Source organism: Crotalus tigris, unplaced genomic scaffold (genome assembly GCF_016545835.1).
Source record: "Crotalus tigris isolate CLP2741 ecotype Arizona unplaced genomic scaffold, ASM1654583v1 scf7180000017834.3080900, whole genome shotgun sequence".
Classification (NCBI taxonomy): domain Eukaryota; kingdom Metazoa; phylum Chordata; class Lepidosauria; order Squamata; family Viperidae; genus Crotalus; species Crotalus tigris.
Genome location: NW_024096662.1, coordinates 874,241 through 999,141, shown reverse-complemented (window position 1 = coordinate 999,141; position 124,901 = coordinate 874,241). Strand labels below are relative to the sequence as shown.

Sequence of the window (124,901 nt, the reverse complement as noted above, 5' to 3'; positions counted from 1 at the left end):
CCTTGCAGATATGGAGAGGTTTCTCCAGTTTGTTCTTTTTTATGCCTCATTCCCACTTGTCTTTCAAGGAATACTGGACTCTTTATGGGGAAAGATGCCTTCTATTGGCAGAGTTCACAAATTATTTAACCCACGTTTTATTTATATCCATCTCTATGTCTGCTTGTCTCAACAATACAACCCTGTGTTTTACTGACTGAAAAAGAATGTTATGCATTTGACGGATGTATTAGGATGCAGGCATATACAAAATGGACAGGGCTTCAATCATGAAACAGTATCTGTCATCTTATAGTTTCTGACACACAGAAAGTGGACATACCCTGTCTGTTTTCTTAGTATTAAATTTCTGAATAATTCCTTTCTCTTTTGATTAATACTACGTAGAGGTAGATAGTTTCTCATGGCAGTAAAATAAGGACATAATATGGAGGCTGTAGAAAAAAAAAAAACACCCTGCCAGATTAAGTTCATCCCCTCTCCTCCCCATAGAGAACCACAGAGGTAAGTTTTGTTCAACATAGCTTGTTGAATGACCCATAAAAGACTGGGTTACACTCATCGTGAAGCCGTAAGGTTTATAATCTTGTCAAGTGGCTAAGTTCATCCAACAGCCTATGTGTCACAATCAAGAAAACCATGTGATGATGGCTTAGCGAGATATGTGAGCCCAGTCTGGTCTCTGGTCTAAGCACGTCTGCCCATCTGTTTGCTGATCATTTCTGTGTTCTCTGTTGAGGCAGAGATTTTTCTGGGGCAAAAGAGACAGAGGCATTTCCAGCTTGGTCAGAGTGGCCAGGGATTAACCCGCCTCCCCACCCCGAGCCATTGAATACGCACAATAAGTCTGCACTTTCCTTCAGTGCTAGAATCGCATCCCAGCCACAGATGGGGAAACAAAACCACTTCTGCCTGGTTTCCTTAAAAGGAAGGAAGACACACAAAAATGAGAAGGAAATCAGGCAAGGTCAAAAGAAGTCATATTGGCAGATCTAGCTGGACAAGCAGCTGTTCTCGATTGAGAACTGACTAGGATATCTAGCCCTCCCCACAGAAGTATGGCTGGATCACTCAATGCAGATTCAGAGCAAAGCAGCACCTCAAATTCTATATTCAGTGCCAAATAACATTTATTTTTAAAACATCAGAACCACAGAAATCACAATAAAGAAAAACCAGGAAGAAATCCAGTCCTCTCCTATTGTTTCCCTGCAGGCAGCAATGCCTCTGGTGTAACAAACCACTATGATACTTAAAGGAGGGGAAAAACTGCGGATGATGACATCATTATGCAAATGACATACCATTACAGAGTAAGTGACATGATACCTGACACAAAGATGTAAGTCACAGCATTTGTGTGGCGGTATCATTACAAATGTCATTTGCCTCCCCCCTCCTAGCTTGTGCTTAGGAAAGAAAATATTAGCACGGAACAATTGCACAGAATAGGAAGGAAGGAAGGAAGGAAGGAAGGAAGGAAGGAAGGAAGGAAGGAAGGAAGCACAGAATAGGAAGGAAGGAAGGAAGGAAGGAAGGAAGGAAGGAAGGAAGGAAGGAAGGAAGGAAGGAAGGAAGGAAAGGAACAGAAAAAGGGTGCCAAGAAGTAGCATGGCTATGATACAAAAGCAAAGTATTTTGTGTGATCTTAGCAGAGAGAGCAAGGGAGGGAGGGAGGGACGGAGGGAGGGAGACAGAGAGATGTGGCATAGATACATAGACTTGACAGTTGCATTTGTGATGTTGCACTGGGCAGTAGATCTTGAATACCTGCAGCTGATTTAAAGCCCAATTAACCAAGCTGAATAGCAAACATGAGGATTCAATATTTCAAGAATATTTGTTTTCCCCTCAGAAAATTAGTGCAAATACCATATTCCCACTAAGCAGGACCAATTAGTAGAAATATGGCTTGAAGTGTAATGTGGTAAGACTCAACCATCTAAGAAGGCCTCTTCAGGATCAGACCATGGCCCACTGTAGTCTGCATTGCTGTTTCTCACATGGGCAAATGGTATCCCTCTGGCGCGTTCATAAGTGGGAGATTGAGACAGTTTTCTCTCCTGCCTTGGGTTCTCCTGCAACCATATTTAGAGGCAGGCTGGCCTCTGGAGACTGGGGAAGGCTGCCTCATAGCGTTTCTGGTTGTTTGTTACTTGTTTTAATTCAGTCCACTTTCTAAATATCCTACAAAATTGTCAATATATTTTGATTGTAACTGGCTAACAGCCTGGGCAAATTTCTGGACACATAGCAGCTTCCTAGATATACATCAACAATGTGGGGTTGTTATGTACATTCTCTATGAAATTTTATTCCTAGGAATTATCGTTGGTACCTCACAAAGCACACTGACTGATGTTCTACAAATGGAGGGAACGGAAGGCGAAAGAAAGGAGGTTCATATTTATTTTTCTAATTGTAAGCACATTTCTCCAGTTTTTCAACTGAAAAAAAATATGTTCACGGAACAGCTTGGAACAATGAGCGAGGGCTTCCCCTCAACTTTATATCCTAAAACTCGTCTATGCAATAGGGTACAGTATGTGTGGTTGTCGCTCCGGAAATTACTTTTCTAATGGCTGCAACTGAGCTGGTTGCCACGGTGAATCAAACGCCCGAACCACATTTTGCTCTATTTTTCGAGCCCCACTGCCATCGGATGCAACTCTACGCTTGTACAACCTACACTTGATTGAGAACTGGGGCGGGGGGATATAGCGGGATGTGTCAGTCCTAACTCTATAGCTCGTCCGTGTGTGTGTGTGTGTGTGTGTGTGTGTGTGTGTGCGCGCGCGCGCGCGCGCGCGCAAAACACAAAACGGCTTTTGGCTGGTCCCTAGTGCAATACAGCCATCGCCCTTTTAAGGGAGGAGAAATTCTTCGCATAAACAAGCTTTTGGGCCTGGAAGCTGGACGCCCGGGACTTGGGAGATTCGAGAGGAACGGGCGGGAAATAGAGGCGAGGGAAACACTGGGTGCTAAACCTTTGTTTGTGTGTGTGTGTGTGTGCGGGGGGAAACCTATCGCACCCTCCCCGAAACGGCTTTCTTTTTGCAGCGAAAGCGGCCATCAAATCCGGGGCGCAGCGGACTGGGAGGCACCGAACGGCGCTTTTGGAAAGACGGGAGGGGAGGGGAGACTTGAAACGGTCAAGGGAGAGTCTTTCAAGAATGATTCTCAATCGCGGGCGAAACTAATAGAGGGGCGGGGGGTAACCCACGCGAGCAATGGAAGTGGGATGCCCCGGGTGCAAAAAAAAAAAAAAAGCCTAATCTACAGCTTCGTAGCAACCTGCAACATTTTGTTCCTTTGGGGCTGGCACGCACAAGATTCGTCCCAATTTAAATATAAGGAACCGTATAACAAGCCTCCACGGATGCCCTGGGGGAGGTTTGCAAATGGGCGGAAAGAGAGAGATTGAGAGAGAACTCTTTCAAACGCCGAAAAGACCCTTTTAAAGAGTGTGCAGACGCGCCGGAATCTTCACTTAAGTTTGCTGGGACGCTTCAATAGCGCCGAGGATAGCAAGGCAGGATAGAAGCGGGTCAACCCCTGTAGGAAGCATGTATTTTCTCTCTCTCTCTCTCTCTCTCTCTCGGGCGCCTTTGCATAGCTTTCCTTTATCCCCGCTTGCCTGGACGTAGACTGGGTCCTACAGCAAGGGATCGATTGCAAATTCTTTCTCTTTCCTTGAGACGCACAGTGCTAAATTCTCGACTTGGACCTCGCCGCTCCGCCCATGGCGGGGGAGAAGGGAAGTTGTCAGGGTGGTTTTTTTTTTTTTCTGCTTCAGGATCTCGGTTCCTCCGGCCCAGATTGACGGATGGGCGCACAGTGGCATGTACTCCATCCTAGCTAAACTTTATGGATAGATTTCTTCTCGCGGTTATATTACCAGATGTCGCCCGAAGTGCTGGAAGATAGAAGGCGGCCTAGAAAACAACAACAGCAACACAACAACGTCTGGCGGCCAGGATAGCGGAGTGAAGATTTCTATTCTTTGCTGCTCCTTATGGTACAAGAGAGTGAAACAGGCCCTTGGGTGTGACATAATGACGGCTGTTGCTTATGTCCCCCGGGGGCTCCGCCTCTCTAATTGCTGTGTGATTAATTCCAAGGCTAGCGTTCATTTGTGCAACTGTCTCTTGTAGCAGGCAGTTCTACCAGCTTAACTGTGCATCAGGCATACAGGTAGTCCTCAATGTACGGCCACAGCATCTGAATTTTGATCATGTGACCATGGGGATGCTGCAACAGTCGTAAATGTGAAAAACCTTCATAGGTCACTTTTTTCAGTGCTCTTGCAACTTCAAACAGTCACTAAATGAACTGTTGTAAGTTGAGGACTACCTGTATTTCAAATTCTGTAATTTCCGCTCCACGGCACTGAATGATGTTCAGTTTTTGCTGTCCTATTTTCCAAACATAAATTCAGAGACCAAAGATGCCATTCATGGATACTTAGCATACAATGTAAGATAAAACAACTCTGATGATTCCTTCTAAATGCTTCCTAAACTGTCTTTTTATGCATTATAAGAACTGCTCCTCTGAATTCTCTCTAGGGCCGTGGTGGCGAACCTATGGCATGTGTGCCACAGGTAGCACACAAAGCCCTTTCTGTGGGCATGTGTGCCATTGCCCCAGTCCTGGGCCTTCAGCTGGATTTTATAAAACCTTTTTGCTTTACGCCTCCGCCGCCGTGTGCAAAAAGAAAAAAAGGTTCAATCAATCAATTACAACTTCTCGCGGGGAAAAAAAAGATCTCGCAAATTTGGAATTGATTGATTGAAATTTTTAGTCCCACCCAATCTGCCATTACCACTGCAGCCACACCAAACCAATGGGCCATGCCCATCCAATCGACCATGCCCACCTGGCACCCAATGATACTTAAGTGGGTTTTGGGTTGCAGTTTGGGCACTTGATCTCTAAAACAGTGGTTCTCAACCTGTGGGTCGGGACCCCATTTGGGGTCGAACGACTATTTCACGGGGGTCGCTAAACAATGCAGTCCGCCATTCCCCCCCCCCCTTTTTCTTAGCTGTGCTACTCCCTTTTATTCTATTGGCTTTTGAAAGCCAATAGAATTGTCCAGGCTGTCTCTGCCCTGCTGAGCCCGCCAAAATTCCCATTCTGCAAACAGTGCTGCACCAGTTGAGTAGTCCTCGACTTACGACCGGTTGAGTAGTCCTTGACTTACGACCGGTTGGGGATCGCGGCATTAAAAAGATTGAGAACCACTGCTCTAAAAGGTTTGCCGTCTCTAAAAGGTTCACCATCACTGCTCTAGGGTTTTGACCAATTCACAAAGGAGCATCTAATTAGAGGAACATTAACCCTTGCAATCTATTTAACATAGATCCCTAAAATGTCACTGCTGCATCAATGATAGCCTTTGAATGGCAGCCTTCCCAGGAGAGTATGTTGAATTGATTTTGCATATTCTGACTCCACATGGAATGTATGAACTATGGGCTTCCAAGGTATATCCAGAATATTCAGTGTCTATGAAGATTCTCAATTATCCAGGTAATTCTGGTTGTCCCAAAGGTGTTTTTTTCCAAAAGGTAACTGGACTTCCTTGTTTTTTTTTTCTTTGAAAACTTTTCACTTCTCATCCAAGAAGCTTTTTCAGTTCTGAAGGACCAACTGAATAAGCTTCTTGGCTGAGAAGCAAAACATTTTCCAAAGGAAAAAACCAAGAAAGTCCAGTTGCCTTTTGGGAAAAAGCGCCTTTGGAACAGAGTATATAGTAATTCTCTTCAAAGAGATTTTGGGATCCTGTTAGCTATTCCCCATTAGACAGGGCAGAACTGCTCCTCCTGAACCTGTTTCAGCAACAGGATCAAAATACATCAGGAAAGCAGGGAGGAATCCAGCCATATCTGTGTGGCTGGTTGTATGTCATGGGGCCTTGACTTCCTACTGAAATGAAATGCGGTTGCTATCCCTCTTTTGAGGCATTGGCTGAAAACTATAGCAGCATGAAAGTTACCATTTCCCTTGCCAGTCCATAATCTACATCTGTTCCCTGCCTTTCAGCTTATTGCAATCACCTGACAACTCTCCAAGGGAACACAAAACAGCATGGACATCTGCTACTAACTGTGGTAGTGAAACAAAAACAAAATGGGCATTACAATGTCGTCCTGTAAACAACACCCTTTTGTAATTGGATTCCAAGTACACAAATCATGGGAGGTTGACTGCGTTTTCTAACTCTGCCACCCCATGACAATTAACAGATTTTATACTGCTTAAGGCTGACCTTGTATGGAATTGGAATAAAGAGAAACATAATTCCTTAAAGCTGGCACAGGGAAGGACAATTAGTTAATAGCCGTCTCACTTATGGGATGGAGAAGATGAAGACAACATTGTGGGACTTAGCAGACAAAGGACATCGCCAAACCATGTTTTTGCCTGATTAAGAACAAGTTGGAAAAGGCACTACTTAGTTCAGGGATTTCAAAAATTTTCAGACCACAAAATGTGTTTTTAAAAATACCTTGGGACTGCTGATCAAGAGGTGGAGCTGTAATAAGAAAATTAATGCCCTTTTTTGGTTATTACTCTTAGTCTTTCTTCAGAACCCCATCAAATTCTCATGGAATTCCAGAGGATTCCACAGAACCCTGATGAACCATGATGTATCAGCCACCACAGGGATGGTCAACTCAGCCTGGCATTTCTCAGGAGAAGCAGTTCTCCCATACAGGACGGTTAGTTCTTGAGTTATCAGTTTTTGAACAACAACAATGTCTTCACTTAATGATCATAATGGAGACTTGCAACTCTGTTGCTAAGTGATATGGTTAAGCAAGACACCATGTGACTTCACTTCTACCATGTTGTTAAGCAAGTCACACATGGTTTTTAAGTGAGACACCATGGGACTGTGACTTGTGATTTTACAGTACTGCTGGCTTCTCCATCTACAACATACATTGTAAGAACTGTAATAGCCACCATATAAGAACAGACAAGTAGAAGACTTGTGAATGTGAATCCAACTAGCAATCAGAAGACATGATGAAAGCTCCTTATCTGACAACACATGATTCGAATCAGCCATAATTTCAACTGGGAAATTGGGCATCCTAGATCAAACTAAGTCCCAAAATGTTAGGGAATTTCTGGAAAGGTTGGCATTCAGAGAAATCGGCCATCAATAGACACATAGAAATAAAATAGATTTACACCATTCAAAAGAGACAATTAAAAAGCCAAGAGGAAAACAAAACCATCAGAATACATCCTCTCCAGCAGCCTATATCCAGATAAGCAGGAATGAACACAAGACAAACAAGTAGAAAACAATACCCTTATCAAAAAACATCTAAAACATACCCTAGCAAACTACTGTATATAAATGGGGCAGATCTGTTTACTCACTCTCTTGCACTGATGACATTACCTAGATGAGTAATAAAAACGTCTGTAAGCAAACAAGAGTTCACAAAAAATAAAAAGTAAGAAAAAGGGAAAAAAGGAAATAAAGTCATCATGCCTTCTGGCTTTCTTTTTATTGAGTAATCGTCATCTTAATCTTTGCACATCCTTTTTTTTAAATGTTCTTTAAATGTGATAAACCAAACTTTTTTAATAAAAAAAATGCCCTTCAAGGCAACAAGCTTGAAAAGGAGAGATTGTGTGTTCTAGGCATGAAAGCCAGCTGGGTGATTTTGGGCCAGTCACTCACTCTTAGCCCAACATACTTCACAGGATGGCTGTTATGGGGAAACTAGGAAAAAGGAGTATTAGGTATGCTGACCACCTTGGTTTATTTATAAAAAATAATGAAGGTGCAGTAAAAATCAATAATTAAATGCCAATCAATAAAAAAAATTAAATGTGATAAACCAGCCAACTGTATTTTAGCCCAGCATCAACACAACTTCTATTTTGATCTATTGGGCAAACCTAGAATTGAGTGAAGCTAACGGTGGATAAAACTCAGTTTAAATATTCTCCACTCGTAAGTGTAGAGTTAGTCCTGAAGGCAGCACAGTTAGATTTATGGCCAACATTTGAATTGAGCCCAACATTTCCGATGCTAAGCAAGGAATTATACTGAGTTTTGCCCCGTTTTCCATTTTTTTTAACCACAGTTAAACAAATCACTGCAGTTATTAAGTGAATCATACAGTCACTAAGTGAATCTGGGTTTTCCCATTGAGCTTGCTTGTTGGAAGCCAGCTGGGATGCTTACAAAGGGTGATCACATGATCCCAGGACTGTGCGATTACCATAAATGCATGCCTATTGCCAAGGACCCAAATTTTGATCACGTGAGGATCTTGCAATGGTCGTGTGAAAAACCCTCACAGATCACTTTTTTCAGTACTGCTGTAACTTCAAATGATCACGAAATGAATGATTGTAAGTTGAGGACTATCTGTACAGAACAGGGAGTCCTCAACTTACAACAGTTCATTTAGTGACCATTCCAAGTTGCAACAGCACTGCAAAAAAGTGACAAATGATCATTTTTCACACTTAACGACCATTGCAGCATTCCCAGAATCACATGATTTACATTGGGATGCTTGACAACCGACTCACATTTATGACGGTTGCAGTGCTCCGGGGGTCTGACAAGCAAAGCTGATGGGGGAAGCCAGATTGACTTAACAACCCTGTTACTAATTTAACCACTGCACAGATTCAGTTAACCAATGTGGCAAGAAAAGTCATAAAACGGGGCAAAATGCACTTAACAAGTGTCTCACTTAGCAACATAAACTTTGGGCTCAACTGTGGTCATAAGATGAGGACCACCAGTAGTTGTTTAAACCCATATCCTGCTTTTTCTGCGGATTGGAGCCAGCAGCAAAAACTTGCTAACTCTGCTGTGAAAATCCCATTCATTTCTTAAGGTTGTTTTTCTGAGGCCAGCAGGAGCTGCGCCCTCATCACTTCCTGCTTTTTGCCTATTCCCGCTAAGGGGGCCTCTGAACTGGTTGCGTTTCATCAACCGCTTCTTTCTTCCCTCTCCAGGCTTGTGAGTGAAAGACCCAATCAATGGCTCCTGCATGCTTAGCAATTCCTGGCTTTTCTTTCCCTCCCTCTTCATTCAGTTCCTGACTCTCCTTACAATGCCCGCATTGATGCCTGCCTCTTTCAGGGTAAACAGTAGTGCTATGTGGATGTGGAGGGCTTTTGGAAAAAAAAAAAAAAACCAGGGCATCAGCAGAATTGTCCTGTGTCAGGGAAAAAAAAAATCAGAGTCCTCCGTTTCAATGTGTAGGGAGAGGCAAATGGCAAAGGGTCGTTGTGTATGGTATTTAGTTTAAGCTGTAAATATAGAAATTGTTTTTATGAAATGCTTTTCCAGTGGCAAAGGTCAAGAGGAAGAACCCAGTGCAGTACATAAAATAAAAGGAACAAATTAGGCCGAAGCATGATTTCTCTGATATGCTACTTTAAAAAATATATATATATATAAAGAACATGCTTCAGGGGTGAGGACGGGGCTATGTGGAGAAACCTCACCTTCCTCTCCACATAGCCCCATCCTCTCTTTGATTCTAGGGAATATTTGCACTAGCCTTTTTTCAGAAAGAGCAGTCTATCGTTGCTTGTGTCATCCTTCTTAGGGCGGTCTGTTTTTGTCCCCCTTTTTTGGCACAGTTACTTTTCTAGCCTCCTGCAGTTGAAGCTGTTTAAGCATCTGGATGGAGTTCTCAAATAGACCATTTTAGTAGGTGGGAGAAAAAAGGCTAGAGCTTCGTGCTATTGAATCCTAAGAACTCTCCGATTCTGAAATTAGAATATGCTGTGAAAATGGAATGCTTAATTTATTCCAGCTGTACAAATATTGGCTCCCCACATAGAATTTGGAAATGTTTGGGTTTGGATATCTGACTAAAACCTTTTTAGTTTGCAGAGCAGTTTTAGATCCTACAGGTTAGGTTGAAGCTATATCTAAAAGGAGGGGGAACATTGATTGCGTGGTTATAAATGCCATTATTTTTTCTGACGCCTCCTCTGGTGTGGATGCATCCCTGTTCATGTTGAACTATCAACAAAGGGGTACAAAAGGCTTCTCTGTACAGGTAGTCCTTGGTTCATGCCCCCAATTGGGACTGAAGGGTTTGTCATTAAGCAGTGCAGTTGTTAAGCGAAGCGTGACATGATCACACCTGATTTTACAACTTTTTTTTCTGCAATTGTTAATTGTTACATGATCATGATTTGTGACCTTCCCTGATGGCTTCCTCGTTGATTTTGCTTCTTGCAAGTCAGCTGGAAAGGTTGCCAATTGCAATGACATGACCCTGGGATGCTGCAAACATTGAAAGTACGAACTGGTTGCCAAGCGCCCGGATCACAATCATGTGAATGTGGGAATCTTGTGATGGTCAGAAGAAGTGTGAGAACCAGTTGCAAGTAACTTTTTTCACTGCCGTCATAACTTTGAATGGTTGCTGAATGAATGATTGTAAGTCGAGGATTACCTGTAGTGATCCTACTTTTATAGAACCCAGTGTTTAATCCCTGATCATATGTATTTTAATATGGTTTAGAGGCTGATGAACACGTCTCTCATTTTAATTCACAGGAAACTCACACTTTTTTCCACATGGCTATAAGCATATTCCAGCCAGTTAAAGCGGAAGGTGGCCAATTGTACAATATTAACCTTTGGGTAACTTCCTTATTGAGTATTATAATTCTGCCTTGTACAAAAGCTGCTTTTCAGTATGCGCAAGGCAAGCATTCCTGTCAATTTCACCCTCAAAAGGCTATATCGGTGTAAAGGCTCAATCCAGAAGGTTCCAGTTTTATCACATTTGTAAAAAGTGTGTTATGGTTCTGTCTGGAAAGACCTCAGTGTTACATGTTCAGAGGGCATTTGTCTGTTAGAGCCAGTGCGCATGATAAAGAATTCCAAAAGTAGGCAGTGGGCACTCTTGTGAAATGGTCAATGGAATGGTAGTTTGCCCATTCCATTCATGAAATTCCCAGAATTCTACTCGCCACTCTTGCCCTTAGGAACCCTCTACCAGTCCTGTTATTTTTACTCTGGCAGGTGGATGCACTTCAGAAACTCTAGGTTGTAGTTATCCATATTTTCTAAGTTTGGAGACCTCTATGGAACATAGAGGCTTTCCTTGGACTACATATAATGCTGGAGGTTGCTGCTTTGAATGTTAGCTTTTTTTTAATTAAAGAAAACAAGGAGAAAGCCCAGAAGCCATCAACGTTAGCTCCTTTAGGTGCCATGTTGGAGACCGCAGGCTTAGAGAGTTGTTCTTGAGCAGACAGGGTTAATGTTAGGGACAATACTGACTTCCACATTTAATAGGCATAGGAATAGGACTTAGAATTGGAATATTCTTTATTGGCGAAGTGTGATTGGACACAGAAGGAATTTATCGCCAGTGCATAAGTTCCCGGTACGTACAAACAACAAAGTGATAAGTCATAGATCATAAATCATAAGATACAAACAACAAGCGATAAATCATATCAATAGGAGGAGATAGTAGGAAAGATGAGGAGATGAGGCTAATGGCAACATAGCCCTATTATATGGTTAGATATCCTTAGATGTAAGACAGTGCTGTGGGAATTAGATGTTTAGCAGAGTGATGGCATGGGGAAAAAAATTGTCTTTGAGTCTAGTTGTTTTGGCATGCAATATCCCAGGGGTCCCCAACCTATGGTCCATGGCCCAGTACGGGCCGTGGCCTCTTGGCCACTGGGCCACGTGAATAGCTGGCAAGCCCCCCGCACTTGTAGTGTCGCCGTGCAGGCACTAGCAGCCCTGTTTGCGCATGTGCGGGGGTGCTAACACTGTCACCAGCGTCATGTGGGCGCTAGCAGTCCATTTGCGCATGTGTCTGGGTGCCAGTGGCTTGTTTGCGCATGTGTGCAGGTGCCAGCAGCCCATCTGTGCATGCACACTGCCACTTGCGCTTGCACGTGCGCACTAGTGCCACTGCCATGTGCACACATTTCCCTGCTCCTCCCTTTCCTTCTGGGCTGCCAAGTCAGAAAGATTGGGGAGCTCTGCAATATCCTGTAGTGGCATCTTGAGGGGAAAAATTGCAACAGTTTAGGATGTGAAGATGTGATGTCCAGGATGCGATGCTTTATTTGGCTCAGAGGCCAATCTTCCAATTGTGGGGTACTAAATTCCCACCTCTTATCCCCCTGGAAGTCACAAATCCGTAAGGTGAGAACAGAAATTTGAAGCCATACTGGCTTTTTTTTTTTTTTTTTTGGTACTCCTGTCAGAAGCACTGAAGCACTTCCAGGTTGAAAGGATTAGCTGATGACATACCATTGCCCAGGGGATGCCCAGCTGGCACTGGAGTGAAGGACGAGAGCTCAACTCTGCCCCACGGGAACTCTCGGGTCTTGAACATGGGCTTGCTAACCTCCTGCCCAGTGTCCCAACCACTCACGCCACCACGCTCCTGCCACACTGGCTACCTGGATCAATCCGTAGCTCAGTTCTCAGCTGCAGAGGCCTTCTGGAAAGGCCTCTGACAGCGAAATGCAGGTTAGAGCTACATTCTTTTGGCCACAGAAGAAGTGGGCTGAGGCGAGGCATATCCATGGGAGGCCTGGCTGCAATGATAAGTTCCAGCCCCCTACCCTAGCTTGATTTTTAGGCTTGCACCTTGCCCTAAAACTAAGGCTTATTTGGGGGGTAGGGCTTATATTAGGCCAACCCTCAAAAATCAAGCTAGGTCTTATTTTGGGGGTAGGTCTTACTTTTGGGGAAACACAGTAAGTGCAAAAGACCCGCAGTCTGGTGCTCAGAGTAGAAAGCTTAGTCCCTGCAGAAGGCTAATTGGATAAAAACATTTCCAGGGGATCTTAATTCACATAGATGGAAATTGGAAAGACTGCAGGAAACATGAAGAAAGATTTCAGCTTGCACACCAGAGCACGTGAAAAAACATCTCTCCTTATCAGGAAAGGCGAACTGAGGGACCTCAAGGGGAAGATCTCTTTGGGAACCTAACTGGACATGATGGATCAGAGTGGAAAAACTGTGGCACTCTTGAATGACTTTGGACTAATAATCCCATCATTCCTGATCAGCTAGAATATTTATTTGATTTGAGCATTTGTCTTCAGCTATCTTATTAATACCACACAGTTCACATCTTTTGATTCTTGGAAATCACTTGATAATCTTTTTACTGAAAAAAATGTTATTTAGTCTAAAACAATATGGGGATGGGATGGTACAAATAGCCCCAAAACATCAGTGTTGATGTATATGGACCCAATTATTTCCATGACATAACTAATCAGTTTAATGGAATAAAAAAGTCAGTTAACTGAATTTAGAAAATACAGTGAATTTATAGGGCCAGATTTTAAAAATAGGCCAATGAGACTGTTTTCAGAAGGATTCAGAACCTACTGTTGCTATTGGTTGCTGGTCAATTAAAATAAGCAGATGAACAGAATCTGCACATATCGAATCTGGCACCTATCAATTTCTGCACGTCATCAAGTTGCTTTCTTGGGCAGAGGAACAGGTACAACTATTAAAACTGATAACTATTCTCACAGATAAAGATGGCAGTCCAGTCTCTTCTTGAAAGCCTCAATTGATGAAGCACCAACAACATCTGAAGGCAGTCTGTTCCATTGGTTGATCTCACTGTCAGAAAATTTCTCCTTATTTTCAGGTTGAATCTCTCCTTGATCAGTTTCCATCCGTTATTCCTTGTTTGGCCTTCAGGTGCTTTGGAAAATGGGTTGACCCCCTACTCTCTGTGACAGCTCCTCAAATATTGGAACACTGATATCATGTCTCCCCTGGTCCTTCTCTTCACTAGACTAGCCATGCCCAGTTCCTGTAACTGTTCTTCATGTTTTAGCCTCCAGTCCCCTAATCATCTTTGTTGCTCTTCTCTGCACTTTTTCTAGAGTCTCAACATCTTTTTTATAGTGTGGAGACCAAAATTGGTTGCAGTATTGTAGGTGTGATCTTACTAACTTACTTACTTTATAGAGTGGCATTGGTACCTCATGTAATCTTGATTGAATCCCTGTTAATGCAATTTAGGATTGCATTGGCTTTGTTGGCTGCTACCGCACAGTGTTAGCTCATATTTAATTGATTGTCCACTAAGACTGCAAGATCCCTCTCACAGTTACTGCTATTAAGCCTGGTTTCACCTGATCTATATGTGTACTTTTTTTTCTTGCCTAAGTATAAGACTTTACTTTTTCCTACATTGAATTTAATTTTGTTAGATAGGAACCAGTGTTCAAGTCTGTCAAGATCCCTCTGGATCTTGAGCCTATCATCTAGGGTGTTGGCTATTCCTTCCAGCTTAGTGTCATCTGCAAATTTGATAAGTTCCCCTTCTATTCCCCTATCTAGGCCGTTTATGAAGATGTTGAGTACTGGGCCTAGGACAGAACCTTATGGTACCCCACTGCTTACTTCCCTCCATGTAGACGTAGCACCATTAAGGACTACTCTTTGAGTGCGGTTTGTCAGCCAGTTAAAAATCCATCTGATGGTGGTGCTGTCTGTCCCATTTTTTAAAGCTTTCCAAGAAGTAGGTTGTGGTCTACTTTGTCAAATGCCTTGCTGAAGTCCAAGTATACCACGTCCACAGCATTCCGCTGGTCCACCAATTTAGTCACCCGATCAAAGAATGAAATAAGGTTGGTTTGGCATGGTCTGTTTTTAACAAACCCGTTATAACTTTATTTGTTTCTAGATGTATAGCTTTGTTTAGGTCTGCAGGTTTAAAAAGTGCAGCAGGAAATCCTTCTTTTTACTTAACTACTGTTTCAAGGGCAGAGGTCTCCAGATTCTGGGAGATCTTGAACGTATTTGGAAAATTGAACAAGCTGGCTGAGTACTGTACAACCACAGATTGGCAGCCAGGAAGGGCAGGGCCAGCCACAAAATGTTGGGATAGCCTTTCTCTCTGTATATAAAGGCTCTCTGTCTGTATGTAGAAGTATGTGGGGTTTTTTTTTCCTTCTCTGGATATCTTCCTCTCTTCATTCCCTCTATTGATTTCTGCTCCCCAACTTTTCCAGACATTTTTTTTTTTCCTCCTCTGGAATTTATTGAACTCCTTCCTATCCTCTCTCTGACCATTCTTCTGGTCCTCCAGGCATAAACTAAGAGTAAGGTAAAAAACACAAGCATTGCTCAAAATTTACGAGAAAATTTTTACAAAATGTTTTATAGGTGGCACCTTGATCCACAAAAGATGTCCCGCATGTATCCAAATCTGCAGCCTAAATGTTGGAGATGTGGTCGTTTGGATGCAACGTACTATCATATTTGGTGGTCATGTAAAAATATAAAGGCTTTTTGGATTAAGATTTGGTGGAATATTCAAAAAATTTTTAATAGAAGGATAAAAGTCACACCACAATTGTTTTTGTTAGGCATTATTGTTGATTGTGATGATAAAGAAATTATCTTAATGCTGAATTTAATTACAGCGGCAAGGCTGCTGATAGGGCAATACTAGAAGAAGGAGTTTTTGCCTACTTTAGAGGAATGGATTCTTAAAGTTTCTTATTTATCTGAAATGGCAAAAATTTTGGCTTATTTGAAAGATCAATCGCAAGAGAAATATTTTATGGTGTGGAAAAAATGGGTGAATTTTATACAGAACAAATATGAGATTAGAAAGTATTATTTAGCTTTTGAATAATTTATGTTTAAGGTAATGATTAGAACTGTTGTTTTGTTTTGTTTTTATATATTGGAGTTAAAGTATTTAAAATTTTGCTCTTTGAATGTATTTATAATTGTTTGATGTTTATTTAAGTTGTAAGGTTTTTTCTAGTTTTTATTAACCCTGTATTCAGCTCTGGGAAGGAGGGGGGAGGGTGATGGGGGGCTGGGGGGAGTGGGAGAGGGGGATTATTTTATTGTAAAACTGTAAAAATTTTCAATAAAAAACAAAAACAAAAACACAAGCATCACTTTGGGTCTAGTTGGCCCACAGTTTATTTTCTTTTCAAAACCCAACTGTGGGAATATATGAAGATGAGAATGCTGCAAGGCTACCACTGTGTTGAGAAGATTTCTAGGGGCCTGGTCAGCATTTCATTGCCAAGCCCAGATTTAAGATATGGGAGATTCATCCTTTTTTACATCTACTATTTCTTTCAGGACAGCACTTCATGATACACAGAATAGACAGCTTTTGTGAAAAGTGAAACTCACGTTTAATTTCCAATGTTCTATGCCTTCTGAGTCATTCCATCTACAGGTAGATTATAACCGGTCATTTAATGAGCGTTGGCAATCATGATAGCTTTGGGGAAAAAAATGCTTTACAACCTGTAAAACTCTTCTGGCCATTATAAAATATCGTATTGGCATTTCTAAGCCACCTGATTACGTTTTGGACACTTTCACTGTTCTCAGGTGTCCTGCGATCTTGTGATTGCCATTTACAATCTTCTCGCTGGCTTTCCCAGTGGAAAGCCAGTGGGGGAGCAGCAGAGAATGGATTTGAAGGATGAAGGATGGTAGATTTGAGGTCCTTTCCCCTGGCATGCTAAGGGATTTTCTCTTGCTTCCATGCAGGGAGGAGAAATCCACTCATGTGCTGGAGAAACGGACTTCAAATCTGGTGAGATTGCAAGCAAATGCCAGCGTTCTGAGCCTTCCAGTTTCTGCCAGATTTGAGGTCTGTTCCTCCAATGCGACAAGGGATTTGCCCTCTAGAACTCCATTGTTCTTGCACTCATTATCCCTGGTGAGGCAGAAAAGGGCCTGGACTTCCCGGGTCTGGTGGGAGGCCTGGGTCCTCTTCCCTGCCCCACCGTGCACTGAAGGTCTGGGCCTTCTCCCTGGTGTTCATTTAACGACCTGCACAATTGCTTAACAACCACAACTGGGCAAGTCAAAATTATGAGTTGTTGAGCGAAGTGGTCATATAATAACTGGTTTAACCACTTTATTCAACAACTAGGATTCCAGCCTCAATTGTGTTTGCAAGTTGAGGATTACCTCCATGTTTTAGTGCCATGGCAGCATAGGATCTTAAACTAAGACATTGAGCTGAAAAGGAACTGCTAGAATTGAAATGTCTTAAGATGAGGAGGAAAATTTGCAATCCAAATTATGTTAATAGCATTTGTTATAGACTTTGAGAATCCTATGCCTTCTCTAATCCCTTACACTAAACCAGTGCTTCTCAAATAGTGGGGCGCGCCCCCCAGGGGGGGCACGAGGCTCCGTAAAGGGGGGCTCATTTGACCTCGGCAAATACTGTCATATTGGATTTCTAGATCGGATTATCCGACTCACTCGCAAGCGGCAGCCCGACGCGGAGGACAACATGACCGCCAATGCACGTGACACATGCAAAGGACCCGATTGGATAGACATGATGCTCTATCCTGATTGGCCAAACCCGCCCGTGTGACTTTTAGACCCGGAAATCGGTCCTCTGTATAGAAAAAATTTTTTTACAGTCGCGCGGGGGGCGCGAAATGTTTTCTTCTTCCTAGGGGGGCATGACAGAAAATAATTGAGAAGCACTGCACTAAACCATGAAGTGGTTGTTGTTTTGCTTTGGTTTGGTGTACTGTGTAAGTGCAACATTTGCAATTTGTAAATCCCACATCATGTTATGTCAAAAAAACCCAATGTCGTATTAGTCAATAAGCCATAGTCAAATAAGTCATGGCTTAGGATAATGTTTGAATTAACATACTGAGTGGGCCTCCTTGTTCTAATTAAGATGATTCATTACTCCATCTGTCATTCCCATTACTACTTTCATCCTGAGGGCAGAAGCCAAGCAGCAATAACATGGAGAAGATGGAGAGAGATGGTTGATCTACAGTGGATCCTTGACCAGAGTGTGGGCTTGTGGAATTGTCAGTTGTAGGCTCTGATACTAGCCTTTAGATTAAAATGGGGGCAAAGAAGGAATAGCTGCCAGATCCTGCAGTATAAATATAAGGTACATATTGCTTTGATGGATTTCCCATAAAGAGTCAGAGTAGAGGCCAGAATATGCAGCTTGAAGGAGAAGGTCTATGGCAATGGTGCAAAAGTAGAACCAAAGGGATATGTGCATTCTTCCAGCATTTCTTTGTGACCTCATCAATGGTGGAATCACAAAATGTCTCTTTACCACCATTCTTTAAGTTCCTAATCCCACCTACCCAAAAGAAGGACTGCTTCCCACCCACTACTGAAGTGCATGTCTTGATGTTCTACACAAAGCCGATCTGGGTCTGAAGCTGGTAGAAGTTGGTCATGAGTATCTAGAATACTTTATAGTTCTTTCTTTGTACTCCCCCCCCCCACCGCCAACTTGCTATATATTGTCAGGATTAAAAACAAGAGTGCGTCAGGTCTTGAATCCTCTCTGGAAGTTACACCACAGCCATTCCAAGTCTGAAGGTTCTTTAGGAATGCTAGAAATTGTGCCTGGAACTTTTTGCCTGCAAGGCAGGCATTGTGCTGTGCTGCTGAGTGATCACTACTGATGCTAGAGTTCATCCTTTGCCAACAGAAACTGTGCTTCTGACACCTTTGCCTCCTGGCAGATCCCCAAGAGCAGCTGCTTCCTGTTTTGTTGGGGAGAGATAGTGATGATTCATCAGCTTCCAGTGGGGATGAGTGGGATGTACTATCACTGCAGTCCATAACTGAACCGAGTATGGGGCCCACGAGCCAGGAAGGCAGCTCCATGGGAAATGAGACAGGTCCAAATCTGGAATGGTGAGAGATAAGACAAAATCCAAGAACAAGTTACATGTATTTCTACAGTATAGTCATGTATATGAGCTGGGTGGCCATATATGTATATTAAATAAATAAATGAGGAAGAGCTTTGACCATGAAGCCACAGAACTTTCCCTATAGTCTCTGTCTGCCTGCAACAGTAAGCAAGCTTCTGTGTCTCTGTGTGACTAACCCATTTTTCCCCATTAAAATTCTCTTACATTCTTAAGTTTGTCTTCAACTTTTGCCCTCCACCCATGTTGGGGTGATCATTCTCAGAATTCTCAGCCAATGCATTCGCCCTTGTCCCAACAAGAGACATGCGTGAGTTCCTTTCACAAGGTACTCATTTAATGTGGTATCACTTCCCTGGGACTGGTAGATCAGTTCCAGAAGCTGCACTTTGCTTAGAAATGGCATACTGAATTTGGCATAACAGGCTGGGCTAAAGCCAAACAACATTATGGCTTAACAAGTGATGTAATTTCAGTCCATTTCTGTGCCTTCTCCAGCATTGTTGTTCTATTGGTTCATAAACACCTATCTTTATATAACATCAATTTTAATTATGATAAGGAATGGGAGAAGAGAAAGAGATGCACAAGGGCTGACTGAATATTCAGGATAAACTGATATCGCTATTTCATCACTACCACTCAGGTCACTGATTATCTTCTCTGGAGATTTTGCATTAGGAACAGTTTAACGCAATAGATTCCACAATCTTATCTGTTTGAATAAGGTAATCCCTAGAACTGTTAAATCCAATTTGGAGATAAACAACCGCTATGGGTGATGCCAAATTTGCATGCAAGCTTCCTACCAGGTAGAAGACGAAGGCCACGTAAGCGAGGAGCACAAATGATATGGCAATGTAGTATGCCAGATAGTTTAGGCTTATGATGCTTGTCACCACGAAGTATAAATTGATTGCACAGATTAATCCAGTGATCAGGATCATTATACATTTTCCAATGCTAAGAAAACAAGAGGAGAGAGAAAAGTGAATGGGGGAAAAAGGTTATTGAAGTAATTCCATCTCAACCACGTTTTAGAGCTACATCTGCCAAATCACCTAGAGTGAAAGGCGATTAACCTCTGTGGGGGAGTAGAAGCCTTTCCCTCTTCTGAAAACGCTTCTTACCTTGATTTCTTCCATTTTTTGTCTTTAAAGAAAAAGAAACTGTGCAATCCTCTAAATACTATAATTAGCATAAATAATGCCTACATTCATGGTGACTTATTATTGCCAAAAAAAGATGGACATATCCATGTAGTCACCAGAGGCTAAACTTACACGTGACAGGGACACCTCCTGAGCATCTTCTGTTTATGGAACAACCCAAAGAAAAAGCTGTTTATATGGAAGAACAAGCAAGCCAGATTAAATTGGACTTTGATGGAAGATAGAGATCTGGGCGGTGTGGTGCTGGGGCAGGTTCAACAGTTCAAATTTAAGATGGAAATGATCCTCAGAATCAGCAAGGAGTCCCCATCCATATTTAGCTACTTACATCCCGTTGACAAAATCCTTCATGAGAGGTTCCATGCTGGTGAAGGTGAGAACAGGTATGACGGCAAAAGGTAGCTAGAATTAGGTAGGAAAAAAAAAATAGATTGAGAATGCAGGCAGGTTTCTAAAATGAGCCCCGTGTTTTCTTTCTCTACCCCTTCTCAGAATTTTTAATGGAACTACATGGGCGAACAACCAGCATATTTTCTAAGGGACTCCTGACCGTTGACTAGTTTGTTTGTTTGTTTATTTATTAGAGTTATTTGCCACCCCTTCTCTCCTAGAGGAACTCTGGGCGACCTGCAAACATTAAAAGCCAATAAAACATTGAAGCAGCAAATGCTCTTAATAACAGTAATAATTTACAATTAAAAAAGATGGGGAGGAAGGGAGCAGGATGCACACAGTGGGGAGAAGGAGATGGCGTCTTGCCTTAGTCCAGGGGTAGGCAACCTTGGCTCTTTTATGACTCATGGACTTCAACTGTCCGAATTCCTGAGTCAGCTGACTCAGGAATTCTGGGAGTTGAAGTCCATGAGTCACAAAAGAGTCGAGGTTGCCTACCCCTGCCTTAGTCTGTCAGTCACCTCCAGTGTGATACACCCCAGTGGGCCCCAGGCTAACTGGCAGAACCAGGTCTTCAGGCTCTTACAGAAGGTCAGAAGGATCTCACCTTGGGGGGGGGGGGCAGAAGCCACAGGAGAGAAAACTAGCCTCCTGGATCTCACCAGCCTAAATTCCTGGACCGTTGGCTCTACATTATGCCCGTTCGGCTGGCATGGGTAAGGCAGGCCTGTTCCACTGGAATAAGATAGTTCCTCACACTGCGATGGGCTTTAAAGGTGATAATCAACACCTTGAATTGCACCCGGAAGCAAAGTGGCAGTCATGCAGTTTGTGGAACAGCAGTGCAACATGGGCCACCTAGGAGCCCCAAGAACTGCCCACCCTGCCACATTCTGCATCAGTTCCCACTGTTCACAGGCTCATGATATGATATCATCGTTTCTTGCTGGTCTCAGAGGATCATTAGCAAACTATCATTACATCATAGTAATCGTAGACAATGTTGTGCCTTCCAGATATTTTTGAACAGCTTCTATAATTCCTAACCAATGTTAATGTTAATGCCTGCCTGAGGAATTCTGGGAGTTGAAGTCCACAAGTCATAAAAGGGCCAAGTTTGAGGACCCCTGCCCTATAATCATAATATGGGTTTGTAGTTCATTCCTTATCTGATGAAAAATATCCAAAGCTAGCAGGTAAGTTCCAGGCTTCAGCATGAAAAGCTCTGACTGTGTTTTTACTGTCCCAACTGCACTTACCATCACTAAGTTATTCCTGAAGTTTAATCAAAACTCCCCTCCTGTAACTTGTGCTCCAGCCTTGACCTACAGACTATTGGAAAAAACACTTTTGCCTTATATTCAGGAGTGAAAAATCTGGAGCTTTTCAGAGGTTGGACTATCTCCCAACAGCCCTGGTCTGCATGCCAATGGAATGGAATGTTGGGAATTGTAATTCAACAACATTTGGTGGTTGTGGGATGCCCATTCCTGTCACAGAACTTTAGGGATCTGTTAAAAGTTCTAGAAGAATCTTTTTTTTTAAATCTTTTCTTTCATATCCTTAACAGATAAAAGATTGTTGTCACTATTTTTTCTGGCAAATGTGGTTAAATAAACTAGTTTGTTGCAAACAGATAAGCCATGTTTATAAAGGTAGTCCTCAATTTACAACAATTCACTTAGTGATCATTCGAAATTACAATGGCACTGAAAAAAGTGACTTATGACCATTTTTCACACCGTTGCAGCATCCTCAGGGTCTTGTGATTTACATTCAGATGTTTGACAACTGACACACATTTATGATGGCTGCAGTGTCCCAGGGTCATGTGATTCCCATCTGCAACCTTCTGACAAGCAAAGTCAGTGGGGAAGTCAGATTCACTTAACAACAGGGTTACTAATTTAACAACTGCAGTGATTTGCTTAACAAACGCAGCAAGAAAAGTCGTAAAATGGGGTAAAACTCAACACATTTCTCACTTAGCAACATAAATTTTGGGCTCAGTTGTGGTCGTACATTGTGGACTACCTGTATTTGCATTTCCACTGGGAGTCTGCATTCACAAAACACACTTAACCTGGTTATTGAATTAGCTCATTTTCTGCAGTGGCACAATAAATCGAATCTTAAACTAAGCAAACAAGCTGGCACTTCAGAACACATTAAACCACAAAAGCAAACAAACCAAAAGCAAATCAAGGTGAACACAAATTAAGCATGTTGTACAATCTGTTTAATCTTCTGACCTGGCTAAGCATGCCACGTGAAGGTAGACATGGCTATTGAAGCTGTGAAAGATGGTTATTTTATCTGGCTTTGAATTTTGCAGAATTAAAAGAAAATGTGTGGAGTTCCTTGAAAGAAAGATTAGCAGGATGAGGAAAATAGCAGCCATCCCAGATGGACTAGATACAGTATGTTGGATTACAAATTCCATCATTACTAGGATGGCCAAGAAGAAAGGAAATACTGGGAGTTTTAGTCCTAACTAATGTGACTGAATTTAAGCACTTACCAGAATGATAGATTTCAGCACTCAGAATTCCCCATTTAGATGGCGCTGAAGAGAATTCTGGGATCTGAAATCCATATATCTGCAGGGTGCCAGATTCAGAAAGTGGCTGTATGGGATTAGAGGATCCACATGGAAGTCTATAGCTAATCAGATCTTTGCGAATCTGCAGTACAGGTAGTCCTCGACTTACAACTATAATTGGGATTAGAACTTCCATGGCTAAGTAAGCCCATTATTAAGTGAGTCACACCTAATTTTACAGCTTTTCTGCTACTGCTGTCAAGCAAATCGCTGCAAATTGTTAAGTGAATCATATGGTCCTTAAGCAAATCCAGCTTCTCCCATTAACTTTGCTTGTAGGAAGCTGGCTGTGAAAGTCACAAAGTGCGATCACGTGACCCCCCTGGGATGCTGCAGCTATTATAAACACCTGCCAAGTGCCTGAATTTTTATCATGCGACTGTGAAGATGCTGCAATGGTCATAAGGACAAGGATCGGTCCCAGGTCACTTTTTCCAGCGCCATTGTAAATTCCATCTGTTGCTAAATGGATGGTTGCGAGTCGAGGACTCCCTGTAGCGAATCTTGAGAGAAGGATTCTATTGGATTCAAACCTCACCAGGATGCTCTGTAGTACGTTTAGAAGGTCGTTGAGGCCGGTTAAGTCTCCCACATTCCTGAAGGCAGCGACAAAGACGGTGGGAAGAATGGCGAAGGAACGAGTGAAGACCACACGGGCAAAGCGAGACCAGCGCAGTTGCAAGAAACCCTGCGGGAAATAAAAAGAGAGAGTTTTATAAAGGTCAAGTTACTATCAGTCATTGGTAGTCCTGCTATATTTATATATATAAAAAAACCCCTCCTTTGGCCATCTGAAAAAAAAAAATCCAAGCTTAACCTCTTTTGCCTAACTTGAGGCTCTCTTGAATAGTGTCAGAATAAGAAGGAAAACACTCCTTTAAGTCATAGATACAGCTAAGAACTACTTAAGCCAGTCTCAGCTGTGGGCCGGGGATGAAATGAAAGCAGCATCATGGGTGCCTGCCAGACAGAAAAATGATGTTGTTGGGGCATTTTTTTTAAAATCACGATTATGAGTGAGAAGGTGAAGGCCAGTAGAAGGAACCGCAACTTCAAGCACAGTTCATCTCTAACACAACGGCAGGTATTTTGAAAAAAGATTGCAACCTAGTGGTCAATTTAAATTATTGCAAAAAAAGCAAAAAGTTGAGTTATTTGACTATATTTGGAATGTAGAGAGCACGTAAGGGTTATTCTTCTCCAATAGGCACCATAGAGGCCATTTCTAGCGACAGGGCATTTCTCAGAGAACAAATTGGTGCTGTAAAAGAACAAGCAATTTGCTAGCTGCCTAAGAAGCAGAAAGGACTCTTTTGAACCTGATTCAATTTTAAAATAAAAAATTAAGAAATGGACAGCCTGTTGAATCATACCTAGGCACCCAGGGAGGAATAGACTCAGAACAGAACACTGGAAAAGCACCACTGGTTAGAGGCGGAGAGAACAATCAGAACAATGGGAAAGATTAAACAAGAGTCTTCTGCCTTGTTCTTGATGCTAATCAGGGGTCTTCAAACCTGGCCCTTTTATGACTTGTGGACTTCAACTCCCAGAATTCCTCAGCCAGGCATGCTGGCTGAGGAATTCTGGGAGTTGAAGTCCACAAGTCATAAAAGGGCAAGTTTGAAGACTTCTGCTTTTAATAGTCACAAGTGTCCTTGGAACCATTCCCTTTACTCATCTGTAGATCACTTTCACTTGAAACCACACCTCCACACCCACTATTCTCCTGCTAAATTCCCTCGCTTATATTCTCAAGTCATCCTGGCTGGGAATGAAAGCCCTGTAGCAAAACATAACTGGAGCACATCAGCTTGGGCAAGGCCATCATAAAATTAGGCCCAGAGCATCACATAGCCTGGGACAGCATGTGGATCAGATTAGGGGATCAGATAAATATGTACAAACAGTATGTTTGTGTGGGTGTAGTACAGCCTATGAATGATTTTGGGAGGGAGCCCATTTTAAAGATTTTATCCAGAGGAAACGTATTCAGTGTTAATCATGATAAAGCTTACAGAGAACATACGCTTCTCAAGGCTGGTTGTTATGGAATCAAGTGGGAGAATATTGCATTTCTCCTCCTCCATTTAGAAGATTTCTGGAGGCATTTGGTGGACTGCTAGGGAACGCAAAGTTACTTTGATCCATCTGGTTACTTCTGAATAGCAGACTAGCAATTATTAGACCATAGATGGCAGCATTGCAATGTCTTGTAGTCCAGGTTTACCACAACTGTTTGGCCCAAGTCCCATTAAATGTCTTCAGCTAGCTTTAATTGGGATAATACCCAGGAGGCTAATAAGCTATAGCTGTGCTATCTTGCAAAAAGGCATATTTTAACCAACCCTTTAATGATTTATAGATATATTTTCACTGCTTTTCTGGATTTTCTTTGAACCTTGATGCAGCAGACGCCATCTAAAATACTAACACCTATAACAAGGCTTCTCTGATCAAGTACAAGCTGTGGTCTAACCAAAAACCAAAAGTCAAAACCCCTTCATCTAACAGTGGAAACAAATAAAAGCAAAGAGAGCCTTAGACTGTACGCAGGAAAACATCTATGCCTCTGCATCACTCAGTTCTGCATCTTTCCACATGAAAATACGAGACCATAAACTGGCTGTAGAGCAGAATTCTGAGGAGAACTGGCTCAGATTAAGCCCTTAGATGTTGGGGCCAGCAATGGCCTTAACCTGCTGCTGGCCTCATGTGTACAGTATGATTCCACTCAGTAATTTTTTGGCATTGTGCACTTGATCTATCCCTGCATGTTAATTTTCCCCAATACTTGTAATGTAGTTTTGTTTGGAGCATTGTGGGAAAATAAAATGATAGGTAGGCAAGTTATGTAGCTATGGCCCGAGTGCTATTACCTGTGATCATGTTCAAAGAATCCCATTGGGATCACAGGTGAAGGAGGAGGTTCTCCTTACTGGATCGGAGGCTAATGAAGTTTCAAACCTCCAACATCAATTTTGCACATCCACCTGTCAAAACTTGCTTCATCTTTGCCCATGAAAGCACTTTGATCTGACTTGTCTAGACAAAGCAGAGCACTGGATCAGTCATCCGAAAAACTGCTAATACTGATGGTAGATTATTTCACACGGGCTGATGATATGCAGAAAAGGGAAAGAGGAAGAAAGCTACAGACCTTAACCAATAGTTTTGTTTGACGTGCTAAGCAAACCCAAAACCCAGGACACCACTTGAAGTGGCAGGATAGAGCAGGAAAAAAGAACTAGTGGTAGTATGGAAAGCAAATCTTAGACCAACAGTTTTCAACCACCTCAAGGACAGTGTATGAACTGTATCTGCCATGGAGAAAAAGATGTTCTAACAGGATAATATGAGTCTGGACTTAAAAGGACACATGGAGCTGGAAAAATCATGGGAGAAAATATGAGGAGAGGGAGTATTTCACCCGTGGGAGAGGTCAGGGAAGATGATGAGAGAAATGGGAATTTTGGAATTCATCAGCTGTTAAATGAAAGCATAACAATCAGAAACCGTATATGAATCAGGAAACTTCTGTACTTTGACGAAGACATGTCAAGACATAGCGATACCATTACGTGTGGGGGATGTATGTAAGGAAAGGCAAAGTCCAGAAGTTTCAGATTACTTTCCTTCTTTTGCATTTTGTAACTTAAGAGCAAAGAAAACTATAGTTACATTGCCTTATATTTAACGAGACTTTTATATCTATTTTAGAGGCAGGCAGGCAGGCAGGCAGGCAGGCAGGCATCATCCTTTGCCAGTGCTGAATATCAGCCCTCCCCTTCCCCAATTTACTATACATCTCCAGGTATTTTCTCACCTCCATAACAAACTGTCCTGCATAGGTTCCTGTCATGGTTGAACTTTGACCTGCTGCAAGGATCCCAACAGCCCAGATATAGAGAGCAATGGGCCCAAAGTAACATCCCAGGATAATTCCCTGCATAGGAAAAGGCAAACATTCATGGCTTGCATTCCAAAACGCACATACTCATTGTGCTATGTAAAAATGCATGAAATCATTTTGGCTGCATCCTGCAAAGGTCCACACAGCTGCTCCCCATCTCATTTGCCAAAGCCTAACATTATAGTGACACTACAGTAGTAACAACCTAAAGAACTAAAAATAGAAAATAATTAGATAGCTCTAATTAAAGAGAAAATGATGGAGTGGAGGAGAGGGAATTTTAAGTCAATCACAAGGCTTCAAGATAAGGAAATTTAAAAAGCAACAGAAGTGACAACTGTAGGACTTAGACCTCCTGTCCCTATTGTTTAACATCAGCTAGGAGAGGCCATCTACCTAAATGCACATCTCCACCCTTGGTTAGAAAGGCGATGTGGTGGAATTTGATATATTTGGAAGGTGGGGAGGTAGAGACTCGGATTCAATCTCAGCTAGATGAAGTGACTGCAAAATTGAAAGGCAACTGATTCTGAAAATAGCCGAACATCTGTAACTCTAGATGGGGCTGTAGTCCCTGAGAAAAAGTTGGCTCAATATCCGGGGGGGGGGCACTTCTGAATAGCAGGTAGGGGACTATGGATAGGAAGCCCTTTGTGCAATTATATCTTATGTGCCAGTTAAAACCATTTCTGGAACAGGAGGCTTTGTTTATGATCACATATGCCCTTAACAACTCATGTCTGGACTACTACAATGCAAAGCAACCTTTGCACTCCAGTTGGAAGCTTCAGCTGGTTCAGCATGTGGTGACCAAGTAATTATGGACATTCCTACTGTAGGTTTGCCCATAAAACATTACGGGAGCGGCATTGGCTGCTGGTTGCTTCACAGTGCCAGTCCTTGGGAGGACACAAGCAGTGGAGTGTTCATCTGGAGATTCCGTGCAGTTCATCTGTTTTGTATCAGCACCCATTTGGTTGATAGCCGCCATTTCGTTGAATACTTACCCCTTGGAAAATATCCACAGTCACAGTCTCATTATTTTCGGGAAAGTTGGGGAAAATGCTCTGATTCAAGAATAAGCTTTGATTGGCACAGACATCATGCTGGGATATATAAGACAAAAGGGAAAAAAAACAAAATTATTTCATTAGAAATCAGAAACAGACTTATTACAGGCATTTTGGAGCAGCAAATTCCTACGCTCTTTGCTCTGCCATAAAATGACCAGCTTGCTGTTTGAGAAATTGTAGGGTAACTGTCTTAAATCTCTTTAATGCTATTAATCTCTTTGATATTCCTTGTCATCCCCTTTGGTATCTCTGTGTGTCTGTGTAAACTGTCTAGAACAAATTACAACTCTCACACAAATATGTGGGATCCGTAGGTCTGTCCCTATGCACCTTACCATCACATATACCTCTTTTTTTTCCTAATCTTTGTTGCTAATACTGGCCATCTTCCTTTATTTAATGGTAGGAACACTTATCGTATATGCCAATGCTGCAAAAATCTGCTTTTCAGTTTTCTTCCTTCTTCACAACTAGTAAAGGGAAGCTTTTACTGCACTGGTTTCCACTAAAAGGTCCCTGTTTATCTGACTCCCAGTCATTGAAATATTACAGTTACACACTATAGGACATTCTATCAGAGGTGCTAGGATAGGTAAATAGGAAGAGGATAGCCAATTCCTATTTGACTGAAGGAATAACTCTCTTTTTTCCTAAACCTTCTTAGGGAAGCAGAGAAAACAAGACAGAAAAAGCATACAGAACAAGGCTTCTGGGATTATTCTCAACCCTTTCAGAATAACTCCATTCTGGGTCACATCTGGGAAGGAAGAGAGAGGGAGAGAGGGAGGGAGAGGGAGAGCTCAATTTAAATAGATAGGTAAAGCACATTCTAAGCCACTGTCTAAGTCAGTGGTGGCGAACCTATAGCACGGGTGCCAGAGGCGGCACTCAGAGCCCTCTCTGTGGGCACGCGCGCCGTCGCCCCAGCCCTAGGCCTTCAGCTGAGTTTTATAAAACTTTTTCGCTTTAGGCCTCCGCTGCCGTGTGCAAAAAAAAAAAAAAAAAAAAGGTTCAGTCAATTTCAACTTCTCACGGGGGGAAAAAAAAGATCTGGAATTGATTGGTTGAACTTTTTAGTCCCACCCAGTCTGCTGTTACCACCGCAGCCATGCCCAGCCAATGGGCCACGCCCAGCCAATGGGCCACACCCACCCAGCACTCGACGATGCATAAGTGGGTTTTGGGTTGCAGTTTGGGCACTCAGTCTCTAAAAGGTTCTCCCATGGGAATGCACTGGGTGATTTTCTTTCCTGCTTTTTTTAAAAAAATCTCTATATCCCCCAGCTTAACCTGACTCTTTCCTAATTGATTGATTGATTCATATCTATCTATATTTGGCTTCTCCCTCCAAATTTGACCCTCTTTGGTTCCCTTTTGGGAGAGCTCTTAGGCTGATGGACAGATAGGACCCCCAAGTCCTTTTCTATTCGTTTTCTTTGGTCAAAAGAATAAAGGCCTACACGTAGTGGGAAGGAACTGTAGATGTTAATGTCAGGGTTGCCTTCAAGGAAAGAAAAACATGGGCTCATGACTTACCGCTTCCTGGTTGGTGTGTTGAAAAAAAGCCTCGCCAAACACAGACATGACAAAGAGATTGATGAGGAAGGAAATAAAGAGGGCAATGGTGGATTCAACCAGAAAGTACATATTTGCTTCTTTCACTGCTTTCTGGTTGGTGCGATCCACTTCTCGGGTCTGTCGGAGAAAAAGTGCAATAGTTTCTACCTTTATGTGTGCCACAGGATATTCCAGTGGCCCCCTCCCCATAGGACATAGGATGTTAGGGCAGGGAACTGCTGCATTAAACTACGACATGGATGAAATCGATCCAACCATTTGAGAGTGTGGGTGAGGTCATCTATCAGAAATCTCCAAGGATGGGCTCATGCTTCACAATAACATCTGTTTAGAAGCCCCAACTCAAGCCCTAAGTCCCAAACAGTGAGAAGTGAAGGACAAGGTTTGGCTAGGTTTTTATTCCCAATAAGTCATTCTCGTATGGACAAGAATCAGCTTCTACTGAGTTTAAGAATCTTATGATATATTTTTGTGTGTCGCCTCAGGGTTTAAAGCCTGCATTCCTTTCTCCTGCCCTCATAAAAGATTTTTTTTTGCAGTCTGTTTCTCAGGCTTTGCTGTTGACGGCACTGCGCTGTGTTTACACAATCATCTGGTCTATTCTCAGGCTTCTTATTGCCTGCCTTGTCAGCTTCAGTCCTCGTACTTTCCATGGAGCTGTCACATGTGCTGCTTTTCGCCCAGAGTGGCATATAAATGGCTTTGGGTTATGTGCAATGATTAGGGTTTCTTCAGTAAAACCTGCCTTAAAATATTGGCTGAGCATTACACAGACCGCTTTCACATATGTTATAATGCTTAGCAAATACCATTTTAAAATAATTTCTTAGTATCTGGGAGATATGTATTGCTTTAAGTAATAAAAAGCCTAGCGATATTTAGACTTCAGAGTTTTAAAAGTTAATTATTTAACTGAAAACACTGCGGTGTCAGATTTACTATATTACTTTTCATTATAGTCTTGTTAATATTTTAGGTTTTAAAAAAATAATTATAACTACACAAAGAAAGGATTTTTCGAAGCAGTATGGAAGGAAAATGGAAATTTGAAACAGGAATAGAACAACTATTTTAATTGTGCCTATTCTAACAAGAAAATATCTATTTTGACTTACTGGAAAAATATTATTATTTTAAAAACTGATATTGACATTTTCTAACAACTACTCCTAAATATCTAAATCCATCCTGAATTACAATGCAGACTAGTGGATTTCCAAAGGCACTTTTGCAACCTCCTCATCAACTTTAATTAGCACAGAAATGATTTATGAAACTTTATCTCTAGTTATGCCGCTGTGGGAAATGTATTAAAGTTGTAATTAGAGAGTATCTTGATCAGAATTTGCAAGAAAAGTAATTATGTCATCTGCAAACAGGCTTATTACATGATACTTACTTTTTTACATTAAGACTTTGAATATTCTTATTCCACCTAATACTCTGTTGATTAGCACTTATGTAGTCATGCCTGATCACATGTTCAAATCCAGATTGATATGTAATATGTAATAGTAATAGTAGTAAAGTTGGAAGGGACCTTGGAGGTCATCTAGTCCAATCCCCTAATCAGGCAGGAAACCCTACACCATTTCGGACAAATGGCTGTCCAGTCTCTTCTTAAAAACTTCCAGTGTTGGAGCATTTACTGCTTCTGGAGGCAGGCTGTTCCACTGATTAATAGGGCTCTGCATTTGATGAGGGACTTTAATTGTAAGGGAAGCATCAATGTGGCTTCAAGCTATGAAGCAACTTCTCTGAATTTCCACATAGCTACTTAAAGGCTCTCCCAAAGCCTTCTTTGAATGCACAACAAATCTCAGGACTTGGAAGCAGACACACTGAGTTTTCAAATAGATGTGCTTTGTGTTTTTGCTGTGTGGATCCAGAGGGATACTTGGTTTATATATGAAGTGAATTGTCAGCTATTCTGTACAGGCTAATTACTTAAATCTTGTTTTGCCTATTGGATAGTTGAGCAATAAATACTGGTTTATTATGATATAAAAATGCAACAGGAAAGTATAGTGACATCTATTGGGACTGTTATTAAAACAGTGCTTCTCAGCCTTGGAAAATTTAAGATGTGCAGACTTCAATTCCCAGAATCCCTCAGCTGATTATAAATAATTAGAAACCAAATTGCTTTCTAGTCAGGAATTTTTGTGTCTGCAAATACCCTATTGGATACCTAGATTTGATGATGACGATGATTTATTATTATTATTATTATTACTACTACTACTGAGGATCATCGCACAGTCAGCAAGATGTTCAGACTGGATTTGGCATTTTTCTCTACCTATTGAGTCCTTACCAAGGACCTGGGATAGGCAGATGTGGATGTTTGATGGTATTACAGATATTGTCGCAGGATGGAAGCAGTTCCTAGTAAGGCTGCCTTTTGCAATTGACTAATGGTGAATTTGTCAATGCCAATGGTGTTCAAGTCGTGCTCCAGTTGTTTGGGGATTATTATTATTGTTATTATTGTTGTTGTTATTATTATTATAACAACAAAATTCAGTCTAACACCATCCATTCATGAAATTTACCCATTCAAAAATTAATTACATTTTCATTTACAGTTTCTATTATTGTTTAATTAAGATAATTTGTATATTTTTCAATTAATCTAATAGCGCAAGTGTTTACTTATGCTTTAGTTAGTAGTTTCAGCATTGTCTGGACTGACTTATAAACAGAATAATATTCTGTAAAAGTACTCTGTGTATCTTTTTGCTTACACAAAGGATTCTGATTATTATTAGATTCTGTTGTACTTACCAAAGAAAGGGTTTTTTAAAAAAAGTTTTCTAATGATAAAATCTAATATTTTTGGAAGATAATTTCAAAACTCATAATGATTTATATTTCAAGTAAATTACATTTCTAGTTATATCTTCATTATCTAGTGCTAATTATTATTTGCATTTTTTTTACCAAACAGCATAAAAATCAGCATTTCTAGCCTGTTTGTGCTTATCTTTGTTTTCTCTGTCTCTTTATATTTACTTCTTTTAAATATAATTTGCTTCCCATATAAATGCTTTCTAATAAGCTTTTATGGGATCCCTTCATTTTCAGCCTGAATGGTAACTTGAAGATAATTTTGTTTTCCCTTAGATATAATTATCTTTGGTCGAATTGATTAAAGACCCATTAGCCAATAATTAAGAATCCTATTTTGCTACAAGAGTAAATAAATAGTAGACCTCAGATTAAAATGATCTAATATGACATGGCACGATCAGAAATGGTTGCGCCTTCAAATGTAAACTTGCTAATCAAATCAAATCAAATCAAAGTGCTATCTAATCATAATTAAGCTTTATGTTTTACTTCTGTATTATGTATAATATTTAACCGCTGGGTTAAATAAACTTTGAGCAACTCTGTTCATTTCTGTAGATGAAACATGCAGTGGAATGCTTTATCTATATGTTAAGAATCTTCTGCTGATACAAATTTCAGCTTTTATTTATTTATTCAAAACTTCCATATGGTTGTCCAATCCAATCAAAGTCATTCTTCATGACTTACAGAATAATTCAACAGAAACTAACAGAATTCAAAACCACGCTACGTAAACCAGACGTCCATAATGAAATCCTAAAATGGCAGTCCAACAGAAAGGACGCCATCATCCAAGCAAGGCTCAGCACAACCCCAAAGATGAAGGAAAGAGCTAGGTTTTGTAGTTTCAACAAAATTGTACTTTTAAACCAGTTGTGCTTTCGAAATACAGGTAGTCCTCGACTTATGATCACATTTGAGCCCAAATTTCTGTTGCTAAGTGAGACCTTTGTTAAGTGAGTTTTGTCCCATTTTACGACCTTTCTTGCCACAGTTGTTAATTGAATCACTGCAGTTGTGAAGTTAGTAACACAGCTGTCAAGTGACTGTGGCTTCCCCATTGATTTTGCTTCTCAGGAAGTCGCAAAAGGTGATTCCAGGACGCTGCAACTGTCATTAATATGAGTCAGTTTCCAAGCATGTGAATTTTGATCATGTGACCATGGGGATGCTGCAACGGTCTTGGCCATAAGTCTTGTTTTTCAATGCCGTGGTAACTTTGAACAGTCACAAAATGAACTGTTGTGAGTCAAGGAGTACCTGTAGCACTTTTAAGTCATTTAGACAAAAAAAAAAAAAAAAAAAGCGAAACAAAACCCAAGAGAATAGAAGACTATAAGATCTTGACCAAGATCTCTAGTCTATGTAGAGTGAGTGGGTAGCTGGCTAGCTAAAATTATTGAGCAGCTGAACTTTATGTGCAATAACTTTCATTTTTACAAAGACTATAGTTTAGGCATTTTAAAATAAATACCAAATTCTTCCATCAGCAAATTATTTAGCTGGATCTGTACAATACCTTAAGCTAAATACCATGGTCTAAAAACAAGAGTGGGTGCGTTTACACCACTTTGCAAATCCCAAAACAAGTAAGTCACATGATTTTAGCTCAATGCTTGAATCAAGCCTTTATCAGCCTAAAATCTACCCTCAACCAAGTTGTTTCCCTACCTACAGAAGAAAAAAAAATGTATCCTTTCCTCTGCACCATGAAGAAAAAGTTAAGCATATATTCCTTCTCCTCTGCTAATTCATAACTCTTACAGGTAGTCCTCATTTAGCAGTCGTAATTGGAAATGGCCACTTGGTCATTAAATGAGGTGGTTGCTAAGTGAAACCGCAGCTGTGCTTTTGATCTTACTTCAGCTTTCCTTTGCTTTATAGACCTGCAAACGCCATTAATACAAGGACTGGTTACAAAGTTACTTTTTCATGACTGTCATACCTATGAATGGTTGTTAAACAAGGCAGTTCCTAAACTAGGACTAGCTGTATTATCTTAAATCTTGAAACATTGCAAGATATGCGTATCCCATATTACATCAATTAGGTTGTAGGTGCTAAAAACAAGGAATTTTACCTACAGAGAAGATGCAGCATCTAAGCAAGACATATGGCTATCCTGGTTTGCTTCGCTGGTGTTGCAAAATGCAGTCCCGTCCCGCCTAATAAATGTAACATAAATTGCAATAATGCTTTACTACAAGATAGTATATATTGACAATGGGGGAGTACGTTTTATTCTCTTTGCCTTCACATCCATTAGAGGGGCATCACACTGTCATAAACCATAAGATGCATGTATGAGTAGCTTTGAAGACATGGGCTACATCTTCTTTTCCAATACACAAGGTACTGTTGATCTATTCCCCAAAATAAAGCATCTGAATGTTAGACACTGACCTTGACAAGGGAAGAATGTAAATAGATGTTATGGGGCATAATGATGGCTCCAACCAGACCCACAGCCTGCAGAAGCTGCTCGTGTCCACAGTTCTTGCAGTATGGTATAAAAATCCCTTTCAGCACCTCTTTTTGGTCAGGTTTTACAACGACATACTGCCGAAAGAAGAATGGAAGATTAGGCCATGCAAAGGAAGGCAAGGTACCTACTGCTTTCTTTTGAAAATGGGATCCTGTCTCCTTCCACATTTCCTCTATGAAGCATGCCTCTTCTGAATGCCAGACACCATAAAAAGGAAGATGGACTTACAAGGAAACTTGGAAGAAAGGTTAAGAGGAATTAGAGCATCCAGGAGTTGGGAAAACAGGCTAGATGATTACTAGGAAAATGGGGAAGGTGTGTGCAGCCAAGAAGAGAAGAGAAAAGATGAGATGAGACACTTCCCCCCCCCCCAATGCTGCTGCACTATGAAGGCGATTAAAATGTCAGTATAGTTGTTGCTTATCTTGATTTGTCTGAAAGATGCAAGAATGTGCTGCAAGTTAATTCATTTGTGAGTCCTGGTGGCAAAGCTATACCTAAAATAAGAAATTCTTAATACAATGGAACAAACCACAAGCAATTATGTTCCATCAACTTATCTCCAATGGTTGACTATTGCTTTGACGCCACAATACACCAAAATCTTCTCCCCCAATTCAATTTCCTTCTGGCATTCATTGTCAGCAGATGTCGTCATGGACATCTTTCTGAACTTTTTTTTTAAGTATTAAACAGTGCCCTGGTTATTTTAGGCTACTTGGTACCTCATCCTCCAAATACAGAGCATCAGAATATTTTGAAAATCAGTCACTGGGTACAAAAATGAGGGAAGAAACAGGACACGTATTTTTGTTATGAGCTTCCTGATGGCATCTGGTTGCCACTGATGGCCACTGAATTTTGAGCTAAATTAGCTTGATTGGATATTCCCACTCAATACTTTTCAGTTACATGTCCTTTCTCCAGATCCCATTGCTGGGGATTATCTAACAATAATAATAATAATAATGCATGTGCAGAATCAGATTGGAGAAGGCCACTCTGCTGGATGCTTCAGAGGATGGGGTGTTTTTTTTTTTTTTTTTAGGTCCTAAGCCTCAGACTGCTAGCCAGTCCAGGGAACAGTGGTTGAAGTCCTCACACGTGGGAGCTGGGAGCATGCTTTACCTCATAGCCAAACGTTACTGCCATGATAGTAATGAGGAGGCCGAAAAAGGCTTCTAACTTCCTGAGACCTGTCAGGGAAAGTCAAAAGAGAAAGAGGTTTATTCTCCATAGGAGTCCTTGGGATTCTCAATTAGACTGTTCTCACTCCAGTGTTCTCCTGAAGTACTTTGAGCAAAATTCTGAGAGCTTCCAGCAGGAAAAATTGCATTAATGGCTATTACAAGCAGTATTTAACATTTTACTTGGTGCTCCTTATTGTGCCAGGCAAATAAGTATTATTTTCATGAAATCACTCTGTGTATTTATATAATACCTTGAGTGCTCCTCCTGTTCTGATATAGCCAAAGATTCTGGGCACACAGGAACAAATGCTGATTTACAATTCAGGCTTACTTTCTGAAATAAAAGCTTTATTTGCTCACCCATACAGCCACTCATGTACCCCTACCAACTCCAAGTTGGCTAGCCATGTTAAGCTCAAGTTTCAAAAGAATCAAAGTGGAATGTCCACCATCAGAATGCTTTGTTTTGTGATCCAAAATACAAATGATGCAACTTTCTAACAAGGATTAGCCAGTCTTGATTTGGCCAATGCTGGTTTGGCCCTCTTTTCCTATTTTTTTTGTTAGTTTTCCACTTGGAGCCACTGCCTCATCTGGGTCACATGAGCATCATCTGTTTTTGTAGGTGGAAGACTATATTCTATTTTGAGAACTGTCTCTTGTGACTTCAGAGAAAATTTCATTCTGATACTGTACTGTAGGGTAAGAAGTATACATCTACCTTGACACCCTTATGCCTTGTATTGGTGACATGTACTCTAACTTACATGCATATCCATTATACCTGCTGACAAATACATTACAAAAAAAATCCATAGCATTCATAACACGATAGCTACAAATCCTCTAATATGCAGACAATACATGGTGGTGATATTATGTTGGTATTACAATATTATATATGAGCATATCACGAACAAAACAGTAATCAAACTCTCATAAACTTGAATATCTCACTAGATGACTCAACCACGTATCCCTCCTTTCTCTCTGACATAGTATTTACCATATTTATCCAGGAAGAGGAAGAAGAAGGTGTCCACAATTGTGATCAAGACTCCACCCCACAAAGGGATACTGTAAAAAGAAAGTAAATTTTTATCATTGGAATAGAATTGCACAGATCTGACTATTTCTCAGAGTACAATGAAGACTCGGTGTCCTGCTATCATAAGCCCATGTCTGATTCTGGGAGGGTTGGTGCTTTCTATGCCAAGTTTAACTGCAACACTTCAGTGTTGTAGGATTTTTCTAATGGTACTGGATGTAGATGGATAAGGTAAGGGATAGATTAGGTACATAGCTGTGTCAACAAAACATGTCTTGAAGGGCCTTAAGTTTGTTAAAGCTCTATCTGTGGCATCTTTAATTCAAAGAATAATAGAAAACAGCTTTCTGCTAAGCCAAATCAGAGTTTCAACTTTGTCTTTCCACATGGGACTTTTTACTGGTTTATAATCAGCCCTGAATCTATACTATGTTATGTCATCAGCTGTAAGAATTGTGTCAATGCACTGCTGGCTCAAATATGCTTATCTGCATTTGGAACGAAACTGTGTTGTTGTTTTTTACTTGAAAATGCTGCAGTTCTCCAGACCTTACCAACTGCCCATTTTTCCATAGGCATTTCCCATTTTCCTCTCAGCACTCAGCACCAATTTCTTTCTCTCTTGACCTTTGCTTTAGAGACCAGAAGGCCATAACATCTCAAGATGGGTGAAAGTGAAGTGCAAATCAGACTCCACTTGCTTTTGAGGAATTGGGAGTGCAATCAGAGATCTACACTGATAGTCAGAAACTCTTCAAGTTTTAGGTGGGAATCTTTTCCAATACTATCTAGAGGGGATAAAACCTGGAACTGTGCTGTGCTACTGGGTTATAGTTCTTCCCCCTCCCCCGCCCAAATTATCCCTTGCAATACTTTACATTAACCTCCGATGGCCATCAAATTGTAGAAAGCTGTTCTATATCCTGCAACTTTGAAGTACAATATTCTTTGCTTGTGTAATTGTATCTTAGCCAGTCTGAAATACATGATTAGGCAATATATGACAAAAGTTTCAGTGTCATGCATTGGCAATTCCTCACCCCAACCATTTTTGCAGGAGGATATTTAAAATGGGGAGGAATTGTGCCTGACGTGCAGAGAACAGAGAAATGACAGCATTGGTTTCACCTTATATGACTCCAATCTTTCCTGATTCTAGGAATCTGTAGAGACCCAATGGTACAGTCCAGCGTTCGGTAGTTCCACAGCATTCATAGCACTTTGTCTCTGAAACGTGCCCATTGCTTTGTCTTGTGGCTATAGAAAATTAGGGATCTTACCGTCCAGCGGAAAGGAGGTTGAAAGCAATTGCCGTTCCAATCACTTCCTGCATATCGGAACCAATTATAGCAATTTCTATCATAATCCACAGCAGCACACGTGGGGCCTATAGTGGAAAGGAAGAAAATACAGAAGAAAAGTTGATGCACTAAGATGTCTCAATACCTCTTCCTAATTTTGGCTCAAACATATAGGAACTTATTGGTAATAATAATAATAATAATAATAATAATAATAATAATAATAGTAGTAGTAGTAGTAGTAGTAGTAGTAGTAGTAGTAAAGTTGGAAGGGACCTTGGAGGTCATCTAGTCCAACTCCCTGCTCAGGCAGGAAACCCTATACCATTTCGGACAAATGGCTGTCCAGTCTCTTCTTAAAAACTTCCAGTGTTGGAGCATTCACCGCTTCTGGGGGAAGGTTGTTCCACTGGTTAATTGTTCTAACTGCCAGGAAGTTTCTCCTTAGTTCTAGGTTGCTTCTCTCCTTGATTAGTTTCCACCCGTTGCTTCTTGTCTTGCCTTCAGGTGCTTTGGAGAATAGCTTGACTCCCTCCCTGAGATATTGGAACACTGCTATCATGTCTCCTCTCGTCCTTCTCTTCATCATTCACACATGACACTAATCTAGGGATGGGATATAGTTGCACTGACCATATGTATTATAAAGGACAGTCCTTTGTTTCACAAAGCTGTCCTTTTGATTTATTTTTCAAAAGCTCACTTTTGTCCTTTATTTTGGTTCTATAACCTTTACTATACAATTGGTACCAGCCAACACAAACCATTTCACATCTATGTGAAAAATATGGAAAACTGAATTGCTCTTTCAAAATAAATTCACATATACTGTTTGAGTTTATAGATTTTTTTATTAAAATGTGTTTTTGTAAAGTTTTTCTTAGTTTTGCTCTTGAATTTTCCTTCGTCAAGCGAAATTATAAGCAAACAATTAAATATTTTTATCCTTATGAATCTCTTTCATATTTGCCCCTTTTTATTTATTTTTTTCAAAAAAGCATGGCTCACTGTGGTTATATTTAAAGATCAAGGTCTACAGCTGATCACCTGACCTTCTGAGTTGTACGAGGCCCATAGTGATAACTAGACATTACTTGAAGGTTTTGGCTCATTTTTGCTTAGCTTGTATGTGTCATGTTTTAAGAGTAGGTATGTGAGTGGGCATGTGAGTGGGAATCCTCCCAAGGGCTAAAACCCCCCATCCTTCCCTAAAATCAGACAAAATGCCATACTATTCTTAGACATATGTTTAACACACTTCCAAAAAATCACTAGATACATGCTCAGAAATAGCCTAAGAGACTTGTTGGGTGTCGAGCATCTCCATGCAGGCAATCTGTTACTTGGACCAATTTAAAGGTGCAAAATCATCACAAGGGGTGACCCAAATCCACTCCAACTACCCACTGCCCATTAAAGAGAATGTGGTTGTTTTTCTTCTGGCTGCTGATGCTGTTGGAAGGGAAATACAGCCAAAGGAATCCATGTTAAAGCTGAAAAGAACAGTTCGATTCATTGGCCTTCTTAATGAAGCACAGAAGAGTTAAGCTGTGGGAGCAGTGCCAGTGAGGCTAGCATCCTTCTTGGCTAACCCAAGGCCTGGAGGAATCCACACTATTGCAGCAATAAAGGAAGTCATAGGATCATTTTGTCATCTGTAATCATGCCTAAGTAACTCAGTTGTCCAGAACTTAGTCACCTCCCTTCTTAACAATTACAGTATTCTTTGGAAAAAAAGTAAAAATGTCTGAACTGGCAATTAGTGCAAAAAAGCCCTGATAGGCTGATACAAAACCCAACAACAACGAAACAAAAAAAGGACCCAGGGATCACAAAGTGCCAATGAACAAAGCTCTGAGGGATTGTCAGTTATTTCCTAAGCACAGGACATTAATTCTGAAGCCTTAAACCAGTGTTTCTCAACCTTGACAATTTTAAGGCATGTGGACTTCAACTCCCAGAATTCCACAGCCAGCATTGCTGGCTGTGGAATTCTGGGAGTTGAAGTCCACATGCCTTAAAATTGTCAAGGTTGAGAAACGCCCTTAAACCTTTATGGCCCGATTACCTGAGGGACCAACTCTCAACACCATCCATAGGAAACACCCTCCCAAAAATGCTCCTATTTTCAAATAGGGCAGAAATTTTTTTTTGCATCATTCCCAGCTATGACTGTCACTTCCTTGGAAGTTGCATTTGAATCCCACTTGCTCTGCTTTTAGAAAAGAGTCAACATCTTTACAAGATTAACAGCAAATGATTTTACTGCCATTTTTTTTTAAAAAATGTGTATCTTTAGAATATGTATTTATATGAGCGTGGGTTCAAATAGAAAGGCAATATATAAATTAAGTAAATTAAAAATGCTGTTGCTTGTAAACAATGATTTATATATTAACATTTTGCATAAAACAAGCAATAAACCATGATCAGAAACAATGGTGGCTTAGTCTGGTAAACACATGAAATCAAATCCTGCTTTGTTTATCCATGGTTTATTGTTGTTAGTTGCGAAGTCGTGTCCGACCCATCACGACCCTATAGACAACGTTCCTCCAGGCCTTCCTGTCCTCTACCTTCTTCTGGAGTCCATTTAAGCTCACGCCTACTGCTTCAGTGACTATAAACCACAATTGTTTGGTTCATACAATCAAACTACATTCTGGCTAGGTGCCATGAGCAAAGGCAGAGAAAGACAGACAGATGAAGGTCAATTTAGTTCCATTTGCAACTAACACTGCACCACTGCAGCCACTGAATAAACCAGAATTTGGAACCAATGCTTGCCCTAGAGATGCAAGTTATTATTTGCTACACCTTCATACTCACCTTGGGATAGTAGTGATAACATATCTCTCCTAAGTCCTTGCCTGTTACTACCCCAAGCCGGATAGCCAGCCTTTGGCAGAGCAGACCCAAAATTGTGCTCCAAAGCAGGACCCAGAGCAGCTGTGTAGAGAGCAAAGGCACATGGTCACAGAGCACATAAGAATTTCTGTATCAGTGCAACAATATTTAAACAGGATTGAGACTCACAACTTTTACATAGCTTTAGCATATTGGGAGAGAATCTCAGAAACACCTGTCCATATTGGTCCACCCAGAGCAACTTTTATTGAGATGGGCAGCTGTATAAATATGATAAACAAATAAATACAGCATGGAGGGTCAGTTAGAATGAATGGGGACAACTTGTAAAGTCCCTGTGAATCTACGTAGAGGCTGAGCAATGAGAACTAGAAGTATGCAGGCATTCTATTTCCAGTCTTCAATCATTGACAAAGCTGACTAACACTGTGTATTTGAATGAATTTCAAAGTACATACAGAGAAGGCATTGTAAACTACTTGTTTGCTGGGCCTCCTCCATTTCCTCACATACTCACTTGGAAGCCAGCAACAGCGCCACATTGTAAGTCCGATTCAATATTTCCTGGATCCAGGTAGGCAATACTCATGAGGAATCCTGGCCCAGTGAAAGCCCAAAGCTTTCTGAAACTGAAACCGTACTGAAGAAAAAAGATATGGAAAATTTAACTAAAGAGCTAGAGAAGAAAAGTCATAGTAACATTATCATACTTGGATAGCTCATTCTGCTGAATCAGGCCTACATGATCACTCTTCTTATCAACCAACAAGAGTATCTCTTAGAAAAACCTGACATAAGACTACCACTTTGATCCCAATTAAAGAATTTGCTCCTCTTTGTCTAATGCAGATCAATGCTATTTGTTTGTGCATGTGTGCGCGCACGTACATATCCGTCTGTCTGTCTGTAGCATGTATCCTGCTGCTAAATTGCTCCTAGCCTTTTCTGGGGGGCCAAGGGTGGTTTGGATGCTCTACATGCTCTTGGCCACAACAGCATGGCCCATGAAGTGTAAACATCTCCTACTGACCAGCTGGCGGGAAAGGAAATTGCATGGCTCCTGCCAACCAGATGCATCCATAGTGACAGCAAAAGCAAGGGGGTGGTGGACTCAGAAATTGGTAGAAGGGGTGAGGCAGGAATCCATTCCCTCCAGGGAGCAGATGTCTGCCCTGCAAATTATCTTTGCAGCATTTTTTCTGAAGCAGCATCCAATCCAAGCTATCCAAGTAGCTCCACTTGCAAAGACCAACAACTCCAGGACACAGCCTTGATCTTGGATTGGTTCAATCCTTGAAATGAAAATCGCCTTGGGCCCTCTCTAGGCTAAGGTCTGTTTACATCACCTATTATTTCTGAAAACTTTCCTATTTCCCTGTGTTTGAAACACAGCCTACGTTTTCCTGGCTCCTCAGAACACAGATATTATGTTAATTCTACGTAAAAAAAAATCAGTTTCAGTTAAGCTCCATTCCAGGGGACTGTGCACATATCCATGGGGTTTTCTTAACAATAGTCCAGAAGGGATTTGCCATGCCATAGAATCGTACGTTAGAAGAAACCTCAGAGGTCTTCTACTCCAACCCCTTGCCAAAGGTAGGAGTCCTCAAACCATTTCAGACAAATGGTTGTCCAATCTTCTCTTGAAAACCTCCGGCAACGAAGCACCCAAAACTCTGAGAGGCAAGCTGTTCCATTTTTAATAGAGGGGTCCCCAACCCCCGGTCCGTGGTCCGGTACTGGGCCCGGCATGCCAGCAAATGGTCCACACAAACAAGCAAAGCCCCATCTGTGGGATGTAGGCAGCGCACAAAACCATGCACTCTCCGGTCTGTGGAAAAACCTTTCTCCACCCAACCGGTCCCTGGTGCCCAAAAGGTTGGGGACCTCTGGTTTAATACATGTAGTCTTTGATTTACAGTTATATGTTTAGCAGCTATTTGAAGTTACAATGTCAGTGGAAAAAGTGACTTATTACCAGTTTTCACACTTATACAGTAACTTTTTGGGCGCTTGGCAACTGGTATGTCTTTACGATGATTGCAGAATCTCAGGGTCACGTGATCATTATTCCCAGCTGGCTTCCAACAAGAAAGATCAACAGGGGAAGCTAGATTCACTTAACAAATGTGTGATTCACTTAACAACTGCAGTGATTTGCTTAACAACCATGTTAAAAAAAAAGGTCATGAAATAAGGTGTGACTCACTTAAGAGCCGGCTTGCTTAGCAATGGAAATTCTGGTTCCAATTTTGTCCATAAGTCAAGGACTACCTGTATTTCTCACTGTCAGGAAATTCTTCCCTATTTACAGATTGGATTTCCTTCCGATAAGCTTCCACCCATTGCTTCTTGTCCTACCCTCAGGCCCTATGGAGAATAAATCAACATCCTCTTCCCTGTGGTAGCCCTTTAAGGTTGGGAAGACTATTATCATGTCTCCTCTCATTTTTCTTTTTGTTAAGCTAAATATACCTTGTTCCATTAGTTACTCTTCATAGGATTTAGCATCCAAACTCTGTATCACTTTTGTTGCTCTTCTCTGCATTTTTTTCCCCAGGGTCCCAGCTTCTTTTGAGTATTATGTTGATCAGAACTGGATGCAGTGTTCCAAATGTTGCCTCCCCAGTATGGTTTAGAGCACTACTATCACTTTCCTTGGTCCTTGATACTTTCCCTCTGTTGATGCAGCACAAATTGTGTTGGCTCTTTCGGCAGCTGAAGCACACTGCAAGCTCATCCTTAAGAGATGGTCCACCTTTTGGTATAGAGCATTATTATCACTTTCCTTGATTCTTAATACTTTCCCTGTGTTGGCTCTTTCAGCAGCTGAAGCACACTGCAGGCTCAGCCTTAAGTGGTGGTCCACCAGGATGCCTAGATCTCTCTCACAGGCACTACTGTTGAGCCAGCTATTGCCTATATATTGTACATGTGTACCTATCTTTTTCTGCCTGAGTGCGGGATCTTACTTTGTAATAATCAAAAAAGGAGTTGGTTACAATCAGTTTGGCAGAATGGCTGGGTTTAATTATCATGCTCAAGTCATAATGTAATTCATTAACAGGCTGTGTAAGGCCAATTATGCGGTGAAGCTGATGGTTCCAAAAGGGCTTTTTGGTCAAGAGTAAAACACCAGGACAACAATCAACGTGCAAACTCATAGCCAAAGGCTTACCCCACCAACATCTGGAATCACGATCCTCTCATCCAAGTAGGTTTGATCCTGGTCCTCCTGGTCCTCCTGTAGGTTTGGTGAATCAGTAGCGCCATACTGAGTTTTCCTTCGAATTTTGTTCCCTAGGAAAGTTCAAAAGCAAGGAGAGAGATCAATAAAAATGAATAGAACTCTAGAAAGTATCCTGTACTGTAATGACTGAAGCAATATCACTATTTTTCTGCCACACTAACAGCGCCTAGCATTTTCTTGTAGTGTGAACATTCCTTCCCTCCCCAGTTTTCAGCTCTTCCATAGGCAATCTATGGGGACATTTTTGACGCAAAATGGAATATCAATATTTTGCACGTTATTTAAAATCTCAACAGCGGCAGCCAGTGATGGAAGAAATGGAGTTTTTGAACAAAGGTAGACCAACCTCTTTTCCTATTCTCTGTAGAACTTGAAAAATGAAACTAATTGCATTGTATAAAGTATGCCCATAGGCAGCTGTAGAATTGCTTCCAGGAAAATGAAAAATATTTTCTCAATGTCTTGAGAAAAAAAGATGAAGTATGCTCACAAATGTATATACATCTTTACATCATTCTAAGCATATTAAAGAAAGAATATCCATACTTTACCCTGTTCCTGCATATCTCTTCCCACTAAGTTCATACACAGTCCAAGTAACTTTACTACTACCTCATTTATAAGCAAAATGTTTTTTTGATGAGTCTCACAGTCTGGAAAAACCTGTTTCGTAAGTCCATGCTGATCCCTCCTAACCAGTGAAATCATATTTGCATATTCAGTTAGGGATAGGCATTAGCAGTTTACTGTAACATCTGAAAATATTCTGACCAGGAAGGGATGGATGTAAAGCTCCTGTGTTGATTGTCCCAAAAGGTGGTTGTCCTGCCTAAAGTGTGTTCCATTGCTTATAGATGTTTAATACGTCAAAACGCATATTAAAATAACAATATGAGATCTTCTGTGTTACAAAGGGAAAAAAATAATGTATTGGCAAACGTCAGATAAAGAAATGTTATGTATTTATTTGCAGATAGAAGTAAATTATTCTTATGAAAATGTTGGGCATATAGTTTTTTTTTTTTTTCAAATTCTAAAAATGATAGAATGTACTTTCCGGCATCCCATCTATTCATTATACTGTTCCTCACATTTAAGGATACTTTTGTCACATAATTTTTAGAGATTAAAAACATGTATTTTGTACTTCGGAGATTAAAAACACATATATTTTCATTCACCTAAAGAAAACCATCTGATGCCAAAAATAAATAGCAATGCACATGAAAATATGGGCTCTTACATAGAATACTTATGTGAATACTTAGTTTAGTATAGCTCTGTACTGGCATAGTCTATCAAATAAAAATAAAGCCAGGTAATATAACCAAGAGATAAATGCATACATATTCTTAGTGCCAGATTTCCTTTATTAAACAGGCTTCAGCACAAAGCTCAAGGTGAATTCAATTAAAAATGAGACTCTTACCCACGAACTGTTAAGCAATATAATGAATAATTAAACCAAGATAGGTGCAGTATAGCAGATAAAACAATTTCAAAACCAGGAAAGTTATTTTTGTCCAGCTCCCACCTACATGTTGAAGCATAGCTAAGTATACCACTTTATGCTCTCTCTCTCTGTACAAAGTTCTTCTTGGCATTTGCTGCTCTACATTTGCTACACTGATCTGGTATTGTGGTGATAAGGCAATTGTCCAGGCTTTTCTCCTCAAAGACTAGTGATCTTTAAGAACCAGGATTTATTTCTGCATGCATGCACATATATGCACTCATGCGTGCATGAACACACACACAGACACAGACACACAGACAGACAGACACACACACACACACACACACCCTGGATGAATGGGAGGAATATTTTGCAAACTGGCTTGCAGCACACACAAATAAAGGTGGGTGGGTAGGAACAATTAAGACTTAATTCTTTCTCTCTTGTGAAGGAGATGGTTAATTCACAAAGTTTGGAAGTTGTGTGCATAGTACCTTGAATGATTAATTGGTTTGGAGAAGAAAGAAAGAGCACTGATCGGCTGGTATTCTTTGCATCGAAAACCAACTATCATGCCACACTTAAAATATATGCTGGAAAGGTTTCAATTTTGGTGAGATTCAGCATCTTACGGAACATGAGTTGTCCGCTTCCCTAGTGGCTATCTTTTAAAAAAACTCATCTGTTGTGTTTCGCATTTGGTGGGGCTTCAATATCTGTAATTGTTAGTGCTGTGGTTAAGATACTGGTCTAGGACTGGATTCAAGTCCAACTTCAGCTGCAGAAACTCATTGGGGGACACTGAGTCAATTTTTCTTAGTCAACCCAACTCTCTTTCAACGTTGCTATGGAGTGAATGTAATGTATATGTCCTCAAACCCCTGAGGAAAGGCAGACTATCAATCTAGAATAAATAGTATGAACTTGGGCTGCTTCTTATTAGTCATATCAGTGGTAGAATTATATGCCTGGGTGCTGGATTATTGTAAACAGGTTTGGTTCTGGGAGAAGGAAGGCAGATCTGCTTGATGGGAAGTAAATTAAGTTACATTCGGGTTGCTCTAGATCAGATGTGTCCAATCCATAGCTAATGAGCCACATGAGACCCTGGACAACTAGTAATGCAGCTCTACCAGATCTCAAACCTTTAAGGTTATGATATGGTGTTATGTTCATTAACTATACTATATATTTTGTATGCAGCCCAGATTGGACAACCATGTTCTGGTCTAGAGCAGTGGTGGGGAACTATGGCCCTTTTATGATCTGTGGACTTCAATTCCCAGTATTTTTGAGCCAGCATGGCTCATAAATTCTGGGAATTGAAGTCCACAGGTCATAAAAGGGCCATGGTTCCCCACCCCTGCTCTAGAGAATTGAATTTATAGATCCATGCATGTTTTCTTGGCATAATACACAAGGGGTTTGCCACCGCCTTTTTCAAAGACATTGTTTCAGTTTTTCAATCTGGATTTTTAACTACCCCAAGTGCTAATTAATCAGTGATAATCTCGCTTCACCAGACAGGGTCATGCTATAACTTTGGTTTTTTTATTATTATAATTTTTATTAGTTTTTTACACAAACATAAGTCATTCAATAGTTGGTAAACATTGTGGTGTCTGGGTTACATTTGTAAAAACAGTCCTTATTTCATATTTCATATATTAATTTTGTTTACTTTCCTCTTTCCCTAAAAACATCCTTTTTTGCAAACATTGCGTTAACACAATTCTTATTGTTTTAATAACTGACAATTTATTTTTTCCAACATTCCTAAAAAAATCATCATATTAATACATTTCTTTTCTTTCCATTCATTTGGATTGCCTTATCATCAATCCTGTTACAGTCCTTATTTTAGTTTATTTCTCCCACCAAATTCTGAGTATTTTTACTGGTAGCAATTAGTTACATTTACATTGACAGACTTGATTCTATTTTTTCCATATAAGCCATCTCACATTTTTGTGTCTCTTAAGTATTAAATATAAAAGTAAAAAGAGAGGGGAAGAGAAAAAGAACGAGAGAAAAAAAAATACAAAAGAATAGAAGAAAGCAGCTGTAACAGAACAGAGAAAATAAAATAGTACTTAAAATATATATCTCTCCTAGCTTAGTAGTATTTATTTTCTCGAATTTCTAATTCTTTTTAATCATAGTTAAAAATATATTTAATCTTTAAACATTCTATTCAATAAATCTAGTTATCTAATCCCTTAACTCTAATTCAAAACATTTTATATGTATTATATATATTTTTCTTGAGTTCAGTCACCTTTAAATATCTAAAATATTTCATCCTTCTTAAAGTGTTCCAATATTCTTAAACAATCATCATCATATTAATACATTTCTTTTCTTTAAAAAAAAGAAAATGAAAAAGAAGAGAGGAAAGCAATAATAACAAAACATAAGAAATAATATAGTACTTAGAATATATATCCCTCCTAGATTAATTGTATTTATTTTCTCGAATTTCTTATTCTTTTTAATCATAGTTAAGAATATAGTTAATTTTTAGACATTCTATTCAAATAAATCTAAGTTAGTCCCTTAACTCTAATTCACACACATACACACACACACACACACACACACACATGTACTTTTCTTGAATTCAATCACATTTAAGTATCTAAAACATTTCATCCCTCTTAGAATGGTGTGCTTCAAATTTTTTCAATTTCTTTAACATATTCAAACACATGTTTCTTTTTTAAATATTCTCTCTGATATGTCCCATTATCTTTCTTCTTAATCTCTTTTCTTTGCCCTGAATCTTTCTTGATCAATATACTTTGCTGGATCCAAAGGTTTTCCCATACGATCATAGGTGTTCCTGTAGATGTAGAAAGTAAATCAATATCTCTGTCCTGCGCACTTGCACTCTTTTTTCCATTAGAATCCCTTCTCTTGTCTTCCAATTTGTTTTATGATGTTGAAGTATAAATTGTCTTTCCTTCCACTTGAATTAAGTCATACTTAATTTTGTAAAAGTCCATCTTTAAGCCTTTTCCCTCTGATTTATATTCCATCATCTCTGCTGTGTTCTCCTGAGGATTTTTTTGAAGTGAGCTGAAATTGGAGATAAGTTGACTTATACTTTCAAAGTTGTTTTGTATTTCTTTATGGTTTAAGATCATTGTCCTTTGAATGGATTGCAGCATATCATATATTTCCTCTTGTAAAACATCCATTGTTTCTGTAAATATCACTTTCTCTGAACAGCTGTATTTTAAGATTTTAAAACCCACAAATAAAAGTTTTTAGCTCCTCATCCACCAGGTGTCAGTGTTGGATCATTTTTCAGTTTTCTTTTTCTCCTTAAAGAGTTAAATTCGCCACTTCCAATAGCCAAAAAAGGGGGGGAGAATCCCTCCCCTTTTTCCACTCTCAGAGGTTTTTTTGCTTCTTGGGAATTCTTTTTTTTTCCAGGAAAATAAGTAGGATAGAGAAAATTAGTTCTTACCCAGCTTCAAACACACTGTTTACAATCAGTTTAGGTATAGCTTCTTGACTTTCATTTGCTTACAGCTAAGGCTAGACAAGGAGTTAGCTAGCCTTTCTTCTGTTGGTTTCTGGGAGGCTTCTCCTGGACCGATCGGAGAGACCGCTGTCTCTCCTAGGTCCCTGGAAGTACCTTCCTTCAGTGCCACCTCTCCAGGGCGGCTTCTGGCCCATTTAGGGTCCCCAAACAAGAAGAAACTCAGCTGAAGAGCTCAGCATCCTGAGTCTCCCAGCTGATGGTCATGCTATAACTTTGTTAGCCTTGTCTGCAGCATACCAAAAATGGCTTGGTAACACAAGTATTATTCTCTAGTCCTTGACAGTAGCCTTGGCCTTGACTCCAGACTACAGTTTGCAGAACCTCTTCCTTCTGTCCCACAAAACAAACCAGAGAAGACTGGAAAAAGTTGGAGTAAGACAGTGCTATACCATATAGTCTTTATATTGTTCTGACAAGACTTGGAGTCCCTTCAGGCTGGGTAAGTGAGGAAAGACCGCCTCCCTCCCTTTGATGGATTGGAACCAGAGCCTTTAGTCCTCTTTCAGGGGGTGAAGAGAGCTAGTTGACTGCAGCTCAATCTTGTGGCTATGAGATCTATGAGCACAGACTTATCCTCATACTTATTTGAGATCACCACTAGGTTTTTCAGTGTAATTGTTGGATATACATAATTTTTTGGGGTTGAAATCACTGCCAGGGTGAGAAGTTCTGAGCAACACTTAATGGTTCAGTTTGGTTCCTTAGCTTGGAATTTCAAAGATTAAAAAGAGAAGTCCTTCTACTGCCATCTGCTGGTTTGAGAGTGAAAATATACATCATGTTAAAACTGTTGCATTAACCGAGTATGTCCTAAGAAGATGGGTAAACCTAGTCATGGTGCTGCAACATTTGGAGGTGCTACATTGGTTTAACTGATCTGTGACTCTTAAACAACAGTTCAAGTGGTGCAACTTCCCATCTCTCCAGAGTGAAGCATTGGACTTGTATGAAAGGCATGGAGTTTTGGCAGAAGGAAAAGGAGGCAATCTATCTCCTCCAGCCTGTAATTCAGCAAAGGAAGTTTTGAGTGTGTGATCCTCTTTTCTTCTGTTAAGAAACAAAGGAAACACACTGGAATGGAATCCAAGAAAAGAGCAGAAATAATCTGCTTTGAGACATCGTGGTTGCTTCTTCTCTTCTGTAAGTATCCTTTTTAAATCAACATTGGTAATATCCAAACCAAGTGGTATTGGCCAGCACCCACCACTGCTGATTAAAAACATAGAATGTCCTCAGGATCACAGATTTCAGATTTCAGTATGTAATCGCCTCCAAAGAACTTAAACTCTGTTTCTGCAACTCATGTGGTTACAGTATTGAAAAATGCATAATTATACCCTGATTCAATGTTATGGGACCTTTATAAAACTCTGTTATTTGTTAGGCAGAAATTCTTTCACAATTTTATTGTTACATTTCATGTTTGTTCATTTTCTTAGCATGCTTTGATGATTTTAACAGCTGGGTAATAGGCAGACATTGAAAAGCAACCGAATTACATTAAAAAATGGGCTTTGCAGATCTCAGTAAAGTAAATCCTATATGCAGCATATATACCCAGAATTAACTTCCATTGAATTAAATGAGGCTTATTCACAGCAACTGTATAAAGATTGCAGCCTGTAAAGCTACCTGGTATAAATCAACTGAAAGAACAGAAAACTAGATGAAGCATGAAAATGTAAACTTTTTTTTTAGAAACCATTCTAAAAATGCACTCATTTATATTTTCCTTCTTCTAAATAAAAACATAAATCAAATAAGTTCCTATGGAAGAAATGAATATGAATTTTAAAAAATCACAACAGGAACAGATAATATAATTTTTATCACTGAAAAAATGAGTACAATTTGATGTAATCTACCTGAATCTTGTGATCCCATTTAAAAGTCTGTTCTGTCAAGAGTTATCTTCAGATCAGAAGCAGTGCAAGATCTTCACAAACGATAAAAACTGAGGAGAAGTCACCACATGCCCTAGAGTTCAGTATCAGAGAAAAGAGTGGAAAGAAAGGAAGCCGTAACAGTGATCTCTTTTTGGTTACTCCTGGATTTCACAATAATGTAAAAGGAGAAGTGTGTGCAAAACGACAAAAAAATTGTATAATTTTCTCTTACACATAATGTTTGGTATTGAGAAGCATTGCCTCGGCAGCATAGCTTGAGCATCATAACAGGACTGAAATTTATCTTGTTTTGTTTTATTATAGCGACACTTTTAGTCTTTGGCATTTAAAGAGATATTTTTGTGATTTTTCTATGTCAGGTGGCAAAATAATGTGATCAGCAATATGTGCCTCAAGCTGCTAAGTCAAGCTTTATCTGTCAAGGAGGTAAGCTTGGGGTCCAAATATCTAAAATGACCCTCCTGTACACACATCATTCTATTTATTCAGGAAAATCTTTAGATTAAAAAAAAACCTGGATTTTAAAAAACAGAGCCTTTGCTATGATGATCTTGGAACATCTGAAGAAGAAATGCTTGGAAAGCACATCTGGAGGAAAATCCAAGAATTAAGACAGCCTAAACATGTTTCATTGATTGTCCATGATCCATGTGTACATGGGCACATGTAAGTATAGCTACCTTTATTCTGGCAGGACTTGTGAACTTTTAATAACTGTGCAATAATTAGATGAAGCACTAGTAAATCACAGTTGGATGCTGGCCGTGATTTCTGAATTACCTTTCTCTGACCCATTCCTGTTTTAACTTACACAATCCTGTACTGTACTGAATTGCTTTCAGAAGTGGCTTGCCAACACTTTCTTTCTAGAACTACACAGAGAATGTCTGGCCCCAAATCACCAGGACTTTTGTGTTGAAGGCAGGTCTAGAACCTACAGTGTCCCAGCTTCTATATTCAGCATCTTTAACTGTTACACCAAACTGGCACACATTAATTTTATATATAAATGTAATTTATGTTGCCATTCTTTAGCAACATAAAGAATGTTGCTGAACGCCAGTTTGGTGTTTTATTTTCTGTAATTGTTATATCTCAACATAACAATAACAGGAAACCAAACACTGTAATTACCAAAAGAGCTGCAATAATACCTTTGCATTTGGTAAGTAGATGATCTTAGTTAACCTAGGTTTTCCTAAAGGTCTGCTTTGCATTTTATTGGTTTGGCTTACTGAATAGCTTCAGTGATTCCTGAGGGGAAGCTTGCAGTAAAAAGATAGCGTCCTGCTCCAAGGAACCCTTCCAGGATTTCTCCAGACACAAACAGTTCAGGCCAGTTCAGTCATGTTGAGGGCATCTGCATGAAAAGAGAAACATTCAGGGCATTTCTTTGCCTTTTCTGTTCACCAGTGACAAGGGACTGAACCCAGGATTATTTACCACTTTTCTTAGCATTTAATGACTGTTCAAAATTGCAATGGCACTGAAAAGAGGGACTTATGACCATTTTTCATACTTATGACCGTTGCAGCATCCCCATGGTCTTATGTAATCAAAATTTGGATGCTTGGCAACTGGTTCATATCTATGACTGTTGCAGTGTCCTGGGATCATGTGATCCTCTTTTGCAAACAACTGATAAGCAAAGTCAATGGGGAAGCCAGATTCTCTTAACAACCATGTTACTAATGATTCACAAAAAGGGGCAAAACTCACTTCACAAATGTCTCACGTAGCAACATAAACTTTGGGCTCAGTTGTGGTTGTAAGTCAAGAACTATCTGTATTGGGCTCTCTTGAATGTAAAAGATCTTGAAGAAATCTCCTTTCAGGGGAAGAATGCTATGCCCTCGGGAATTTAAGTGGCCTTACTTTTCAGTAGATATGCAACTGCAACAGAAGGACTGGATATAACAGAAGTAGAAAAAGTGGACATCAAGGACGCAATATGCAATAGTTATGATTTGCTAATGTAAATGCTGTATTTAAAACTGTAAGGTGTAAGAAAAGAGAAGTGCTGAGGCAAGCACTAAGAGACACAATGTAAAGAAATGGACTGGGGTGGGAAGAAGAGGACAGTCACGTGGAGTAGTTCCTCATTTACTGGTGAATGGATAATGCTAGGCTGGTCTTCTCCTTGCCAGATGTTGCCCCAAAGAGTCCTGACCAATACAGAATGATACAATGGGAAAGGACCTTGAAGGTCATCTAGTCCAATGTTTGAAATATATATACACTGAATATGTGTACAATGCATGTCCAATGGAGGAATTTAAATTTTTTTTATTGTATTACTATTATTAGTAGATCTAATTGGGATTGCTAAAGTTGAATCTAAGTTTAAGAAGTTGACAAAGTTTAGATTTGGTAGAACATTGTTCATTTTTAAATCTGCATGATTCTGGTACAAGCTGTATACCAAAACAATTGTCTTTAACATTGACATAGACCAGGTGGCCAAAGAAAATCTTGGCGAATTGAGTGCCAGGTATAAGATGCCCTGACGAGAGCAGCAGCCTTTAGCAAAGACTAGGAAAAGAAGGCTATTTGGACAACTCGTAGATGATAGTGCAGCTGCAGCTTTTTGAGAACTGAAATTTTGATTAATATTTTTTTACTAGCAAAACGTAAGAGAACTTCCAATAAAGCAAGGGATATTAAACAGCTTTAGAGCCTTTGAGGAAGAGGGAAAGGGGTAAAAAAGGTTTCCCTTTGTCCAATTTGTTGCATTACTGCTTTTCTCAGGATGTGAACTTTATGGTATGCTTTTGGTTTCTGCTTTTGGTTCTTGTTATCTTGCACAGAGACTCCATTGACCGGGTAAGTATCCCTACAGACAGAAAGGAACTAGAGTAACTTTTGTGCATTAACACAGATCAGTCCAGAAAGTGATGGAAAAACACCACATCATAAAATTCAAATGACTCAGCAAGGGTCTGTTGTTAAAGGAAGCGTTTGCAAAAAATGTCAACTGGGCTGCCTCTGAAAAACCTTACTCCTGCCTCAATATGGGATTTTTTTTCAGCTAGTTGGGCAGCAACCTTCATTTGGTGCACCCAACGGGCAGGGTGCCCCTCATACAGAAGTTTGGAGCTATTCTGCTTTTTGGTCCAGTCAGCCCCCTGACTTGCTCTGATATGGGGCAGCACCTTTTTGATTGGTCTAAAAAACCTAAATAGAATCAGACCACAAAGTCTGGAGTCAAAAGAGGATCTATCAGATACTCTTGGTCGATCATGAGCTTTAAGCTGATAATGAACCCACAATTATCAATCACTACATTTAATTAGTTTGGTTAGAAATTCTTTCTTCACTATCATAGTCGTTCCATCTGACCCACATAAGTTTTTGGGTTATTTGGAGTTGTTGGAAACCTCAGCTAGAAACTGCACATTTGTTTGTTATTATGGTTTATTATATGTTCAGACTGGATTTGGCATTTTTATTTACTTATCTAGCCCTTCCCAAGGATCTGGGATAAGCAGATGTTGATGTTGATGATGTTAATATTCTCGCAGAATGTAATAATAAAATATAATATTGTTATTGACGACTATAATTGCAGTAATAAAAGCTAATGCAAACTAAAAGAAAGAAAGTGCAAAGGAGAAGAAAGAAATGTTGAAAATAGAAAAAAGAAAGAAAAGTAAGAGTACAATGAAGAAAAAAAGAAATACATATATATGTGGCTTTCAACATTCATCACAAATATAAACAATTTTAGTGACTTTTCACTTCTTAATTTGCAACCAAAGATCTTTTCATCCATGTCTCATCTCTTATCTATAAACAAATTTGCAAAGCATTGTCAAGTCAGTACTAATGTCAGCAAATTCTTTAAGGTTGCCAGAAATAACAAATTATTTTAACCTTGATCAGATAAACAAATGTCATATTTGTTCCTTTTATTTCTAACAGTCTTAATCCTTTCATTCATTCAAGTGATGCCATAGAATTCGACTTTTTTCATTTCTTTTTTACCCCTTCTCACAAGATTTATCCAAGGTTCAGCAAACCTTTTTTGTACGTTCAATACAAAAGAATTATCTAGGTCACTCTCTTGTTTATTATTTGTAATCCCCTTTCAATTTTTAAAGCATCAACTGGTTTCTTTTGCATGTCCAATGAAACATTTTTTTCCATGTTATTCTTGCTACCAGCCATTTTTAGATCCACTTTCTATGACAATTCTGTCTCTGATTTAACAGATAAAACTTTTTTCTGTCATTTTTTCCAAAACATCTTTTGGACACAGTCTATTTATAGAAGGCAATATCACTGTTGACATTGTGGTTATTAACTTCTGATTCTATTTTTCAAAAGTATCCTCAGTATTTCCAATGTTATTTATTTATTTACATATCAAACTTCTTAACTCCCATCTCTCTCATAGACAACGCCCTGATTCATATGGCTGTAAAAAAAAAAAGGGGGGGGGGGAGTCAAGCATAATCAAACTTGTAAGATTCTGTTGCAATAGTCCATCTTAATAAAAGTAGCTTCATACTTCCATGAAATTTGTTTCTTGGCCTGATCTATATTACGGGGTTGACAAATACAGACTTTGAATGAGAATACCTTAATAATATGGTTTTAGGTTTCTCTGCAACAGAAATCTAGTATCTAATTTTCTTTTTAGCCTGGTCTGAAAACCCTTATCGAGCTATATGTAAGCCTGAAATTAAGATTGCAATAGACCAGTTGTCCACTTACAATAAATTCTAGTTCAGTATAGTAGGCTAATTTTACAGTCTCTGTAGGCAGGCTCTTTAAAGAACAACAGTCATACATATCTCTCACCTATCACTATTTATACCTCATTGATTATGATAGGCTATTTGAGCTACCTAGAATGGACAAATTGTAGTATCAGAAATGAAGTGGACATTTAATATTTTTATAATGATAATTTGGTTAATAGAAGTGGGCTTATTAAGATTCAGCTATGAAAATACGGTATGCAGAATTATGTCGTCTTAATGCTAATCAAAAGGCGAAACACCACTGATTTGTACTGTTTGAAATGCTGCTGAAATACAAACACAGCTCTTGAAAATATATAATTAACAATGCTCACAGTGCTGTACCATGGATAATGTCTGTGGATTCAGACTGGAATCTGTATGCTTTCTCTTTAAATGAATAAATATTTTGAATCAGTTGCATGAGTAATATCTTCATGAATCAGCAAATTAAGTTTCTTGACCTTTGTGTCTCAACATTTGAGCAAATGTGGAAATTCCAGTCAGTCATGAAAATGTTGATAAGGCCCACACACAGAAAGCTAAATAATGATATAGGGGAAAACACGGTGTGCTAAAATGTTGGTGCATAGTTTCCATCGCAACCTTGACTCTCCAGTAAGTCTGTGCACATATCAAAATTGTATAGTATTTCTTAAAACAGAAAAACAACAACAACTCTGCAGTGTTGTCAAAATTTCACATAATCCAGACCAGGAAGCCAACACCAAGAATATTATTACTACCTTTATTGTAAGGTATAAAAAAAACAAATAACAGAATAAAGAGAATAAAAAGCTTAGAATAGAATAGAATAGAATAGAATAGAATAGAATAGAATAGAATAGAATAGAATAGAATAGAATAACAGAGTTGGAAGGGACTTTGGAGGTCTTCTAGTCCAACCCCCTGCTTAGGCAGGAAACCCTATAGCATTTCAGACAAATGGTTGTCCAATCTCTTTTTAAAAATTTCCAGTGTTGGAGCATTCACAACTTCTGAAGGCAAAAGGAAAAGAAACCAAGAATATAACCAGAGGCAAACAAAAATTGTACTTGTGAGTATACATAGGACTAACGTCTTAAATTTCCAGATTTAATATTTCTTCCCAGAACAAGTGAAGTTTTTTAGAAGAAGCATTGCTAACAGTTAAGAAACGGCCAATTTGAATGAACGAATGTTTCCAGAAAGGATGTTAGCTGGCCCCTGGGTTGGGTTTTTAGGGAAAAAGGCTGTGCATATCAGAAGGTCCTCCAAGTCAGGGATTCCTAACCCTGGTTTGTGGACTGGTACAGGTCTGGTGCCCACTGGGAACTAGGCTGCGCAAGCAGTGGAAGAACACGTGAAGCTCCATTTGCACAAGTGGCAGGTACTTGTGTGAAACCATTCTCTCCCCCCACCCGCTGCCGTCACTACTGGTCCTCAGAGCTGGAAAAGTTGAAGTTATCAGGAGTTTTCAGCGGATATCATAATTTGGCATGCCTATTTGCACATTCCTTGGGTCTAATGCCAAGTCTAGCTACAAAGCAAGTCATAACAGCAACTTCTTTGTTCCTATAATAGCTTGTCTAATTTCATATACCTCACATTATCACTTCCTGCCTTCTCTGGATACACATTATAATAACTAAACTGCTAGCCTTCAATAAAGACTTATTTTATCTCAAGGAACTGAGCAGAACCTAGCCCCAAACTGCATCATTGACCACTTTGTCAGTGAGTCATTTAGGTGACAAGACTTGTGTGAGGAATAGAGGGAAAACATCTCAATTTGAACCGCAGAACAGCAAAAGATGAATGCAAGTAGCTTCTTCAATGACCTCTGAAGAAGATGAAAGCTTCGTTGTGAGAACACGTCTGACAAAAGAGTTATCGGGTATTGCTTGAGCTATGGGTAGGGGACCTGATGTCATGCCCCAAAGCTCTATAAAACTTATCTAGGTCACTTGGTTGTTTATTACCATGGGCTGCTTTCTCAGTGGGAACTCTTGCCTTTTCCTACCTATGCTTTTGATGCTCCAGCCAGTCCTATACTTAACTGCCTGCCATCAGGCTATGATGTTATGATTTCACAGTTCTCTGAATTTGCACACATAAATTGTACTTGCAAGTTTTGCTGGAGGGTGGAAGGAAGTCATGATTCATAGCAACCAATCATTTCTGAAACCAAAAGCAGATTCAAATAGATATTGTAGCCAACGGTGGTTTCTGATCTTGAAACATTCATGAGAAATGTCTTAAAAGTTTGTCGTAAAGCAAGTCAACCATATTGTTTATAGACCATAGGATAAAACCTGAAGAAATGGTGGGCTATGGAAATGGAATAGAAGACAATGTAGACCTTGGAAAGGAAATAGAGTTAGCAGAAAATGTCAGACCAAGATGTCATTTGTCTCTTGAACAAGCAGATCAATATGTTGTAATAAAGAAAGGCAGTAATTCCCAGCAGGATTAGAAGCCAGGCCAAAGTTCTTTCATAAAATTCAAACAAGAGATGAAATATCCTAATAAGAGCCTAGAGTCTCTCCAAGAGCAAGATTTCTTAAACAAGAATAAGCCAGGAGCAATGAAAAAGTTGAAACATACTGTATATATATTATTTTTTAGCAACTGGGACCTAGAGCTGAAAACAATCAAGTCCTATTGGGATTATGAAGAATCAACTTGGGTAAGTCTAGTTTAATGAAAAGAAGGACTAGAGGTTACATGATAACACTGTTTCAATATCTCAGGGGCTGCCACAAGGAAGATGGGGTCGACCTATTCCCCAAAGCACCTGAAGTCGGGACAAGAAACAATGGATGGAAACTAATCAAGGAAAGATCCAATCCAGAATTAAGGAGAAATTTCCTAATAGTCAGAACAATTAATCAGTGGAACAGCTTGCCTCCAGAAGTTGTAGTATTTTTAAAGAAAAGATTGGACAACATTTCTGACATGGTATAGGTTTTCTTGCTCGAACAAGGGGTTGGACTAGAAGACCTCCAAGGTGCCTTCCAAATCTATTATCCTGCAATTCTGTAACTTTAAACCCTTTCAGAGGCCCTTCCCTTGAAAAATTGTTACTCGTAACCTGAATCTTTCTCTTAGGCATTCTTTGTTCCCATGAACCCCTACCTTTTACTCTTCAAATGGTTTATACTTGGCAACTGTTTTCTGGAACAGGTAAGAATTAAGCTTTCCCATGCCTTGAGGAAGAAATCCACGCTCCTTGAAGAACCAGGATCCCATGGTCATTCTTAAGAGTACAGTGTTTCTCAGAAAGCTCAAGGTGTTCCTCTAAACAGAATTCTGCATTTTGGTTATGATTTATAGCAGGAAATAAATTGTTAAGCAGTAAACGACTCTTAATAGAATGTCCTATACTTCAGGGAGTGATATTAAAAAAATGGCATCTGTCAAATGCATAAATCTTTAAAAAAAAGGTTTTTCACTTTTTTACTTAATTTTATTTCATTTTTTTCAAAGTTTTTTAATGCATTAACTTTTCAATACATTACAAATGCACACCCTTATAATAAAGGGTGTGCATGTGTAATGCATTGAAAAGTTATCCTGAGCATTATGGTCAACAGAGAAATAGATACAGGATCCAGTATCAAGCTAAGTAGTGGAAGATTCAGACAAAATGAAAGCTCCTCTTCATGTAAGATCACAGAATTCACAACAAACAAGTTAGATGGCTGTAACAGAACATATTCCTGGAAAATTAAGCTGTCAACAACTATCAATTATAATTAACGCATGAAATTTTCCTGTCTTCTCATAATCTCTCCATCATTTTCTTGTAATGCATTATGAGAAATAGGATATCAAAGATAAATCCTTGGTCTGATTCAGCAGTGAAAGCCTGAAAAAAGACAGAAAATTCCAAAGCAGTTCTTCAAACCATGTATAGTCTTAACACAGAGACAGAGACAGATAGAGAGAGAGAGAGAGAGAGACAGACAGAAGTCAGTCTTGGGCTGTGTCTGAATGATGTCCTAAACTAAAAAAAAAAAAAATGGTTAACAAGCATTCATCTGAATCTTGTTTCAGATCTTGCATATGATAGGGAGTGTGTTCTCCTAGATGAACTTTTTTATCTTAATATTCATGCAAATGTGAGTCTTAATCCACATAATTTCATACAGTGCCCAAGATGTAGAATTAAATATATTAAGAAAATTTCAACTGAAGTTGAGAGTAATTATTTAGGGAACTTAGGCATTGGAGGAAAAGTCCATGACTGCAAATGTCGATCATTCCTTTGTGCTTGTTGTTGTATGTCAAAGCCAAGCCTCACAATGCAGCATTGTCCTCATCTAGGTTTTACCAAATCACCTTCAGAGCACCAAACTTAAAACCAAGCACAGATACAGCACAAAATGTTTACTCTATGTTGACCACAAATGACTGGTAGGAAACACACCTAACTCTGTCCTTGCACACAGTCCCCACACAAACATACCTAAAACACTTTAAACAATCAGGATGGAAAAAATGAGTTCTTATCACAATACAGTACAGTACATTTGTTATTGCAAGGTAGGCCAAGATTGCCCTTCTTTGTCATACTTCTAATTAAAGAGCTTGTAATAAACATTGATCAAAAGCCAATCCCTCTTAAAGTGACATGAGCAAGAGAACTGGATAGCAATTAATTCCATTGGCTATATACTCTGTGAAGTAATTCTCTTGGGAGTTTCTTTTTATCCTTTCTGAACTGATTTCCGTTCACTGTAAGAAAAACAGAGTTCCCCAGAAAATCCCATTGTTTTTCCTCGTCCTATTCCCCCCCCCCATAATTTGGTAAACTTCCTTCCCATTCTCCCAGGAACATCAATCATAATTTAATCAAACATAAATGTAATTGAGAAGCAACAATCGGTGGATGCCCTTTTACTGTCAACCTCTTCCCAGCTATAGCAAAAGATAGGAGAGGGTAGATTTATTAGGAATTTACCTCTTTCACGAATCCTTATTTTTTGGAAATGCTATTTTCTAATAAAGCCAGTGGGGAGAATTAGCTGTGTCAGCTCTGTACCGACAAAGCCGCTTGATCCTGGGGCCTCTGTGGGGGGGGGGGGGAAGCAGCTTTGCCTATGAAAGGCACCTTCCTGTTCCTTTTGTAAAGGCCACAGAGTGGGGTTTTTCCAGTCAGTTCATGCCCATAATGCTTTCATCAGGTATATGCAAAGCTCCCAGCTAGAACATGCCTCCACCTCTGCTGACAGAGCTCCTGTACATTTATGGAGAAGCGCCACTTCCTCATTCAGTTCCCCTGAAGCCACCAGGTTGAGAAATTTGGACTGTCCTGTCATTTTGTCTGAAAATCAGAAATCCAACTAAAAACCATACAATCCTTTTATTCTTCCCTTATAAAGAAGGTATTTCCAATCCCGTTGCTTCCTCTCTCGAATATCATATCAGAATTTTATTAACCAATAAAACTTTGGGAATGGGCAGCATAACCCCCCCTCCCCTCTCCCTCAAGCAAATACACACCTGGAGTCCAACACAACAGTGGTAAAAGAGGAGCCACAGAACTCTCTAGACAAGACACCCCAACAGCTTCAAGAAACAGCTCTCTCTTATAACTGCAGCACGCATTGCATATGCGCAATGTTGGAAAAGGGAGAACACACCAACAAATGCAATGATTGTATGTAAAATATGAGACTGTGCTGAGATGAACAAACTTTCCTTAGAAATAAAAGACAAAGAAGCTACAGAATTTTACGAGATACGGGACATGTATTATAACTGGCTAGAATTGCGGAATAAAAATGTATGAGAAGTAATGTAAATAAATGTAAATAAACTTAAGAGATATAGGACATAGTATTGTTAAGGTAAAAGAAAAATGTATCGTGTATTATGTTTGTTTGTAAAGAAAAAAAGGAAAAATAAAAATTTAAAAAAAGAAAAGAAAAAAGAAACAGCTCTCTCAAATTCCCAAGTTCTTCCCTGGATCTTTATTATTTTTTATCACAGTCATTTTAGACATGGCTGCGAAAGGGGCTGGGCCTGTCAGACGACTGAAATGATCTGCACGGCGGTTGTTGGGCAGAAAAGGGAGCGAAGAATTCAGCAGCAAAGGTGACCACATCATCAGGCTTGCGAAGGAGCAGCAGCTGCAAGAAATCTGCCAGCAAGGTGTTGAGTTCTGGATGGCGACGGACATAGGTAGCATGGCTTGCTTGTAGCTCTTCCTGTCGAAAGCAAACCAGCCCATTCTCTCTTTAGGGCTATAGCTCTTCAATGGCAGTAAATGAGGATCCAAATAAGATGCTCATTTGCTCTCCCCCCTCACACACACACACACACACACACACATCTGCAGCACAAATTTTTAAAACTCTCCTGCCTCAAGAGATATATAGCTTCATCGGCTATGTATTTTGGGTGTGAGCCATAATCTGCCTCACAGTTGTTGGCCATGGTACTAGCAACTGCATTCAAAACATCTCAGGAGCACCAGGTTACTTGTTATCATCTCCAACATAGGTATGAACATAAATGCTCTAGTCTTATTTCTTGTGTTGCTATCCCATTGGCATTTTGGTCATAGCCGCACCACTCGTCAGCCCTATGATGCTCACTAGGATTTTCCTCCAGGACTAGATTATATATTAACTGGAGATTTGTGATACTGGATGCCAAAGTAAATTCACTTGAAATCAATGGAATTTGTTAGTTATGATAGTCCCACTGTTTTCATGAGAATGAAGTATAATTAATTTATTCTACATTCAACTACTGTAGCTCTTAAGCATTACCTCCAGATTACACCTTGACATTTTTATTCAGTACAAGTTCCAATCAAGTCAGATTTCCATTTACTAAATAAGCCAAATGTGAAATAGTTCTCTATAAACCTCCACCCCTTCACTGTTGGGCAAAAATCAGGAAGCATCATAGGAAAATGACTCTCTCTCTCTCTCTCTCTCTCTCTCTCTCTCTCTCTCTCTCCCTCCCTCCCTCCCTCCCTCCCTCCCTCCCTCTCTCTCTCTCTCTCTCTCTCTCTCTCTCTCTCTCTCTCTCTCGTTATCCTTATCCCTACAACATTTGTTTTTAAGTAAAAATGTTGCAAAATTTAGAAGTGATCGCACCCTGCCACAATGGGGAATACAAGTACTTCAGGTCTGAATTGTTGGGTTCTTGGTGCTTTCTGAACTTACTTTGGCTCTTGCAAACTTTTGTGACCAGGCTAGAAACATCATCAGTTCATGCAGGAGTAGAGCTTGCTGGTTGTTTATACGATAAATTGTCTTGGGGGCATTGTTTCTTCCTCAATTGTTCTTTCTTGTCTGGGTATTGATTAATAGGTGTGTGATGGAGAGGGGGGATGTGTGTTTGAGTCTTTCTTTGACCTTTCGTTGCTTCCTTTCTGGAATGATTTGCAGATGAGGCTTATCTCAAAATGTCTGTTAATGGATGATTCATCAGAGCCATGCTTCTAGGAATTCTCTTGCATTTTTGGATCTAGTTTGGCCTAGCATGTCGGCAACTTTTTTCAATTGCAATTGTGGTTTCTACTATCTTTCTGCTGTAGGTTATAAATGCTTTGTATTCAATAGCTGTTGCTTTTGCTTAGAATAGTTTGGATGTATTTTGTTGGTTTATGGACCCCCAGGATGCCTAGAGGGTACAGCAATTTGCTGATAGTTTCAGAGAGGCTTTTGACATATAGCAGTTATCCTATTAATAGGTTTGTGCAGCTTGTGTAATTGTTGGTTGTATGGTTACACATTTTTTGTTGAAGTTGTTTAGATATCCATTGCATTGGAGTATGCAATCAATTTTGGTCACCATACTACAAAAAGGATGTTGAGACCTTGGAAAAAGTTCAGAGAAGAGCAACTAAGAAGATCAAAGGTCTGGAGACTAAAACATATGAAGAACGGCTGCAGGACTTGGGTTTGACTAGTCTAAAGAAAAGAAGAAACAAGGGTGACATGATAGCAATATTCCAGTATTTGAGGGGCTGCCACAAAGAATTGGGGATCAAATTATTCTCCAAAGCACCAGAAATAGGCCAAGAAACAATGGTTGGAAACCGAACAAAGAGAGAAGCAACCTGGAATTAAGGAGAAAGTTCCTAACAGTAAGAACAATTAACCAGTGGAATAACTTGCCTCCAGAAATCATGGGTACTCCATCATTGGAGATTTTTAAGAAGAGACTAGACAGTCACTTGTCTGAGATGGTATAGGTCATTGGTGGCGAACCTATGGCACGCGTGCCAGAGGTGGCACTTGGAGCCCTCTCTGTGGGCACACGCACTGTCTTCCCAGTTCCACCTCCTCCCATGGCCCCCTCCTCACCAGCAGCCCCCTGGGAGGAGAGTTGCCCCCGGGTGCGGCCCATGCAAAGCAGCGCAGCCAAGGACATGATAGCCAGGCAGCGGGGACAAGACTCTGCCCTTGCACCTCATTGCACACAGATGATGCTGCAGGTGGAGGGCGTGGCCACCATGGCACTGCTGGGCTGCCTGGGTGATCTGTGGCGGGCCATGGAGGGGGTGGGTGGCCCAGTGGGCAGGGTGGAATGGGGATGGGGGCAGTTTTTGGCCATTCGGTCTCTAAAAGGTTCGCCATCACTGGTATAGGTTCTCCTGCTTGAGCAGGGGGTTGGACTAGAAGACCTCCAAGGTCCCTTCCAGTATTCTATTCTATTCTATGGATAGATAGTCTATTTCAGATTTTTGGAATTCTAGGTTACTGCAGAATATCATGCCTCTAGCACTCCTTCCCCAACTTCTTTTCTGTGCCATTGGGTTGTTGCTGTAATTGTTCAGTAAACTTGACTGATGGGGGTTGTTTTGTGGCACACCAATAGCCAAACATCAGATTTGAGTCATTTACAACATATTAATGCAAGATCTGTGAAAATTACTAAGGTATGTGGGGCAAACAGGAAGAAAATTGAAAGAATGCACCCACAAACATCATCTGGAAGTCAGTAGACATGAGGAAAATGCCTTAATTTCGCAACATGCTGACAGGTTCGACCACAAATTCAATTGGGAAACTATAGACATCTTAGACTAAGCCAGATGTAAAAATGCAACAGAATTCTTAGAGGCGTAGCAGTCTCACAAGCCAGCTATTAACATACATTTATTTATCTATCGGATTTTTATCGTGCCTTTATTACTTTATAAGGAACTCAAGGCTAAAAACATGCATCATACTCCTTCCTCCTCTTATATTCCCCAAAACAAGCACCCCATGAAGTGAGTCGGGCTAATCCTGTTACTAACAACATCTGCAGTGATTCACTTAACAACTGTGGCAAAGAAAGGTTGTAAAATGGGACAAAGCTCACTTAACTGTTTTTGCTTAGCCACAGAAATTTTAGGCTCAACTGTGGTCGTAAGTTGAGGACTACCTGTAGATAAGGCAGAAGCAAAATGAGTTAATTATCCCATGAGCTTAGAAGTCTGCCATCTTGTGAGCCGTACTTCAGGTGTTATTCTGCCCTTAATCCCTGAACAACTTACCTTTCTGTCTAAGAACTTGGAATATAATTCAGCATCCTCTTCCCAGTCTAAGAGGACTTTTTCAAAGACAGGACGAGGGTCTGGTTCATCTGGAAAAAGATGGAAAATGGATGAGAATTATTCAGGATCCATAGCAGGGATAGGCAACCTTGGCTCTTTCATGACTCGTGGACTTCAATTCAATTCCTGGCTCAGGAATTCTGGGAGTTGAAGTCCACGAATCATAAAAGAGCCAAGGTTGCCCTACACCTGATCTATAGGAATGGGGGATATATAAGCATGCAACAGAACATATTGTAGTAGAAGTTTGAAACTTTCTTGTTTTTGAAGAGAAGGTGTTCCCGTTGTTTTCCTGCGACAGATGATCCACTCTAACAGTTGTCCATTTCAGACAAAAAGAACACCTCAGTCAGCAGCCATCCCAGTTCAATGCTGCCAACATTTCCTATTTGCAACACAGGAAGAATGTCTGTGAGGATATTACCTGTGTCAATCAAAATGGGCATCTGCAGGATCACCATGGTGGCTGGGGATCCAACTTGTACACGGCGAGATAAATGCCTGGATGGAGGAAGAAGGAAGGGAAACAAATGAATGGGAGTTTCTGCATTTGTCTGTGGAACTGCAAGAGAGAGGCAATAGCCAATGGCAGAGCTGGGCTAGAGACAAATGGTGATATATTGAGTTGCAGCAGATCAAAATGATTTATGATTCCCAATTATCAACATCGGAAGCCATAAAAGAACTTAAGTTCTAACTCATAACCCCACTGAAAAGAAGAAAGCTTGAGGTTACATGGAGGTATGGAATGTCTCTGGATGGGATTAAAACAATATATCACTTCCCTAGGTTCATGGTGAAATTTGGGTGGTTTATTATTGGCATGCATACATACGGAATTCTTTTGGCAATAATATATTAAATTTAGGTGAAGTCATAAATTGAATTTTGAATTCAATTTTCAATTTTGTCTCTAGTAATTGATCCACCGACATGTTTTCCAGTACAAATTTACAAAGCTTCCCTTTTATTTCTCTTATCCAAGTTCCCAAGACTTAAATTACCAAGCAATGACAGAACCTACTTATGAAGCTGACAAGTTTTAGAAAATATGGCAAGCTCTTTATGATAGTAGAACACAGAACCCCCAAATGCTGCTTATGCCATCATGTGCTCTGAAAAAAAAAGAGGTAGCTAGTGGGTCTCTTGCTATAGTCTTAGGAAATATTTCCTCAGTTTACTGAAATTACTGCTTTCTGTCCATAAAACATGGGACCGGACAGTTGCCTTGTGGAGAGTATGAATTCAATGGCACTGTCTCTTTGACACTTCACTAACTGACCACAAGAGGGCAGTGGGGTATAGAGTGTTAAGGATTTACCGTGTCATTTCTCTATTATATTATTATAGAAGATTTAGGGCAGATACATGGGATTCAAAATCAGCCTCTGAATTGAAAAATCTTCCAAATCTCTGCAAAAGTACTCTAGATAAGATGTGAACTATCTGGATGCTGTCAGATTATAATTCTATGCTCCCCAATCATTGGCTATGAGAGTGACTGAATGCAGAAAACATCTACAGCAGGGATTCCCAATCTGTGGGCCGCAACCCATTACCAGGCCGGCACTCGTAGCCCACTCGTGAAGCTGTGTGTGCATGTGCGTGTGCACATGCCCCTCACACAAAACCATCCCCTCTTCACCCCTTCCCCCGCACTAGGCTGCCAACCCGGAAAGGTTGGGGAACGTTGATCCAGAGGGCCATCTAAATACTCCATCCTTGGAGTATTTAGAGCAGTGGTTCTCAACCTTCCTAATGCCGTGATCCTTTAATACAGTTCCTCATGTTGTGGTGACCCCCAACCATAAAATTATTTTCGTTGCTACTTCATAACTGTAATTTTGCTACTGTTATGAATCGTAATGTAAATATCTGATATACAGGGTGTATTTTCATTGCTACGAATTGAACATAATTAAAGCATAGTGATTAATCACAAATACAATATAGCAATGCTCGCTGGAGAAGCTTACTCTTCCTCGCTCAAAAATGTTGGGAGAGAGGGAAGGGGAAGGAAGGAAGGAAGATTGAAGGGGAAAGGAAGGAGATGGAAGAAAGGAAGATTGAAGGGGAAAGGATGGAGATGGAAGGAAGGAAGGAAGATTGAAGGGGAAAGGAAGGAGATGGAGAAGGAAGGAGACTGAAGGGGAAAGGAAGGAGATGGAGAAGGAAGGAGATTGAAGGGGGAAAAAAGGAGGGAAGGAAGGAAGGAAGGACGGAGAGATTGAAGGGGAAGGAAGAAAAAGGTGCTTTATAACGCCCAATGGAGAAAGATATTTTAACCCCCGGTGGCTGATTGAGGAAGCCAGGTCCGTCGGACCGATTTCCAAATAAGCCTGATTGGGGAGGCAGGAGTGTAAATGATGTATCAAAGGACACTTCCCGTTGCCCCTTCCCCTCCCTTTTTGGCTACCACCAGGGAAAACGCACAGGCGCGCGCATACAGGAGTAAGAAAGCACAAATGCCCGGATTAAAACTGATGCCAACGTTTCCAAACGAAACGCTCCGAGCCGCAAAGCCTTATCCAAAGCGGGGTCTGCTCGAATGATTTAATCTTCCTTTCCGGCCGTTTTTCTCGTCCCCCGTATCGGAGCAGAGCCGCCGCTGGCCTGCTCCCGTAGCCAAGGGTCCCGGACCAGCGCCTTTCCAAACTCTGCCGCTGCTTGTGGCGGGGGCCGGGTAGGGGAGAGGGATCCTTTCTTACAGCCTCGAAACAGGTTTTCTCCTTTGATTTCAGGGGCCCTGTTGCCGGCTCGTGGGAGTGGATCGCGGCTCTGCAATCTGCCTCGATTGATAGAAAGCCAGGAGGAGGGAGGGAGGGAAGGAGGGAGGGAGGGAGGAAGGAAGGATCTTTGGAGAGTCATGTTTTCCCAGATGGTGATGAACTGCATCTCCCAGCATTCCCCACTCTTCCACAGTGCTTTTTAGGGCTGTTGGGGATGGTAGTCCAATAAGGTCTGTAGACACACACAGATGCCCTAGCAGGGAAAATGGGCCGGGTAATTGCTGTGGTTTTACTTGGAGGCATTCTGCAGCTCCTGAAAATCACTTTAACCAATTTTCCCTGGTTCAGCAAAGGCAACAAGTAATAAAACAAGCAACAGGTACCGGTAATAAAATAGCCCAAATTGTCCTTTCCAGTGCAGATGAAAAAAACTAGGGAAAGGGAAATCACATTTGCCTCTTTGACCAATCGGAGACGCGGTAGGAAAAGTGCTGTGTTTCAGCCTGGGCACACAGCCTTGCAGGCAAGGATGCACAAGCAGCTCCGCACAATTGCCCGGGGAGGAGGGGAAGGCTCTGGCGGAGAACCAAGCGGTGGCACCACCGGGCCCTCGGAAGCCACAAGGACGATCCACGCGCCTCGAAGCCGCTGGCCGCCCTCTAGCTCCCGCCAACCTGGAGCCCCCCATCCTCATCCCGGCACCTCTTGCCCTCTCCCAGCCGCCCCCCCGGGACCTGCCTGCCCCTCCAGCCTCCTGAGTGCCATCGCAGCAGCGGGGTCGCAGGAGCCCCTTTCCACGCCGTGCAGCCCTTCACCGCCATAACCCTTCCCCAACTCGTCGCACACGAGAGGGATGCGGCTGGAGCGCCAGCTCCTGCTGGGAAGGCACCGCTTCTCCCCGCCCAGCCGGCCTCTGATGCACATGCAGGCATCGCCGCCGCCTCACCCTCTTCCCCGCCGCCTGGCCGCTTCCGAGGCCTGGAGCCTGGTGAGCCAGGAAGGAGCTTCTCCTGCCCGCCAGCCCCAGGGCTGCGCTGGGCGTCAGAGGGCCGAGGCGGCCTCCGACGGCAAGGGAGGTGGGCTGGGTGGCGTGGGGGAGGCTCCAGTGCGGTGCGGAGGGTAGCTGGGGGTGGAGTGCGGCTGGGCAATCAGGAGGCGTGGGGACCGTCTCGGCGCCGCAGCTCAGCTCAGCCAGCAGTGGCGTCAGCGGTGGAACAGTCGAGTGGCAGCACTAGGAGCAGCCCAGACCTGGCTCGGCCGCTCACGCAGCTGAGCCGGCCCGGGGCAGCGTCGGGGTCGCGCGCAATGGTGCTGCGGCGGCAGGAGCAGGCGCTATTGGAGAAGGGCGTCCTGGAGGCGGAGGAGCTGGTGGAGGAGGGCGGCGGCGGCAGCCGGATAGAGGAGCGGTGTCTCGGTTCCTAAGACCATCGGAAATATGTATTTTCCGATGGTCTTAGGCGACCCCTGTGAAAGCGTCGTTCGACCTCCAAAAGAGTCATGACCCACAGGTTGAGAACCGCTGATTTAGAGAAATATTATTTAACTACTTCTAATGCAGGAAAAGTTGAAACAGGAGTGGTTACAGGGAGTCCTTGACTTATGACCAAAATTTCCACTACTAATCAAGACAACTGTTAAGTAAGTTGTGCCCCATTTTATGATCACTTCTGCCATGCTTTGTTAAGCGAATCGTTACAGCGGTTAAGTGATTCATGCAGCTGTTAAGCGAATTTCGCGAATTTCTCCATTGACTTTGCTCGTCCGAAGTTCCCTAAGGAGGCTGCAAACGACAATCCTAGAACCCCAGGACCCTGCAACAATTGAAAATAGATGCCGTTTATCAAGCGCACAAATCTGATCACATGACTGGGGATGCTGCAATGGTCATAAGTGTAAAAACTGGTCGTAATTTCAGCGCTGTTGTAATTTTGGATGGTCATTAAATGAATGGTTGTAAGTCAGGGACAACCGGTATACCAGAGTTTTCTTACCCATCTGGTAGGAAGTAGAACTGCCAATTCAGTGGGGGCGTTTCCACAGACTGTACAGTCCTTTCAATCACAAACACATCCACTTCCTCTTTTTTCACTTTCTGCTTCTGGAAGCCGAGGGTTTTCTAGAAGGAGATTAGGGAATTGGCAAAAATGGCAAAGAAAGGTGCATAAGGATGGCTGTTCAGACAGTATCTTAGTTGCTCTAGTGAATAAGTACTTGATTTCAACATTTCATTTATATCAGGGATCTTCAAACTTGGCCTTTTTATGACTTGTGGACTTCAACTCCCAGAATTCCTCAGCTAGCATGCCTGGCTGAGGAATTCTGGGAGTTAAAGTCCACAAATCATAAAAGGGCCAAGTTTGAAGACCCCTGATCTATTTATTGCACTTTAGTCTGGACAGCTGGTAATCTTTCTTCCCTGGCTTAGATATTCTAGACATTCAGAGTTTATTCTAGATAAACAGAAACTCCGGGCAGAGGTATCTGGGCTTCATTTTTATCCGCCAACATCAAAACAGGCTACACCTCTGTTCCTTGCCCTTTTATCCTCTGTCTCAACGCATACTTTGCTTTTTTCTTACCAATTATAAATATATAGGAAGGAAAGGACTCAGTATGCCTGGATAAGTCAAAGTAGAGTGAGAGAGCTACAAGAAACTGCTTTATAATGAGAGACACTATAGGTCCATGTAACTTTCTACTGTCTGAAGCTGATTGGTGGTCATTTGATAAGAGATTCAGGCAGATTCCCCCAGTTTTTATCCAGAAATGCCAGAGCTAACATTGGCACTTTTTGTGGGCAAAACATGTGCACTACTACTAATCTATAATTCCTTTCCAAGACAGAATTGCTACTATATTGCTGGATACCCAGCTGCTCCATTATAATATATCCACAACCCGAGCTTACATAGGTAGAGGTACAGACGTGTTGGTCAGAGTCAAATGAGAGGAAAATAGCATTTTGTGGTAAGGACTGCCTCCTGGCCATCACCCGCAGCAACAAGAAGTTGGCAGATTCTGAGATGAGGCCCTCAAGTTGTGCACATCTGTAAGAAAACGTGCTGACGTTGATCTTTTCCTGAGGGAGAGAGAAAAGGCTAGACATCCTTCACAAAAGCTCAGTCAACAACCAGAACAGCAGGCCTCCTTGAAGGAAAATGTTTGGGGTTTATAGAAGGCACAACCAAGACCAAGCTACCATTTTTTTGGCAAGATCGAGGAAGAGGAATACGAGGTTATAATTCTCCTTCTCTCTCCACACAAACTGGTTAAGACTAGGAGTGTTAGTGTTCTCATTTCCGATAAAAGCCATCTATTTATCTGACATTAACTTTACATGCTCCCTTCCTAACACACCCCTATTTATGTCCCCCAAACTTTCAGAATTCAAGTTGGCTTGAAGCCATTCACCCCCACGCCTCAGAAAATAACAAATGCCATATAAGACAATATTTCCTTCAGCCGACCAAGAGGACAGTGGAAGGAATGACATCCAAGCAGGACTTCCCACCCTCGTGCCATTTCTTTTACACAATGGGTGTTTACCTCAGAAGGCCAAGAAAGAACCAAGAATAGCCTGACCATCAGTATTTGATTTGTGCCATATGAGCTTTCCATGCATTTTTTTTAAATGAAAAGGAGTCTTTAAAAATGAAAATGATAGGGTAGCAAAGCTTGCAAGCCCCAAGAAAGATATGAATAGGGAAATATTTGCTCAAGGCCCCTCTGAGAATAAGTGCTAGAGAGATGCTTAATGAAGGTGTGCTCTGAAGACCCTTCAGCAAATTTAGCAGTTATGGGAATAATCACATGGTGTCAAGCACTGGGGAAATCAGGAGATTCAGGCAGTTCAAATGAGTATAAAGATTTATTACAAGAATCTGAACTATCAACAGTCAAGGGAAATTAGCAGGAGTTAAGAACAGAAAGGAATTCAAGGTGGGCTAGACTTAAATCTCTTGTGGCGCGCAGGGACTCATGACTGATGACACATTTAATCCCTCCCTCAGGTTCAGCCTATACCTGGATGAAAATAGCCTGGCTGGGAATACCTCTTATGTTGTCTTGAGGGTACCATCAAGAATTGGAAGGGAAATTATATAGTCCAACAGTTCAGGAATTCACTACTGCAGCAGCATGGAAGCAAGGTGAATCACAGATAAAGAAGGGTAATACTATTTGTTACTGTGCCCAGGACGCAAAGGGCTTTTGTATGCTCTAGCACAGTGGTTCTCAACCTTTTTAATGCCGTGACCCCCAATTGGTCGTAAGTTGAGGACTACTCAACCGGTCGTAAGTCGAGGATTACTCAACTGGTGCAGCACTGTTTGCAGAATGGGACTTTTGGCGGGCTCAGCAGGGCAGAGACAGCCTGGACAATTCCTATTGGCTTTTGAAAGTCAATAGAATTAGACTCTATTCAAGAGAGTCTATTCTATTGGCTTTCAAAAGCCAATAGAATAAAAGGGAGTAGCACAGCTAAGGAAAAGGGGAAAAAAATGGCGGACTGCGTTGTTTGGCGACCCCCGTGAAATGCTCGTTCGACCCCAAATGGGGTCCCGACCCACAGGTTGAGAACCACTGCTCTAGCACCAAGGTTTCTCCACCTGTGCCACATTAGCTTCCATAAGGCAGTTAAATGACAAGATCAACTAGAGCAGCCTTCCCTAATCTATCTTATTGTGGTTAATTTGTTTTAATTTAACAGGATTCATAGCAACAGGTTAGGCAGGTTTTAGAGGCTGGTGAAACTCTCACAGACACCTGGCTGGATGGGTGTGGGAATCTTGATAGGCTGAAGGGAGCTGGATTAGTCCCTGTCTTGAGATCTAGGTAAAGCTATAGAGATTGTAATCCACTAACTCATGTGAACTGTGAGGAAGAGGGGAATTGGGCTAGTATTCCAGGCTCTTTAGGCTCAGCTCACTTCACTCACATCTTTTTCCACTATGGTTTTGGTCACATAAAGTTGGTCATGCCGCTTCACCACACGGGTCCTGGTTTCCACGGGATGATTTCTAAACTGCAGGAAAAACAACGACAACAAAAAAAAGAACATAGAAAAGTGGCAGGATTGGTCCCAGGTGGGAGGTGGAAGCTTCACAACTAGTTGAGGATTGAGTTAACTTTCGCCTGTGAGCTTCCTGAAAGCTTTTCTTACTGGGAGCTCAAGGTGACACAGCAGATCACTCCCTTTCTCCTGTTTTCTCCCCGACCATGAGAACAGCCTTTGACAGGCCAGTTGTCCACGAACACGTATCCAATCTCTCCTTAAAGCCATTCAAATCAGTGATCACTATCAAGTCTTTTGATTACGAACTTCCATTATTTGTTAGGGAAGGAAAGGTGATTCTTCTCTATTTTAATACCTATAATTTACTTCATTAGATGTCTCTGATTTTTTATTGTTCTAACACAGTGTTTCCCAAACTTGACAATTTTAAGGCATGTGGACTTCAACTCCCAGAATTCCACAGCCAGCGTTGCTGGCTGTGGAATTCTGGGAGTTGAAGTCCTCATGCCTTAAAATTGTCAAGTTTGGGAAACACTGTTCTAACAGAAGCGTCTCCTAGTACATTTTTTCCATGCCATGCATGATTTTACACACTTGGATCATGTCCTTCCCTCAAGCTGCCCTTTTTTCAAATTAAAGAATCCCAAACATTTACAGTAAGCTTTCCCTTGTTAAGGAAAATGTTCATGCCTCCAGTCATTTTGATACCAACTTCCAACATGTTTTTCTTGCTCTACTATGGCAATTAGAACAGTACATGAGATTTCAGTTGTAGATGTAGCACCAATCTAATAATCATTGTTCCTTTTCCGAGCTGCTGCAGAGTTGATCTCTTCATTGAGCAATTGATTCCAACTTCAAAGTCTTTTTCCTGGTTAGCTGCAGATACTTCATTAGTGTATACGTGAAGTGCGTCCCAATGTATAAACATATAATGATGATTAAATTATATTTAATTGAATTGCATTTGCAGTTTGGTTGCTGTCCATTCTCTCAGTTCAAAAAGATCTCTCTTGGGATTAAATCAGAGATCAAGATGGTCTGTATCAAATCAAGTGACACTACAAGCAACAAAAAGAGACCTAGTATTTGGAAGGGAAGCCCTGTTATGGAAACCTACCTGGCAAAAGAGGAAAGCTAGAATAAGATTGAAAAATGAAATTTAAAATTTCTTAAATTGGATTAAAGGCAACCTAGAACTATGGACTGATGTAAGGACTGAGATTTTAAGTTTGAAATAAAAAGATGTCTTAGAGTTGGATGATTTAATGTTTGATATTAATTTGTTAACTTAAAGAGATTGATTAAGTGAAGGATTAGATATCTAGAGAATAGTTTGATAAATATATACATTTAGATGTGTCTAGGATAGATTAATATTTTTGTTTAAAAATAAGATATCTTTCTATATAAGGGATTAAAGACAATTTAGAATACTAGGAATGTTCCTTTTAGAATGTTAGGTTTATTTCTATGAAAATTATGATGTAATGGAATGACGAAAATTGAAGAGATGTTTCAGATTTGAAGTGAACTAATAGTTAATTGAAATTTAATAAGATATGATTTTCTGATGATATGGACGTTATTAGTCATGATAATTAACTGGAGACTTGAATTTTGTTTAATGGAATGACATGATTTAAGGTATATTATTTTTTTTAGCTTGAAGAGATAGATCAATTGATAGATTTGATAGGTACAGAATAGATTAATATTTTACTCTAAATAAGGGAGATTAATGGAAGAAGAAACAAATAAGATTTTGATAAAATTAAGAAAGTAGAACATATGTGGAAGGGATATTTGAATTGAAAATGTTTTTATTTAAAGTTAATTTGATTATGGTAGAAATTGATAAAGCTTAAAAACAGGTTCAGGTTGAATAAATTTAAGCTAGAATTGGATATTTTAAATATACTATGCTATTTGAGGGAAAAAGAGAGGGAATATTTGACGTATTGATTATATTATGTATATATGTCTTGTTTTAAGATATTTGATTACCCCAGCACCACGGTGTGTCCTGAACATGTCGCTTTAAGAACTTAAAAAAAACAATAAAATTTGTTAAAAAAAAAGATCTCTCTTGAACCTTTCAGGATCACTTTTGGATTTTCCCCACTCTAATAGTTTAGTAACCTCCACTTCTTATTGCTTACCCCTGAATCAAAATCATTTCGAGGAAATTAAAAAGCTTGTTAATAAACTGCCCGTTGTTACTTGTGATTTTTTTTTAACTAGTTAACAAACCATATAGAACAAGTCATCTTTTCTCATGATTTTACTGTTTATTCATGGAACTATGATGAGGAACGTTTATGAAAGGCTTTCTGAAAGTATTAATTGGCTTATCTCTAGCCACGTGCCTGCTGACACTCCAAAACAGCTCTAAGGGCTAATGAAGGAACTGCCTCTGCAAAACTCCCATTTTTTTAATGCCATTTAATGGCTATTCAGAGTTTTGCAATCTAGATCTGGCAGCCCTCTTCTTTTCCTTGTACCTACCTCAATGCAAGACAGTTTTTTTTTTAAAAAAGTAAAGGTGTCCCTGTAGGTTTTACTCTGCAAGTTGTAGCCATCTTTAGAGGGTGGTGCTCATCATCTCTCCATTTCTTCAAGCTCTTGAGCCAGTGATGTCCAAGGACGTTTCTGAAGTCATGTGGCTTCCACGACATCACGCCACAACGCAAAGCGTGTGGCAAAACAAGGAACGCTGTTACCTTTCCACCAAAGTGATATCTATTTATCTACTTGAATTTACATCGCTTTTGATCTGGTTTGCTAGGTTGGCAGGAGCTGAGGCAAGTGACGGGAGCATCACATAGTGGTAGGACTCAAACCGCAGGAGCACAGACCTCCTCCGATATCTTTTAAGCCACTAAACCAGGGGTGAGGAATTCTGGGAATTGAAGTCCACAAGTCATAAAAGGGCCAAGTTTGAAGACCCCTGCAGTAAACCATCATGCCTCTTTAATACAAGACAGAGGTTGAAGGAATCTAGACCCATCCTCCCAGTCCTCTGCCTGTGTTATGAAAAATGTCTTGCTAACTATCATTAGGGATTGTCCTCATGACTCGGGTGCCCTGTAGAATCAGCTTATATTTATTTGTCTTGTGCTGTTCCAGTTTGAAAGTAGCATTTTCTCTCTTCTCCCAATACAATTTCTGTCATGAATACAATCCTGCATGCTCTCTCAATAATCTGGTTGATCACGCAGTCAGGGGTTGGCTTCTGCCACTGGCCACTTTCAATGCTGTCAGCATAACCCCTCCTATACGGTCACTGCCGTCCATAACTATTTTGACTAGGGGTGTAGTAGAAACCAGACATCTTCCCCCATAATGTCCAACTGACATTTTTTGAAGCACTACTTGAACATGAGATCCTTCTAAACCCAGGTTTATCGCTCTTTTGAGAGTGATTAGCCTTTAAAAAGAAAGCAAACTTAAAGGCAAGGCCAGAAATTTCTTGAAAGTAAGGAGATTGACAAAAGTGACATTGTCTAGAAAAGTGGAAGAGAGAACATTGTTCGCAACCAACCTCAATTCTTTGTTCATTTGCTCAGATAAACTAGAAACATGCATGTACAACCCACACTTTCTTCCTATAATTTGTTAGTACTGTGCTCTTGCTTCTGCTTCCCCTCCCCTTTTTTCTTTTTGCTACTGACATTTAGCAAGTAGCTCTTCTCTTACTCGACCCACCTGCCAACTTGTTCCTGAGTTTTTAAAGGGTTTATTTATTTTGCACATTTAGCACTTTGGGGAGGGGAGGGAATCTGTGGGAGGCCACAGATGTTCCAGCACTGTCAGATCCCTGCTGGATAAGGAAGCCAGCAGTGAGGGGGAAAGCAAAATACATAATATACTCACCCTCACACTTTCCTGAATGTGCTGCTCCAAAATCTCCAGTTTCTTTGTTACATATCCTGATAGGAAAAAAAGGCATTTGTAGGAAATCAAGGCCATGATACAACTGTTTATTTCCTTTGGGGCAGCTTTTCCCAATTTAATATCCCCGATATGTTTAATTATGACTCTGAATGGCCACATTGGTCCAGATAATAAGAATTTTAGTTTGGAAAATTAGGTTAGAGAAAACTTTTCTGGGATATCTTGGCATGTTGGTGTTGCATGGAAATTTCTTGGCATTCTTGAAATGTTTCATCTTTCAACAGAGGGTCTGTCTACAGTTTTCTGTTCTGGTGTGAACTGCTTTTAATAACAGTAACCAACCTTGCCTGGCAACATCTTATTTGTGCAAGAATGAAATTTAGTTTTTTACATTCCTTGTCCTGATCTATTGACTTTCCAGTAAGAAAAGCAGCTAAGGAGGTATTTGGGGAAAAGAGGAGTCTCAAAATGCTAGCCTTGCATTTTCTTGTTTTTATTCTACATTAGTAAAGATGTGACTAGCTTGTAACAACTACATCAGCAAGGAATGGCTAATGATACGGATGTATTTGCAACTGTCCACATAATATTTTGTTTTTTTTTTATTTATTTAGAAAATGTCCCTGCAATAATAAAAATATTTTAACCACATTCTGCTAATCAGAAAGGAATAGGAAATAATTGAAGAGCTGATAGCTGCAAGGAGTAACACGTCACACAAAATATGTAGACCACTATTGAATGCAATTCTAAGCTAACTTTTTTTTTTTTTACTACATCTGTAAATGCCATGAAAATTAGTGCTGGCAGCTTCTAGTATCTATTGTACAGATATTTACTTAGCTTTTATTTATATTATATAGTATTTATATTCTATGGTAAAGCAATTAATACCAAAAAGCATACAAGAAAATTTAATGAGATTTCTAAATAAATCTGGTAGGATCCAGCCGATTAGGACATGAATTAAAATGTTTTAATGATCTAGTAAATATTAAATGTGTAATTAATATAGTAGGTCAAACATTCTGCTCACTGAAGACCTATGTTCCAGAAGTATAAAGAAGCCCAAAGCAACCTTAGATCAAATATCGGGATCAGAATAAGGGAAAAGAGTATCAAACTGAATAATTCTAACTACCATCATTAACTCTACGTTTCTAAAATTGGTGAATGGGAATTTCAAAAATGGAAGCTCGCATTTAGGCATAGCAATGTGTCTAGTCTTTCTCTTCTCCCTATCATTATGCTAATTTGTTTGGTGCCTTATCCACTAGACTAGACCAAACTGGCTTATGCTGAATTAGTGCACTGAATTTACCTGTAAGGGAGATTTTGCAAGGCACCCCATCGATTGCCACTTTGCTGTTTGCACGGACCAGGAAACAGTCTTCTTCTTGCCAGCCATCCAGAGAATAGCAGGCCCACTTCACCGAGATGGAAAACGTCCCTATAGTCTCTCCAGACTCTGAAATAGCCACCAGCGATTCTTCAAAAAGGCAGGGCTGAATTTCTTTTATTTCTGAGAAATGAGATGTAGCAATTTCATCTTCAGGAAGACAGGGAGAAAATTTTGCTCACTCTTAGATCGACATGGCCCAGTTGGCCATGAATGGAACGGCCCAGTTGGGTTAGAGCAGTGGTGGTGAACCTATGGCACGTGTGCCAGAGGCGGCACTCGGAGCCCTCTCTGTGGGCACACACAACGTCGCCAAAGCCCTGCCTCCCCCATGACCCCCTCCTCACCAGCAGCCCCCCCCTGGAGGAGAGTCGCCCCAGGCACGGCCCGCACAGAGCAGCGCAGTCAAGGACATAGCCAGGCAGCAGGGACAAGACTCCGCCCTTGCGCCCCATAGCATGCAGATGATGCTGTGGGGTGTGGGCGGAGGGTGTGGCTGCCATGGTGCTACAGGGCTGCCACGGCGATCTGCTGTGGTGGACCGTGGAGGCAGTGCAGGGCCCTGCGGGTGGGCGGGGCAGGGGGCAGGTAGGGGCAGAGCAGGCAGGATGGGAGGCGAAGCAGTGACAGGGGTCAGTTTTTGGGGCACTCGTTCTCTAAAAGGTTCGCCATCACTGGGTTAGAACCTCTCTTTACTACTTTCTTGTCCTGGTTTCATCTTCAATTTGCCCATGTGGAATATATCTGTGTGAAAGCAAATAGGGGCGGGGGGGGAGGGGAGAGAATGCAGCCCACCTTTTGCTTCCTTCATCTTTGTCTATAGATCAGATGAGGGTTAATTTCAAATAACCCTCTTTTTCTCAGAACTCAGGGAAATGAATTACACAATAACAACCATGTGTAAAAACTGCACTTAAGGCATATTAAGTCTGCTTAGTCTCATGGAAACACAGTCAAACATCTGGCCATCTTTTATGGAACTGGACAGCTTTAAGTTATGTGAATTATGTAAATTATTTAAGTCTCTTGTCTTTCAACCAGCATTTGGACCACAAATGGCTCACAAATACTTTCCTATTCAGGAGAGTACATTTTCAACAGACTTTTCTATTCAAAGACAGAGCAGGCTCAAGGAGCCAATGAAAAGTAGGAATTGTTAAGTAAAGCATGGTTTGATGCCAAAACACAACTTTGTAAAACTATAGAATGTCATGACAATTAGATCAACAATCTGGGCTGAGAAGAGAAGAGGAAATTGAATGTGCCTGGAATCTGTGAAGATCTGGATGGGGAGCAACCAACTCAATCTTGGCAAGATGGGGTGGTTTTGGATTTTTGACTCCTAGGTTGCAGTGACATGCCATCTTTGACTCTGGATGGGGTGGCACTCCCCTAGACAGAGCTAGTGCCCAATTTGGGGGTCTTCTTAGACTCACATCTACTGCTCAGGAGCAGGTGGCAGCTATGGCTAGGGAGGCCTTCTCATATATTTATCTTGTGCATCAATTGGACCATTTCCTGGATTGGGAGGCCTTGGTCACAGCAATCATGCTTTGATCACTTCCTATTTTCAGTGAGTTCTACATGGGGCTGCCTTTGAAAACTATCCAGAAACTACAACTGGTGCAGAATGCAGTGAATTGTGCAGTGTTGGGTACTGTTGGTCATTTCTGGATTCACCTAAGTTCACCTCCTGCTGCATAAGCTCCACCGGATTTCAGTCCCCTTCCAGATGCAATTCAAGGTGTTGGTTGTATCTTTAGAACCATATGGCTTGGGACCAGGTTATCTGTAGGATATCCTCTGTCTCTTCCACCAGAATGGATAGGCACATTCTAGGTTCCTTTCCATGAGCATTATGGGGTCTTGGAAGCCTGCCTTTTCCATGGCAGCTCTTACCTTATGGAACACCCTCTCCCTGGAGACCTGTCAATCCCCACTCTCCTTTTAATCTTCTGGGAAGCACTCAGAACCTGGCTGTTCCCATAGGCACTGTGATGGCTGAGATCATAGGAAGAAAATGTGGTTGTGGCACCAGATTTTTCTCTCTCTTTTTTTCTTTTTGAGTTTTATTGTTGTTGTAATTGTAAATGTGATTTTTATTGTTGAGTGTAAGCCTCTCAAAGTTTGGTTTTAAGATGGGTAGCTATATCAATGTTTTAAATAAAATTAACTAACAAATTAATGTGGATTGGAAGCTGAAGACTAGAATGTTAACATTAGAAGATTCATGCTCATGCTGATTGAAAATATTCCTTAGCTGTTAGGAATGGAGGGCCAAACTACATTAGCCTGGTCTCAAAGATCTTCTGTCTTAATAGGCGTCTGGATGAAAGAATTCCTAACTACAGTTGGAGAGGAGAGGGTAAACACTTATCTTCATGTGTACTTTGATCTGATATAAATCTCTCACTTTGTTGCATCTATTATGATTTTGAAAACCCAGGTTTCGTAGTACTGCATTCTGGGCATCCTTTTCTAGCAAAACATCCTTCAGCTGTGTTAGGATTACACTCCCATCATAGCTATGAAATCTGGGAATTGTAGTCACAGCAGAACTAGAAGGTGTCTGGTGCAGAAAAATCTGGTTTAGCACCCTACCTACATTTCTCCGAGATACCTATTTTGTAAAATTCAGTAAAACACAATATTCACATTAACTATAGCTATTGCTTAAAAGACAATTCTGAAATAAACAACACAAGAGTAGATGTCCTATATTAAAAGGCCACTCACCAATGAGGGAAAGGAAGTCCACTGCTTCCTTGCTGGCAGCTGGAATTCTTTCTGTTAGTTCAACTTCTTTTGCCTCTTCAGACAACTTTTTTTGCGTGGACAAATGAGAGCTTCGAGACCTGGAACTGATGGAAGGATTCATTTTTCACAGTAATGGTAGTGCTCTGAAAAGAGGAGGTGGATTTTGTTAATAGTGGCAAATTGTAATAATATTCTTTATCCATATAATAAGGTTCCTAAACAGTAATATCATAACTTGGGTGGTTGCAATTGTAGTCAAATGCTATGTGAGGAAATGGAATAATTCAGGTTATCCTATCCCTGCACACAGAAGTCCTTTTATAAAAAGTTATTACTGCTGTTGAGATGATATAGCAGGGGTGTCAAACTCACTTTCACTGAGGGCCGCATCAGCATTGCAGTTGCCCTGGGGGGGCGGGGTGGGTGTGGCCAGAGTGGGTGCAGCCTACTGGGTGGGCATGGAAGGAGTGGGTGTGGCTATCAGGTGGGCATGGCCAGTTCTACATCATTCGCGTCAAGGGTGTCTATGGGGGCCTGGCCAGGAGTGGGACAGATCTGAGGGTCTCTGGCAGAAGGGGATGGGACTGGGGCAAGAGCCAAGGCATGGTCCACCGGGGCAAGTGTCAAGATGGCCACCACAAAATTGTACATTGGCTCCCAGCTGGCCTGGGCCAGGGCCAAGGCAGAGGGGGCTGTTCCCTCACTGTTTCCAAGATGGCTTCGCGGGCCACATGAAACCACTTCGCGGGCTGCCTCTGGCCCCGGGCCTTGTGTTTGACATGTCTGTGATATAGGCTTACATCCCAAAGGCAGGGATAACTGAGACTGCATGAATACAACTTATGGGAAAAAAAGCTGATGTGGATAGGATAGTATTGTAAAATTATACAGAATTTCGTTTCATACAGATTTAGATCTGATCCTTCCCACATCTTTTGCACAAGGTAGCTAAATTCCAGCAATCCAAACCAGACAGATGTGTGCATTATGCCGTTAGTTTTGTGGCTGCACAACTGAGATAAAATTCTTGGCCAAATGTGCATCTGGAAATTTCATATTCTCTGTGTAAACATACATATATATGTGTGGACAGACAGACAGATACACAAACCCTAGAATCACAGTCTCCAATTAAATAAAATGAATATCAGAAAAAGTAACCAGAAAAGTTGATTACTTAGCAAGTGGTTAGGTAGGTAGGTTAGATAAGTAGGCAGAGAGACAGACAATTTGAGATTTGGCATTAGTTGTGTAGAGTGATAACAATAAAAAACACATGGCAGAATATATGTATTTTCCCCCCTTTGTGCTTACTTCTCCCCTATCTAATAATTATGGAAATCTAAATTGTGTGTGTGTGTGTGTGTGTGTATGTGTAAAAGAAAGCCTTTGAAGATTTTTGACTCTTGGTGAGTGCTTGGATTAATCTTTGCAGTGTTCTTGGCTTTATTTTCAGAAGTAGGTTGCCTTTGCCTTCTTCCTTGGACTAAGAGAATGACTAGTCCAGGGGTAGGCAACCTTGGCTCTTTTATGACTCGTAGACTTCAACTCCCAGAATTCCTGAGCCAGCTGGAAGTCCACGAGTCATAAGAGAGCCAAGGTTGCCTACCCCTGGACTAGTCCAAGGTCACCCAGCTGGCTTTCATGCCTAAGGAAGGACTAGAATTCCAATCTCCTGTCTCTAGGATGGCAGCTTAATGATTATATAACTCTGGGTCTCCAGTCTATATGGAGTAAATCCAGAAATTCAGAAAACACTATTCACACCATTTTAATCATGTTTTACAGTTTAATGAATGAATATGACACTTTTCTGAACCTTGCTATAAGAGTTTGGCTGACTCCTCCATGAAAGTTTAAGAATGCTCAATATATCTACATTACAAATTTGAACAGCCACTGCCTCTCCATAGGGAATTCTGAAAATGTAGTGGAAGGCTTTCTTCCAAAATTTTCAAAAAGCTAGCATTCTCAGATTTATTTGAATAATAATAATAATAATCTGGCAGTTAAAGCAGCCTAACCCACCCACCCCAATGGTGGCTTTTTATCTTTAGCCCCTTAATATCACCTATTTTTTTCTCCATCTCACAGAGACTAAATTACATCATGATTCTCCATGAAGAATTCTGGAGAAAATATGACAATAGATAACTTTCTATACACAGAATTAGGATTCTTGAAAAATGGAAAGAGCCCTGTGAAACGCCCAAATGTAGACTTGACTCTCAACACAAACACAACACCTAAATCACAAAACAACACAAAACAAAACAATACAGAACAAAACAAAACAGACAGGCCAACTCAGAGATGGGGTTTCATCGCAAGGCTAAAAAAAGGTAAAAAAACCCCAGTAAAGTCTGAAATAATTTATGATACAAGTACTCAAAAGGATAGAGTGGTAAGGAAAGTGCACATTAATCAAACATCCCATCCCATCAACCTGCATAGAAAACAAGCCAAACCTGGGTCCAATCCAGAGATAATTCTAGGAGTGAAATGAATCCAGGGGGGAAGAAATAAGCCGTAATTACTTTAAAATTGGTGGAACTGGCAGCTCCTGGTGGACAGTCTCCTTGTGCCCTATGTAGAGATGGAAGGGTCACCATCGATCAGAAATCGTTTGATAACACGCATTAAGTCCCAACTTGATAACGGGTTTAACAATGAACGTGTGAATTCAGGAGTACAGAAAGAATGGCTCCAAAACTGAAATGTTTCCTGCCCCAAGCATCGCCTCGCGGCTCTTGTTCTCACCCGTTACACTCAACAACAGCGGTCCTGTGTGATGGAAGACCACACACAAATCTTTTAAATACAAAAATAAATCCCAAATATGTTCACCATTATATCTCTTCCCCAAAAGGGAATGAGCCTCGAAAGAAGCAAGGAAAAACTATGCAGCTGCAAGCAAATCACCTTCTCTCATCTGTGTTTTCTTTCTTTTTACAAAGAGGTTGCAATGCATGTACTGGTTTCTATAGCAACAGACTGCTCTCTCTCTCTCTCTCTCTCTCTCTCTCTCTCTCTCTCTCTCTCTCCCCCCCCCCCTTAAAGGAACATGACTTGTTAACAGTTGACAATATTGACCACACTTTTTCATAAAAGGGTAAATTAAACTAAATCTCTGAGAACATGAATAAACATTTTGGCATGCACACTACTGAGAATATCAAAAGTGTATTTTAATTTAATTTACTTTTTCTTAATTTGCTTTAACTTTCAGCACAAACAATCAAGACATGTTTCTGCAAGTAGTTCCTTGTTTAATTTTCTGGTGATCTAATTGAGAAACAATAAAATGGGAAAGCAGCTTGGATGCAAAGAAAAAAAAACTGGCTGACATTGTTTTGTTGAAGCAAAATGCAATCAAAACCAAATAGAATGTGAGTTAAATTAAGGCACTTTTTGCTGAGAGGCATCTTCAAAATAGACACATCAAACCTATCATTGGTGGAGCCTGAATTTTGGGGCTGGGGGCTGCGGGGGGTTTAAATTATGGATTTTTTAATTGTGAATTTTTAATCTTGTATGCTGCCCTGAGCTGCAAACAAATATCTCTGAATCGTTTTAAGGAAGCAGTGCACCAGACAAATAAGCCAAGGCATTCTAGTGCTCTTTAAAAATAAACAAATAATAGTGTATGCTTTGTTCACTGATTTTTTTTTTGGGGGGGAGAAGAGTTTCAATATCAGCCTGGGTGTTGGTACATGATCTGGTGGCCCAGACTAGAAAGATACTTGAAGGGACACGCAGCAGTTAGGGTGCAGTACTTCAGGCCACTTTAGCTGACTGTGTTCAGCAGGTCAGCGGTTCAAATCTCACCGGCTCAAGGTTGACTCAGCCTTCCATCCTTCCGGGGTAGGTAAAATGAGGACCCAGATTGTTGGGGGCAATGTAAATATATATATATACATTGCTTACTGGTGTACACCGCTTAGAGAGTTCTTGCACTTAAAGCGGTATATAAGTCTCATAAATAAATATGCCTTTGGTTTGGACAAGGGACACAAAGAGGAGTTAAATGGAAATTGGCTCAGTTACATTCCCTGGAAGGAACACCTCAAGAGTATGAAATGAAGGTGATTTAAATTTGCTTTGGTTCTGCCTAAAAGGGGGAAGTTTTTCCTGTTGTCCATCTACCTCTCAGCTGTTTCTATGGTAAATGAGAAAGAATCTCTAACATCTGGCTAGGCTTGGGGACATTGTAGTGCAGGGGTGTCAAACTGCAGCCCCCATGGGCCGGTTTCATCATACCGAAGCCACGCCCACCCCATTGCCGGCAATGCAAAAAGAGTCGCGATATGTCGCGACACGTCATGTGACGTAGTGAGTTTGACACCCGTGTTGTAGTGTAACTGAGGATGGCTAAAATAACCAAGAGAAGAGGAAAAAAGGACAGAAGTATGAAAAGTCAGCAGAGAGGGCATCAAAAAAGTGAAAGTGGTGGCTGCAACCATGATTGAAGCCCACTTCTTTCTTTAGGTTTATTACATGCATGATATATGCAAAAACGGGAAATTTCCAGAGCCACCAGCTTGACCTTTTTGCCCTCCCCTCAAGAGAAATACAAAACAGAATTAAAATACCAAACAGAATCTGGGATTAAATGTGCAAAACTCAATTGACTTTTCTATTTTTAATGTGGCTTTCGAGGAGGTTAATGCAGTCTGAATTCCCATGGCTGCCATAAAGTAGGGGAAGCCCACTCATCTGCAACATGCTTGGAAATTCAGATTTTTAGCAGGCTAGTAAAAAGAAACCGTTAGTGTACAAATACTGGTAGAAGAAGAATGGAGGGGTGATCCACTAGCCTGCTACTAAATTCTGCACTATCCAGAAAACGTCTTTCTTTGTGGTCAACAAGGAAACTAAGCTGGAAGATAGCAGAGCAGTCCTGCTTTACTCATCACCATGGAATTTGTTCTCTCTTAAAGTCTGCTGAGTTTCTTAATAAATACAAAGGATGATGATGAACATCATCTCAATGAACCCTACTGAGTATGGGGGGAGGAGAAAAAACAAATCTCATAAATATGCATTATATCCTTAAAAAGAGCAGAAGGAAAAAAGGCTGCGTTTATCAGAATCACTCAGAAATTATTCCCCAAGCTAATGTAACATTCATCACACAACTACTCTGCTTCTAGCATTTTGTGGCTCATATAGCACAGCTTTCCCTACAGCTTTCTCCATTATATAGAAGCAGGATACTTTTACACTGGAGCATGGCTGGAATATTTCTCATGCAAATTCTCCATTATTTAAAAACCAATTCAAACCACAAATCCCTGTTTTGCAATAGATACTTATTGATATTACCAAATTCAACATCTCACTGTGGAAATGCACATGGATTGAAAATGTTGTATAGCATACTACACGGTATTATTAATAATTCATATTGAAATAAAGCTGAAATTGTTCCCATCATTACAACTGTTCTTTATTACCCTTGGTAGTTCCAGTTCTGTGGTTTAAAGAACTGCAGTAGCAAGCAGGTAACCATATTCAATAATACAGCAATAACGAAAAGGCCAGAATGTAAAAATGTTAGCTCTAATTTGCCATCAACTAAATCATACTGAGCTTTTATGTGCACTGGATATAGAACAGAAATTTTACATTTATGTGTGTGACAAAGTTAAATACGAATATCAGTATTTGGAGATAAAGGGATATGCAGGAAAAATAATTAGACAAGATGTCTAAAAACATTTTGGAAATAAATCCAATTTAGAGAGCCTTATTTCTCAAGAGGTATGTATTTGACTGGGAAAAATTACAATACAAGCTGTACCTTTAGAGATATTTGGCAATGTTAACATATGTGTAAGTGCAATTTTACCTTCCAATAATTACTTTTCTTTGGATTCCTTAATATTCATATTTCTCTTTTCTACAAGGTAGGATCCATACTGCAGCTTCCTATAACAAAACTCTGAAATGCCCTGAGATAAAAAGAAGAGGGTAGAAGGATGAATGATCTTTTTCAGAATAGCCTCTGAAATAGCAGCTTGATCATACCTATATACATCCATGTGTTTCAGAAATAAACCCAGTTGATTAAGTAACTTAAAATTAGCCAAAGCACAACCTTGAAACAAATTTTGTATATTTAAAACACCTTTTTAAATGCTCCTAAACAAGACTTCACGTGTCAGGTGCTTGGAATATTCAACAGATGCCATTGTTCACACATGCATTTCAAAATTAAAATACCCCAGTGAGGGAGAATGCACTTGTATGTTTGAGAGGTAAGAAAATGAAAGTTGCCTGAATGAAAATACTCAATAGCCTCTGACAAAAGTTTAATGCTGAATTCAGTGGGGCTTAATAAAGGAGAATATTTGTAGCTCAAGGTCGGTATAAGGCAGTGGTTCTCAACCTTTCTAATGCTGCGACCCCATAATACAGTTCCCCATGTTGTGGTGACCCCCAACCACTTATACATCACCAGGTGCCAGGGGCGTGGCCAAAGAAAAGGAGGAAAAAATGGAGGACAGCCTTGTTTGGCAACCCCCATGAAATGGTCATTCGACCCCAAATGGGGTCCCGACCCACAGGTTGAGAACCACTGGTATAAGGGGTCCTTGGTGCTCTCTGAGCTTGGTTGTTTTCTTGGAGACATTACCCAAACTAGGTAACATCAGCAACACACATTATGTTACCTACTTTGAGTAATGAAACATCTGCGACAAAACAACCAAGCTCAGAGAACACCAAGGACCCTCTCTGAGCTTGGTTGTTTTCTTGCAGACATTACTTAAACTAGATAACATCATCAGTGCTGATGCTTTTACCTAGTTTGGGTAAGGTCTCCAAGAAAACAATCAAGCTCCGAGAGCATCAAAGATCCCACTGTCAGAAGTAAGTCTGCATCCTGGTTCATCCAAGCCGGGGATAAATAAGCAACATGGCGACTGCTTTGGGAAGAAGGTTACAGTTTATTGAAGAAGCAGAAAGATAGTCCTTGCAAAAAAGAACAGAGGGCAGGTTTTTATACCCCCTCTAGCCTTGTTTGGAATAGTTTCCTGTTCCTGTGGCATGAACCTTGAAGCTATTTCTGAGTGTTTTTCTAGGCCTTGATATCTGTGGTTTAATCCTATTATCATATCCTGCTTCCCAGGTGATGGGGCTAATGACTCCTAGAGTTTAGGTGGGGCATGCAGATTTTCTCTTTGTCTTCTTGAGTGCTCTGGCTTCAACTTTCTGATGGTTTTACATCTGCATTTGTATGGGGCTAGCTCTTGCTTGGGCAGAGAGATAGATTTGGGGCCAGGTTTGGTTTTAAAAAATCCTTGAAGAAAAATATATTTTTCTGCCCTTTTAATATTTCCTTCTCTGGGCTAACTTCCCTCACCACAGTGGGGCTTATTTCTAAGATCAAGTACAATTTAGTGAATTCATGCAATGAATCGGTCTTAGAGACACCTGCTATAATTCAAATTCGGAATTGCTGAAACGAATGCCTTTTATAAGGACAATTCAAACATGCATTTTTCCAGATACCATACCTTAAGCAGCCGCATCTCATGGCTTCGAGACAGAAAGTCTGAGAACCTTTTAAAAGTCTGGATTTCAATTCCCATCAATCCAACCAAGGAGTGGCGCGGGCAAAGGCTCCTGGGAATTAAAACAACCTGCTTCTTGCCCGCTGCAGTTTACGTCCGTCACCCGCTGCTACCCTTTCGTGGATCTGAATCCGCAGTAAGGCAGCTTTAAGCCAGCAAAAGCGCGAGCGCATCTCCCACGCCAGACCGCGGACTATGCTGCATATAACCGGCGGGGCAGCGCTGAGCGTGGATCCTCCTAAACTGGGCGATCGCGGCGCCTCACGGTGGCGAAAGGAAGCGGCGACCGACCACGCGCTTCGAAGCTGCGAAATCCTGGGCGATCCAAGGGGGGCGGGTCCCGAATGTTCTGTGCGGGAGATGGGAGGGCTGCTTTGAAGGCGGCGGGGCGGGTTGGAGGCTCGTCGCGCTCCTTCCGCGGAGCATGGCTTGGCTGGGTTGGTTGCTGTGGATTTGGGCTCTGATAACCGCTCTCGCCGTTTCGGGTCGCCGGGCCTTGAGTTACGCTTTTTACCGCTGCGGGAACAGGCAGCGTTTGCTCCAAATGCTCATGGCTGTGGCGGGTCACTTGCTGTTCCGCATTGGGTAAGTCGGGGGGGACTGGAGCGGAGGGGGACGCACTTTTTCGTAGCGGCTACAAGAACGTGCTCTGGGGCTAGCACCTTCTTGGGCTGATAGGATGCACTCCCCCATCTGCTGCAATTGGAAAGGTCTCGGCGGAATGAATGGTGAGACATCGGGGAGCTTGAGACAGAGGACTTAGGCTACTAGATCTGAACTGCAAAAATCAGGTTGGCGGCTAAATGGCAGCCAAGAGTTTTCTGCGGATTTTTTTTTTTTTTTTTGCAGAAAAATAGCTATAGAATAGCCGGCATATGCGTATCGAATTTTCTCGTGTTTCTTTCGGGGTGCAACGAGATAATCTGAAGTCATTGTTCCATGCTTCGGGCTCAGCGGGGTATCTGCTTCGATCCAAAAGGATGCAGAACATTTGCTTCGGTCAGGGAATGACAGTCTGTTCAATTGCCGGGGGGGGGGGGAAAGAGCTTATGTGCGCCTGCGCGGGGGGATTAACTGGCTTTTGCAAAGCGAACGCGGAGGAGGAATTCGGCGGCTCTGTGTTAGTGGGCGAAAGGAACGATAGGTCAATAGGGACAAGGCTGCTTGCAGGGTTCAGGGAGAGCCGGCCGGATTACATTTGCGGGATTGAAGCAGCAACGTTGTCCAGGGGCGTCGCAGCACTTAGAAGCAACCTTACGGCGAAGAGACCGACTGCAACGCTTTGCAGGGCAAAGATTAGATTTAAGCCGGTTTAAGAAACTGCCGGCGTTTGCTTTGCGGCCAGGAAAGACGCTCTTTGTATTGTAGGCGTGGGTACTCCTGGGAGCAGGCTAGTGCGGGGCTGGGTTGATTGGAAATGATGGATGCCTGCGCATCAAAGGGACATCGGGATCCGAACCTGCATGCGTAATCAGTGGCTTTGCGCAGGTAGCTCGCTCTTAAGGAGAGCGGAGAGGTTCGCGGGGCGGCGGCGACATAGAATACAATAGGTGTGGGATTTTGTGGGATTTTTTATTTTTTGTCTACGGCGGTTGCTTTTTGGTGTTTTTTTCCGAAAGAGCTGGAGCATGACGAGCATGTTTTCTGGAAATGCCTGTCATTCAAAAGAAAGAATAATAATAGCGTTACTATACTGTTCTCGCTTCTTTACCGTTTAGCATAAGCGAATTTCCCTCTTTTCCAGGGATCTCCCTTGGGTGGTGGGAAAGAGCGTGGCAGACCCATATGCTTTATATACGGTAAAAAAAAAAAAAAAAAATGGCTGGGCCGACCCTTAGTACTTCCATGTAGAACTGGGAAACACCTCTGCTTAAAAATCCCAGAAAATCATTGTGTTAATCATACAGATAGTAATGGTTCATCAGTGACTTGGCTCTCTAAAACGGCATATGCTTCATTACTTAATCATTAAGCTCCGAATTCTGATCCTTGTATTCATTTTATGTAAAAAAATAAATAAAATTTAATGCTGAATTTAGAGCCATGTGGAATACAGTCGGGTCACAGTTTGAAGGAGGGAGATGAGATGGTGAGAAAGCAACACAAACTGTCAAGATAAGACTGATATTCCAAGATATATCAAGTAAACAGAATGTTTGCTTAAGATAAAACAAAAAGGACACAGGCTCTGCAGAACAAAATATGCTGCATGTGATAGACTGTGCTTGCGATATAGAGAAAAGGGGCATTATGTTTTGTAGAGATAAGAGATAGGCGAAAGTTGCGTGCAGAAAACTGTCCTCCTAACGCTTGTGCCTTTGCTATGCATCTGTCTTCCCCCCCCTCACACCACCATGTGACGTGACCTTGCCAATTTGATAAGGCTAATCGGTGAACAACAAGTTTTCCTGTTTATGGCCTCTAGCTTTTTACTCTTGAGGATTGGTAAAAGATTTTAGCCAATGAAATGCTGTTGCACTGCTGTATCTATTGCTATTTGAAAACCTCTATAAAAACAATAAAGGCTGCGTAGAGAGTGGCCATTTCTTTGCACCCTTCAATGACTAAGGAGTGATTAGTACAATGTTTTCTAATAACAGTTCTTCAAATTCTCTTCCCCAATCTTCTGTGATTAAAAAGGCGATTGCCTTGAATAGATGGTTACAGATTAGGTCTTAGAACAAGAACAATAACCACAAAATAATAGACCCATGAGCCATTAGAATACCGCCCCAAAGACCCCTAAACCCCCTAAAGTGCTTTTTTTACCCATCTATTACTAAAGGCAAGACACTTGAGAATGGAGATGGTTGGATATACATAACTCACTAAAGATGAACAGAGCTTTAGGTTTTAAGGGAGAGTGCCAGATCTGCTGGGAACAAAGAGGAGGAAGTCAGAAATTATTTTTGGAAACAAGCTTAAATTCCTAACACAGAATTCTCTTTTGTCCCTGGCTCTTCCAACACAGGCAAGTGCATTTACAATATCTTTTTGAGAATCAGTGAAGGAAAAAACCTCCCAAACTTTTTCCAACCAATTTTCCTCTTCTCTCAAAAGTCTCCATTCTGAGTTTGGATACAGATCTTACAGAAGCAAATAGGTGAAGAATAAATTTCCTGTATTCTAATTATTTGGTGAAATTTAAGTTAGTCTGTCTATGGGTAGTTTCTTACATGTCTGCATTCTGTGTTTGTTCCTTCCTTCCTTCCTGAAATATTCCCAAAGGTGCTTTTGCCAAACAGCAACTGGACTTTATTGGGTTTTTTTCCCTTTGAAAAAGTTTTGCTTCTCATTCAAGAAGCTTCTTCAGTTTTAACTGACTGTAGGGGGATGGTAATATTTACCGTATATTCTTTGCAGTCATCTGGTTGTTAGCACTCTGAGGATGAGTTGTTAGGTCACTGAGAGTAGTTGAGGCCACTTGGAGGTTTATCTATGTCCTCAAAGTCACGCAAATCAGAGTGTAAAATAGGTGTGGAACCTTGGGACTGCTGAAAGGACTGCGTTGTAGGCAGGAGATAGGTGGGTGTCATATCTCTCCCCCTCTGTTGAGGGAGGACTGTTCAGTTTTAACATAGATGGTTCCTTTGACCCCTCTTTCAAGCTGGTGGTCCTCTTTGTCCAGAATGTGAACTTTTTCACATTCACATAATGAAACATTTTCAAAGAAAAAAAACCCAAGAAAGTCCAGTTGCCTTTTGGAAAAAGTACCTTTGGGACAACCAGGGCTTGGATGATTGAGACTCTCTTAGCCATTCCTGAAATACGAGTAGTATGTATGAAGTTTCCAGACAGCATTTTACCCATAATATGGTCAAGTTATCCTTGACTTGATCTTGACTCCTAGGGATTTTGGCAATAAGATGGAAGTGATTTGATACTGCTTTCAGAATTTATTGACTTCCTACAGCCCTAGGATTTCCTGTTGGTCTCCCATCCAAATATCAATTTGCTTAGCTTTTTCAAGATCAGTCTAAGTCAGCAAGGGCTGCCACCAGCTTGGTTTTGCATCTAGATATTGATCAACTTCAGTAAGATAGCTGAGTTGTTGGTTACAGGTTAGGCTTATTGTTTGAGCAATGCCATCTCTTCAATCTAAGGGTTTAATTCCTTTCTCCTTGTGCCATACTAGTACAGCTTGCAAAGCTGTGACCTCAGAGAAGCCCAGATGAAAAATGATGGGGCACAAAAGGCTGAAAATACAAATACTACAGGTCTATGTAGGAAGTATTATCAGGGAGCCTAATGAGCAGATTCCTTGCTTTTTCTGAAAGATATCTTAGTTTGGTTTTTACTGCAAAGTCAGATCTTTATGCTGATATCCTCCAAATTACCAGTGTATGAATCCATGTTTGCTTTCTACTTTTTGGCTTATGGCGCAAAGGATTCATAGACTTACATAGGTAATCTTTGACTTACAACCAGTTGCTTAACAACCATTCAAAGTTACAATGGACTTTATTTATGACCCATTCTCAAAGTTATGATTGCTGAACCACTCCTGTGGACCTGTGATGGCATTTCAGGAGTTTGGCAACCAGCTTGCATTACCACTGTTGCAGCATCCCATAGTCACATGATCATATTTTGTGGCACTTTTTTTTTTTTTGCTGTTTTCTAGCAAAGAACACCCATTCGATAAGCTGGATTCAGATTTGAGACCAAGTAATTCGCTTAATGTGATTTGCTTAATGATTGACATAAAAAAGCAGTTGTAAAATGAAATAAAGTCTAGTCATTTGGTGACTCAATTAACGACTGCAACAAATTATAACCAAAATTCCAGAGTCAGTTGTGTAAATTGAGGACCACCTGTAAGTGTACTAAAGTGGGGATTTCAAACATGAAAATAGTTCTTTGCAGGCTTATGATTCTGAGGATAATTTTCAGAAGATTAGTAATATGACTTTGATTTAATCAAGGCATAATCTTAGTGAAATCTCCATTCTTAATCCTCTGGCTTAATGAAAAGGGAGATGTCAGGTGCATTGTTGAGTCATGGGTAGATTTTTCTTGCAGAGTGAGATTCCTTTTTTAATATGTATAAATTGAGAAGGGAAGAAGAAAAGAAGAAAGCCAATAAACTAAACTAGCAATAGCACTTAGACTTATATACCACTTCATAATGCTTTACAGCCCTCTCTAATCGGTATACTGAGTCAGCGTATCGTCCCCACAATCTGGGTCCTCATTTTAACAACCTCGGAAGGATGGAAGGCTGAGTGAACTTTGAACCGGTCAGGGTCGAACTCCTGGCAGTGGGCAAAATTAGCCTGCAATACTGCATTCTAACCACTGCGCCACCACGGCTCTACATGCAGTTTAGGAAGCTGTCACCTCTGCACTAGTCTCTTGCCTACCTGCTTTATAGATGATAGTTGGAAACCAGATGGAGATGGGTTTTAGCTACCCAGTAATTCAGGCAGAATTATCTGTATAGGTAGTTCTCAACTTACGACCACAATTGAGCCCAGAATTTAGGTTGCTAAGTGAGACATTTAAGTGAATTTTGCCTCATTTTACGACCTTTCTTGCCATAGTTGTTATGTGAATCACTCAGTTGTTAAGTTAGTAACACAGTTGTTATGTGAATGACTTCCCCATTGACTTTGCTTGTCAGGATGTCGCGAAAAGTGACCCGCGGGACACTGCAACGGTCATAAATATGAACCAGTTGCCAAGCATCCAAATTTTGATCACATGACCATGGGGATGCTGCAGCGGTCTTCAGTATGAAAAGGGGTCATAAGTCACTTTTTCCAGTGCTGTTGTAACTTTGAATGGTCACTAAATGAACTGTTGTTAAGTGGAGGACTACCTGTATTCCAGTTATATGTTCATTTGGGGAGGTGTCTTCTATGTGTTTGCATAGCACACATCTGTACTTTGGACTTTGTCTATTGATAGGTCAGTCTGGTGTCTGCTTATCTGACCATTACCTTGGATGCAGATTTGTTTCTACAGGGCTAGCAACAAAAACATAGCTTAAAAGCAGCCACACATTGTATAATGAACAAACCAGCTGGTTATTGAAGTATTGGATTTATAAGTGTTGGCTTACGAAGTAGCTTGCCAACCACTCCCTCCTCTGTTCCACTAGTGGACAGATTTCTGGTTCATCGAGTACATTTGAACAATTGTGCCTTTTGCTTAGAATAAAAGGTTCACTTTTTTTTTTTTACTTCCTCTTGATATTGGCTGTCTGCAAAGTGCACGGAATCTGATTGTATATCTATTTGATTGCATTGTAGCGTATTGCTGTCTTGAAGGATATTTTAGGATGGCTAGTCCCATCCACTTTCTTTCCAGTAATATTGCATTGCAACGCCTATCTTCTTCCCACATGCTGGCTATTCTCCCTGGGAATATTTAGAATAATAATTCAGCACTTCTCAAGTTCATCAGGTTGAGGAAAACTAACTTAAGAGGAATTATGAGTCAAGGAATGTAATCCTGTAGAAAAATTATCCCTTTCTGAATCTTCACAATGACTTCATGTGTATTTCCTCTGCCCTGGTCTGGCATATTTTCCATCAGCTGCTCAGCTCTTACAGGCCCTTTATTGCACAAATGGGATCCTTCATGATATAAATAAGTAATCTGAAAGAGTGTGTCCACCAAGGTTTTGAATGATATACTTAAATCCCTTTTCTTAACATCATTGTGATCCCCGTAATACCATTGTGATCCCCGTAATACCTATATCAACATAATATTAAACATTCAGCCTTGCTTTCTACTAAATTAAAGATTCCTGTCTATTCAAAAGAAAGACTATATTCATTTTGAGCAGAATATTTAGAACATGTGTCCATTTAATATCACTAGATGTACTGTAACCTAGCTTTCCTGACTGGTTATAGAAGAGTCTAGCAATGAAAACTAAAAAAAAAAGCATGTGCTGCAAGTTTTCACGTGACTGCAGGATTGACTGGATGTAGCACTGAATGGAATCTGCATTTTTTTTTTCTCCTTTGAAAAATGGATGAGAAATGGGGAATGTCTTAATATAGGCTCTTTGTTGTTTAAAAAGTAACAAAGAGTGGTACCATTTGGAATTATTGCAAGGATGGGCACGATGACCTCTGGGTCTGGAATACCCTCCATATACCTTGCCAGTTTTCTTCCTCCTAGTTTTTTTTTCATTGAATGCGTGTGATCTTTTCCACATACCTTATCTGTTGTACTCACCATTCCTACACATGTCCTCTATCACACCATTGCCTATGTTGTTGACTTGGTTCCTTCCACTGCTTCTTATCGCCTGTGTGCAGTTGGTTTCTTCCTTCTTCTGTCACATCCTTCCTGTAAATCGGCCATCTGGACTTTAAACAAATGAAGAGAAATCTCCCAAGATGAGGAAACTCCAAGGAATTATAAACTTTTGAGGGGGGGGGGGAAAGTGCAAAGTATTTGTTTAACTTCTTCCCCGCTACAGAACTCTCGGAAACAAAGGTGGTGTTTGTATTCATTGATTTGTTTTGGAAAGTATATTACTACACTATTTGCTACATGAAGTTTACTGTGGTGACCGGATTGAACTGCAAGTTAGACTGGGTTGCCTGCGTGGTGACAGGATTGAGTTGTGTGCTCATCTCCAGTGCAAGCATATTATAATTCCAAGGCTGAATTGTGAAACCTTGGCCATAAATTTACTAGCTGGCATGGGCAGGTTGCCTGTCCTCAGTTGTGCCTATGCGCAATATGAGGATCATATACAGAATTGTTATAGCTGTTGAGAGAATTTATACCGAGAGATTTCAGAATGATAAAAACTCTGTGGAATAATTAGCCTGCAAGCTCAGAAAAAGAAATGTATGGAAAACTGGTCTTTGAAAGACTTTTGACTATGATACCCAGGGACCAAATTTGGATGTGTATTACTACAGTTGTGTCTTTTGGGAGGTTCACCAGTGGTCCTTGCTTTCCTATTCTTAGACCTGAGAATCCTGCTTAAGCAGTCCCTGGTAGAACAGACATTGCTGCCTAAATTGCAAGGTTTTAGATCTTTTTCTTCAGAGACTCTTGATTTGAGCCATCTGCAGACATTTGGATAAAATAATTTCACTCCTGCAGGGGAAGAAAGTCTCTTGTATGTGTGGCTTGCCTGTCTCATTCTGAATTTGTGTGGGCCTCTTGTCCCAGGAAAATAAAAAAACAGACAAACCACTGGATACTGCTTAATTGCAAGTTTAATCTGAAGGCTCAATCAGTTGCAGCTGATAACAGAGGAAAACTGGGTTCTCAGATGTTGATTTGTTGAAGGAAGTTATTGTGGACTCAGCTTAGAGGCTGCTTAATCTTTCAGGAAATGGCTCTGGAGTGGAGGCACCTTGGGAGAAAAGCTGGCTCGCTTTCAAATTTTTATGAATCTAACGTTCCTGAAACCTCCCCAGCCACTTTTAATATAAGCAGTCCCATTCTTGTGTTGCAAGGCTCTAGAAGTATTGGATTACAACCCATCATACTGAGCATGGACTGGCTTGCAGCCCAATGCATTTCAAAGCTGGTGTACTATGCAGGAGGATGCATGTAGCTTTAACATGCAGTTTGTGGGATCTATTTTTATTGGCATGGTACAGTTGCCTTGTAGCGAGGTATGGAATTTTATTCTAAACAGGATCTACCTTTGTGTCAACAAGCTAGAGTTCACCATCAGTTTTTGTTTTTCCTATAAGATAAGATAAGATAGATAACCTTTATTGTCATTTTTTTACTGTGGGCACAATGGCACACATCAAAAATGACATTTAGTTGCTTGCTCTCAGAGTGAAACACATCCATGACACACACCTAAACATGCTATGAACAACATATGTATAGACCCATACCCTACATATACGTAGCAAATAAATATTAAATACTGTCCATCTTGAATATATAACGGAAGGAGGAAGCTTGAGAGTTCGCAAGGTTAATGCTGTATGGAATGAAACTATGGTTGAATCTGGATGTTCTGCTACGGATACCACAAAGCCTCCTCCCAGAAAGTAACAAGGAAAACAGGTCGCGAAGAGGATGTGTAGTGTCCCATACACTCCCAGATCAAGCAACACTTCTGTGCTATGTCCTGGATGGGAGGAAGGGAACTGCCAATGATCTTTTCGGGCATTCTCACCACTCTCTGCACCACCTTCCTGTCTGAAGCAGTGATGCTTCCAAACCAGACATGTATTTTCCAGTCTTGTCTCACAGCTCATTTCTTTCCCCCCATTCTTACTGGAATCCCCAGTAAGATAGCCAATCTTTGGCCTTCTTTTCAGCACCCACCACAGATTGCTACAAAAAAATCTTGGCTTGATGCTAGTTCCATATTTTTCTCCAAGGGCTTGTGGATCGATGTGGAGCCTTTAGGAGTGACAACAACAGCCGTTAGTACTAGAATTTCTGTTGCTAAATGATGTAAAATGTGATAACCCATGACTACACTGCTTACTGACAGCAATCCTGGCACTTCTGGTTGCTGTTGTTAAGTGAATCCCACTTAAGTAAAATGTCATGTGTTTGCCATTTGTGACCTGCTGGCTTCCCCATTGACTTTGCTTGTCAGAAGGTGGCAATGAAGGTCATAAATGGTGATGTTGTGACCACAGCACACTGCAACTTTGTAATTGTGAGGTAGTCACTGAGTGCCAGGATTCTGATCACGTGATCATGGAGACTGCAGTGGCCACAATTACAAGGACTGGTCATAAATACCACCCTAAGTTTGAAGTCATTCAACTAGTGGTTATTAAATGAGAACGTGAATTGATTGCCAAGAACATGGGGTTCGGGGTGATACAGTAATGTGTGAAGTGCAATTAAGGTTTCATCTCTCCATCAAGAATTCTCCAGGGGGGAACAATGAATCGGGGAAATTCTTTATTTGAAAGAACTATGAAGGACTGAGCAAAGAACAAAATGTTTTATCTTAGTTCAAAAGATTTTTGTGGAGAAAAATCTTACCTTTGTCTGCTAATCAACCCACTATCACTTCAGTTGTGAATTGTCTGTGTGGTCTGATAAATGTACATATCAGGTGAGCATCTGACGTCTTCAAGAATGGGGTAACCCGCCACACACATCGGCAAACCGGTTCTTAAATGCTAATAACATTGTTAAATCATGCTAATCCAGTGGATCTTAAACAAAATATTATCAAGGCTGCAAGATTCTTTTCATTTCATAGACCAGGGATAGGCAACCTTGGCATTTTTATGACTCATGGACTTCAACTCCCAGAATTCCTGAGCCAGCCATGCTGGCTCAGGAATTCTGGGAGTTGAAGTCCACGAGTCATAAAAGAGCCAAGTTTTCCTACCCCTGTCATAGACCACTCCTCCATCTTTAGAATAAATTTTACAGAAAAGGGATACATGTCCACAATACTGAATTTCTCACTTTTCTGCAGTTTTGCTAAGGGAACTCGCAATTTAAACTTTAATGGGTAATCCTCGACTTACAACCTCAAATTAGCAAGTAGTTGTTAAGTGAGTTTTGCTTCATTTTATGACCTTTTTGCCACAGTTAAGTGAATCACTGCAGTTAAGTGAATCATGCGGTCCTTAAGTGAATCTGGCTTCCCCCATTGACTTTGCTTGTCAGAAGCCAGCTGGGAAGGTGATCGTGTGACCCTGGAACAGGGCAACTGTCATAAAGACTTGCCAAGTGCCGGAATGTTCATCTCGTGATCATGGAGATGCTACAACAGTCGTATGGGTGAAAAACAGTCATAAGTCATTGTTTTCAGTGATGTAACTTCTAACAGTCACTAAATGAATGGTTGTAAGTCAAGGACTACCTATATGCTGATTACACTTCCTACACTGGTGAGATGAGCTTACACTTTTGGGAATATATGCTCATCCTGTGTAATTGCCTTGGGTTTATATGATATTTGTGGTGAAATGTTAGCTGTTTTGATCTTTGGGGGGGGGGTACCTTTTTTTCCCAAACTGCTTGCAATGGTCCTGGAGGCTCTTTTTAATTCTCTCAAAATGACTTTCCAGTCAATATGATATATTCCTAGAGTACTGTAGTTAGATGCTCAAAGGGAAGGACAAATCCTTCAAGTCATTTGATTGACAGCTAACGTACTCTTCAACCATTTGTTATGTTTGTTGGAGTGCCTGGAGCTTGTATAAAATATAGAAAAAGTACCATGTTATCTATCTCTTCGGAATTTCTCTCTTCAAATTATATTTCACCTTTGTCTTGGCTGCAGTTGGCCTGAAAAACTGTTTCTCTGCTGTGATTTATTCTTAGATGCTGCACATACTTTTTCCAGTAATTTTTGTCCAAGGGTCAAAACTCAACAACTTTTTCTAATTTCACTTTTTTAAAAAAAAATCAGAAAAGCGTGTGTTCAGTAGGCTCTCTTTTAGACCAGCTTTTAAACTAGCAATGTTAATAGTTTGTAAATGTATTTTTACTAGACCAATGTAAAATCTTCAGTCTTTTTTAATTAATAACCTCAGAAACCTGAGGACAAGACAAAATAAACATCAGTCGAAGAAAGAAAAATAAGTTGAGTGTACACTTTATAATTTGAGTTTTCAGGCATCTTTTTGTAGTTTAACAGCTTATCTGTTTAGTCCTAGAATACTGAATTGATGCTAGATGATACGTTTGTCTCTTTTAATTAAATGTACCTCTGCTTTCAGTTGTCCGCTTTGAATGGTTCAGCAACTCTAGTGGTGGCTGTTAATCTCTCTCTGCTTTGTTAAGTATCATTCTCAGGAACATATTGTACCAAAGTCTTTGTGAACTTGTTCTGACTTGCCTGCATGTTTGCCTTCCGGTTCCTCAGGTATAATCTCTATGCGAAAACCTGGCTGGGCTACCTGTTTTACAAGCGGCAGGTAAAGAAGGCACGCCAGCGTTATCCCCAAGGACACTCAATTTCCCAGCCTGTGGAGTTCAATGGTGAGAGCTTGGCTTTTTCTATTGCATTTTGGATAGATGTACCCACTTGCGTTGTTTTGAGGCATATTGTTTGATTTAACTTTTGGTCAGTGAATTTTGAGAAATAGTAACTGGATTCTGGAAAGGGAAGAAATCCTGTAATGGAAACTTAACTTTTTGAGATGCCTCAGAATGGACGAATGAGTCAAATTAGGTCCATATGATTGGGATTCAATCATACTCATACTCCTGAATTTGGCAAACAATTTGTACAGAGAAGGCTTTTTACACATGTGCAGAATTCTACAAACTGACTTGGTCAGAAATCTTGGGAAGGGCGCTGACCAGTTTCACAGTTTGATCTTTGAGATCAGCTGAGATTGTGGCACATTTCATGGAAGATACAGCAGGATCGCTGTACTTGAACATCTGTGCCCCACCACCCTAGTTGAAATTACCGAGCATCTTTTTTTCTCTATTGCTCAGTAGACAAAAGTTATTCGGAGAACTTGCATCTCTCTAAGACTTAGAAGGCTGCTGGGCTGCAGAGGCCAATTTTTTAAAAATCTTTTTTGTTTCTCTGATTGCAATGTCTCACTATCTTTTAAAAATAATTCTCTTTTAAAGAGTTATTCAAGGTGGCCAACAAAATATAGTTCCAAATAGCGATATAGATATTGCAGGTTCAATGGAGGGTTTTCTGGGCTCATTTTCCTGCTTTTCTTCCTTCTTTGCTTTCTGTTTGTTTTCCCAGGTTTGAAGATCCTCCCTGTTCCTGTCCTGTCTGATAATTACAGCTATCTTGTTGTTGACACTGACTCCAACAGTGCTGTAGTTGTGGACCCTTCTGATCCTTTGGCTGTACAGGTGAGAATCCAGATATGATATTTCCTTTCCAGAGTTAGAGATAGGAAGATTTTGGGGCTGGGTGTCTACTTTTTCTTCCTTAATCAGGGATATGGAATCCATGAGCTCTCCAGAAATTGCTAAAGTGCCTCTCCCTCAAAATTGGACCTCTAATTCAGTGTTACATAGCATTGCTTTTCAGCAACAAGCAAGCTCTTCCAGTTCCGCACTTCTGTTGTGATTTTAAGGAGCAACCAAATGGAATTGGGTATAATAAATAAATATAAACACTCTTAGCAGTATTAAGGAATAGGATGTTTCTGTGCATGACTGAGATAAAGTAATAGACCAGTGATGGCTAACCTTTTAGAGACCGAGTGCCCAAACCGCAACCCAAAACCCACTTATTTATTGCAACGTGCCAGGGCCGCATCAGCATTGTGGTGCCCTCAGGGGAGGCGCCTCTGAGTGTCGCCTCTGGCATGCAAAGATCGGGGGCACAAAAATGGACCACTATGCTGCAAGGCGCAAAAATGGCCGCTGCCGCACTGCAGGGTGCAGATACAAGATGCTGCACCATACAAGAACAGGGCAGGGCTAGTGAATATCACGCAGGCACTAGCCCCGGCCCATTTGCAATGCGTGCGTGCTTGTGGCCCCATGTGCGCATGCACACATGTAAAATGCTTCCCCCTCCTTTTTCTTCCCATCCACCAATCGACAATGGTTGGTGACCTCTGCTTTACCACCTCTACTTGAGCTTGCTAGTCAGTCGCTTCTCCTCCTTTGTGCTGGGCGGCCTGATGGACCTGCTACTGGTGGCAGTGGTGCGTGTGCCAACAGAGAGGGCTCTGAGTGCCGCCTTTGGCACGCGTGCCATAGGTTCGCCACCACTGTAATAGATTTTGATGCTAGAACTGACTTTGAAGTCTGATCATCAAAATATCCAGTGCTGTTCTTCATTTGTTTTTTTCATCTCAGTTACTTAAGTCAGGGATGGTGGGAAATACATTATTTTTGTTATTACTGTTGTTCAGCAATTAGCAATCAGTTCTTTTCAGATCACCCAGGAATCTAATAATACATCCTGTTTTGTTTTTTTGCATCTTCTGCTGTATAAAGTGGCTCAAATATGGATGTTTGAAAGCTAGAAAGGGAATTGCCATTCTTAGCAATGTTTTTAAATTGACTCAAGCTGTCCTCTTAAGAAGAAGGACTTGGTAATCAGTTGGTCTGATCTCTTGCATTGATGCAAGAATGTTTAATATCCAGGCAATGGCCCATGCAGTTGAGGACTTGTCTGTTTTCACTGTGGTTTCTGGAATTTTTATCAAAGTCAGCTGGAGAATGACAGATTACCATGACCTGCTACAAGTTCATAGAGATGTTAATCAAGTATGAATCGTAGAAAGGGAGTGTCAAAAAGTCCCTTGGATGAATTAGGCTAAGTTTTGTACGAGGCAAAAGGAAAATAGTATCTATCACATTTCTGGAAAGAACTGACATTTCTCAAGAATTGATTCCAAGCTTAAATGCTAAGAAAGGAAAAAAATGAATTCTTCCTCTACCCTCCCTAATTCCAAATGATCAGTATTTAAATCCTTCCTCTGGCAAAGTCTTTGATAGGCCGGCTATCATCTATCCCATAAATCTCAATGCTTCTAGGAGGTGTCATTTGTAAAGAACCTCTTTCTGCACATAAGTGCAGTACTACCATTAGTCAGGATGACGCAACTGCGTGGTAGATTTTTGCTTATTTAACAGTTATAGGTGGTCCTTATTTAGCAACCACAATTTGGACTAGCAGCTCTGTTGTTAAGTCAAGTGGTTGCTAAGTGGAAAAACACATGACCACGACTGCTTTCCTTTTTCCCATTCTCCTGCCGTTTGGAATGTTCATCCCAGTGCCAGGATAATTAACAAAAAGGGGATTAATGTTTGTAATTACATTAATTGAAGAGGAAGGGATTATAAGAAAATAAGCAGGCACACAATGGGAAATACACATATAAAAGAATGATTTGGTACCAGCAACCTCAAGTGTGCTGTGCAACAGCCCAGTGTATTCTTGAGAGCAAGGGGAGAGGGGTAAAAACAAAAACCCAAGCAATCTGAGGCAATCTCTCCTGTGCCTGATCCATTCAAGAGTTCTGGTGGCATAGTGCTTAAACTGCAGTATTGTGGGCAAACTCTGCCCACAGCTTGGAGTTTGATCCTGACTGGGCTCAAGGTTGATTCAGCCTTTCATCCCTCTGAGGTCCGTAAAATAAGGACCCTGATTGTTTGGGGCAATATTCAAATTATGCTTATATTATAAACCGCCCAGAGAGTGTAAAACACTATGGGGTGGTATATAAACCTACATGCTATTGTTACTCTTTTCTCCCCTCCTCACACAATAGAGACATTGGAGAGGAAGGGATTACAAGAGAATAAGCAAGCATATAATGGGGAATATACCCACATTGTAATCCCTTCCTCCACAATCTCTCTGCTCTGCAAGTGGGGGAGGGAAGAAAACCACAGCTCTGGTACAGGACAATACATACTGAATGTAATGGTGATCACGTGACTGAAGGATGTTGCAAATATCATAAAGGCAGACATCAGTTGTAAAGTTATTTTTTTCAGCACCATTGTAACTTTAAATGGTTACTGAATGAGGCAATTGGTATGCAAAGTCTACCTGTGTAGGATCTGGGGAACTATAGCCGTGGTAATAGGAGGATATTGAGGTATAAGAAACTATACTATAAGAAATGTCACCAAACTACAATTCTTCAAAGTATTTTCAACCTTCCCAAACCTGGCACTCTCCTGGGTTTATTTGGATTGCAAGTCATGGAATTCTTAGCCAGTATGGAAATTCTGGGAGTTGGCAATCACCAAACATTGGGGGTGCCAGATTGGCATTAAACTGAGACCTGGTGCAATTTATTTTCATACTATTGGATTACAGATCAGGAAGTTCCTAGATTCAACTTTGTCTCATTAAGCAATCTCAAACAAGCCTCAGCCATAATTCATAATGTGTGGAAAGTACCTGATCTACTGTATCTTGTAAATTCACTACACTTACAAATCACTGTAGAGATCAAAAGAAGATAACATATCTGTTTTTACTGTCTTTATACCCCAGCTTTCTAAAATAACATATCTATTTTTACTGTCTTTATATCCCAGTTTTCTATTTACTCCAACAATCAAGACAGTTTACAATTAAAACATACAGAGTATAAAACATTAAAAAATTGGCTAAAACCAAAGCCAAAATTAAATGCAGACATTAAAAGAATTAACATGAAATGTTTAGTAAATGAAATGTATTTTACCCTCTTCTTAAAGAGTGAGAGAGAGCAGGAATCAAATGCATTCCCTTATAACAGTGTTTCCCAAACTTGACAATTTTAACGCTGGCTGTGGAATTCTGGGAGTTGAAGTCCTCATGCCTTAAAATTGTCAAGTTTGGGAAACACTGCCTTATAAGGAGTGTGTTCCATAATCTGGGAGCCAGACAGGAAAAGGCTTTTTTCTAATTAAATAAGTACAGTAGTTGCCCATCTCATACAAGTGAGACTGGCTGTCTTACAAGAATAAAATAGACAACCACATGAAACATAACTGCCCATACTCAAGGATAAACAGTCGATCTTACTCACCATTAATATTAATAGAGGTAATCTGTTCACCTGACTGAAATACTTGGGATATAGCTAGGTCTTCAGAACCTTGCACAAGACTAATACAGATGAAGCTATCTAATATCATGGTTCCGAAAGATGAAACTCTTCAAAGAACTTTGAGGCATTATTTACCTTAAAGAACCTTTATTCGAGCAGCATAGCTTGGGCAGGTACATAGTCGAAGCCAAAATCTGACTTCCCCTCCCTTCAGCACATAGATCAAAGCACAATTCCCTCCTACAACTAACTGTCATAAATCATATTCTCCAATTAGTTTGAAATGCTGGCTTTCCACCCAGTTCTTTATTCCGCCATTCCTTATCAGCTCTTATTACAATATTGTATATCTAACTAACTCCCATCGCATTCCTCCCCCTCCCCCAGTATCATCTAATTCTAAGAATAAAGTATAAGAAAGAAAAAGGCTGCATCTCCATATGTTGTCAAAGCAAGAACATCCAATGTTAACAGCATTGACATCTAAATCTCTGGGGGACGCTGTTTCACAGAACAGGTACTGTCAACTGAGAAAGCATGATTCATAGTCTTTCTACTAAATTGGAGGGGTGGGCAAAAACAATAGTAAAAAGGAGATCAAGCTTCTGGCAGATGGGACATTTCAGTAAAGCATTGCCTCCTGATCTAAGGAACTGGGCAGGTCCATATTGAATTAGGCAGTCTTGAAAATAATTGCGCCTTAAGCTTTAGTTCGATATCTACACCTTAATTTGTGCCTGGAAAGTACTCGATAACTAATGCAAGCATTTGTCAGTAGTCTTGATATCAAATTCTACCTCAGTTATAATTTCTGAGCATTTTCCCTATTAAGGACATTATAATACAAGGATTGTAAACAGGGCATGGATCACCCTCACTGACTGGCTCAGGGGAAGATCATAGCTGGAACACTAGACATATTTGCCAAGCACATTTTTCATCAGAACTGCCACCTGCTAATTCAAGGACAGTGGAGACCAGTGAGTAATTTTAAATTTCAAACTGGCGTTCTGTGTGGAAATACATCCTCAGTCAGAACAGGCTTCATGTATCCCCAAATCCACACTGTTTTCTACCAAAAGTATCTGTGCAATAACATCCATAGTGAGCTGTGTTTATGATAGAAGGATAAGATGCACCTGATGGTCCCATCATTTGTTTGTTCTGCCTCATCCAACTATTGTTGCGTTTAGGCAACATTCGGGGTTACTGATTGCTTCCTTGGAGTTAGAAGATAGGAAACAATAGAGCATGCTGATGATATCTTTTTGTTAAAGCTCTGCATGACCTCCAATTGTTTCATGAAGACAGCATTCAGATAACAAGAAAAAAAATTTATAGAACAGCCAAGGAATAAAATTGCAGTTTCTGAGCGTGGCCAAACAAAAATGACAGAATCTCTTAGAATAGTGTGCCCAAGACTGCCCATAAATTTACCATAATCAGTGATAATCTAAAGCACTGAGAGGTCCAAAGGAAATAAACAAATCACACTCCATCTAGTTTTTGAGGTAGGTTATCTAGTAAAGTGATCAAAAGAGTCTCAGTACCATAGCCCAGATGAAAACAACTAGAACATAAAGTAAGTAGAAGGCAATGCAAACTGTTAAATATTAATAGTTATTGTATTTCTACTTTATTTTTCTAAAACTAAATCGCTATAAGTTTTCTTGATCTCTCCCCCTTCTTCCCCCCCTTTTTAAAAAAAATACTTTTAAAGGGTAGTCAGATCTGGTTTATGATATTTCATCTCCAGCTGCTTCAGGTTTGACTGTTCACAATATACTTGCCTGGCAGTCCTGTTATGGCTCTTGTTATCATGAAGTTCTTTTTATATATACACTGCTTGGCTTGGTAAGTGGTATGCCCTTTGACCTCCGCCTGCTATCCCATCCGAGAACACATTTGCTTGATTCTCCTTTGACTTATTTACAATCTGCAAAGATCTTTAAGGAAACATAAGTCAGTTGGCTCCTGCCTTCCTCTTCTCCATTGTTTAGCATAGACTACCTTCCAATTAAGGAAAGGATTCATGACTCTTCAAGTCTGCTTCTTGCTGCCTCCCTCCCTTCTGCAGGAAAGCAGTTGATGAAGCAATAGCTGGATGCTTCCAAGAGTGTTTCAAAGTTAGAGCAATAAGAGCAGCAGCAACCTCTTATGATCAAAATCCCTTCCTTCCTGCGTGGGGTTTCTCCTCTTCAGAAGCACCTGTCATACTGGCTCTTCCTGTTATACTCAAGGGCCAGCTCTTCACTTTTGTTCAGATGTGTTTGGAATAAAATGTCAAGTGTAGCTGAAGGAGAGGCCAGAGGGAGAGCTTAAGAGAGAAAGAGTCAGAATGAGACCGTGAGAGGATGCTATAAATCAGGCATGTCAGACTCGCGACATCACGTGACGTCGTGTGATGTATCGTGACTTTTCCCCCATTGCCGGCAATAGGGTGGGCGCGGTTTCAGTATAATGTATCCGGCCCGTGGGCCGACAGTTTGGCATGTCTGCGATAAATGATTTTTGCCTCTCATCCCCTTGGATTTCCCCCCCCCCCAGGGGTTCTAACAAAGCTAGCTTGTTCTAGATAGACATCTTCAAACATAGCTCCGAGCTGTCTGGGAGTTATTCAGGTTATATATTTAGAGATGGTCATCTGGGGAAAGAGCTTTGTGATTTTGGTTATTGAGCAGGTGCTCAGCAGCTACCTGGAAGTATTGATTGCTGAATGAGAACCAGAAAATTGAAATATCTTCCTTTTGAAGGAGTGGGCTCAAATTTCACAAGATATTTCTTTATTCGGTGATGGTTGTCAGTGAAATTTGGGCTCAGATTTCACAAGATATTTCTTTATTCGGTGATGGTTGTCAGGGTGCCCATAATGCCAAGGTTTCAGCTTGAACCCATCTCTTCCTTGACTAAACGAAAATAGCTTATTGAAGTCAAGATAATATTTGCATGACTGGATTGGTGCAGCCTGTAGATTTGTGATAGGGTGTTTTCAGCAGCAGGGTACAATATGCAATTCCCCTCCCACTAAAATGCTGGTAGTTCTCATGTAGATAACAGTTGAAAATATATCTGCTCATTCAGATATTTGTGAGAAAATAAGGCACTAGGTGAAACCGTTTAATGCTGGTTGTGTTATTGTTAATTGGTATCTTCTGCCTTTTTAAATGGAAGGTTTAATTACTATGATGCAGTGCTTGGTACACTGCTCTGGTTCTTTTAAGAGGAAAAATGATATCCAAGTAAAATGAATAATTTTCAGATATGAAGATGAAGTAACTATCTAGTGTTGTAAAGGCAGCTAATTACACTATCTGTTAAAAAAATAAACACCATTAAATCAAACCAGAATATAATCTTAGGGCATTTTTATAATGGCTTGTGATACAAAAATCAAGAACATTACTTATGAGATAGTTAAATAGAGTCCAGCCCAGCTAGACAAACATTCCCAAGTTAATGACAGTTTGAAAACTAGATGGAGCAGGCTCTTCTGTGTTTTTAATGGAATAATGGCCCACAGTCAAAGATTTGGTATCTTCTTGGACACTAAAGCTTACATGTAACTATTTAGGAGCAGTAGACAAAGATATTGGCCTACTAAAATCATAAACTTCAGCAACCAATAAAACTTGCTAGTGACACTAGAATAGCAGTCAACTGTGCTGTTATACAGGTGGAGCAGTGCTGTTTATATGAATTTATTGCCCCTGGTACCAAACTCCTGTTTAAAAGACTCTTGCTTTTCTTCCCCCTCTCTTCTCCCTCCTCCCCCCATGTCCTCTTTACACAGATTAGCAGAATCAGCCTTTTCCTTTCCTAACATAAATAATAGGCTGTGTATGCGTGCATGAAGATGGACATCTGCCACAAAGCGTCGGGTCTAAGGTGGCTTTGACCTTTTTCTCTTGGCTGCTTTCTGATCAAAATCACATCTTCCTCTTCTCCTTCCCACCCCATTGCCTTATCAACTGTCAGAGGAAAGAGATAGAACTGAAAGTAGCTGTGGAACTGCAGTTTTGATATAAAACCCCTCCAGCACCACCAACCTCCCCTTTTTTTTCTAGTTCCATGATTCCAATTTTACAAAAGCAGAAGTGGGAGAGATCCAGGGTTTCAATCCTGGGTCTCTTGTGATATATGTTGCTTGTTTGCCCTGATTCTCTCCTGCATATGTGGTAAGATATACACACCTCTATTCTGATAGAGAAACTGATTTATAACTCAGAATTGAAATGAAGGGTCCTTGGTGCTCTCTGTGCTTGGGTGTTTCCTTCTGGACATTTCATTATCCAAACTAGGTAACCTCAGTACAGGACAATGAATCATCTGCAAGAGAACAACCCAGCTGAGAGAGCACCAAGGATCCCTTCATACCTCTGTTCATTATGGTGATCTTTTATGGGTCACCTCTTGTAGTTTGATGAAACCTTCCCTAGGCTGCTACAGAAAGCTTCCCTCTGCTCTGTCAATATGGGCATCAGTCTCTCTCTCTGCCTTCTTCCTTCTTTTCCCAATCCCTGTTTTAATCTCCACTGCTGGTCTTTTCCTCTTAGATCAGGAATACTCTGAAAATAGTCCTCAGAGAAGAATGGATAGAAGACTTCTCCATTTTGTTTTGTCTCTGGAGCCCTCCCCAACCACAGTTCCAAGAATTGGTATCTTAAAAAAAAAAATTACAAGCAATATATGGAAATTAGTTGGAGCCCTATAATTCATTGTACATTTTTTTTCTTTCTTTATTAGAAGAAAATTGCTTAAACCTGAAAAGCCCTACAACAGTGGTGGCAAACCTATGGCACAGGTGCCAGAGGTGGCACTCAGAGGCCTCTCTGTGGGCACGCACGCCGTTGCCCCAGTCCTAGGCCTTCAGCTGGGTTTTATAAAACCTTTTCACTTTAGGTCTTCGCCACCGTGTACCAAAAAAAACGGTTCAATCAATCAGTCGATTTCAACTTCTCACGGGAAAAAAAAGATCTTGCAAAGTTAGAATTGATTGATTGAACTTTTTAGTCCCACCCAGTCTGCTGTTACCACCACAGCCATGCCTGCCCAATGGGCCACACCCACCCAATGGGCCACACCCACCCAGTGGGCCACACCCAACCGGCACCCGATGATGCATAAGTGGGTTTTGGGTTGCAGTTTGGGCACTTGGTCTGTAAAAGGTTCGCCATCACTACCCTACAATGTCTGTTAAGGTCCCTTCCAGTTAGTATACTCCCACCCTCAACGGCCCACTTCCATAAAAGGAAACTGAGCCCCAAGCACCAAAAGGTTGGCTATTGTTATCATCAAATTACATCTGCAAAATAAGATATGCGTATGTCTGTAATATTTTTTTTCCATTTTTTTTTTCAAAAGAGGATGAAACGGTGGGAGTCCTTCTGGAGTAAACTTCTAGTAAGCTTGGTTAGATGCCATATCTGACTCCACATTCAAGTGTGGGGGAGGGGAAAGGTATGTATATAGTGGAATCAGAACAGTGCTTGAATTTCCGCTTTTTTTTTTTCTCTTGCCACACAGAGAGTCATTCAGGAAGAGGAAGTGACACTGGAAGCTATCCTGTGTACTCACAAACATTGGTAAGGGATTTCTTTTTCCCTTTTCTTGATTGGTTGCGGATAAGGGGGAATGTTGGGGAACTTTAAAATGTGTGTCTACTAAGTAAAATCCTAGTGCAAAACTGATGTTACCAGTTCAGGTGTGGTCAGGACAAATGTGTGCACAGGTGGAAATAAACCTTTTCCTTGGAGTAACTTGTTCTACATGGGTTTTATTGGGGAATATGTCTGTAGATATGGCATTGCAATCATGATGGAAGTGAATAAGATGGGCATCCTGTGCTTTCCATAGTTAAATGTGTCTCTTCTTGACAGGGATCACAGTGGAGGCAACAAAGGCCTGCGGCGATGGTATGGCTCCTGCAGAGTCTATGGAAGCAGCTTTGATGACATTCCTGAACTGACAGAGTAGGTGACCTTTGAGTTCTGCTCCCCGCTTGGTGAGGATGGATACAAAACATGCTGGGCTTACAATGTGAAGACAAATCTCCTTCTCAGCTAGAAATTTTTTTGGGATTGCATTAGAAAGATAATAGTATGGTCTTGAGAGTGAGGGGGAATAATGGCCCTCTCCTCCTGTTCATCTAAATCAGTGGTTCTCAACCTGTGGGATGGGACCCCATTTGGGGTCGAACGACCATTTCACGGGGATCGCCAAACAACGCAGTCCGCCATTTTTTTCCCCCTTTTCCTTAGCTGTGCTACTCCCTTTTATTCTATTGGCTTTTGAAAGCCAATAGAATAGACTCTCTTGAATAGAATCTAATTCTATTGGCTTTCAAAAGCCAATAGAAATTGTCCAGGCTGTCTCTGCCCTGCTGAGCCCGCCAAAAGTCCCATTCTGCAAACGGTGCTGCACCAGTTGAGTAGTCCTTGACTTATGACCGGTTGAGTAGTCCTCGACTTACGACCGGTTGGGGGTTGCGGCATTAAAAAGGTTGAGAACCACTGATCTAAATATTGTAAGATGACTCATCTTATTGTTTTGTGTTCATCTGAATAGTATAAGATGACTCAGTATTGGCTCTCTGATGTCCCTTTCAGCTTGTGACCATAAACATGCTGTTCCTTTTCAGTCCCCTCACGGACAAGGAGACTGTAGTGGTTGGGCGCCTGAACTTCACGGCTCTGCTCACTCCAGGTCACACGCTGGGGCACATGGTCTATGTCTTGGATGGGGAACCGTTTGAAAGTCCTAGCTCTCTCTTCTCAGGAGACCTCCTCTTCCTCTCTGGCTGTGGTAAGTTTCCAGCTGAAGGAGGAAACCAACTTGGCTTCCTGATATTGCTACCTCAGCCTCATGGACTATTCCTTGGGAATTAATGTGAAATTTGCCTCTGTTAGCCACTAGGGGGCATCAGACACCTCTGCAAGCATCTGGAACAGACTCTCAATAGCTAAACAAATGAAGTCTAGACCAGTGATGGTGAACCTTTTAGAGACTGAGTGCCCAAACTTCAACCCAAAACCCACTTATACATCGTTGAGTGCCGGGTGGGTGTGGCCCATTGGGTGGGTGTGGCCCATTGGGTGGGTGTGGCTGTCGTAACGGCAGAATGGGTGGAATTAAAAAGTTCAATCAATTCCAACTTTGCAAAATCTTTTTTTTCCCACAAGAAGTTGAAATAGACTGATTGAACCTTTATTTTTTTTTTTTTTTGCACATGGCGGCGGAGGCCTAAAGCGAAAAGGTTTTATAAAACCCAGCTGAAGGCCTAGGACTGGGATGACGGTGTGCATGCCCACAGAGAGGGCTCTGAGTACCGCCTCTGGCACCTGTGCCATAGGTTCGCCACCACTGGCCTAGACCTTCCTATTGGAAATTATGTAGTGACTCTGGCTGAAGGTGGGAACAAATTTAAGGGAGGAAAGGCATCAGTAGATACAGTATGTGAAGAGGAAACCAACTGTTACATTGAAATACAGCCATTGAAGTCTCCCTCGTGTCAGTCCTCTTTGTTGAATGAATTTGTTCCTTGTGCTCTCTAGGTCGGATCTTTGAAGGCACACCAGAAACAATGCTGGCTTCATTAGACATAGCAGCTGACTTGGCTGAAGATACCCTACTTTGGCCAGGTAGACCATACATCATCTTTTTGTTTTGTGCTTCAACTCCCTTTTTTTTCCAGTTTCCGAACTTAGAATAAAAAGCCACATCCTCATCCCCTTGGAGTGCCTCCCTCCCTGAGCCTCACTGTACTACCTTTGGGAATCCTTCCTGAGCTTTACCAGGCTTCCCTTCTACCCTTCCCAAGCCTTCCCTCACCCCCTCATGCACCGTATCCTACCTGGCAGTACCTACCTGCCAGTCTGCTTGCAAGCCGCCTGGGACATGCAACTTCCTGCCAGCTTCTCCACTGACTTGGTCATGGGAAACTGGCAGGAAATTGTGGGATTCTGCTAATAACAGCAACTGGGACTGCCAGGACTGCCATTGCTAAGCAATGTGGTCACGCTTTATAACCACATGCCGTCGTGATGGAAATTCCCAGCCCAATCGCTATCATAAGTTGAGAACTACCTGTATGGAAGGAAAGTCCACCTGGATGAACTTCATCACTGATCCAGGGATGATTCTAAAATCATATTGGACCACTTAAAAACTGTCTTGATGTTGTCCCGAGAATTCTGCTAGCACAGTCTACATCGGGTGTCAAACTGCCGGCCTGCGGGCTGGTTGCATCACGCGGAGGCCCCACCCAGCCCAGCTCCGGCAATGCAAAAAAAGTCATGATAGGTCACGACGCGTCACCTGACACGGCGAGTTTGACACCCGTGGTCTGCATGATTCTTAAAGAAAAACAGTTGTTTGGGAATCAGAAATTAAGCAGCTTAAAATACAGAATAGCAGAGATGTTGAGAGACCTTGGATGACTATACCGTGTTGACTGTTCATCCTCTTTCCTTAGGGCATGAGTATGCATTTGAATGCCTAATGTTTGCAAGCCTCCAGGAGGCAGAAAACCCCATTCTAAAACAGAAGCTCCAGTGGGTGAGCCAACAGCGGCTTGAAAAGAGAAGCACAGTAAGGAGTGGCTCTGTTTGTATGCATGGGATGTTTCTTTCACGTTAGGGGATCTATCCATCGCCCAAGATAAAACCTGGAGTGGAGGGAGATGAGAAGTCATTGGGGGTTTGTAACTTCTTTAAGAATGAAATATTTCAGCAGCTGTGTATGTTTTCCCTCTCCCCCTTCAGTTGCCATGTAGCACTCAGGTAATCCTCATTTAAAGAACACAATTGGGAGCAGCAACTCAGATCCTTAAACTATATATCATTCCCACTTGGTTGTTAAGCAAGTGACAGTCGTTAAGCGAGACATCACATGACCACGACTTGCTGTTTCACTGATGGCTACTCCATTGACCCTACTTACCAAAAACTGTTTGTGAAGTGTGCAACTGGCAATCATGGAATGCTGCATTGGTCAAAGACACACTGGTTGTGAAGTGTCTGATTCTTTGATTATGTAGCTGGGGACACTGCAGTAGTGTGAGAATTGATGATAGTTACTTTTCAGTGGCATTGTAACTTTGTATGGTCACTAAACAGGGCAGTCCTTAAGCGAGGACACTTTTCCCAGATTAGCATTTAATAAATTAGAGGCAATGCAGTCATCAGGTCAAAGCAGCTTGAGCAGTGATGTTTTGAGGCTATATTAGCAGAACATTGCATGTCTGGTTATGCCGTACCCAAGGAGCAGGCAATTAATTTTCCCAAAGGGCCACATGAGAAACTGGGACTTTTGTGGAGGCCGCTGCCCTCCCATCCCACCTCCCCACCCTCGATGTTGCTGCCACCCCAACACTGCCAATGCTGATGTCTTGCTGCTGACCACCACAGGCTGGACAGGGACAGCCCACGGAGGTGGCCTGTGGGCTATAAAATGCCCAGGTCTGCTGTACCCTTTTCCTTCTTATATTCTAGAGCAGTGGTTCTCAACCTGTGGGTCGCGACCCCATTTGGGGTCGATTGACCATTTCACAGGGGTCGCCAAGCAAGGCTGTCCGCCATTTTTTTCCCCTTTTCCGGCGGGTGCCTTACCTCCCTTGGGCTGGGCCAGCTGGCGGCCCAGCCAGTGGTCGGCCTGCTCCGTCTCTGCCGCTTGCCAGCTAGGCCTCGGCCAGCACAGGGGGCGGCACCCTCCTGGGCAGGGAAAGTCCTCGACTTACAACCAGTTGGGTAGTCCTCGACTTACGACTGGTTTAGTCCTCAACTTACAACCGGTGGGGGGTCGCGGCATTAAAAAGGTTGAGAACCCCACTGTTCTAGAGAATCAGGGAGGTATTCTTAAAAAAATGCTTTAGTCTCTTTTGTTTAGATATAGCTCTTGCATGTTTCTATCGTGGTTATTTATCTTCCTTATTCTCGAAAAGGGTATCTGCTACTGATTTTTTTTTCCATTCAGAATAAGTAACCCACTCATTCTCTATCCCCCACAGTGTCCTTCCACCATTGGTGAAGAAAAGCAGTATAATCCTTTCTTACGGACTCACTGCCAGGAGATTCAGGAAGCCATGGGCCTCCAGCGCCAAAGGGATGAGGACTGGAGCACCTTCCGGGCCCGGGTATTGAAGGAAGTGCGACTACGAAAGGATGTCTACAAAGCAAACCTTTAAGTCGAGAATCTAGTTCAGAGTAGGGCCTGAATTAGGCTTCTGCAAGGACCAGTGCAGACACAAAATGGATTCTGCCATACTGAAAAACACCCGACTTGGATACTGATCTTTACCACAACGTGAAGGGAATGGTTTGGGCCTTTATTTGATTTTTTCCTTCCGAAACTCGGATTCCTGTGCTATTTATCTATTTACTATGATAATTGGGATCACAATCTCCCAGGAAGGGTCTTATCTCAGTGGAAGACAACAATTTTTTTTTGAAAACCCAACATGCATCACCAATACCTACATGTTGTCCTTCTGCAGGAAGGGATTGGTATAGCACATAGCAAAGTGAGGCTGAAACAGTTTTGTGAGTTTAAGCAAAGTCTCTTGCAATTCACCACAAGAGTGACTTCTCATATTTCCAGTACAGACTAATCCACATGTGGGAACTGAGGCTATTTTTTGTCTTCCAGTTGTTGACTGGCACTTGAGAAGGAAGTTTGGCCTTCCCTCTTCTTCCTCTGCCAAACGTTTTCTTAAGTACCAAAGCATCTTACAACTCGTGTATGTTCATGGAAGTTTGTTACTATATAATTTTGTTCCACTTTTCCATCTTTTAATAGAACTGAGAAGATTGACATAACACCTACCACTAGACCATGCACCGATATCTTGAAAGAAAATGTCCGGGCTCAGATCAAGCATGTCAGTGTTAATATAAAGTCTCTCAGAGCTCACTATTCATAAAACCCCAGGCCAAGAATTGCTCAAATTCCTGAGAGAGCAGGAGAATGGAAGTTGGAAGCTACTGCTGGTCTTTCAGCCTTCCTTCCAGTAGATCCCATGCAAGTTGCTTGCAGAAGATTGTGTAGGCCAACTTTGTGGTATTTAATTCAAGTTTCTCAGGATTATTATCTTGAACTTGGTATTTTTGTCACTGTAATTATAGTTATTGCTATTTATAATTGAACTGAGTGAAGTGTTTGAAAGAGATGCTTTGTAACATGCAACAATGTGAGCAAAGGACTTCACAATGGATTATTAAAGCAACCCTGTCTTTTTCCAAGCATGTGCAGCTGCTTTGAAAGTGTTCCCTGAGCCAAGTGGCTAAATCTACACTTTCATGATTTTTGCACTTGCAAAGTATCTTCTGTGAATGCTTTGCACAGCCAAGTATAATTTAATTCCAATTAGTCTCTTTTTTGTTACAGCACAAAGTCTTTATCAGACCAGTTTTTTAATCTTGAATGAAATAGGAAATAGTCTTATCCCATTTGCGATTCTATTTTGTTTGGAGTAAGAGATTTGTAAGCTATAACTTTCAGTTTGGCCTTCTTTATCAGAGTCTATGAACATTGCATTTTGGAACAGAGAAATACGAAACACTTTTGATTTATATGTATTACTGAGAAATGTTTGCCAAATGTTGACGTTTTATGATACCACTAAAATGAAATATCCACAATTTATAATGCTGTATCTTGTCTGCTGAATCTCAGGGAAAATATTTTTAGAGTCCTTCAAAATTGAGTAATGACTTTTAAACCAATCATACTGTGAAATTGGCATCAACACAACTTTGTCTAAAGGTGAATAACATCAGAGGGGCTGAAGACTAATTCGTGGAAGTTATACGTTGGAAATAAAGTCACTATGTAAGGGCAATGGCCTTCTCCAAACTGTATAATCAAGCTTTCAATACTACGTACATTTGTCTCCAGTGTTTACCCTCTTATATTACCAGAGCAGAAGGGGAATCTCCAATCATGTACATTTAGAGTCTGTTTAGGACTGCCTTAAGAAGCCGTCTTCACCCTATGTATAAAACACATGAAACATGTGGCTGCTGGAAGAGATGGTGACTATTACTTTAGGCCAGGGGTCTTCAAACTTGGTCCTTTTATGACTTGTGGACTTCAATTCCCAGAATTCCTCAGCCAGCGTGCCTGGCTGAGGAATTCTGGGAGTTTAAGTTCACAAGTCATAAAAGGGCCAAGTTTGAAGACCCCTGCTTTAGGTAGTTCCTTGCAAAAGCAAATCTGTGGCTGTCGGTCACAAATGATGTAGACCTTCTTTAGATTTAGAAGCAATATGCTTTAGAAAATCAGCTGTTGGAGAGCAGCAGTGGGAATATGAACTGCTGCCTTCAGATGTTGTTTCTAGACTTAGCAGAGGCACGGCATTGAAAGAAAGTTGTTCAGTCTGATCAAAATGGGTATTTTCTCAAGTACAGGTGGATTTGACTATCGAGGTTCTTTTTTTTTTAACCAAATTATAGCTGAAAAATGAAATCTGGAACTACACTAAAACAATCACACTGCTATTTGGCTCCACAATATTTATTTTGACATATAAAATTGATTTTTATGTTCATGGTGCCATTAAGGAATGGGCTTAATATTTTTTGAACATAAGATAAATCACAGTGAGAGTAAATTAGTTTCATAATATGGATTAATTGAGAATTCAAGTACTAGTCTTCCTTCCCCAGGCTGAGGAAGAATATTTTTTTGCTGAGTGTGCAGTTGAATAATAGCTTTCCTTGGGTTTTGGTTTAATGTATTTTGCAAACTCAGCTGTTGCTGTTTTGAAGCCATAGTTGTCTAGGACAGGGTTGTCAAACTGCCAGCCCACGGGCCATTTTCATGATACCAGAGCCGCGCCCACCCCATTGCTGGCAATGGTGAAAAAGCTCTGATACGTTGCGCGACATCATGTGACATCGCGAGTTTGACATGTCTGGTCTAGGACAATTTAAAACAAAAGTCAGATGAGCACCAACCAGCAATCGCAACATCAGAGGGCCCTGTTGAATTAATAAGGTTGTAATGTGTATGTTTATGTATTGCAACCCTTTGCAATTCTCAGTGGGAGGCCACAAAAATAAAACATTTTAGCCATTGCAATTGAAAGAAAGTCTAGCTTGAGAAGAAAGAAAGTCTAACAAAACCAGTCTTCTTCCTTCATAAAAGAAAGTAATGGTATTACTCTCCCTGTGTTTCTTTAGCAAAATGAGTCAAAAGATGTGCGTCTGCTTTTGTGCTGTTGTAAGTTGCTACTATTATGAATAGTCATTGTTTCTCAAAGATACAAATGCCGTATTTACAATAATAAATGATCAAGGTGGTGATTTGGGATTCCCTCTTATTTAATTTTGCTCATTTAATATCAGTTATAAGAGAAAAATGTACAAGTGGGGAAGACCTTGGGTTTCCTTTTAACTGTAAGAGCTAAGGGCCAACCTCTCTCGCCTCCAGAGAGATCTTTTTTCTTTTCAACTATGGCAAATCTTCAGTTGAAAGAGGATGTGGAATTATCCAGTCTCGATTACCGTAAATGCCGGCGTATAAGGCGACTTCCGCGAGCGCTGAAATCGGCGCCAAAGACGGGGATCGTCTTATACGCCGGGTCGTCTTATACGCCGGAAATACTGGTAGTTTCCGGCGTATAAGACGACGTTCTAGGAATGCGGCCCGGCTATAAAGACGGGGGTTGTCTTATATGCCGGGTCGCCTTGTACGCCGGCATTTACGGTACTGGAAAATAAATATGGACCTGATTTGTTGAATCGTCTAGTACAGTGGTTCTCAACCTTTTTAATGCCGCAACCCCCAACTGGTTGTAAGTCGAGAACTACTCAACCGGTCGTAAGTCGAGGACTATTCAACTGGTGCAGCACCGTTTGCAGAATGGGACTTTTGGCGGGCTCAGAAGGGCAGAGACAGCCTGGACAATTCCTATTGGCTTCTGAAAGCCAATAGAATTAGACTCTATTCAAGAGAGTCTATTCTATTGGCTTTCAAAAGCCAATAGAATAAAAGGGAGTAGCACAGCTAAGGAAAAGGGGAAAAAATGGCGGACTGCGTTGTTTGGCGACCCCTGTGAAATGGTCGTTCGACCCCAAATGGGGTCCTGACCCACAGGTTGAGAACCGCTGGTCTAGTAGCTGGAGCTAGTTGGAAATACCTCTCAAATAAGATGGATATGAAAAGAAAATAGAAAAGACATAGCTCAGGAGGAAGAAAATTTAAGAGAAGAACATGAATGTGGGAGAAAGATGCTAATTGATATATGACATCCTTAATGGATAACTCATATTTCTTATTTTCTTGCTTTGACTATCTAAATCAGAACTGAAGATGCAAGGAAACTGTGCTGGCATCTCTTTGCCTTTATTTATAGCCCATTCCTAGTTTTAACAAGATTTGGAAAGGGAGGTTTGCTTTTTTTTTTTTTGTAAATGACAGAGCTAGAAGATAATACAGAAAGCTGTGGATCCCTAAATAGATGATTACATTGCCACTTTAAGGCCAAACCTTTCACATCATTTAATCAAGCATCTTCTTGTTTTTTCCATAAAGTTGAAGGAAATAATCCTCTAAATGCCTTACTAGGTTCTTGTACTGTTGATATAAACTTCTCATGCAATATTGATCTTGAATTGGACAATTGTAAGAGTTGCTCTCATGTAACTGGGCAAGGAGAAGATTGCAGGGAACATGATACCTGTCTTCATCTTTTAAACGATTGTTGTATAGAATACAGGAAAGAATTGTTCCAGAAGGCAAGATGAGGAATGGCACATTAAAATTACAAGAAAGTAGATTATCATTGGGCATCAGAAAAAAAGAAATCCTCATGATAAGAGCTGTTCAACAGTAGGACAGGTGACATTTGAAGGTAATTAAATTTTCTTTGCTTGAAGAGGTTTAAACAAGATGAAGGGCCATCTTCAGTAAAGTTGCAATAACAATTCTTGGCAGTAGGTATGGAGATGGATTGGATGAGCTCAAAAACCACTTCCACTTTTTACATTCCATGATTCCGTGTTACATTCACACAAATGTACAAATGCTCACAGACACAACCATGTATATTTGAAGGCCAGTTTGCTGTAGTTGTTAAAGCATCAGACTAGGAACAGGCCAGCTGGGTGACTTTGGGCCAATCATCCGCAATCCAGAAAGAAAAAAAATAGGAATGAAGTTTCCACTACTGTCAGAAGCTTTCATACTCTATAAAAGTACATTTTTGACCCAAACACTATTAACTGTCAACATCTGGTTATATAAAAAGGACAATAAATAATACATTCTTTAATCTTATGGTACACAAAATCTGAATATTACCTTTATTGCAGCTGAAATGGAATGCAACTTTATTTTGCTATTTTATGTAAGGTCCCTGTGGATTTTATTTATGCTCTCTGATTTTCTTAAACAAATATTCCGTAGGAATACTGTTGCATTGTTCACAATGTGAACTGATTAAATTTATTTATGAGGCTCAGATGATCAGAGGGCCAAGGATGAAGCAATACCTTAATGTCCTATCTTGGCAAAGTCTTGCTCACTTAAAGTAGGACTCTCTTCCCATGGATGAACTTTATTTGTTCTGGGGTGGATAAATTTTATTGGCTTTGGATGAATAAAATGTTCTAAATTCTAAACATTTCTTTATCTGTATCGTCATATTAGTCCAAGGTGCATAATACTGCAATAGTTATTGAATCAATGCACCTAAAATCCACAGTAGTTGCAATGATAGTAATGATGAATCATAAACAGCAGCATTATGTTGAAATGTGTTAGAAATTCTGTTTATATATAGCCCTATAGTTCTACATATTAAATAAAATGTACAGTCACCATGACATTGCTGCTTAACTGTTTTAACTGTAACAGGAAAATCCTCAGAACAAAAGGACCATAGAGTATATATCATAGATGATACCTAGCAAACTTATAAACTGAATACTGCTGTAGTTGTTGCACATAATACATTCCAACATGTATTCCAACAAAATGCTTTCTGATAAATAAATGAGGACACATAAACACATTCTTTTCTAGATTAACTGGAAACTTATGGCTGTAAATTTTTATTTTTGTCAGCTGAGTGATTTTTGTTTAGTTTTTCTGCCTAATTTTGCCTGCTTTTGGGGGGATTTATAAACTGTTTTGAGGGAGTATGAGGCTTTCCAACAAAAACTTGATATGATTGATTAAGAAGAAAACTGTTTTGCCCTTGCTTCATTGTATTTAAGTATTATTTCAATATTAGCCACAAGAGGAAGCAAAGATTAACTTTTAACAGAACTTTTAATAGAAAGTTGGTGAACGTAATAGAATTAATATTTTCCACAAGAGGGACCCAAAGGCTATAGTACTTAAAACATTGCTAAAAAGATTTTGCATAGGATTTACTGTTTTTATTATTGGAGGGAGCCAAAGACTATCAAGACTGTTCAGAATAAAAGAGAATACTAAATAAACAAAATATTGATTTTTTGATCCAGTGTAATATGAAATAAAACATTTTTAAAACATTGGGCATAAATACTATTTTATTAAATTTAATAAAAATTAAATCTAAGAATGACAAGAGACAAACTGCAGGAACAAAGAAAATCAGGTGAATTAAACCTTATGAGAACTATGTTAAAACAATACAAGCAGTGGAGACAAAAATAGAAAATATAACCAAACAACTTTGCAAAGAGATTACATCAAATGATGGGAGAAAGTGGGCTTTCTGGAACAGATAAATAAGAAAGTGGGCTTTCTGGGCACAGAGATGAACAGTATGAAGGTGATATAAATACTTTTGCCTTGATGGAACAGAATTGCAGCTACGGTTTCATGTTATTCCAGAAGATGTTGCAGAAAATATAAATAATAAGATGGTTTGATCCTTGGCGCAACTACTGAGTTGTCAGAAGAAAGGATAAATGGACAAAATTTATAGAATAAACCCCCACTATGCTGCAATTAGAAAAGTCCAAAGAGATGCATTGATTTATTTTGTAACAAGAAGAATAAGAGATCAAGTTCTGGATTGCCATTTTAAGACTAAACTGAAGATAATATAATTATCCTGAAAAAAATTCCTGGCAGAAGCTTGAAGAAAAAATCCTATGCCTTTCTGACAGATAACTTAAAAAAGAAAGAAAGATTAAAAAAAAAAGATTCCATTCTGGTGGGATAAATTGGAAGGGGTGGCCTTGACATATGAAGAAAAGATTTAGATTCTATAGAAAATTTCTATAGAAAAAATGAAGAATTTTCTTCTCAAACACAAATTGATTGTAGTTCGTACACAAGAGCTGAGAGGTACAAAGAATAAACTTGATCTAGACCAAAAATCAAGTGATGGACTTGGAAAAATAAAAAGACTGAAAGAACAACGTTATAGGATTTGGATGTATGATTTTTTTTAAAAAAAGGATTATAAATATTTAGCTTATTTATGGAGCTCATGCCTTTTTTTCTTGATATGTGATGATATATGATATTCTTCCAATATTGTTTATCATTAACAAAAGTTCATCATATAAGCAGTGTCAACTACCTCACACTAGTATCAATGCAGGCATTTATTTATTCGCAACATGGGACTATTTGTGAGTATGCTATTAGAGAGCAAATCTTCTATATTATTTCAGTTCCTCATAGCTGCCATTATGTAACCGGGTAAGTATTTTATCATTTGGCAAGAAGAATGTTGATGCATGGACCATTCTGGGACCCCACTCATGGTCCAGATGCACCGCAGTTACTGAAGGTGGAAGGTGATCGATATTCCCATCCCTGAAGTGGTGCTAACAAAATCCTTCTCTAAAGCATATTTTGGGTGAAAAGACCACATTTAGCATTCAGATAAATTTAAGGCATGTACAATACAATGAAGAAATTGAAACCATAAATTCTTCCTCCATTCTGCCAACCCTGAGAAAATAATAAGCAGATGAAAACCCTTTTCTGAATTTTGATAATCTTATAAATCTAAGCTTGGTATCCTCAATAGAGTTTCCATGAGTGGAATTGGGCTCAGTGGCTTCTGGGTGTGGTTTCCTGTCTCACTCCTGTGTTGTTCCCATGCTGGGTCTCAGATGCTGTGGCAGGCTTTAAATGGAGAAAAGGGACCCAAGAATCCCTTTCAGCAGTTTTGACAGCTGAATGAACTAAAATGGACCTTCTCTCCTGGGTTGCAGTGCAGTTTTCCAGCTGTGTATCATGTTCCGTGCACCTTAGGATACAGTCATGACCACAGAAATGTCTTTGGACAATGCAATGCTGCCTCCCTCAGCTGAAAAACAGGAGCACCATCCCCTAGATTCGGAAACAACTGGACAGAGGAAACCTTTATCTTTTAATCTTTATGAAAGCCCAGTCTTCACAATGGAACCTATGAACTGGGCCATCTAATGGTATAATGGCAAAGGCTGGGTGTCTTGACACCTGTGATGAAGCTCCCATAAACAGTGTTGTAGTCCAATAAGATATTCAGTTAGTAATTCCTCTATCCCCATTAAACTGCCATTTAATGATGGAAGAATGCTAAGTAGAAAGGTTGCCAAAATAGAGTCTCTAAGAGAGATACCTTGGTTGAATTCAAAGGTGAAGCAAAATAAGTGGTAGCATCTGAATTCAAGTTAATTCTAATTCATTAGTCAGTTTTGTCAGTCAGGTCTTTAATTTTCTTCCACAAAGCCCAATGACGTGTGCAAAGACTGGTGAATATTTAGGATTTGATATAGTTAATATAATACCAGTGAAGTGGCTGCTTCCCTCAGTTCCTACTTCATAAGATATTCCTACTTTGGGAAACATTTCCTCAAATAAAGAATTTATTACAGAGGTAATATCAGCTTTAAAACTAGCCTTTGAAACTTTCATACAAATTTATATACAGATATCTATATTTATATAGAAGGGCATATCAGCTTTTACAGTAATTTAGCACATTGGTACCAGCTCTGATCTGTTAATGGATAGTCAAAGAAAACAAAATTGTTCAGGAGAACAAATGAAGATTAGAAAGGATAAGCAAATACAGGCAGAGCTTACAGCCTCACTTTCCAGAAAATAATGCAAACAAGTACAAACTGAGCACTCCAAACAAATCCAGTTGCTTTAAAGATTAAACTCAACAGACATGACATTGGAAACTGGTTTACCAGAAGAGCTTAGCTCACTTCTTTGGTGCCTCATGAGAAACATACAGGTCAGGAAGTCACAGGACAGACAGAACCTGATGAAATAAGCTGGCTTCAGGTTGATAAAAGAGTGCAATAAAGCTGCATACACTCCTCTTATTTATTCACCCTATATATTAAGATAAACTGGATTGAAAGAAGATGAATGTAGTTTTAAGACCGCAGGAAGATACTTCAGTCATCTGTGCTGTGCTGATGATAATTACTCTGTTAACCAAAAATGCAAAGGATCTGGAAGCCCTAGTACTAAAGTTCAAGAACCTTGGCAGACCAAGAACTGAGAGCAG

At 40.6% G+C, this 124,901-nt stretch overlaps 3 protein-coding genes and 1 long non-coding RNA gene across 12 annotated transcripts; 1 reads left to right on the top strand and 3 right to left on the bottom strand.

Annotated features, from left to right (window-relative positions):
* Positions 1-18,239: 18,239 nt before the first annotated feature.
* SLC11A1 (solute carrier family 11 member 1) lies at positions 18,240-52,726 on the bottom strand. 2 transcript variants are annotated; one of them, XM_039343212.1, is made up of 16 exons: positions 52,604-52,726; positions 51,327-51,438; positions 44,384-44,505; positions 41,723-41,845; positions 41,167-41,286; positions 38,317-38,423; positions 36,995-37,065; positions 35,927-35,994; positions 34,717-34,872; positions 29,416-29,574; positions 27,814-27,912; positions 26,720-26,839; positions 23,432-23,581; positions 20,227-20,300; positions 19,536-19,689; positions 18,240-18,701 (listed from the first exon to the last, which is right to left on the bottom strand). In XM_039343212.1, exons 2-16 carry the CDS (start codon positions 51,343-51,345, stop codon positions 18,621-18,623), a joined length of 1,623 nt encoding a protein of 540 aa, XP_039199146.1. In that variant the 5' UTR covers positions 51,346-51,438; positions 52,604-52,726; the 3' UTR covers positions 18,240-18,620. The 2 variants fall into 2 exon arrangements, with proteins under 2 accessions (XP_039199146.1, XP_039199145.1); XM_039343211.1 differs by lacking the exons at positions 51,327-51,438; positions 52,604-52,726 and adding an exon at positions 45,007-45,313.
* Positions 52,727-62,047: 9,321 nt separating this feature from the next.
* LOC120307926 (ciliogenesis associated TTC17 interacting protein) lies at positions 62,048-89,305 on the bottom strand. 8 transcript variants are annotated; one of them, XR_005556698.1, is made up of 13 exons: positions 88,977-89,305; positions 87,308-87,410; positions 83,925-84,042; positions 81,436-81,599; positions 78,622-78,822; positions 77,280-77,335; positions 73,326-73,412; positions 71,298-71,468; positions 70,381-70,505; positions 66,085-66,161; positions 65,601-65,689; positions 63,277-64,026; positions 62,168-62,307 (listed from the first exon to the last, which is right to left on the bottom strand). XR_005556698.1 is itself a non-coding variant. In XM_039343216.1 (12 exons), exons 4-12 carry the CDS (start codon positions 81,575-81,577, stop codon positions 62,095-62,097), a joined length of 1,161 nt encoding a protein of 386 aa, XP_039199150.1. In that variant the 5' UTR covers positions 81,578-81,599; positions 83,994-84,240; positions 87,308-87,410; positions 88,977-89,304; the 3' UTR covers positions 62,048-62,094. The 8 variants fall into 8 exon arrangements, 7 of the variants coding, with proteins under 7 accessions (XP_039199150.1, XP_039199149.1, XP_039199148.1 ...); XM_039343216.1 differs by lacking the exon at positions 63,277-64,026 and having other exon boundaries at positions 62,048-62,307; positions 83,994-84,240; positions 88,977-89,304; XM_039343215.1 differs by lacking the exon at positions 63,277-64,026 and having other exon boundaries at positions 62,048-62,307; positions 83,994-84,042; positions 88,977-89,304.
* Positions 89,306-89,390: 85 nt separating this feature from the next.
* On the top strand, positions 89,391-118,746 carry LOC120307927 (probable hydrolase PNKD). The gene is made up of 9 exons (XM_039343221.1): positions 89,391-89,618; positions 100,828-100,943; positions 101,677-101,789; positions 110,972-111,030; positions 111,325-111,417; positions 112,086-112,249; positions 112,999-113,085; positions 113,919-114,034; positions 115,452-118,746. Exons 1-9 carry the CDS (start codon positions 89,458-89,460, stop codon positions 115,626-115,628), a joined length of 1,086 nt encoding a protein of 361 aa, XP_039199155.1. The 5' UTR covers positions 89,391-89,457; the 3' UTR covers positions 115,629-118,746.
* LOC120307928 lies at positions 90,587-94,594 on the bottom strand. Its single transcript, XR_005556699.1, has 2 exons — positions 92,381-94,594; positions 90,587-90,687 (listed from the first exon to the last, which is right to left on the bottom strand). It is a non-coding gene; the product is annotated as an uncharacterized LOC120307928 (long non-coding RNA).
* Positions 118,747-124,901: the final 6,155 nt, after the last annotated feature.

What these genes read in the sequence shown, in the direction of transcription:
- SLC11A1 (XM_039343211.1), bottom strand. Translation starts at nt 45,163, where the DNA reads ATGATTTCACTGGTTAGGAGGGATCAGCATGGACTTACGAAACAGGTT. An exon ending in GTTATCACTACTATCCCAAG is followed by an intron (nt 38,424 to 41,166) that starts GTGAGTATGAAG and finishes TTTCCACTATAG; the next exon opens with GCCCCACGTGTGCTGCTGTG. An exon ending in AAGGATTTTGTCAACGGGAT is followed by an intron (nt 19,690 to 20,226) that starts GTAAGTAGCTAA and finishes TTGTTTTCTTAG; the next exon opens with CATTGGAAAATGTATAATGA.
- LOC120307926 (XM_039343216.1), bottom strand. Translation starts at nt 81,577, where the DNA reads ATGAATCCTTCCATCAGTTCCAGGTCTCGAAGCTCTCATTTGTCCACG. An exon ending in GGACTTCCTTTCCCTCATTG is followed by an intron (nt 78,823 to 81,435) that starts GTGAGTGGCCTT and finishes CTCATTTCTCAG; the next exon opens with AAATAAAAGAAATTCAGCCC. An exon ending in ACATTCAGGAAAGTGTGAGG is followed by an intron (nt 73,413 to 77,279) that starts GTGAGTATATTA and finishes TTTTTCCTGCAG; the next exon opens with TTTAGAAATCATCCCGTGGA.
- LOC120307927 (XM_039343221.1), top strand. Translation starts at nt 89,458, where the DNA reads ATGGCTTGGCTGGGTTGGTTGCTGTGGATTTGGGCTCTGATAACCGCT. An exon ending in GACATTCCTGAACTGACAGA is followed by an intron (nt 111,418 to 112,085) that starts GTAGGTGACCTT and finishes GTTCCTTTTCAG; the next exon opens with TCCCCTCACGGACAAGGAGA. An exon ending in GGCTTGAAAAGAGAAGCACA is followed by an intron (nt 114,035 to 115,451) that starts GTAAGGAGTGGC and finishes TATCCCCCACAG; the next exon opens with TGTCCTTCCACCATTGGTGA.